General features: G+C 43.7%; 5 protein-coding genes and 1 long non-coding RNA gene across 10 annotated transcripts in view; 3 read left to right on the top strand and 3 right to left on the bottom strand.

Moving 5' to 3' along the window:
• Sec11c (SEC11 homolog C, signal peptidase complex subunit) overlaps positions 1-4,167 on the top strand; it is a 16,907-nt gene extending 12,740 nt beyond the window's left edge. Inside the window, exons 4-6 of one of the 2 annotated variants that reach the window (XM_070029024.1) lie at positions 551-670; positions 3,295-3,352; positions 3,943-4,167. In XM_070029024.1, coding sequence (XP_069885125.1) covers positions 551-670; positions 3,295-3,352; positions 3,943-3,996 — 232 coding nt within the window. In that variant the 3' untranslated portion in view covers positions 3,997-4,167. The remainder of the gene's footprint in view (positions 1-550; positions 671-3,294; positions 3,353-3,942) is intronic. The other variant, XM_070029025.1, reaches the window with a different exon arrangement.
• Positions 4,168-32,890: 28,723 nt separating this feature from the next.
• On the top strand, positions 32,891-46,666 carry Grp (gastrin releasing peptide). The gene is made up of 3 exons (XM_070028629.1): positions 32,891-33,094; positions 39,162-39,385; positions 46,325-46,666. Exons 1-3 carry the CDS (start codon positions 32,956-32,958, stop codon positions 46,376-46,378), a joined length of 417 nt encoding a protein of 138 aa, XP_069884730.1. The 5' UTR covers positions 32,891-32,955; the 3' UTR covers positions 46,379-46,666.
• Positions 46,667-63,028: 16,362 nt separating this feature from the next.
• Rax (retina and anterior neural fold homeobox) lies at positions 63,029-67,195 on the bottom strand. Its single transcript, XM_070028628.1, has 3 exons — positions 66,907-67,195; positions 66,411-66,664; positions 63,029-63,532 (listed from the first exon to the last, which is right to left on the bottom strand). Exons 1-3 carry the CDS (start codon positions 67,193-67,195, stop codon positions 63,029-63,031), a joined length of 1,047 nt encoding a protein of 348 aa, XP_069884729.1.
• Positions 67,196-77,257: 10,062 nt separating this feature from the next.
• On the bottom strand, positions 77,258-91,005 carry Cplx4 (complexin 4). Its single transcript, XM_070028627.1, has 3 exons — positions 90,839-91,005; positions 89,029-89,116; positions 77,258-77,489 (listed from the first exon to the last, which is right to left on the bottom strand). The coding sequence occupies exons 1-3, from the start codon at positions 91,003-91,005 to the stop codon at positions 77,262-77,264; spliced, it is 483 nt and encodes a 160-aa protein (XP_069884728.1). The 3' UTR covers positions 77,258-77,261.
• A 6,234-nt stretch (positions 91,006-97,239) lies between these two features.
• Positions 97,240-119,040, bottom strand: Lman1 (lectin, mannose binding 1). 4 transcript variants are annotated; one of them, XM_070029020.1, is made up of 14 exons: positions 118,776-119,039; positions 114,944-115,098; positions 114,717-114,824; positions 113,697-113,758; positions 112,623-112,722; positions 111,376-111,499; positions 109,592-109,650; positions 108,798-108,930; positions 107,127-107,320; positions 106,926-106,996; positions 103,181-103,331; positions 101,235-101,356; positions 100,879-100,942; positions 97,240-99,355 (listed from the first exon to the last, which is right to left on the bottom strand). In XM_070029020.1, the coding sequence occupies exons 1-13, from the start codon at positions 119,011-119,013 to the stop codon at positions 100,906-100,908; spliced, it is 1,554 nt and encodes a 517-aa protein (XP_069885121.1). In that variant the 5' UTR covers positions 119,014-119,039; the 3' UTR covers positions 97,240-99,355; positions 100,879-100,905. The 4 variants fall into 4 exon arrangements, with proteins under 4 accessions (XP_069885121.1, XP_069885122.1, XP_069885124.1 ...); XM_070029021.1 differs by having other exon boundaries at positions 97,240-99,128; XM_070029023.1 differs by lacking the exon at positions 97,240-99,355 and having other exon boundaries at positions 100,734-100,942; positions 107,127-107,317; positions 118,776-119,040.
• LOC138831954 (uncharacterized) lies at positions 119,040-125,327 on the top strand. Its single transcript, XR_011373466.1, has 4 exons — positions 119,040-119,126; positions 119,439-119,537; positions 121,088-121,183; positions 125,175-125,327. It is a non-coding gene; the product is annotated as an uncharacterized lncRNA (long non-coding RNA).
• The last annotated feature ends 17,833 nt before the right edge of the window (positions 125,328-143,160 follow it).

Genomic DNA, 143,160 nt, shown 5'->3' with positions numbered 1-143,160 from the left:
CATAAAAAGAATGATCGTTAATCAACCTCATGTCCTGACTGACCTATTGTGATCTGAAGGGAATGGCAGAAGTAAGTGTGGAAACACTCATTGTCAGCACACGGTGGTGTGTTATGATCTGGACTTGAGAGAATTGCCATTCATGTGATTGTGCCTACTGGCACTACCACCCCTGATTCCTGATTAAAAACAAGTTAGGTGCCAGTTTTTTTTTTTTTAAGCAGACATGAATGAGAAGTGATTTTTCACCGTGTGTGCTGGAAGAAGATCATTGCCTTCCTGGTGTCCTTGTGCTTTGCCATGCTTTATGCTTTTAGCTTGTTAGGGTTACTTAAGTGCTTTTGCATTTTGAATCTTCAGAATTGTCATTAGATTTGTACTTCAGCTGAACAGTTATCTCTAAGCAATCCTCTTAGACCAAAGAAAGGTCAAGTATTCTTTGGTTGCTTTCTTAATACTCATGTCTTGACTGTAACATCTTGGATAAACTAATGTTTTTCTAATGATGATGTGCTGAAAAAATATTTTTTACCATTGTTTTTCTTTCCAGAGATAATGGAGACATCAAATTCCTGACTAAAGGAGATAATAATGAAGTTGATGATAGAGGCTTGTACAAAGAAGGCCAGAACTGGCTGGAAAAGAAAGATGTTGTGGGAAGAGCGAGAGGGTGAGAATGAACTTTTTCATAAAAGGTTCTGAAACCAGGAATCTACTTAGAAACAAAGATACTAGGCTTATAGGATAACGGAACTTATGTTATTTCAATTATGAATCCTCAGAAGTAGTCTTAAGTCATTCTAGTTTGTACTGTGAATACTAGTAAAGAAAATTCCAAACTTTCTAAGGATCTAAAATCTAGAACAGAACCTGAGTACATTATCCACTAATCTCTGTTTAAAAATAGAGATTAGTCATTTGTGGATTTTATTTTATTTTTATTTTTAAAAAAAAATTTTTATTGTGAAAATACCATACAGAAAGGTTACAATTACATGGGCAAGATAATGAATACATTTCTTATCAAGCATTGTTGTCTCCTCCTTTGTTTCCCCTTCCCTTCCCTTCCCATCTCCCCCCTCCCTCTGCCCTAAAAGTTGTAAAGTTTGTTTTTGACATAACGTCTTGTACATCTCATTGTTGCAATGAGTCCACCTGTATCCCTATCTAAACGATTTGTTTTTCCCCTTCCCCTCCACAAATTATACCAACATCAAATACAGTGAAAACAGGGGTTATACTGTGGGGGAGGGACATACAAAGCAACAAAGAAATCATCTTATAAATATGTTAGAAACAATCGAATGAAAGAAAACACATTTGAATACTTATCTTGGGGTCATTTCACCTATCAATTTATCTGACCTTTTCTGCTTGTCTCAGACATATACTAGTTATTGCAAATAAGGGAAACCATGGGACCTATGTTTCTTTGGGCCTGGCTTACTTCACTTAATATAATTTTTTCCAAGTCTTTCCATTTCCTAACAAATGGGGCAGTGTCATTCTTTCTGATGGAAGCATAGAATAAGAAATCTTCTGAGATGACTGTCACTTTAATGTTTTAGTGAATGTTCTAGATACTCAGTACCTAACAGTTGTGTGTGTGTGTTTATGTGTGTGTATGTAGTACATAGAAGAATTTGATCTTTTTAATCCAACAGGAAGTGAGAAATAGCTTTTTAGGTCAAATCTACACATTTACCTCTTTTTTTTTTTGGTCGGTTGTGGGGCTTGAACTCTGGGCCTGGGTGCTGTCCCTCAGCCCTTCAGCTCAAGGCGAGTGCTCTACTGCTTGAGCCACAGTGCCACTTCCAGTTTTCTAGTGGTTTTATTGGAGATAAGAGTCTCACGGACTTTCCTGCCTGGGCTGGCTTTGAACCGTGATCCTCTCAGATCTCAGCCTCCTGAGTAGCTAAGATTACAGGCGTGAGCCACCAGCGCCCGGCACATTGATCTTTCTAAAAGATTAAATTTGTTCTAGTAATTATTCTGTCTTTCGTAACCAAACATCTTTTGGATTTTTGTGGTAGACATTTAGTTTACTTCTTACAAACTTTTTTTTTTTTTTTTTTTTTTGGCTACTCCTGGGGCTTGAACTCAGGGCCTGGGCATTGTTCCTGAGCTCAAGGCTAGCACTCTACTACTTGAGCCACAGTGCCACTTCCAGCTTTTTCTGTGTATGGTACTGAGGAATTGAACCCAGGGCTTCATGCATGCTAGGCAAGCACTCTGCCACTAAGCCACATTTCCAGCCCTCTTATCAACTTTTCAAACTAAAAAGTGTTGTGCTAAGTCTTTAATTAGTTGTTTCACCGGTGAGTTCTGTTTCTGATTGGCACAGCACAGAGATTATATCCTCTTATTATAAAAAAAAAAAAAGGCAATTTTTCTTTCTTGGTGATCCTCCTTAGAAATGTCTTCTTGGTATCTGGGCTGTGGAAAACTGGAGAGACTTACCAATATCTAAGTTGACTCAGTAATCAGATTGTGGCTTAAGGCCTCTTGCCACAGTTTTAACTATTTTTCTCTCTTGCACTTCCACTGGGATATCTGCAGGGCATAAGGAGAGTTTCCTGCTAGTATTTCTAACACTATGGTGAAAGGCTGTGGAAAGGAGAGGTTGTACTACTGATTGCCGGCCGGCTGGCGGGTACTGTGGGTGCGTTGCCTTGTTTCCTGGTAGCAGAGATGATGAGATTTGGGTCAAACTGATTACATACTGATATTCATTTTGTCAGCATAATTACTGGCTCTGAATCTCCTCTCTCTGGGATCATAATCATATTAGCATACAAGTTAAAAATGGGATTCACATTTATATTCATTGCCTAATAAACTTACTTGTTGCATCTGAAAAATGCTGTGAAAGGAAAATGATAAAGATTCCTTAAATGACTAATCATGTGTGTGCTTTAAAAGCTTTATCTAACAACAGTTCTTAATATACACCACCTGATACTTAACTTTTCTCCTAAGAAAATAAGAATTAGAACTGTGAAAGTTGTCTATTCTGTTTGTATAAATAGCCCAACTCTTACTTTAATTGTAGCAAATGAAGACAAGTGGTATTGCTACCGCAAATCATAAGCCTGCTTGAAAAATAGCTCTGTCTGTTAGCTCTGCTGCATTTCACTAATCAAGCCATTTGAGGCAGGGATGAATATTGGCTGTACAGCTGTGTTTCTGTGGAGGATTGACATGCTAAGGCTGATTTATAGAGTAGTCATATGTTGCTCTTTAGTCTATTATAAACTATTTTTATATTTCTTGCTTTTTATTCCCACGATTTAGGTTTTTGCCATATGTTGGTATGGTTACAATTATAATGAATGACTATCCAAAATTCAAGGTAGGCATTGATGCATGTGTCTTATTCATTTAAAGAATATTGGAGCATTGGTGGGGCAGCTGTAAGGAAACAGCCATCTGCAAACATTTGCTATTAATTTTTCTGCAGTTTTTGTAATTAACTACAAATTAACATAGTCACTGAAATTATTGACATTTAAGATAACTATTTAAAGTACTTGCTGTGCCTTTCATAAGTGCAGTGTGTTCTGAAAAGGTGCTTATGTGGTTATTGCTTATTATTATTGGAATCTTCAAACATACAAAGAAGTATACACAATAAAAACCCAGTGATGTTTATCTACTAACCTCAGTGGAAATGCATCTCTATTTGTTTTTAGAAAATCACTTGAAAAACAGTAAGAATGCTACACAGGAATGAGCACTTCATTAGTTGTGTTGCTGAGTGTTTGATCGTTAGTCCATCAATAGACTTTGGGGTCTTTAACCATAGCTAATTTGGAGCACAGGCGTAGGGGAGGCAGGCCATCTTATGATTCTATCCTCTGCCACTGTTGACTTAAGATTTCATCTTAATGCCACATTTCCTTCTAAACCTCACAGTAATTTTCCATTGTGTTTCCTTTACAGTATGCTCTTTTGGCTGTCATGGGTGCATATGTGTTACTAAAACGTGAATCCTAATACGAGAGGCCGTTCTGGGACCAGATTGAAATGAATTCTGTTGAAAAAGAGAAAACTAATATATTTGAAATGTTCCACTTTCTGTATAAAAGGAAACCATGTGGAGACATTTTTGTCTTGTCCAAATAAATGATTCATCAGTAAAGATGGGTTTTCTTTTGTGGACTCTGATTGTAATCCACAAGTCCCTGCACTGTGGGTGTCACTGTACACTGAGGAGGAAGGTCTGCAGCTTCTTAAGGTCCAAGTGGGCCTGCAAGAGTAATACACCGCAGTCCACATGGTATAGCTTTCAAAAATATAATTCCTAGTGTAATTTTGTGATGGCATAAAATTAAAGGAAACAGGTTCTTCAAAGGAGTTGGTTCTTATCTATTACTGTGTTATCTGATAAGTTAATAAAGCCTAAAATCTCCCAGAAGGAAGGGATGTAATGTACTTTGCTTTTGTGGTGTGATTGATCTTGCAGTGGTTTCTACAACTATCATAAAAGACACAGTGCACGCCTTTGAAAAATTGCCAAAGCTATTGAAAGGTGGAAGAGGTGTTGTTTCTTTCTCCAGTCTCCCTTCTCCATTACCCACGAATCTGCCCTTCACAGTTAGGTATAGATGCAGTCCACTCTGCATAGATCTGCACGTAGTCCCTCATTCAAATATCCATCACCCTTGTGTTCTGGCTGCTGTCGAAGGTGCTGGAGAGATGGAGGCCCTGCTCTGATGATGGAGGTCACAGTGGAGTGAAGAGAAGAGAAATGGTTCTGTGTTGACTGCAGGGTAAGCAGTTGAAGGTGACAGTAGATACCACTTTCATGCTCTTTTGCATGCAGAGGTAAGATAGGCCGGTCTGAGGCGAGGCCAGGATTGCACATCTTTAACGTGCTCCTGGGAGCGTCTCTAACATGCCCTGACTGCAGTGCGCAGACCATACACTACGTAGCAGAGGTGAGAGGAGGAAGAAGGATGGATGTTTGAATAAGCCTTTCTGGTTTATGGAAGTGTTTTCATTAAACACAACGACATCCAGTCCATCAGGTTTCACAAATCTGCTTTACTCCTTTGAGGTTTGTCCCAACTCTGACCTAAGAACTTAGGGTATCTAAAAGTCTCTTGCTAAACAGACTCAGACAAGTTTCTTAAGGACCCCAGCCATAAATAGAGGATAGAACTGCACTGACCAAACTGGGCCATCATGAATAAGTAGATTATATACCAAATGCTCTTAGCATGCTGCTTGACATACACAGTGCGCCTTCTATAAGTGTTGCCCGCGGGTACTTTTGTCCTTTTCAGTGTGAGCCTGAACCCACCGCACACCTGTGAAGTTCATTTCCTCAAGTGAGTCCTAAAGACCAGCGGGAGTGCTCCATGGGGGGCTCCTGCTCTCTCCTCCTTTCTCTCCACTAAATAGGTTGTGGCAACAATAATGGGATGAAATCAGCAAAGCAGGGGGAAAATATTTACAGAATACTTCCTAAAAACATTATTCTCTTGTGCCCGTCAATAAATGATTGAAGAAAATCTGATTTTTCTTCCCTTTACTAAAAATAGAAGTTTAAAATGTTGGGTCAAAATGTTATTAATTTATCCTTCTCTTGGGGTTCTGTCATTGGCTAATATAACTTTTAACAAATACCCCCAATGTGGCTCAGCTTTTGTGTGATTCTTTGAACATTCCTGTTTGCAAGGACACTTAAGTGTCCTAGTGCGGTTCAGCCAATCACATTTATTGTTGTAAGGCAAGGTCTCAGTATGGCTGCTTTTGAATTTTCTTTTTTTCTTTTTTTTTTTTAATAGTGAAAATACTGTACAGAGGGGTTACAATTACATGGGCAAGATAATGAGTACATTTCTTATCAAGCATTGCAGCCTCCTGCTTTGTTTCCCTTCCCATCCCTTCCCATCCTCCCCCCGTCCCCCCATGCTTTTGAATTTTCAATCTGTGTCTACCTCCTGAGCACTGGGATTACAGGTATCCACCTCCACACCCAGCTACCCAGTGCCTTTTAGTTGTGTGGGTTAAAAAGATCTTTTTGATCTCTGAGCTGAGAGGGTCTTATAAGGTGGAAATGATGGTCATTTAGTGCTGACTGAATTTTTTTTTTTAATCTATGGGTCTCAACAATAGCTTCAGTGTGTGGAATAACGAGGTTCACAGCTCTCTGAGCTGCAGTTCATCCATTAGTAGAACCTCCTCTTGGCAGCTTTGTGACACAACCTGGCTAGGCCGCCTCTTTTCTTCACAACAGCTTGGAAGCATCAAAGTGGATGGTGTCTGCCAAATAAGTAAGTCCCACAGGGGAGAAGATGAGGTGTGCAAAAACAGATGCAGGGGTTTGGGGATGCATCCTGGTGTAGGAGTGTAGGCTCAGGCAGAGGCCTTACTGTAATACCAGCATGCAAATGAAGTTAAATGGAGTTTGTCACTGGGTTTAAGGACAGTTTAATGAAGTTTCTAGTGTGGTAGGAACTGAGTTTCTTTCTTTCTTTTTTCTTTTTGGGTCCGGTCATGGGACCTGAATTCTGGGCCTGGGCGCTGTCCCTCAGCTCTTCAGCTCAAGGCTAGCGCTCTACCACTTGAGCCACAGTGCCTCTTCCGGCTTTTTTCTTTTTGCTTATGTGGTGCTGAGGAATTGAACTCAGGGCCTCAGGCATGCAAGGCAAGCGCTCTACCACTGAGCCACCTTCCCAGCCCCTAGGAACTGAGTTTCTATGAACCCTTTCTCTCCCCTTCCACAATCAATGTGTTAATCCTGCACAGATGTTAACATGAACTCAGCTTCAGCTATGCCTGCACAGCCATACGCTCCCACAACCAGATTGCATGATTGCAGACACCAAACTCCTCTATTAGAATTTCAGACCTGTGGAAAGGAGGGAGCCTGACCTTTCCAGACAAGTGGAGTGTGAGAAGCTCTAAATGAGAGGAAGCCTGGGTTTCTGGGCTCTTCAAAAATCCCTAGGTGACTGATATCTGGACAGAATTGAGAACCACAGATAGACCTGGGCACAAACTAGTTGGGAGTAAATGCAATTAGAAATCTTGGTGGCTCACATGTTCCTTCTCATCTTCAGCGGTAGGAAAAAACAACAGAAGCACTCTGTATATCCATGCCACCCTCTTGCCATCATTTCACTCCCAAAACTGATGCTAACCATGCTATTAGTAGTCATCTGGTTTCTATTTGAGTGCCACATATTACAAAGCAAGTAGCTTCTGGCCCAGAGCCTTGGATGGATGATCAGTTTAGTCTCATCTTGAAATTCTGGGCAGATAGCCATCCGTTGCTACTCACTCTATGGGTTCAGTAAGCTTTTTCCATGTCAAGAGCCACGGGGAAGAGTGGTACCAGTGGGGTGGAAAGAGATTTGGACATACTGTGGGTAAGGCTCTGCCTTCACCACCATTAGGTAGTCTATAACTTGGACTTCATTTATTGCACACTGAGTTGCTTCTGAGTTCTGGCTTTTTTTTTTTAATAAAGCTACTGTAGACATCCATAAGGGAACACATTTTCAGCTCATTTGGATAAAAAAGAGACAGGATTGCTGGATCCTGTGATAAGACTATGTTTGGGCTTGTGAGAAATGACAGATGATCTTCCAAAGAATGAATTCCCACAGCTCACATCCTCACTAGCTCCTTAGTAGCCAGGGTCACAGGTGTGAGCCACCAGTGCCCGGCTTACTATTCAGTTTAGAGAGCTCTTTCTATATTTTGAATAGAGTCACTTTTTTCAGATTTACCTTTAGCAAATATTTTTCCCCATCTGTGGTGAGTCTCCTCATTCTCTTGACATTGTCTTCTGTGGAGCAGAAGTTACTGACTGTAATGAAGTCTACTTCTTCAAGGATCCTAAGTCCTCCAACTTTCTCCTTCCTCATTATGTTGGATATTTGTGTTCCTTTGTCTCTTCATATGATTTTATTTGTATTCACACCATAAAAATTTAAGTATGTTTGGGAAAAAAAGATACAACTTTTCATTTGCCATATTTCTTTGCAAGATTTAGCTTTTAAGTCTATGAGGGAGAATTCTGCCCTTTATTAACATTCAAGTTGAATTTTGCCTTCCTGATTTTTGTATTGATGTAGAAGCATCTGAGTCTCTTCCTCCCTTGATATTACTTGTTATTTTTCTGATTCACTCGGATATGTCTGATATTCTTCGAGCATCATCCGGTGTATCAGGCTGTGGCTGAGTAGACGCTCTACCCCCCTCCTTTATCAGTTTCAAGCCTGCCTGATTAGATCAGTGGATTTAAAGGCAGATAAATTGACTTCTCCCTAAGAGAGGAAATAGGTCTTAACGAATCAGCTGGCCATTCATAACTCACCTGATAGCCCTGGGAAGCATCACTCAGAGCTGGAGTAGATTAAAAACCCAAGGGGAGTGTGGTGATTCACTCTCAAGCCTAACAAGTCATCCTTACTGTGGGACTTTACAGTCCCTGCTCGATACAGAGCTCTGCTTTGAGGTCCCACATCATTCACTGTACTTGGGCTAGATGTCTTTTCAATCAACATGGGAAGCAGAAACGGAAACAACATTAAGAGATCACGTCATATCTCTACAGTTAAAATGTTATATTTCTGATATTTAATGGCTAAGAAGATAAGCTGTTTTTAAACCATTAAAAAAAAATGAGCAAAATTCCTACTTGGTTGATATGTAGAACAATATAGTTTACTAAGCATTTGCTTGCTATTGGTCTCCGGCCATCGAGAGGGAGGCTGGCTACTGCCAAATTAATCTTCTCATTAAAAGGCTTAAGGGCAATAGCCTGGTTTGTGCGGAAAGTGGTTTTAAATTTTATTTTTAATGAATTTTGAATCTACTGAGTCACAAATGTTTGTTTATAGATATTTCTAGACTTTTTTCCAGGCTAGATCCTAGAGGTGGGAAATTTTATGAGTTGCATATAAGTAAGTGATGAGTATTCTAAAGAGTTGCGGATGCTGGTGGTGAACATATCATTCATTCTAACTTTCCAAATATGTTCCAATGTGGGGGGCTCAGTCAGCAGAGCACCCTTCAAAGCATTGGACTAGAGAGTGAGTTGGGATGATTCTTCACAAAATGACACAGGCCTGTGGGTAGTACCAACATTGAAGAAGTGAGTGGAGGCACTCACAAAGGAACGTGTGGGAAGTGGCTAGTGTTTACCACACTAGTCCAGGGGAGACAGGGCCTCAGAGTCATTTGCAGCCATGTATATCATAGGAAAAGCCCTGTAGGTCAAGTGAGAAGGACTCACTAGAATCTTCCAGGGTGAAAGTTGGTTTCAATGGTGGAGAAAGAAAAAAGATTTCAGTGAGGTAGAGAGTGAAGGGTCAATGTTAACACTGTATTGGGTGTTACATGCAAAACATCAAAGGTGTATGGCTTTTTATATCTCTATCTCTATCTCTATCTATCTATCTATCTATCTATCTATCTATCTATCTATCTATCTATCTATCTATCTATCTATCTATCCAATCTAAGTTGAAAATAACAGAAACGAATTCTCATTTAAAAGTAATTTCTGGGGCTGGGAATGTGGCTTAGTGGTACTGTGTTTGCCTAGCGTGTATGTAGCTCTGGGTTCAATTCCTCAGTACCACGTAAACAGAAAAAGCCGGAAGTGGCTCAAGTGGTAGAGCATGAGCCTTGAGCAAAAAAAGTTCAAGGACTGTCCAGGCCCTAAGTTCAAGCCCCAGAACTGACCAAAAAAAAAAAAAAAAAAGGAATTTTCTAAACTGATTTTTGGTATTCTATCAAAAAATTGTAAAGCTTCCAGATGGGTTACATGGAATCCACTGAGCCGAGGCTGCAGGCTTGCGTCTTGACTTAGGGAAGACAGTCACAATTTTTCACAGTGGTAGAAGCCTCCACCTCCCACAAAGACTACTGTGGTGGAGTCCTGTGCAACTTGGGGTCCAGTGCTCCTGCCAGCTGGTCTTTTTTCCACACAATAAGGGTGATACAGGTATTCTATGAGGTGAGATTTGTGAACGCATTTTATAGAGAGTCAGGGATATGTGTGCGCGCGCGCATCAAACCCCACTTGCATGTGTTAAAGTTCTTTATGATACACATGTTAGTTTACATTTTTGGACCAAATTTGTCATATAAAAAATCAAAATAACACATTTTCATCATTTAGGCAACTAATGTGAATGTACAAAATGAGAAATCATATCAGAGCTGTGTCAGGTAAAGATGTAAAATGGAGATTAAGGGGGTTTAAGAGGAAATTTGAAAACCAAATAGCCGAAGATAAAGAGACAAGTAACAAATTGTCTGGTAGTGGAGTCCAGACAATCTGTAATTTTTCCTGGCTCTAAGTGAGCGAGCCAGGCCAGTACTGTCAGGAACAAATCTCACCAGACCTAACCTAGAGCTTCTGTTTTGCTGGGAGTCGCTGTACCCCTTCCTTATCTCATGCTGGGTCCAGATTTTGCCAGGTGGAGAGTAACAGAGAGAGAGGGGAAAGGCTAGAAATGGATAGAACAGCTAGAGGAGGCTGAGGATTTTCCTACATACTTGATTTTTTTTCCACCACATGTTTTTTGCTCATGGAATCAATTGGCACTGGAATTTGAACTCAGAGCCTTCTGCTCTTGCTTTGGTTTTTCTGCTCAAGGCTGGTACTCCGTCACTTGAGCTACATATAGCTCAATCAGGCTATCAAGATGCTGGAAGATTTGATAGGGACTATGTTTCTACTCTGTAAACAATCATCCTTTCACTGTGTTCTCACCTGGTGGCAGGGGCTAGGGAGTCTCTTTTATAAGGGCAGTAGTTCATTTCTGAGGGCTCTACTCCAAAGATTCCACCCATTGACAGCATCCATTTGGGGATTTGGTTTCAAAATAGGAATTTGGAGGAACAGAGACATTTAGTCTAGCAGATAGGGAGATTAGTACTTTGCTTCCAAAACCTTTAAATGCTCCTAAATCAATACTTCTCAGAACATCAGTGTGTGCAGGCATACACTAGCAACGTTACGGGCAGAGTATGATTCACAAGTCTAGGATGTCGTCTTATGTTTCCTGCTTTCTAGAAAGCTCTCGGATGGTTTGCTGATGGTCAGAATAGCAAGGCACTAGGTTGCTCTTCTCTTTTGTCCTGTCCTCTGACCTCCGAACTCAATTTGAACCTATGGGTGAGATGGCTTCACAGGGGAGGGTACCACAGGTGGGAGGAAGCTGGGATCCTTGCCTGGATTAGGATGTAGTTTAGTGACAGAAACAGATAAGGCTAGAGCCAGATGAGAAAGTGTCTCCTCCTCTGGCCAGGTCATGGGGACATGAAGCTTCTTCACAGATAGACAACCTCAACTTCAAGGCATTATGGAAGATAGTCTGTCTCTGGCACATGTCCTGCCACTGTGATTTGCCCGCTCAGGGCCATTCTCTGTCCTCAGGCTGACCTGCTTCTACCAGTATCACAGGCAATAGCCTGACCCTCACCTGCTGGTCCTAGCCTGCCTGCTTCCTGCTCTGGGCTAGCAGTCTGTGTATTTACAGCTGAGGGTAGGTATTCCATGAAGGTATTCGTTGAGTGAGTGTGAATAAAAATTCACTCAAATCTTGCACTCAATATTTGTACAACATCAAAATTAGGATGCAGTAGTTCACTTAATAAAATCTATGAAGTGAACTACTGTGTCCATTTTCTTCTGGTCCAGGAACTTCACTTGTCAGTTCTGCTTTCTTAGGAACTGTCAGTAGTAATTTCCTTGTGGTTAGTAGTACAAATAGCTTCAGCCTTCCACAGACAGTCACCAAGGGCCTTTCCTGGGGGAGAGACTTCCACGGGTAAGCTGGGAAGATGGGAGAAGACTGAACAGTTGGCTGCTAAGGAAAGTACAGCTATAATGAAGCAGCAGTATCAGGAGAGCCTCAGTGGAGGTTTTCTCAAGGTGCATTTGCTGGGGGTTGTGACACATACCTATAATTCCAGCACCAGGGTGTTTGAGGCAGAAAGACTGAGATTCAAGTTTGTCCTAGGGTGCATAATTAGGTTCTGTCTCAAACAAAACAAAACGAAATGAAACAAAACTAATGTAAAGTCATCCTTGTGGCTACCACTTCCTTTAAATGCAATTCTTCGCAAGTGTGGCCCGGGTGGGGGTGGTGTTTGGGGGGAGGGGTTAGGTTCTCTTGATACACAGAAGATTAAGGGCTCAAGGCTATGTAGGAAGGGTACGTTATTATTAAGGTGTTGTACAGAGAAGTTACCATTTCATAAGTCAGGTAATGAGTAGTTAATTCTGAGGGATATGTTTTGATGCAGGAATGAGACGCGTGGTCTTTTGTGAGCTGATGCTATATCAACTTGAGGGTCTGCCCAAACAGAGAGAGGTGGCACTGGGGGGGGGTGCTAAGATGGCATTGCCCCTCATCATGAGAACTTCTGTAGCAAATACTCACAGATGCTGGCCTGTGAGACTCCCCGCCAGAGGAGGCAGGTTTCTCTGGGGTATGGCTTTTGGGGAGCCACAGAGATTAAGAAGTTAGACAAGGGCAGGGAATGTGGCTTTGTGGGAGAGTGCTTGCCTAGAATGCATGAAGCCCTGGGTTCAATTCCTCAGTACCACATAAACAGAAAAGGCCAGGAGGGGTGCTGTGACTCAAGTGGTAGAGTGCTAGCCTTGAGCAAAAAGAAGCTCTGGGACAGTGCCCAGACCCTGAGTTGAAAGTCCCAGGACTAGTGAAAAAAAAAAAGTTAGACAAAGGGAAATAGGACCAGAGTCTCTGCGAAAGAGCAGAGCTGGGTGTTCACATGGATGTTTCCACATGGAAACAAAAAAGGGAGCTGGAAAAGTCTGCAGGAAGGAAGGCAGGAGGTGTGGAATGTGAGGGAAGGTGGGAGGGAAGGGACAAATGACTTCAGGCAGAACCTGGACAGAGTCTCTACCTCGTTTTGTGACTGGCTCTGAAGTAGCTCTGAATTTGTATGTATGTATGTATGTATGGTTATATGTATGTACATGTATTTATATTAGCACTGACTCTGCCTTGTGTGCTAGGGGAATGTGAAGGGTCAGAACAGAAAATAACATAGAAGAAAGAGAATGTGAGCGAGAGAGCTCAAAAACTAATATTTGGAATGACTTCTAGAAAGGAAAATCAATATCAGGACAATCAACTTAATTACGTAGTTTCTTTTGAAGTTAAAAGAATATAATATGCTGATTAAGGCATTGGGGAAAAAAACAAAAAATAAAGTGAAGTGCTTTTTAGGTAACGATGTTTATAGTCATTGAAGGCAAATCAAGAAATATCATCTATAAAAATTAACGAAATATGATGAGACAGTAACCAGGCATACATAAATGTGGAGTGGGAGTATATAACAAAACCACACAATTAGAAACCTTAGAAATAAAAAAATAGAATCATAGTAATGCAAACCTCAATTGGATAGGATAAATTGTAGATTGGAAAGAGGTGAAGAGGTAACGAGCAAGCTGAGGGCCTACCATGTAATGCTCCTGAGTGATGCAGAGAAACCAACATGCTTAGAAAGAGAAGGAGACAGACCGCCATGAAAGAGAAGTTGAGAAACTACTACATGTACCAATAAAGGATCAAGGAATTACAGAAGGGAAACCTCCAGAGAATTATTGAGAACTTTAGAAGTGAATGAAGCCATACAGTCTTATAATATAGACATTGGTTTAGTACCTGGTTGTCCCTGTGAAACTCAAGAACACTGATGATTTACACAATACGGTAGAGCTATGCGAGTTGTACCTACAAAGGAACAAGTTGAGTGAAAGGCAACTTTTATCAGCAACTGTCTATAAGTTAATGGAGCAGAATTTTCAACATGCTGGAAAAATTACCTGTTAATCTGGAAATCTATCTGCTTTATTATCATATAGGAGCCTGGGCACATGGATGACCTTTGTAGACAAAGAGGCCAAGAGCATTAGCTCATACGGAGAAATTTGGAGAAGAGTGCTCAAGTAAGCAGAGTAACACAGCCAAACAGAAAAGCAGATAGAATCCCAAACCGGCAGACATTGACATGAAAATGGAATTGACATGAAAATGGAATTGGCAAGTTTAATGAATCATTGACTGCTAGAAGAAAAGTCAATGAACATATTCTTGTATTTTATTTTTTAAACAATAACAAAAGGTGAGTTGAGAATAGGGATGAGTGAAGGGAGAATGGAGGAGAATGGTAGCAAAAGTGACATTGATCAAGATGCTTTGTACTCATAACCTGACATGGAATTGAGGCCTGTTTGTACTACTACTACTACTACTAATAATAATAATAATAGACACGGCGTGAGGTTGTCAGTTCCTGTGGAATAGAGGTCCCCAGGAATCAAGCTGTTCTGTTCTCTCTGTAGAATACCCAGCCTTTAGCTCAGTGCCTGTCATAGGATATGTTTAAAAAGCACTTATCAAATGAGAAATGATTGATGAGGAATAGTGGTGGACACCTCCTGGGTAAGTATATTGAAGCCTTATTCTAAAGAAAAGTAGAGATATTGCTTAGCTTGATGTACTTTTAGGAAAAAAAATAGAAGATTTCATTTGGCACTTCCTTAGCAAACTTCACTAGTCCAACAGAAAGCAATGAAGAAAGAAAAAAAAGTAAAAAGTCAGTAAAGAGAAACCAGACAACAGAAATACATTCAAATATATCAGTAACCACAATAGATGGAAATTGAATTAACCCACCAATTAAAGAACAGAGATCATTGAATTGGATGAAAACAAATCAACAACCACCACAAAACCAAATCCAGATTTTTCTAAAATGAAGTTACCAGTGAAAGATTAAAAAGCAAGTTTGGGAAATGATATTCAAGGGATATGTAAATCAAAGGAAGCCATTACAATATGAATAACAAATATTTAGAATTTAATCAAGAAAGGACTTACTAAAGACACAAAGATACTTCATTGGGCTGAAAGTCAATTATTACCAGGTGGCTGTAGCAAGCATAATCTTTTTTACATCTAACACAAAATTCTGAAATACACAGAATAAAAGCAAAAAGAATTAAAGAATTAGAAATAAACCCACAATGTAGAAGTTTGAAAATGGGCACATTTAAGTAATATTTATTAGTATGATTAAAATATTGACACACAGTATATTGATTCAGAGGCCTTTGTATAATAAAAATATGAGTTTGGTGTGGTGATTCGTGGCTTTAATCCTAGTACTTGGGAGACTGAGGCAAGCAGATATTGAGTTTGAGACCAGCTACAAAGCAAGACTCTGTCTCAAAACAAAATAAAAATAACAAATAAATAAAGTTAGATAAAAGTATATATATTCCTTTGAAGAGCACATGGAATATCAAAAGAAAGACCACATATAAGGACAAATTTTCAAACAAATTTCTGCCATTAAAACAATTAGGTGAAAATTAAGTTAAAATTTCAATATATATGAGCATGAGCATGAACATGACCAAATATGAACAAACATGATCTCCTAAAGAACTCAGGTTAAATATGACTTCATGATGTAAACAACAAGATAATTACTACTGACTGTCCATAACAGAACCACATAATGTGAATTTATAGCCAATGATTACATTAAAAAATTAAAGATAAAATATAAACTGTTAACTTCAAGAACCTAAAGAAAAAAAAGCTTGGTGTTGGTGGCTTAACTTCTGAGGCTGATATCTGAGGATTGTGGTTTTAAGCCAGCCTTGGGCAGGAAAGTTCATGAGACTCTAATTAATTGTCAAAAAAAATCCAGAAGTAGAGCTGTGGCTCAAGTGGTAGAGTGCAAAAAAAATTTTTTTAAGAATCTAGAATAAGATTATCAGAGGAAACGCGAAGAATAAAGAAAATAGTAGAATCAAGAGAAAAAAAATGAAGTAGAAAACAAACAGTAGAGAAAGAAAACAAAAAGCTGAGTTGATTAGAGGAAAAGACTTCATCTAGGTTAATAAGCTATACATCATGTGTGGGCATTTTTTCAAGTAAAGGCACTCCATCTGAGATAGCAGTTACATTTAGAGATACATTTAGAACAGTTCACTGTTTATAAGATCCATTTCAAACAGGTGAATTAAATGGAGAATACCACTTTTATACTTTTCAAGTCTTCGGTGGAATAATTTTGCAATTTCCCCAGTGATGTTTATGGTTTAGCACCTCTGCCAGGAAGAGAAGTCCTAAGGGCTGCTGCCATCTGTCTCCTTAACCTTCATTTCCTCCTGGGCTCTCCGGAAACAGAGAACGCAGCCACTCCAGATTTCCACTGTCCTCATCACCTCACTGCTGTCATCACGACTGCACTTGGGTTCAGGTTCTTCCTTAGGTACTATTCACTGAGGAAGCGTCTCCTGGGCCTTGTTGTGGGAGGCAGCTGGGAGTGGGCAGAGTACAAATCTCACATGATAAATACAACTCACGCATTCTTTTTTGTGTGTGGGAAAATACCGTACAGAGGAGTTACAATTACATGGGCAAGATAATGAGTACATTTCTTATCAAGCATTGTTGCCTCCTCTTTGTTTCCCCTTCCCATCCCTTCCCATACTCCCCCTACCACTCCCCATCCGATCCTCCCCCCACCACCAAAGTTGTAAAGTTCGTTTTTCGACATAACGACTTGTACATCTCATTGTTGCACTGGGTCCACCTGTACCCCTAGTTAAACAATTTGTTTTTGCCCTACTGCAATGTGACAGATATCCATCCCACTAACAGCTGGGCATCCGTACGTCCTTCCTTAAGTCTAAGTGGAGAGCTAGAGCTGTCTTGTCCAGTGGGGTTTCAGTGGACATTTAACTTGATATGCTATGAAGAGAAACAAAAGCCTGTGGAGAGGTCTGGAATAAAGAAAAATAGAAGCTTTCTGCCAATAGCCAATACCAACTCCCCAGCCTGTGGGTGAGCCCCCTTGGAAGGTAGATCCTCCATTCCAGTCAGCCTTCACGTGGCTAGAGGCCCCGACAGCCTTTGTTTACAAACTTAGGGCCATTCCAGACTCAATCAGGTGACTCTCAAATTCCCAGCCCACAGACTTCATGAAAGAAAAACTCTTAAAAATATGGGGGGGAGAAAATCAATGAATGTTGTTCTAATTCATCATGGTTACAAATGCTAAAGATAACCGAGAAGGATGGGATTGAAGAGGAGTTCAAAGTAAGCTTCAGAAGTATCAAGGGTATTTTATTACTTTTTTTTTAAAGATTGAAAGTAAACATGACACAAATTGAATTTGGTCTCTATATAAAGTATATGTAGTATTATCATGGACTTTCTAAGATAAAACTAATTTGAGATATTGAGGGCAAAAGAACTAAAAATGGTTTTACCTAGATTTCAATTTACCCTGAGGTCAATTTTACTCCATGTTCTTAGTGACCATATCTGATTTTGATCATTGACACTTTACATAACCTAATCTGGGTTTTAATTTTTCAGCTGAGACCTTAATGTTTCTATTCTTTTGTGTGTGTGTGTGTGTGTGTGTGTGTGTGTGTGTGTGTGTGTGTGTGTGTGTGTGTGTGTGTGTGTGTGTGTGTGTGTGTGTGTGTGTGTGTGTGTGTGTGCCAGTCCTGGACCTTGAACTCAGGGTCTGGACACTGTCTCTGAGCTTTTTGCTCAAGGCTAGCTCTCTACCACTTGAGCCACAGCTCCATTTCCAGCTTTTTTAGTAGTTTATTGGAGATAAGGGCCTTATGGCCTTTCATGCCCGGGCTGGCTTCGAATCTCAAACCTCAGTTCTCAGCCTCCTGAATAGCTAGGGTTACAAGATGAGCCACCGGCGCCCAGCTGAAATTTCTGTTCTTACTATAGAAAATGTAGCAGAAAAATGTCCTCCCAAAGAAGAACGGTGGGAGCTTGTTTTCTAACGTGAAATGCACACCAAAAGTATTATTCATGTTCCTCTTCAGGACTGCATTTATACTGCTCATCTTTGTGAGTGAAAATATATGTGAGCGACTTAAAGGAATATCATATTGTAGATCAAAGAAGACTGAAATGGAAAGGGAACTCCTGGGTGCTCTACCTCTCTCCCTCCCCCCCTCCCTCCACAGCACTGATGTCTTTCACAGTGGCCCTGACAGGAGGTGACAGATGCCTTTGGTCTTTCACGGAACAGCAACAGCGTGTCCTGTAGAACAAACGGAGAGTGCTTGATGCTATTGACTCCCACCCACTGCTTTTAGCTTCTGAAGCAACACATAAAAAAGTTTACTCACTTGTGCATGACAGCCTTTTAAGTGTTTGAAAACAACAATCTGCTCCCTCTTCAGACTCCCCTCCTCCTGGGAACTCAGCCTCAGCTCCCCCGAGCAAGGGTGGAATCAGGCAGTTCCTGAGTCAACGATGGATGTTAGGTGCCAGGCACACAAGATTTCACATAATCTTCAAACCTCCCCCAATCATCCACATTGCAGAGAGGGAAACTGAGGTTCAGGAAATGTAGGGAGCATATCGTAAGCTCACAGGGCTAGGAAGAAGCAAATGAACTGTTTAATGTGAGTAAGTCATGTGGCTAGTGAGACTCAGCCTCTCAGGACATCAATGACCTCCCTGCTTTCTCTGACATGTTCCACTCCATACGTGTTCTACCATGATCCTTTGCATGTGATGGAATGGTTTGTAATCACTTTTTGTAGTCATTTAGTTTCTTTGATTCTTCGGTCTTTTGAGATACACAAGCAATGCAGCAGACTCAGTCAGATGGATTGCCAACAACAAGCAATTAAGATGCAAACCTGAATCTTCCCATCAGCATCAGCATGAAGACAGACTCAGCAACTCAGCCGCATGAAGAACTGGTACCACCCCAGTTCCCCTGAACTTGACTAGCAGCTAACATAGCCTGAAACAGTCTCAGCTTCTTTAGCAGCCATATAAAACTATCTCCTTGTATAGTCCCTATTTCCAGTCTTTGTTCCATTGTAAAACCACTGTAACCTCATAAGCTCTCTTCGGGTGACTGAGTTGGCATTGATCCTTATAAAATGTGTGTCATCTCTCCCATGCGCTCCATTCCACGGCTCCAGCCCAGGAAAGGCATTGGAACCCTTGCTGTGTTGCACCTTTGCTAAGCACATGCTAGTGACTGATCCCATGGCCAGAATGCACATGCTGGGTACTGAGCCTTAGCATAAGAGTTCCAAGTGGAGTTTTCTGAGCAGGGAAAACAGTGAATGTCCAGCTGTGGGGATGGCACTGCGGCTAGGTGCCTAGAGCAAGGCAGCCTGGGTGCCAGCCCCCTGGAGTTAAAGTCCTTCCAGGCAGCAGGGAATGTTGAGGATTGGTAAGGAAGGAACTGCACTTGGAGTCATCGCTCACATGCTCCTGACATACAATCATTTTTGATTCATTATAGATCATGCTCAAGGTCACAGAGAATATTATTCAATGCTTTTCCCCACCTATACCTTATTGGTGGAATCCAGTTGCAAGGAAAAAAATCCCATTCCAACTTCCTTACTTTGGGAGCTTACTCTACACTGAAGTAGATCCTTCCCCCCCTCCCTCTCTCTCTCTCACACACACACAGCTTGCCACTCATTGCTTAGCAGTCTCTCCTTTTCCTGTTACCATTTTCTCTCAAACAGATGGTGTTTATAGACAGGAAAGAAATGGAAGATGTTCAGCTGCCAAGCTGGTCATCAATACTCAGAAACCTACTCTCTGAAGATGCCAGACAGAGTGGGGCTCTTTGGGATGCACTACCTAGAACAGCTCCCAGCAGAGCCCAACACACTTGGCTGGGCCTGTGTCCTAGGGAGAAGATGACAACTTAGTGCACTTGTAACTGGCTTCATATGCACTCCTGGCTGGCCTTTTCTTGCTTTCCTGTGGACTTCTGGGACAGTTACTGTGAGATCTCGGTTCCTGCTTTTCCCCCTGAATGCTGGTAAATCTCATGGCCAGATGTATTATTGAGCTTCTGCTTGAATTTTGTGTACTTCTCTCTATTTGTTCCTATAGGAGACCCAGGAGAAATGCTAAGATTCTTAAGAATAGTGGATGAGCAGCCTGCTCTGTGAGGGCTTTCTACCCTTCTAGAAATCTCCAAAGCAAAGATTGGTGTCACAGAGGAATCAGAAAGACATCTGGGGGAGGAAGACTGGGTTTATGTTGGTATACTGGAAATCATAATCAGATGTGTATATACACACACACACACACACACACACACACATGCACACACACACACACATACACATGCACGCACACAGCCCACAACAGCATCGGCATATGTAGACAGCTTCATCCTTTACCTGTGTGAGTCTAGTTCATTTAGGCCGTGTCCTTTGGAAGTCACAGTAGCTACCATGGTGTAAGCTAAATGATGACAAATATATGGTAGTTTAAGTGTCTTGTTTTGTCATTTCCATACATACTACTTTAATGGCAAAACAATGAGATTACTGGCATTAATGGTTTCCTGTTCCCAGGCTCATTCCTAGATCATTTTGCCTGAGGTTGAAAAACAAATGAAGCAAATCAATGAAGCATTTTCCTTCAAACTAGGGAGGAGTAAGGAGGTTGTTTCCATGGTCTGCATAATTTTAAGTATCAATTAAAACTGGCTTATTAGTTTCTTAGAACATACAAAAATCATACAAAGATGATTTTTTTAAATGAGGGTTGAAATTTTAGCATTTCCTCCTGAGCAACTCTACTGTGAATTCAACCTGCTAGGAATATGTAAGGCCTCAGCCAAAGAAAACCTCGGGCCAAGGGAATAGTAGAGGCTCAACTGTGATTAAATCCATGGCTGTGTTCATAAATTATAGATGGTGATTAGGATTCCCTGTCACCACATCGATGCCTGCTTTATCATCCCCACTCCGCCCGCCCGTAAGGGTTAACGGTTAATTTACTTCAAAAATTCCAAAACAAGCATGCCCTCCAGCGAGACACCTGGGAACGCTGGACACTGCCTACCATTACTAACAACCATTAACCAGGTTCGCATGAAAACTCAGGGGGTGCTGAAAGACAAATAGTTTTGGCAAAAGCAAAGACCTCACAAAACACACAGCTGCATTTTTTTTCTTTTTCTTTTTTTGGTGTTGGTACTGGCACTTGAACTCAGGGAACTGTCCCTGAACTTTTACCTTGCCCTACCTTGAGCCACAGCTCCATTTCCAGCTTTTTTGGTGAGTAATTGAAGGTAAAAGTCTCACAGACTTTTCCACCTGGGCTGGCTTTGAACTGCAATCCTCAGATCTAGAATTATAGGCATAAGCCATAGGTGCCCCAATATATAGCAGTATCTTAAAGATACCCTCTCGGCCAGTTAAAAATGACTAGGAAGGTTCTAAATGCACATGTATTTTGATACAGTTATTCCATGTTTAAGACTATACCATCTAAACCTGCTCACAAACATGTGCAAAAAATAATCTGAGATGTACAAGTCGTTACGTCCAAAACGAACTTTACAACTTTGGTTGGGGGGGAGAAGGGTTGGGTGGGGGGGCTGGGGGAGGTTGGGAAGGGGAAACAAAGGAGGAGGCTACAATGCTTGGTAAGAAATGAACTCATTATCTTGCCCATGTAATTGTAACCCCTCTGTACAGTATTTTCACAATTAAAAAAAAGAGAAAAAATCTGAAATAAAGCATGTTTACCATGACAATGTTTACAATCACAAGAAGTGTGCAGTAAATAATTATCAAAGCATGTTTACCATGACAGTGTTTACAATCACAAGAAGTGTGCAGTAAATAATTATCAATTAAGGAAGAAGTTAAATAAATGATAGAGTTCTTCACATGAAGGGTTAGTTAAGTTCCTTCAAAAGAATAAGTTAAGATTTATGTGTGGTCAGGAACGCATCTTAGCCTATTGCTTGGAGAAAGCAAGGTTTAAAATAGAATATGATGCTGGCCAAAAAAAGTAAAAAGTAGGGCTGGGAAGGTGGCTCAGTAGTAGAGCGCTTGCCTTGCATGCATGAGGCCCTGGGTTCTATTCCTCAGCACCACATAAGCAAAAAGAAAAAAGTCGGAAGTGGCGCTGTGGCTCAAGTGGTAGAGCGCTAGCCTTGAGCTGAAGAGCTAAGGGACAGTGTCCAGGCCCAGAGTTCAGGCCCCACAACCGGACCAAAAAAAAAAAAAGTATTTCCCAGGCTGATCATCATTTTCTTGTTGCTGTGACAGGATATTTGGTAGAAAAGATTTCAAAGTGGAAAGCTCCATGTTCGGTGTCTATGTGAACCAGTACATGATGGGGAAAGGGTATGGTAGATCAGAGCTGTTCAACTCATGACTTCCAGGAGGCAGAGAGAACAAAGCCTACACTGTTTCCCCTTCCCCCTCACTGCTGGTTTTCTTTACTTTTTTGTTTTCTTTTCTTTCTTTCTCTTTCTTCCTTCCTTCCTTCCTTCCTTCCTTTCTTTCTTTTTCTTTCTTTCTTTCTTTCTTTCTTTCTTTCTTTCTTTCTTTCTCTTTCTTTCTTTCTTTCTTTCTTTCTTTCTTTCTTTCTTTCTTTCTTTCTTTCTTTCTTTTTGCTTTCTTTCTTTCTTTCTCCCTTCCTTTCTTTTTTTTTTGAAAGGATACAGTTACCTAAGTCAGGTAATAAGTACATACCTTTTTGGACACTGTTACCCCTTCCCTCACTCTCTCCCATGCCCACCCACAAGTAGTACAGTTCATTTTCAGCATAGTATCTAGTGAGAACCATTACTACATTTGTCCACCCTTGGTCCCTCCATTTCTGTGACCCCCTTACTCTCCCAAAGACAGATAAATAAGACAAAAAGAAAAAAAAAAAACAATAATCAAGGGAGGAAAACTCTTATTTCCATTTCCTGACATTCATTTTGATCAATAGTGTTTCATATGATCAGAGGCACACAGAGACATGGCGCCTTTGTGCTGTTTCCCCTTTATATCATTTATGGAACGTACCACCCACATTTAGGGCAGGGCTTCCCTACTTAATTTATCCTCTCGAAAACTCCCTCACAGACACACTCACAATGGTGTGTTCCTCATCTCCTAGGTGCTTCTCAATCCAATCAAGATTAGCTATAGGCTTTAAAAATGCCTTCCTGAGGAAATTCAAACATTGCCAAAAGAACTTACCATTGGTCCAGCTAAAACCTGACTGTGGGTCCCTTTGCCTTCCTTTTCTTAAAGCAGCTACTTGAGAAAACTTAAATTATAAATACTTTCTCTTCCTCCTTTTGAGATGTAAATCTTCGTCTACCAACAAATGTTTTAAGAACCTGGGGGCCATCTCTCAATAGCAAACATAGGGATGCTGGCTTCTTGACCTCCTAGTCTGCAGGCCATCAGAGTCTGAATGGGATGCATACCGGGCTTCACTTGCAAAAACGACTTCTTGTTGAAAAGATGGGAGAGCTAGTGGCTCACACCTACAATCCTAGCTATTCCGGAGGCTGAGATCTCGAGATCATGGTTTGAAGCCAGTCAGGGCGGAAAAGTCTGCCATTACTCTTATCTCCAATTAGCCACCAAAAACCTAGAAGTGGAGGTATAGCTCAAGTGGTAGGGCATCCGTGGAAAAGCCTAGCAAGAATAAAAGGCCCTAAGAGTTTAAACCCCAATTCTGGTACCAAAAAAACAGAACCAGAAAACAAAACAAAACAAAAACGGGGGGGGGGAAGGAATGTACTGTGTCTAATACAATCCTCACCCCCTTCCAAATTTAATGATGAAGGAGTTGTAGCCACAAAGGTCGAGTGATCAATCATAGGCAACAGATCTGTTTCTTGATCATTTTTTTAAAATTCCTTCTCCCTAGGTGGTAGAGACTGGGGAGGGAACCCAAGGTTGGTTGGTTGGTTTGTTTTTCAAGGTTTCTCAGTCTCTTCACTATTGACCTCTTAGGACAGAAAGCCCCTTGCTGTGGCGTGCTAGGCCACGCATTGTTAGGTAATCAGCAACCTCCTTGACCCTTGCCCACTGCACACTGCACTAATGATGATAACCTAAGTTGTCTCCAGGCACTGTCAAATATCCTGGGGTTGGAGAAGTTCCTGAGTGGACAAATTTGGCCAAGATAAGGATTAGAAGATGATATGATGGCTGGTTACTAGCTAGTTAAAGAGAATCTAAAATTCAGTGCTCAAACAGAAGTTGGGGATACTTCAGGCTCTTAGTACCCCAAGCCAGAGCAGAAACTGAGACAGTAAGAACCTAGGGCCTGGCACATTTCAGAGGTGGAAGAGTATTTATCACCCTGATAACTCAGGAAATGAATGTTCTCATGGTCTGCCTGTTATTCCAGGTAAGAAGTTAAGAAATTTAATAAGAAAATTGATCTCTACGCATATGGTGAAAGAGAATCTAATGAGCCACAAGCCAGGCTGATTCAAAAGCCTCCAATTATTCTCCCTAATATAGGCACAACCATTTCTGAACACAATTATGGACTTGAAGCCTCACAGGGGGAATTCAGTGGAAATCATTTAAACATTTATTTGATGTGAAATCTCTGACCCAGGCAATTCATAGAGCCATTAGAGAAATAAGGATCTGAAAGATTTGATGGTACGTCACTTTGTGTTTTGTTGACCAATGATCTGTCCAAATAATACTTGTTGGCATCTTAAATTAAATCCAAATGTGAGTAAGAATCAAGAGAGATCCCATAGGGCCCCCAACGGGAAACTGTATTATCCAATATGCAGTGCTCACTAAGGACCTGGAAGAGAAGGTAAATACGACTTAGATTAAATTTGTAGATAAGGCAATGCATGAAAAATGGCAAATATAGAAGATAAATTAAGGTTTAAATTATCCCACACGTAGATATTGGAGAACTTCTATCAGAACTCAATAAGTTAAAATTTAATATACAAAAGGAAGTTATTACAGAGTTAGGTTTGGTTACATGTGAAGGTCTGAGTAACAAGCCAGCTCGCAGAGAGAGGAGCTGGAGTGGCAGTGGACAAACTGGGGGGAAGTTCGGTATTCTGTTAACATACCTTGGAAGGTGGTGTCATAACTCAGAGTGTGTGTTGAAGGAGATTGGGTAGCATGAGAAGCAGCAAGTGGGAGTACAGATCTGCTGCTCCTGAAAGCCTAGGGAAATGGAAATGTTGTTCAAGTCTGTGTCCTTGGCTGGCTACAAGGTCATTCAATGCTTTGCCTTCCATCCTTCAGCCATCTTCTTCCTCCTTTTCATCACCTACAGGACATCTAGAGATAGCCTAGATTGCTTTTCTATTTCCTTTAGCTTCTTAGAGTAACAAGGTATTAGTATCTATATTTTGTACAGGAAGACACTGAGATATAGAGAGACTAAGTGTCCTATCCATAGCTATACAGAAGATGTCGGAGAAGGGATTATCAGCCAGTATTTTAGGGGAAACAACCCCTAACAGAAGGAACCTGAGAGAAAAGCTAGGCGACACCTAGCAGATTTGAGAAGTGGTGAATACTATTTGTAGGCAAGATCGGTCTTACCTAAGAAGCAGGGCATTTTCCTTCCATCTGCTCCAACCTCCCTTCCCCAAACCTGCCTATATAGTTTAGGAATTTATTTGGCTATCACAAAATCCTTGTTAATAGTGACTTACATGTCCCAGGTTTATCTGTCACATGTAACAAGAGGGCAGATGCCGTGGTGATTTCCCACTTCAACAATGTCAGGGCTAGCTAAAGCCTATATTTCTTCTCATAGCACAAGATGGCTTCTAGAGCACAAGGAAGGGTGGGGGGGTGAGGGGAGCATGGTCTTCTATGTGCTCTCCTTCTTAGAAGGACAAAAGCTTTCCCAGGAGCCATAGGAAGCTGATTTCTACAGAAGTCTTTTCTTCCCAGGTTGAGTCCATGGTCATTCCTGCTCAGAGGAGACTGAAAAATAAACAAAAAACAAAAACAAAAAAAAGCACGGAGGGGTTTGAGTATTAAGTAGAGTGAGAGTCCACCAGGATGTCTGGGAAGCAAATAAAGTCAGAATTAGAGGCACCTTCAAACATGGAGGAATAACTGGACGCATGCTCCAGGAAGGGAAGATTGTGTGTATATCAAGAACAGAATCTAGCCAACAGATTTTTAAAAAGATCACTTCATATCTCTGACTATAGCTCCTTCATCATTACAAAACACAACAGATTTTAAAAAAAAGAAACAAAACCAACCACACACATACCCTACCCACACTTGGAAACAACCCAAATATCCCACTGGTAAATGAGTGGAGAAACTGAGGGACAGCTACACAAGGGAATACTACTTACCAGTGGAAAGGCACAAACATCTGACACAGCAGTGTGTAGAGTCTCAGAAGCATATGGCAAATGAAAGGTGGCTGATGGGGAAGACGACAGACTGTATGATCCTTGATACAAAATTCTAGAAATGATAAAACTTATCTGTCATAACAGAAGCTCATCAGTGGTTTCCTAAGCTTGGGGAACTCTTAGAGATCACAGGGATCTCCAGTACTTTTGGTTGTTGTGGTGATAAACACACTGCCAAAAGTTGGTATTCATTTAAAACAGACATATTTTAGTATGCAAATAGATGCTGATGGAGTTGATTGGGGGGGAAAAACCATGTATATCTCTATTTTCATGTTTTTTTTTCCTGCTTTTTCACTTCCCCTGTGTCTAAGCTAGTTCTTTCTGGAAAATTGCAATTTTGTCTTAGCAGACCCACATCAATGGCAGCAGTGTAGACAGCCATGGCCCCCACTCAACAATAGAGAGAGACAATGTGACAGTTACTTTTATCTGACCATGTGGCTAGGCTACAGAAACCAAATCCTTGGTCACCCGTTATTCTAGATGTTTCTGCTGAGGCATTTGAGAAAGAATCATTTACACTTCGAGTGATACTTATCATCCTCTACAATGTACGCTCAGCCAGTTAGTCAAAGGCCTATTAGGCAAAGACTAACCTCAGCAAGTGGGAAGACATTTTGCCAGCAGTTGCCTTGGAACTTGAACATAAAATCAACTCTTCCTGAGTCTTCATTGCCTGCCTACTCTGTACATTTTGGAGGACTTGTCAAACTTCCACAATTACTTGAGTCAATTCCTTAAAGTACGTAAAAGATAAACACGTGATAGATAGGTAAATAGATAGATAGACAGACAGACAGATAGAAACAAAGACAGTCTTGTTTCTGTTTCTCTGTTTGAATCTGAACAGAGCAGTGGTGCTCTAGGGCCCTCTGTATAAGAGCTGTCATGTCAAGGCTGGGCCCCCTGCTCCCAGGTTCTAACGGTAGCTACTCAGCTGTTAGCACATGCTTATAGTTTCTAAGACTCCCCCCCCCACAAATAGGGCCTGCAAAATCACCCTCTTATTAATGAACATTACATGAGATAGGAATTCTCACCTAACCACAAATAATATTACCACCAGAGGGTTGCTTACTCCAAGTCGCAGCGGTCTGGATTCCTGTGGAGTGCTCCTGCGTTGTCTTTGATGGTAACTGGAGTGGGCTCAGGGCCCACATGGATTTAAACTGGAATTCACATTCCAATTTTGGTTGGGAGGAGTGTCACTCGATTATCACATTAAGTGCCACTTTCTCTCTTGGATTACTATCTAATGGGTTTGCATGGGCCTCCTTCTTTATCACCAGGGTCAGCAGGCAGTGAGAAGCCCCTCTTGCTTTGTAGTATGGCACTGTGGGAGCTGCCAGAGCCATCTCCTTCGTGACCTTTCTCAGAGGCCCTGCAGGAAGTTCACTTGTTCTAGACCTTCCCAGACACCCTGGTTTCTGTTATAATATAATACACTGGTCTGAATACCTATGCGCCACATTGTTAGGCGCCATCAAGAGAGAATGAGAGAGATGGATAGATGTCTCTTGACTTAATAAGTCAAATCAGATTAAACTAATGGCATTTCAGAGATTTTTCTGAATAATTTTTCCCCTTGGGTATTCACTATGAAACTTAGTTTGCAACCTTGCCTGGACCAGCGTTGGGGGCTATGGCCAGGACAGGCTCAGCACCAGAACAGTGCCATCCCCCCCTTGGCACCGTCACCTCCTTCATTCATGTGCAATGCCACTTGAGTGAGGACAGCCTTAGTCCTCACCTCTCTATTACCTGAAAAGTGGGCCTTACATCGCGGGTCTCCCTGCTTTATAGAGGCTTTGGCCAGGGAGAATGAGCAGCCTTTATTTCCCTCAGCACTGAGTGAAAATTCGGGAAAATCATTGCTTGCCCAGATCCCTAGGCCACTGCTCAGTTCCCTTGGTAGATGATCTGGGTGATCGTGAGAGTACAGCCATGCTTACCATCTCTGTTCCTCCCGTTCTCAGCATGAAAGGGGAAAAGGCCACACTGGAGGAAGTTCAGAGCAGGTGGGGCAGGGTGGGGAGGGAGGAGCAATCTCTACAGGGGCGGAGTCACTGAGGGCACAGGGCCTGTCTCCTACAGAGAAGAATCAGAAGTGCATGTGGGACCTGTGAGCACTGGAAAGACTAGGACTAGGACCAGGACCAGAGGGCAGGACAGAATCACGGTGATGGGGGAAGGTGATGAGAAACACAAAGGTCTCCATAAAGCATTGCCATAAGGTCCAGTATTAACAGTGGCTTCATGGTTCAGTGTTTTCCAAAAGTATGAGTTCTGTAGCCCTGGAGATGCTCAAGTGCAGATGTCAGGAGCATCTGGTGAAGATGCAGTTACGGCGGATGGGTATTTAAGATGAGATTGCTGAGTCTCAACCAGAAACATTGGCCAAGCTTTGAAGATACTTTGGCTGTCACAACTTAAAGGAGCTGTTGGCATCTGGTGGGTAGAAGCCAGAGCTGTTGAGCCACATCCTCCAAAACACAGGACAGTCCCCACAACCAAGTCATCCAACCCAACACACACACACACACACACACACACACACACACACACACACACACACACACACACACACACGACAACAAGGCTGGGAAAGAAACCCTGGCTCAGATTAACCATAAGGTTGAATCCAGGTAATCGCCCCCTCCGATCTGCCTGGTAACTCAGAAGATGGAGGAAGACGATCAGTGACATGCTAGGCATATGCAGAACCCAAGGGAGGAGAAGCACTGAGTACTAAAATGCTCAAGGAGATGAGTCTCAGAAGCGTAGTTTCATTTTCAGACATTGTGGGCTATATTTTGGGACTCTGGCCATCCTAGCTGTAGCCAAAACTACAAGCCTGTTATTCTACAAAAAAGCTAAGTTTCTGTTCCCACCACTTCCGCCTACTATTGCGAATAAATTGGAAGGAGATGTGTGCAAATCTAGTCAGGGTGGGCGGGGTGGAGGGGGGTGGACTTCAGTGCAAAACAAGCAAACAGAAGGGCCAGTAGGGAGGTAGATATTCTTTAAAGGCCTCTAACATTATCCCATATCACTTCTAAAGTTATCTTTAAAATTTCCTTTTTATGCCATCTGGGTGGCCAAATTTGTCAAACTCCAGAAAAATCTCAACTGCAAAAAAAAAAAAAAATCCAGATTTTACCACACAGCGAGTTTGGAAATCAGATGGATTGGAGGAAGAATGTTAGCTAGCTAAGGTGCCTCAGTTTCCTTCTGTATAATTGGGTGACTGAGCTTGACCTTGTAGGACAGCCATGAAGATGTCATGAACTCATGTGTAGAACAACCACACACACAGTTCCCAATGTGCATCTGACATGAACGAAGTGGCAGTGGTTATTGGTGATCATCTCTCCAGGAGACATAGAAGCACAAGACATCAAGTTAGGCCCTAAGCAAAGAAATACCACCATCTTGAAAGTCATAGTCTTACACAGAAGTGACCTTGTGCCAATGACAGTTCTCTATGATGATTAATTACAAAAGCTAAGTGTCAGCAAATGGATAAACATGATCTCATTTAACCCTTTGGATGCTCCAAGAAAGGAAGTAGAACCAGTCCAATACACAGACAAAGACACTGAGATAAAACAGCTGAGGGATTGGCCTAAGATCATACCTTAACTTCCACCTGGCTAAGAAGGATTGGACTCCAGGTAAATCTGAGACCTGAGCATCTAACCATGCCTCTCTGTCCCAACCAGTTCTCTTCCTAGCTGCTTCCTCTGCTTTGGTCTGATCCTGAGATTCCTGGCCATCTACTGTAGCAAGAAAGGCCCATGAAGTCTTCACTGGTACCAGCACCCCTGTGACCCTGTGACCAGTGTCAGCTTACAGTAGTTCCCTGCGCTCCTGAAATGCAAGCAGAGATGTTCAACCTGTATCTCCTCAGGGCTACCTTTCCATATTTCAAGAATTCCCTCTTGGAATGTAAGTTATCACTGATGCAACTTTGGGCTCAGATGACATCCACTCTCTGTTGGGGACACTGGTTGTTTCAACCCGATGGACCATGCCTTAGGTTGGGTGAATTCAAATGGAAAATTAAAATAAACAAGACAGGTTTCACAGTAAAAAGTTCACTAGCTCTTGAACTTCACAGGAAAAAAAATCATTTTTACAATGCCTTTGGAGATGAAATGTCTGGGCATCATTGAGCTAAAAAGATACTGCACAAATCAGATGACACCTCCACCTATGCCCAACAACACGGTCCTATCTGGAGCCCTGTGTAGTGGTCATGGTTATGTCCATTACTATGTGTTCCAACATCCTGTCCAGAGCTGACCAATCGGAGTGAATGCATCTATCCATCAGATTGGGTAGGAAGTGTGCTGGCCCCAGAAGATCTTGGGAAGCCCGTAACCTGGCAGCTGAGCCAACATAAATGTATGTTTCTCTTGGGAATCTGGAGTTAGGAAACTAAGAGACAGAGAAAGTGTCTTACAGAGAGAGAAGCGAGGAGGCTATAGGAAAGGCTGCCCCTTGAGGAAAGGTGCTGGGGGAGGGGTACAGTGGGCTGCAGAGAAGGTTGTCTCTTGTGATGGGAATGCACGGTACACACAGATGTCAGGCCTCAGAGAGGAGGACAGAGAGACAGACGCACAGTGGAGGAAACACTTCACAGCGCAGGGCCATGGGAGAAGTGGGAGACAATCCTAGCTCCCCGGAGGCGCCGCAGTACCACTCAGTTTGGGGCTTTGAGCTTCCGCATGTTCCTTTTGTGGCCTTGCAACGAATCCCACGAGCTTGAGCTAGCTTACTTGGGTTTCTCTCCCAACTTACAAACAGGTCCTATTGACAAAACATCCAAGTGTTTGGGGGAGAAACTCCCTTTAAATCACACCACAGAGCCTTGTTTTCTACAAGACAAAAAAAATCATAAAGTGAACACGGATCTGAAATCTTCATCAAGCTAAAAAGATATCCTTCTTGCACTGAAGAGGGGAGATTCCCGTGGGAGGAGAAACAACTAGTGATTCCTAGAAATGCAAGACATTTACAACAATAAGGCAAGGCAGCATCCATTTTTTTCTTTTTAAAATTAATTTAACTAATTTATTTATTTTTGCCAGTCTTGGGGCTTGAACTCAAGGCCTGGCCACTGTCCCTGAGCTTCACTAGTGTGTTATCCTCATTGGCAAGGACGTTGTACTTTCTATGCAATGGTTCCTACACTCGGTTGTCCTTACTGTGGCTTTCACTCATGTCAGTGAAATAGCTTTTCGGACTCTAAACTCATCTTGATGATGCTAAAGGGAAGGGTTGTTTGCTACAAATTAATCTGGAAAGAAATTTGTGTAATGGTCCTCCGATGATTCAGGGTCATAAAAGGCATTCGACCTCAGCATCTGTGAGTTGGGTTGCTCATTTGTCAAATGTCTGCTGGGCATCACTGTGCTCCATGGGCATGCAGGGAGTCCCTGGTGTTTGGGCAGTTCCCCTTGTGAGAGGCCTTGGAGCCCATGGGCTGCCTGTCCCTGCCACACCTGCCCACAGAGAGAGCCCCGGCAAGCTAGGCAGAGGTGGGGAACCCATGGAAGAGGAAATCCTGCCCGACTGCAGGAGCTTCCCTTTTGATTTGCACTTGGCTTACTCCTCCAAGACAGTATTATGGTATTTCTTTGGCTACTAGAAGTGATCTTAAAATCAGAGCCAAGCGTGTGTACAAAAAAATACCGTTCAAGCCAATGCTGTGTATGGTGTGTGATCACCTAGGGAAACCACACATGTACCGAGTCAGCAGACACTCAGGCAATGCTCAACTTGGCCTTTGGACAAGGAGGACCCTCTCCAGCCCTCTCAAGCACACCCACCAGACCAGCTCTGGCAGCCAGCACGCAGGCAATAGCATCCTACCAGCTTCTATTTATTGTTGCATCGCTATGGTCACATCCTTTTAGCATCCATGACATTTAGAAGGGGTGTGTGGGGTGTGTGTGTGTGTGTGTGTGTGTGTGTGTGTGTGTGTGTGTGTGTGTGATGGGGACGGGTTAGTGACTGGGTCTTTAGATCTGGCAATAGAAAGAGCACAGAGAAGTTGAGCAACTTCAGAGACATGCACGCGCCAGTCCGGGGGCCCTGTGAACTCCACAGCAGCAGCAGGACACATCTTCCTCTCGGATGTGGCGAGCTTGTGAAATGGGGTGGCGGGTGGGGGGGGGGGAGAGGGCGGGCGTGGGTTTCATCCAGCTGGCATTAGCTCTGTCCACAAAGCGTGTCTTCCGCGCCATCCTCCATCGCGCGTGGTCCAAGTGGGGAGGGGCTTCTTGGAACCCCAGGATGGGCTGAGGATGGCGATGATGGCGCAGCGCTGGAGGGCAGGGAACGGAGGAGTTCCCTAAAGAGTGTTGGGGCCATGGCGTCGTCGAGGATGGAGGGGACAAGAGGAGAAAGTAGGGGGAGGGCGGGCGGGGAGGGAGGAGGGGGGGCATAGACACTCAGCCTTTCATCCCTTGCAGGGGGATGGATGATTTCCAGGCGCCCGTCGGGAGCCCCGGCTCGCTATAGGGAGACGTCAGAGCGCTCGGGTCTGCCGTTCCAGACGCCCCCCTACCCCGCCCCCCCGACACCCCGCCTGGGCTCCCCTATAAAGTCAGGGCCCGGGGGGAGGGAAGGCTGCAGCAGTGCGCGGGCGGCGGTGGCGGCGGCGGAGCTGCTCCGAGGTCCGCGGTTCCGTCCTCCGCCAGCCCCGCCGAGATCATGCGCCGCCCCGAGCTCGCGCTGGTCCTGCTGGCGCTGGTCCTGTGCCAGGCGCCCCGGGGGCCGGGCGCCCCGGTGCCGGGGGGCGGAGGGACGGTGCTGGCCAAGATGTATCCGCGCGGCAACCACTGGGCCGTGGGTGAGTGTCCGGAGTGGGGTGCGCGCGGGCGCGCGCCCTGGGCGGGATGGGCCAGCCGCGGGGGGCCGCGCTCCCCAGCTCTCGGCGCTTCCATCGCCCCGTTTATATTTTGAGGAGTGGGTGGGTGGGGGCTTCTACAGAAACACTTCTCAGAACTCCCCAAACTCCACTCCACCCTTCCCCACCCTCAGCAGCCCTGGACTGGACCTCGATCGCCCCCAGGGCACCCGAGTCTGTGCCCAGCGCTCCGAGAGACCCGACCTGGGCGCAGCCCACCTGTTACCCTCCAAATACCTTCACCTCCCCCCCCCCCCCCGTTTTGTCCTCCGACGCTCCGTCTAGACGTGGGGAGGAGTCACGGGTCTCCCCTGGAAGAACTTTAGGGAGCCAAGCGGCCCGGTGCGTCTGGGATCTGGGAGCCGTGCCACAGGTGCGGACACGGGGCGCAGCCTTGCACCCCGCGATTCCAGCCCCGGCCCGACGCCCGCCCGGTCCCCAGCTCCCCCCCCCCCCCCCGTCCCCAGCTCCCCGAGCGTTCGCAGTTCCGCAGTTGCCTTTGCAGCGCTGTTCCTCCTCCTCTTATGCCCACTCCTCCCTCCGGGTGCGTGAGCTTCAGGCCAGCTTCTGTTCCCCATCTTTCTCTGTCTCTTCCGATCCAGCCACCGTCTCCCTCCCCTCGCCGATCCTGTGCCATTGCCTTAACCAACAAATCCTGCTTTTCAGGAGTGCGCTTGGAAGCTCTCTGGGACCCCCTCCTCCAACCCCCAAGACTGACTGGCTGGAAGGATGTCAGGACACGTGGGTAGATCAGAGATCTGCCAGAGCTCCCCCACGACTAGGCGCCCGTGGCCTCCGGGCCTCCCCAGCACGGTCTCCAGCAATCAGACTCCAATATCCCCAGATCTTTCCGGGGCGGGGGTGGGGGGGGTGGGCAAACTCCAAGTAACTGTAAACGCCCTAGCATTTCCCGGGAAGCTAGTCCATTCTTAAAGAGATTTTAAAGGTAGGTGTTTGTGTGTGTGTGTGTGTGTGTGTGTGTGTGTGTGTGTGTGTGTGTGTGTGTGTGTGTGTGTGTGCCTGCCTACTTGGTTGAGGGGGCCGTGTGTTGGAAAAGTAATTCAAATATCGGCCCCATCCCCTTCTTAGCCACGATGATGGGAGTATGGGATGGGGGGGGGGCGTTGTGAGGCTGGAACTGTTTTCAAGGCTGTGTGTGCTTTGTCCGTGGGGCAGTCCTGGGGGATTTGTGATCTCAGGGCCCCTAGGACCCGCATCTTCCAGTGTGGAGAGGAGAGCAGCCAGAGGTAGGCATACACACAGCTGGGAGATCCTGTGGTACCAGCATGAAGAATACCTGAGGTGTTAAAGGAGGCAAACTTAAGACGGATGATTCTTCAAAGGGCTCCTGAGAGCCTATATCAATGGCTATTGTCTCATCCAAAGCACCAGCTGGTGGGCAGGAAAGGAGGAATAAGACTCTGGGATTTTTCTTGTGTCTATTTTGCTGCTGGGAGGTAATCCCTGGGAGAAAGAGAGGTCAATGGACTTGGCTGAGAACACTGGCATCCTATTACATTTAGTGGAAGCCAGGCTGGTTCCGAATAGAGGATGGGACGCATATCTCCCCACAGGTAATTTGAGTGTCTTTGTCTTTGTCAGTAGTAAGTGGCTGTTCCTAACACAAAAGTACACTGAGCCATGGCAACTCCACACGGCAATTGATGGTTTTGTGTTGAGACAGGGGCCTTAGCTTTATTTGCTCAAGGCTTGCATTCTGTGGCCTGAACCACACCTCTACTTCTGGCTTTTTTTTTGAGGGGGTGACTAATTGGACTTGAATTGGAGTCTCTCTGGTTTGTTTACTCAAGCTGGCTTCAAATCAGGTTCTTCACATCTCAGGCTCCTCAGTAGCTAAGATTACAGATGTGAGCCTTTGGAACCCAACTTCCCACGTGCCCTTTTACAAACGAATCTCAAAAGCACTCCTTTACCTTTTCCCTCTGCTAATAGAACAGAGTTGGAGAAGAGCAAGAGAAAGAGGGAGGTGAGGCAGACAACCACATTTTAGCCTAAAAGTGCATTGTGCTGGAGGGGAAAAAAATAGTTTGCTTTGGTAGCATACTCGATCAGCATACACACATTAATAAAAAGGAATGATACTAGATTTTAAATTTTGCTTTCAACGACCTCAAAAAAAATATGTAGTTTGTTCAGTCACCAAAGAAGTGCATTTTTGTTGCTGCTGCTGTTAGTGTGGTGGTGGTGATGCTAGTCAGGATTGTATGCAGGGTCGTGTGTGCTAGGCAAGCACTCCACCAATTGACCTACAGCCCTGGCTCTTAACATTTTCAGATAGATTCTCACTACACAGCCCACATTGACCTCCAACTTGAGACCTTCCTACCTCAGCCTCCTGAATGCCGGGACTACAGTAATGCACCACCCCATGTGGCGTCATTATAATTAATATAAAATGGAAGCTGCACATTTCAATCCACAGAGAAGTTGTTCGCATGCTCACTAAGGGTGTTGCCTCTTCCAGCTCAGAGAAGCCCAGTGCTGTCATGGAAAAGGAGTTAACAGCTTGAAAACATGCTAAATTTTCTAGGTGGCTTGATGTTCCTGGAGATGTGTTGTTTGTGCAATGAAAATACATGTCAGTGCCAAGATGGGTGACTGTTGGCTGTGCTTTCAGGAAATGCTGGTGGGTGTGGCTCTAGCCATGGTAGGAAGCAGATCCCAGTAGGTTGAGCTGGGAATCACAGAATGGCTTCACTCTGTAGGGCCACCTCTGGAAATGTGAAATTTAAAGTACAGCTCCAGCAAAACTGGCTGTCAGAAGCGCCCAACACTTTAGTTTGGGTTTGTTTTCAATCTTTGACTTCAAAGAAAATTCATAGGTGATTCAAAGCTGTCCTTCCTGATCTCTTTAAAATGACTCACCAGGACTGATGTTTTCCAACTTTGAGCCAGGGTTGTTTTTTTTTTTTTTTTTAAGTGCCAGTCTTTGGTCTTTTCTGAGATCTCCATTCTTGGGGTATGGACATGTGACAGATGATGGGGAAAGAGTAGAAGTGGGCAAGTTCTCATGTTGCCATGGAGACAATGCTTTGGTTGATAGTTGATAGTGAAATAGGACGCGGGGAATGTGTGCCTCTTTGGGGGTACTGCAGATGTTATGCTTTCCTTAGTAATCAGCTTATGGATTTGGAGTAGGGAGCTGAATATTATGTACCCCACAAACAAGCATTGAAACAAGTCTAATGTTACCAGGACTCTACATGAAGTCCATTCTATGTTGGAGCATATCCGTATTCTCCCATTATAGGAAAATCCACAGATTTCTCTGGGCAAGACAAAATGAAGTTGTTGTCTGTAAAAAAAAAAAAAAAAAAAAGAAAGAAAGAAAGAAAGAAAAGAACCCAACCTCCCAAACAAAAAGTAAAAAGTTCATTTGCCCCTCTGCTTCATTGGCCTTAAATCCACTCTCATTTCTCGCATCCTAACTAGATGACAGGCCATTAGGGAGGCAGAAGTGACTGCAGTCATTACTTGGGAGCATCAGAGTTCCAGTACTGCCTTTCAATCAGCATGATTTAATTTCCTCCGTGTAACTAAAGCCAGCACATCAGGGCTTCCTGGGGATTTGTGCAGCATCGTCACTGTTTGAGCTGCTGCGAGGGTCATAGAAGGCTAGATACTAGGTTAACTCAACAGGTAAGTGATGATCCAAGCATTCTAGCTTTCAGACCTGGATCCTGGGACAGCTTCCTTGATAGGATTTTAGAAGACCTATCATAAATGACTTGGCAAATGCTCACACTTGAAACCTTTCTAATGGTCACAGAACTCATCTCTCTGAGTCACGTATTGAGTCATGATTAATGTAGGGTCCCTATTGCTTTTGATCACATTAGGAAGTCTTTTTGTGCAGACCTTATCCTATTTGCGGCCCCCAGAATGATGCTCAGTGCCTTATATTTTTAGGGAGCTAAAAGACACTTCAAAGTAATTTAATATAATAAGTCTCTGGACTCTGAGCTGATTTAAATCCTAGAACTTGAATTTTATGCCTGTGTGACGGCTGGCAAATTTCATTTGCACAAACTTATTATGGGGTGGATCAAATGAAATCATGCATATTTAAACTGTCTATCACAGAGACCATGACAGCAGTAAGTTGCCAAGGTGGGCACCTCTGCTGGAGGGCAGAGCTCCTGGGAAGAGGGTCTCTCAACATTAAGTGACAGGAGCTCTTTCTCATCTTGTTTGCCTTCGATCTATCTAATGCTAAGCCACATAGATATCATTGCGAAGACCTTCTATACCTGTATGCTTTAAATAAAAAGCATCAAAGTTTTATCAATATTAGAAATCCCAGAGAGCTTATATAAGGCCCAGTTTTAGAGAGATGGGAAAGACAAACTTTAAAAAGTGAGGAAACCTAAGTCTATGCAATAGACCAGGGTGTTAAGAGTGTAGACTTCAGGGCCAGGAATGATGGGTCACAGTCTGCAATCCCAGCTATTTCGGAAGCACAGACAGGAAGATCTTTGAGGATTTGAGAATTTGAGGATTTCCCTGCAAACGAGTAGGCATGTTGATGCATGTCTATGATCCCAGACACTCTAGATGCACAAGTAGGAGTATCTTGGTCCTAAGATTCGATATGAAAAATAAACTAGATGCAAAAAAGCCTAGTGGGTGGGGTACATGGATCAAGTGGTAGAGTGCTTGCCAAGGAAGCAATAGGCCCTGAGTTCAGTATTGGAAACAAACAAAAACAAAACAAACAAGTTAAAAGACCAAAGATCTGGTTGTATAGCATTTCTAACCCTATTATTCTCACTTGCATACATATATCCTTTGGCCTCATGAATTGCAGGTTTTATTTATTTATGCAGCAGATTCTCAGAGAGACTTTCTCTGACCATTTCAGACATCCAAGAGAGAAAGTCTACATTTATCTGGCTGACAAGTTTTCAACATTTTTTTTCATTCCTCTCTTAATAAACCATAACTTGTAGGTATAGTTTCCTAGATTTGATCTCAGCTAAGATTCTGAAAGAGTTTAAATGAAAAATTCCTTGGGTACAATTGTATGACAAATAAGACAGATTGACTTTTTTTTTACTTTCACAAAGAAATAACTCGATTTTTATTTTCAGTGGCAATTCAAAATTGGCTGAGAAAGAAGCTTGAATTCCACCTTCCAGTGGGAAATAGAGTTTGGTACCTGCACAATTGAGGATAGAATTTTAGATTTGGAAGGTTTCTTTAGGGGTCATTTGGTCTACCATCTTCATTTATAATTGGGAGAATCAAAATCTGAAGATGCTATATAAATTGGCGGAGGTCACTTGGCTAGTTAGTAAAGCTCGGAAGTCAAACCCAGGGATCCAGGGTCACAGTTCTGAATTCTTTCCAGCTCATTGCACAAAAAGCAAAATCCATGTGGCATGTATAAATCACTCTTAACGACTGCTATTTTTTTTGTCAGTCGTGGGCTTGAACTCAAGCCTGGCACTACCCTTGAGCTATTCTGCTGAAAAGTGGCATTTACCACTTTGAGCCATAGTTCCACTTCCAGTTTTCTGGTGCTTAGTTGGAGATAAGAGTCTCGTGAGCTGCCTGGGCTGACTTCAAACTGCAGCTCTCAGCTCTCAGCCTCCTGAGTAGCTAGGATTACAGGTTTGAGTCGCCGGCACCTGGTGAAACTGCTATTTTATTTATTTATTTATTTTGCAACAGTACTGAACCCAGGTCTGAGCACTGCCTCTTAGCTTTTTGGCTCAAGGATGGCACTCTAGCCCTTGAGATATAGCTCCAGTTCCAGCTGATTGATGGTTAATTGGTATAAGAATCTCACAGACTTTTCTGCTATGGCTGACTTTGAACCTCAAATCCTCAAATCTCAGCCTCCTGAGTAGCTAGGATTACAGGCGTGAGACACCAGCACATGGCTAAAAAGCTCTTTATTCTGCATAGAGGAAGAAGCCACACGTGTCTCATTTATTCAGCCTCCTGCATTAAATGTGTGCATTCGGGTTTGCTCTTGTTTTTATAGGGCACTTGATGGGGAAAAAGAGCACAGGGGAGTCCCCAGATGCTTTGGAGGGAGATGGCCTGAAGCAGCAACTGCAGGAATATATTCAATGGAAAGAAGCCACGAGGAATTTGCTGGGCCTTCTGGAAGCAAAGAGGAACAGAAGCCATCAGCCACCTCGGCTCCAGGCTCTGGGCAATCATCAGCCTACATGGGATACAGATGACGGCAGCCATTTTAAAGATGTAGGTTCGAGGCAAAGCTAAAACAAGCACAGTTCCCAAATGGGGAAGTGGAAGGAGGGGAAATTGATCAGGGAGCCTAAACTTGCCTATGATGTGACTATAGCCACTCTGTTAGGCCAACACCAATATATGGTTGGCTAACTTGTAGACAATTGCCATGCTGTCTTTTTTTTTTTTTTTTTTTTAATAACATACTAGATTACACTTAGTATACCAAAAGTGTGCTGGTGACAAATTCTGATTTAGCAATGATCAGTAGTTGTATTTGTTTAAAGCATCTATGATCCTGCCAGGCAGGGTGGTATTGCTTGGTTTGAGACAGGGTCTCCCCATATAGCCCAGGGTAGCCTTGAACTCCATGTCCTCTAGTCTCCGCCTCCTAAGGGTTCAGATTACTAATGTATATCACCACACACCTCTTTCCACCAGAGTATGTAGATAATGATGATATGGACTCTATTTACATAAACCTCTCTGGGTCTACAGATAATGTTTATCTTAGATAAGCCTGGGTAGAAGGAAGAGCCCCTCCTCTTTTTACCAAGAGAGCCTTTGTTTATTTATTTGTTTGTTTAGATACAAAGTAGTATTTCTTTCAGTTTGTTCTAAGATCACCTAGTTCAGGTTTCATTGTAGTGTTTCAAAACGTGGGGAGCATATCTGAACTCATCTTATTTGTCCTGAATGTGATTTATTGATGGCAGGGAAAGAATAGTCCCAAACTGGCCATGTGTAAGTATAAACACTGAATAAAAGAAGGACAGAATAAATTTTATAAGAAGGAAATAAGGCAAATGAAAAAAATGAGGTGTTTTCCACTTTTAAGAAGTTTTGAAGAGCCTAGGTTTGGATCATGCCTATATTCTCAGTTACTTGAGAGGTGGAGATCAGGAAACTTGAGGTTCAAGGTCAGCCATGGCAAAAAGTTACTGAGCTCCCCATCTCAATGAACAATCTCGCACAGTGGTTCATGCCTGTAATCCTAGCTATGTTGGAGGCATAAACAGAATCTCCATCTAAGAGGGGCAAGAATATGAGACTCCATTGGAAAAATAAGGCAAGAAGGGCTAAGTGGTGTGGCTCAAGGGGTAGAGTAAGCACAGGGCCCTAAGTTCAAACCCCACTAACAACAAAAAGGAAACAAAAAAGAAAAAAGAACTTTCTGCAAAGTGGACAATATGAATTAATAATTGCAGATCCAAGGCATTCTCTGTCTCTGCTTCCTGGCCACCATGAGATGAGCAGATCTTCTCTGCCACCCACCACAAGGCACTAAAATCTCTGAAACTGTGATCTAAAATACATCTTTCCTTCCTTAAAACATAGTAACTTCAATAGTAATCATGGCTAGTTTTACTGAGTGTTTACTAGAATCCAAGTGCTGGGCTAAGCAATTTATGTACCTTTTTTTTTTTGGAGGGAAGAGACCCTTATGCTCAAAACAGTGTTAGGAGAAGGAGTCTGTTATTCTTTCCTTTTTTTTTTTTTAAACTTTTTCTTTCCTTTTGAGGACTGGGGATGGAATCCAGGGGCTCACCCACGCTCCGTGCGTGTTATGACACTGAGCTACAGCCCCAGCCCCTCCGTGTCAGGGGTGAGAAAATGAAGGCGAGGCCATGTGGCTTTCACTGGTGGCCCTCGAGTGGCCTCTGATACAACATGCCTTGCAGCACCTCCCCCAGGGAATGGCCCTTCTGGGTCTCAGACACACAGGATGCAGTGGCAGCCTCTCTTTCTGAGGATACATAACGTTGCTGTGTGCTCGCGTTGCTTGGAGAGCACACTGCTGCTCCCCTCACTCACGGTGCTTAGCTCTGTGATGGATGGCCCCCAGGCAGAGGCTTTGCCCCAAGCCTCAGTCAGCTTCTCTGGGGTGAGACTTCACCCTTCGCTATTCTCCATCCAGTGGAGATTTTTCAGCTGCTCAGTGCAAACTCAAACCTCATTTGTTGCGCTGAGCACCTGTAAGCTAAGTCTTTAGTGGCTCTGATTCAGGAAGAAAAACCTAAATGAAGCCAATTGATAGAGAAATGAGAATCAACTTCATCCACAGCCCTGAGGAAGTCTCTGGTCACATCCACGTCACAAGCTTTAAGCGATACACCACCTTCTTCATGGCCATGTGTGATCGCTCATGCTCACTCTGACAGCTCTGTAAATTTGGGTTGACCTCTCAGCCCCTACCTGGCTGGACTTTTTGTTGGTCAAGTAATTCTCTGGAAGCCCTATGACAATGTCCTGCTCATTCATTTGAAGGATTTTTAAAAATGTCCCAGATACATTGAAAATGGATTTGTCCACAAAGCTCAATAAAACCTCACCATCCAATGCATGCACAATGAATGTTATTAATCTTTTGTGACTTTTTTAAGTACTGGGGTTTGAGTTAAGGATCTGACACTTGCTACTCTACTACTTGAGCCACACTCCAAGTTTTTTGCTCTCATTATTTCTTGAATAATTATTATTTTTTTTGTCTGGATCATGTCTGAACCACGATCCTCCTACTTATACTTCTCTCATAGCTCGGTTGGCAGGTGTTCACCACAGTGCCCAGATTTTTATTGGTTGAGATGAAGTTCTGTGAACTTTCACTCAGGCTAGCTTGAAACAGAAATCCTCCTAATCTTTGCCTCCTGAGGTAAAGATTATAGGCACGAGCCACCCCACTCAGCTAATCCCTCATTTTAAAAACCAAGCAGCTGGAGTTTTGAGTTGCTCTCCTGCCATTCTGCATTTATTTGGAAACTTTTGGAATATTGAAGTCCTTTCTCAAAGATCAAAATTTTTTCATGTACAGGAGAATATTCTAAATTTCACGGATAATTATTAGCAAACAGTTTCAGAAAAGTCTCTCAGTGACAATGCTATAGGATAGACTGAGTGGGCAGACACTGAGAGGAACAGCTTAAAAAGAGACAATATTTCTCCTTTTATCAGGCCTGGCTTTCTGCTCTTTATATGCAATTTTTTCCTCTTTCTTTCTTTCTTTTCTTTCTTCCTTTCTTTCTTTCTTTCTTCCTTCCTTCCTTTCTTTCCTTCCTTCCTTCCTTCCTTCCTTCCTTCCTTCCTTCCTTCCTTCCTTCCTTCCTTCCTTCCTTTCTTTCTTTCTTTCTTTCTTTCTTTCTTTCTTTCTTTCTTTCTTTCCTTCCTTCTTTCCTTCCTTCCTTCCTTCCTCCCTCCCTCCCTTCCTTCTTAGCAATACTGGGGATTGAATTCAGGAACTCACATTTGCAAGCCAGGCACTCTGCCATTTGAGCCATGCCTCTAGCCCCTTTTTGCCTTGGTTATTTTCAAATAAGGTCTCCATTTATGTTCAGGTCACTTTGGTAGCTACTTAGAGATGACAGGTGAGCATCACTGTGCCCAGCCATTGTGCTTCTCCTGTAGCTAGGTTAACAGGCACCAACCACTATGCCTAGCCATTGGTTAAGATAGAGTCTTATGAGCTTTGCCTGGGCTGGCCTCAAACCACAATCCCTGATCTCTGCCTCCCAAGTAGCTGGGATTACAGGCTTGAGCCACCATGCCTGGCTTGTGCTCTTTTTCTTTTTACAAGCTGAAAAAGTTGTTGTTGTTGTTTTTTTTTTTGTCGGTCTTGGGACTTGAACTCTGGGCCTGGACGCTGTCCCTCAGCTCTTCAGCTCAAGGCGAGCGCTCTACTACTTGAGCTACAGCGCCACTTCCGGTTTTCTGGTGGTTTATTGGAGATAGGAGTCTCAAGGTCTCTCCTGCCCGGGCTGGCTTTGAACCGCGATCCTCAGATCTCAGCCTCCTGAGTAGCTAGGATTACAGGCGTGAGCCACCAGCGCCCAGCTAAGCTGAGAAAGTTTATCCCATTTCATTCCCCCTCAAGTTGAATAATTAGCTGTTGTACACACTGGTACTATTTATTCTCTTGGATGTATTTCCCAATAACGTGGAAGACAAATTCTGGTCTTTACAGAGACCAGAACAGTGTATTACTCCTATGGCTTCAGAGATTCCTCCTCAATGAAAGTATGCCATTATGAACATTAGGAAACATCTTATAATTACCTTATTCAAAAAGAAGGAGTGTCATGAGAATAGGTCTATTAGAAATCCATATATCTCCCAGTGTTGGAGAGAAGTATAACCACTTAGCTAAGCATTGCCAGAATTAGCTGCTGCAGAAGCTCTCAGAGACTGAAGGACTTTGCTTAAAATTAAAAACTATCCACACATGTCCTCCCCTCCCATTGAAGTACTAACACATCATGTCTCCTTGCCAACTCTCCCGGAGCTGTAGTTAGAAACTCTGAGAATTTCTTATGTTTTGATGGCAGTGATATTTACTTAATTCACAAAGACATGTGGCAAAATACCCTGACTCTAGACTCCTTGATCATAGCAACCAAGCTCTGGAACTAGGCCTAGTACAGAAAAATGGTTAATCATGTTTAACCTTAACCTTAATATTTCCTTTACCTATGTCCTTTACAGAACTCTATTCATTCTATCCTGGAATGGATTTTCCCTATTACACAAGACAGCATTGAGGCTGGCTGTAGGGTTTAATCCCCAATCCGATGGGCCATCTTCTGTCATTTGAGGAAGATTTCAGTTGACCTCTGGTGTCTCTTTGTAATTTGGGCCCAGTCTGTTCCTTACAGCCTTAGATTGTTTTCCTTTTATTTTAGAGACAGAAAGAAATGGCGGGGGGGGGGGGAGCGGGGGGATGAACTCCAGAGGCTTATGGAAGGGCAGTGCGTGTGTTTCTCTTTTATTACTATTACTATTACTATTGCTATTATTATTATTATTATCTTTAAGTAGTTATGTGAGAGAGTTTCAATTGCTTAGTGTCCATCTTAGACCGTTTTTTCTTCAGCTCCGGGTGAGCGCTCTACTGCTTGAGCCACAGTGCCACTTCTGGTTTTCTAGTGGTTTATTGGAGATAAGAGTCTCATGGATTTTCCTGCCTGGGCTGGCTTTGAACTGAGATCCTCAGATCTCAGCATCCTGAGTAGCTAGAATTACTTTTCTATGCCATGAGTAGCTGGGATTATAGATTTGTACCACTGTGCCTGGCTCTTGTTCTCACTATTAATGACTTCTTCTTCTTCTTCTTCTTCTTCTTCTTCTTCTTCTTCTTCTTCTTCTTCTTCTTCTTCTTCTTCTTCTCCTTCTCCTCCTTCTCCTTCTCCTTCTCCTTCTCCTTCTCCTTCTCCTTCTCCTTCTCCTTCTTCTTCTTCTTCTTCTTTTCTTCTTCTTCCTCTCCTCCTCCTCCTCCTCCTCCTCCTCCTCCTCCTCCTCCTCCTCCTCCTCCTCCTCCTCCTCTTCCTCCTCCTCCTCCTCTTCTTTTTCCTCCTTCTTCTCCTCCTCATTATCTTCCTTCCCTCTCTCTTCCTCCTCCTCTCCTTCTTGCTCCTCCTGATCCTCTTTCTTCTTCTGGTAATACTGAGGTTTTGAACTCAGAGCCTCAGGCTTTCCAGGGAAGTGCTCAAACCCTTGAGCCGCACCCTCTTCCCCTATCCTTACTTCAGGGCCCCCTCTCATTGCCACATCAAGTCAGTCGGGGGCATGGGAAGGTTTTGTTTTTCAGTACTTTATGAAACACTCTCACATAACTTCCATAAACAGAGAAGCAAAGCAGAGTCATGAGTAACGATTACCCGGCTTGCCCTTCCTGGGTCCCTGTGGAGGAAGATGAGCTCATCCCATCTTAAATGTGGCTTCCCCCACCCTCCAGTCGCTTCTGTCTCTAGGATCTTTGCCTTCTCACATTTACACAGCTCTCTCATTTTCCTTTTGAGTAGCTTTCTGCCCCTTGAGCCAAACCCCTCCATATTTTGAGTCAGTGGACGATTTCTTTCTTTTTGTCTCATGGTTTCTTTGGTAGAGCCAGAGGAGAGCAAAGCTAATGGGCAAGGGTGGAAATAAACCCAGGCCTTGGGCTCATTAGCACCTGCTCACAAGAGTTCAGCAGCAGCACAGGTAACCACATGCCCGGAATAGAAGCGGCTCCCTTATTAGAACCAAAATGGCCAGTCTGGAAGTTAGGGAATTTAAATTGCCAGAGAATCTTGGGAAGAGTAATAAACTCTGGGCTAGGGGAAGAATAATAAAGTCTCCTTTCTCATCTGGCTATAGAAAGACGGGTATATGGGAACAAAGAAGTACTTTTTAAAATTTTAGTTTAATTTTATTGTAAAGGTGATGTTCAGAGGGGTTACAGTTATATACATAAAGTAATGAGTACATTTCTGTTGAACATTGTTACCCTCTCCCTCATTTTTCTCCCACTTTCCCTCCCTACTCTTCTTTCAGTCTTAGTAAAACCCAGAGAAGTCACAACAAGCAAATCACAAACCATCTTTGAATTTTGGCAGAGACTTAACTCTTCTTCCTGAGTTGCCCACACTACTGCCATTTCTAAGCTAGGTTTGTAATGGGTAATTCAGGAACCAGCTTTAACTGGTAAATGAGAGATCACCTAAATAATCCCAGAAAGAATTAAATTCTACATTCCCCTTGTATACCCAGCACGTCCACTGCAGTGCTAATGATAAATTCTGGGGATAATAGTTTGGTTCACATATACTCAGATCATCAGACAAGTTTAACAGATACAACAGAAAGATCCAAAAACTGCAGTATCTCAAATGAGGGGTGTGTGTGTGTGTGTGTGTGTGTGTGTGTGTGTGTGTGTGTGTGTGTGTGTGTGTGTGTGTGTGTGTGTGTGTGTGTGTGTGTGTGTGTGTGTGTATTTCTCCTTTGGGTATTGTGGTTATCACACACACATACTAAGAATTACCTGGAAGAATTACCTTGCTCTCCAGAGGAGACCTGGGTGAATACAAACATTTGTCTTTCTAATAAGCTCCCCAATGAGGCTGATTGTTTGTTGATAGTAGATTGATGCTTCAGCATTGCTCATATGTTTGCTTAACTCTTTCTAATATACATATTTTTAAGTTGGCAGACACTCTGCTCCAGGTTCTTAAGGAGAAGGAAAGACCCTCCAGCTGAGTGAACAATGAAAGGGACAGCAAATGGTTAAGAAACTGCATTCTGCGAGCACCAGTTCTACCGGGTCATCCACACAATGTCCTTTGTGCGAAACACTTAACTGTTCTTGTATACTTTGCCCTTGACTAAACTCATCATTTCCAAGTGGCAGTTTCTGGTTTGAACTTCGTTTGCAGTGAACCACCATCCCAAAGAGTCTTCTAAGGAATGCTTTTGACATCTTAGGCTATTTGTTGGTTAGATTCAAGCCTTTGATGTGTTATCATTCACAATAAAAGCTTAATCACATTGTCCAAAAGACAGATTGTTGTCTTAATTTAAGTCTACCTGGATGAACAAAGAGCTTGAAAATGTAGGTGTGCGCTCATTCATTAAGTCACCCCGATTTGGCAGAGCTCCTCTCTGGCGGCCACTTGCTGAGGCCTTCTAGTGACTAATGGCCTTTCCTGGACCTCAAGCTCTCCTTTTAATGCCCTTTGATGGGCTATGGCGGAGGTAGATGGAAGCTGTCGTGGTCACTTAGTCATGTGCTTATATTCAACCCTTACAATGATCAGGTACACTGCTAATGCTGTGATGAGCTAACACTGACCTGAAAATGAGAATTTCCTGCTCATTGACTAGATGGAAGAGGCCAGTGTGTACCCAAGGTAACACAGGAGATGAGGATTGGCATCAGATTTCCAGTATCACCTCTCCCATTCAGCTGATAGAACCCTTAGAGGTTTCTGGGGGTTTTGTTGTTTATTCCTTTCAAAATGTCTTTGCCAGTCTTGAAGGGAAAGTTGCCTCTCATGCCAGATATAGCCAGCTCCAGCACTAACAAAACAAGATGAATTCAAGAAATTTCCTTCCATTTTTAAAAGAATGTGGCCTGGCAGTTTGCTAACACATACCAGCTCCATTTTTATCATGACATTTGTACATGAACAGATTCTGAAGCTATCTCACCATATGGTTAGACTGTCTCCATTTAGGAAAGTCACATACACAACCTTACAGAGATTTATCTCGCCCTTGTTTTGGTTGTCAAGGTACCACGCAAGAGGTGATGTGTTCTTTCTTTTTCTTTTTCTTTTTTTTTTTGTCAGTCATGGGTCTTGAACTCTGGGCCTGGACTCTGTCCCTGAGCTCTTCAGCTCAAGGCGAATGCTCTACCACTTGAGCCACAGTGCCACTTCTGGCTTTCTGATGGTTTATTGGAGATAAGAATCTCATGGACTTTCAAGCCTGGGCTGGCTTTGAACTACGATCCTGAGATCTCAGCCTTCTGAGTAGGTAGGATTACAGACGTGATGTGTTCTTTCTAAGTTCTTTGTAAGCCATGTCGGTTTATGACTTACATCAAGTGAGAGCAGAGGAATATGCAAACAATGTTTTCAGTGTCCTTCAAGATCCCTGCCTTCTATCTTGGGGCCATTCTCTCAAAAACCCCAGCCTGAGCTCCACAGCAAAAGCTGATGAGGGAAGGTAAACTTCCTGTGAAGGATCTGCCCTCCAATAGGAGGATAAAAATAACCTTCCAGTCCCATGCAAGTGTTCTCTAATGGTGACACACAGCAAGACGTTCCTAGACATGAGACACAGCAGCTAGGATAATGTACATGATATGTGTGTTGGTGAAAATCACATCTCCATGTGTCCTGGCTGGAAGAGATCAGAGAGAGTCTTCCTTATCAGGAATGCATCCCTGAACTTGTTTGCAAGTGGCATGACATCACACACCTGTGTATATCCATTGGCTCTGGTGATATTTAGCTGCACGTAAAACATGCACCTTGGAGAGCTGAAATAGAAAGGGAGGGATTTATGACTGGATATTAGGCAGGAAATACCAGAGAAACAGGCCCATGTCGAATACCGTAGCATACTTCCTCCCTCCTTCCTTCCTTTCTTTTCAGACAGTTTTGTGGTACCAAGGATTGAATCCAAGGCCTACTGCTTATTAGGCAAATGCTGTACCACTTGAGGCGGGCCCCTCCCACACACATGCTTTTGATTGGGCTGATGGGAAGAACATGCTAGAAGAGTCCTGCTAGCAAGCCCTATGCTTGCTCCTACTGTCTTCCCCTCCCAACTCCACAACCCCCTCCCTGCCCCTTTCCTGGGGCAAGGTGTTTTCAAAGCCTTTTCAACTGGGAGCTCACTTCCAAATGAGTCTCTTGAGTCTGTTTGATTGGTGAGACCTAGATCATGTGACCGTGTTTAGCTGCAAGGGCAGCTAGGAAATGCAGTTTTAGGATTCTACTTTGGGACTGTGGAACTAAAGTTATAGGAACCTATGGAAAACAAAAAAGGGATGCAATAGTTACTGTCAACCACAAATCACTGGTGTTCCCCACCTCGCCCACTTTAGAAGTTTTCAGTTGATTTCTGCCCTCTTTCACTGGAGTCCAGTTTGAACCCAGCCTGGGGGGCTGAGGGTAGATGCTGGAGGGGCTGCTTTCTGTAGCACACAGGCCAGCTTTGTGCCCAGCAAGAACAGAAGATGGCTTCTAAGTTGTGACTGTTTAATCGTCTTTGTGGCAAAGCAGGACAGTCAAGAGGAGGATCTGAAAGGGAAAAAAAAACAATAATAGCCTTTAAATTTAGTCTTTATAAACAGCATTCTTCCTTAAGTGCTGCCGAGTGCATTGGTCTGGGTAATTTAGCAATCTTTGCTTACGATCAGTGGCTCATAGCACACTCAACACATATTTCAAGCTGTGCGGCACCATTTCTAGCCTCAAAAAGCCCACCTTTCGGTTCCCATTGTGGGTGTTTGATCAACCCAGCTTGGATACATGGGTCGTAATCTAAGTGGAATGTGAGGATTGTGGTATTCACTTCCTCACCCTGGCTGCTTCACTCAGACAACATGAAGTGAGTCGTGCGGGGAGACCCACAGCAGCAGACTTCTCATCATTCGGTCTTTGTATCTACAATTCATCCACTTAAATGAGACCCAGATAAAGCATGGAAGCTTCTCCTTGTTCCCTGCCTTTCCTCCCATTCTGTGCGGCCCATGCAGTTACAGGACATTTGGCCTGGCTGCTAGAATAGGCAGGATGCTACCATGGGTGCTCCAGAGACTACCAAGCAATGCGAAGATGTGTCACAGTCCTAAGGAAACTGCCCCAGACTCAAAGAACATGCGAGAGCATGCACAGCCTTCCATTCTCCACGCCATAGCCACACGCTGCCCGATCCACATGTTCTGATTCATTCATCTGGCAAGAGATATTCAGGTATTGAAAGCATACTTAGTTATATGATTGCTTATGTTTTTTAAAGGCCTCTTTGACTCCTGACATTTTTAATGATAAGAAGTTTTATATCCATTTTACAATATACTATAGAAGGGGCTGGGAAGGGGGATCAATGGTAGAGTGCTTGCCTTGCATGCATGAGGCCCTGGGTTCGATTCCTCAGCACCACATAAGCAGAAAAAAGCCAGAAGTGGCACTATGGCTCAAGTGGTAGAGCACTTGCCTTGAGCTGAAGGGCTGAGGGACAGCGCCCAGGCCCAGAGTTCAGGCCTGTGACCGACAATAAATAAATAAATAAATAAATATTTGTTTTAAAATACAAAAAAAATCTCTGATATTAATTACTTTTACCTATTATTTCCAAATAAGGGACTCTCTCTCCCCTGCCCAGTTTTCTATTCATAATTAGCAGCCCAAAGGCCATTTCTTTCTCAACAGGTGGCAATTTGTCTATTAGTTGTATCTATAGTGATTAGAGATTATATTTAAATGCAAGGGAGCAAGGCAAACAAACAAAATATCTACAGCTTAAAGATGATCGAGGCTTACTTTTCTCTCACATGATAAGATGTCTCAAGGTTAACAATACAAGCCAGTGCAATGCTTCAAAGATTCAACTCTAGAGCTTAGTGAGTTTCTTAGATTTTTCTTTTATGCTCAGTCACATCGTGGCTACTGCCGGCCCAGCCATCATACCAAAGGTACATTCAGGAAAGGGAAAGGAACATAGAAGAGGGTGGGGTTTATGTTATCAAAGCCAAGCTTTCTCAGAAATCCTTTGCCTTGGTCAAAGCTATGTCACATGACTACTTCTAGCTGTAAAAGCAACTGAGAAATGTTCATTTTTAGGTGGGAACATTCCTACATTCCCCACAAAAAGCCCTCGAACGATCAAACATGTTTCTCTTAACATGAAAAAGAAGAGGAGCCAAGTGCGGGGTGTATACCTGTAATTTCAGCCTCGCAGGAGGTACAGATAAGGAGGTCCCAGTCCAAGGCTAGCATGGGCAGAAGTATGAGAACTAACTAATAACTAAAGCAAAGCGAACTGGAGGTGTGGCTCCACAATACCAACAGAAAAAGGAAAAGGAAAAGAGAGAAAGAGAAAAGGATGTGAGGTAGGCAATTACCAATATTTGGCCATGATGGATGATTGACTCCTGGGAGAGAACCAGGCTCCAGGATTCTTGGCCTTCTGAGCATCCGGGGCCCACACCTGTCCCACAGTGGCCCCGCCTCCTGACTCTGGTACTATCAGTGTCGGAGGCTGATGGCTTCACGTGCGCTTTCTTCCCAGCCTTGCAAGCCATCTCTGAAAACTCTTGTGTTGCAGTTTAGATGTCACTTTAAATTTCTACCACGAAAGCCTCTGTGTGATCTTCCCAGTATCTGTTTAAATGAAGGACCCTAATAGGTGCTCTACCACACCCAATCTGTTTATGAATTCACACAAGGGAGGTTCATCTTTGGCCTCCTCTACATCCCAAGGGAACAGCAGATGTAGCCAATAAGCCACAGCCAGCTAAGCGGTCAGGCCCGTGGCAGAAGGAATCCATAGTCCGCTTTTATGTTTCTTTTGGCCAGACCTTTTAATTAATTGACGATCAATGGATGATCCCAGGAACTCTAGATGGAAGGACTTTGGTGGACCTGCAGGAAGGGACACTATACCACTGTTCCCATGCCTGTTGAGAAAAGAAAACCCTCCATTCAAATTGGCATCAGAGAGGAGAATCCTATAAAAGAACTCCAGAGGAGTTCTGCGATGTTTAGTTCGGTTTAAATCAGTGTCTTGGCTATACCTTCAGAATGAATATCTTTCTGACTTCCCACTCTGCCAGCAGCCTTTCGGGACTTGTCTTTAAGTGGACTGCTCTCATAGTCACAAGATAGCTGCTGGAGTTCCCAGCATCACAGCAAACGCAGCATTCAAAGGAAGAAAGGGAATGGTCTCTTTTAGGCTTCACTTCCTTACTCATGAAAAATTGTTGCCCAGAGGTCTCTAAATCCCTCACACCCAGTGACCAACTTAGTTACACATGTTCCTGAATCCATCCCTAATGAAAGGAGATCAGATCACTGAGATCAGCCCCTTCCAATATACATTTATCAATGAGTTATGTGAGAGAAAAGACAAGGGCACCTGAAGCTAATTATGACTCCCATCAAAGAAGAGAACACATTAATCCAGGAAAAGACATTCAACAGCATCTGCTTTTACCATGACAACAACAACTTCTCTCCTCCACATCCTCCTCCTCCCCCTCCTCACTCTTCTTGTGACTTCACACAGCCCAGATCCGATCAATACAGCAACCATCAGAACTTAATGACTACTATTCAGTGCAAATATTCTAAGTCCCCATTTGGATAGTTTTAAGACCCAGAGAATTTCAGAGCAAGAGGCGGCTTGTCCCCCTTGCCCTGCGCCTTCCTGGCTCCTCACTCCTTCCTTCTCTTTGTGAGACAAATGGCGATGGTTAACTATAAGAACAAAATTGCTGCTCTGGCTCTGTGGTGGAGATGAACAGAAATGAAAGGGAACAGGGAGTTTCAACTGTTCAGCTCCTTGCGGCAGGCCTCCGCAATGCCTCCGTTGCACACAGAGTAAACGGACAAACTGGGAGTTGAGTGTGAATTTAAAAAAAAACAAAAATCCCAAAACAAAACAGCACAAACAAAGAACAAAGCAAGAAAGCAGAGAGGGGGAAAATTCCAGATTGCCTCTGTCTCCACCGACTACCTGCAGGCACACAGCTGAAGGGAAAGGCCAGCTTAGGTGAGGACATCAGGAAAAGTGTAGGCAGAAAATGAGGACTAGAAATCAGAATGACTGAATCTCAAGCCTCTCAAAAGAAAGAAGGAAAGAAAGGCCTTGAGTGGGCAGACAGACTCTAAAAGCATGGCCCCATGCTAACAGCACAACCTGCTTCGGCTGAATAGAGCAACAGCATGGAGATCAGGCATGCTGGAGAAGCAGCAGACTCAAGAACAGATCAAGCCAGGCGCCGGTGGCTCACGCCTGTCATCCTAGCTACTCAGGAGGCTGAGATCTGAGGATCGTGGTTTGAAGCCAGCCCAGGCAGAAGAAAAGTCCCTGTAAGACTCTTCTCTCCAATTAACCACTCAAAAACTGGAAGTGGAGCTGTGGCTCAAAGAGAGTGCTAGTCTTGAGCAAAAGAGCTCAGGAACAGAGCCCAGGCCCTGAGTTCAAACCCCATGACCACCACCAACGCCAACAAGAGAACGGATCAGCACCTGTATCCCTCTGCCCAGGGCAAGACCGGCACATCAGGAAACATCCGTGGGTGCGCTCAAACAAAATACCCGGATGTACTGCCCCCTGACAAGAAGCCGGATGAGCTGATGAGAAAGAGAAGATCCACGGGCCTGTCTCTGAGGGTGAGACTGCAAGCGGCAGCAGGTGACTTCCCCTGTCACAAAGACCACAGAGCAGCGGCCACGGCCATGCTCATCTCTAATCCATTTCATTCCCAGGAGTCCAGCTCCCCAGTGCCAGCCAAGTGTGTGCGTGTGAGGCCCTAGGTAGGAAATGAACAAGCAGAGTCAAGTGCCACACGTCTGGTTCTGAATGTCCACAGCCACTTACCAGAGTCTCCTGTCCCCAACACAAAAGACAAGGACTGGAGAAAGCTGTGCGTGGCTGGAACCTCTTTATAATTTAATTTACTGAAATCCGGAAGATCATAAAGGACTACTATGAAAACCTTGTGCAGATAAACCAAAGACTGTAGATGAAAAGAATGCCTTCCTAGATAAACTTCTCCTGTCAAACTTAAACCCAGATAATATAAACCACTGAATGAGATCTACACCTAGAAAGTCCAAAGCCTGATAGATTCTCAACTGAATTCTATAAGACCTTTAAAGAACGAACACCGAGGGACTGGGAAGGTAGCTCAGTGGTAGAGTGCCTGTCTTGCATGCATGATGCTCTGGGTTCGATTCCTCAGCACCACATATGCAGAAAAAGCTAGAAATGGCGCTGTGGCTCAAGTGGTAGAGCGCTAGCCTGAGCTGAAGAGCTGGGGGACAGCGCCCAGGCCCAGAGTTCAGGCTCCACAAAAGACAAAAAAAAAGAAAAGAAAAGAAAATTATAGATCAATCTCTCTGATGAATACAGGTGCAAAATCCTTGATAAAGGTGAGGTATGTTCTCCTGGGGTACAGATGCTCATAGGAGGGGTGCAGAGGATTGAAGAGAGGGGAATCAAGGCAAATATGATCAAAATACTTCATGTACTTTTGTGAAAATGGAACAACAAAGCTTGCTGTGACTGGTTTGGGAAGGGGGAGGAAGGAGGCAGAATGATGGAGGAGGTAAGGCTGATCTAGATGCATCGTCTACATCCATGAGTCCCAGTCACACGAAATCCTCCCTGTACAATTAAGTGATCTTTAAAAACAGCACAAAAAGCAAGGCCCAGGCTGGGTGGCGAGGAGAGTCCGTTCTTCTCACTTAACTCCCAGGGAAGCGGGAAGATACACACGGTAATAATGTGAGCAACAATTTGTTCCATGGTCAGACTCGCTTGTGGGTAAAGCTGGCATTCTGGGCAGAGTCATAAAGATCAGCATCAGCCAGATGTTTTACAAATCCAGTTTTTGCAAAACTAAAAGACAGGTTTCCCCCCCCCCCCCGCCCCTGCTCCCCAGAAAAGAATCGAGCTGCTGCCGTCCCAGGTCCCAGCCGCCTTCCCCACTCAGTCGCATTGTCTGCCCACAACACGCGCTTGAATCCCTGGTGGTGGTTGATGTAGGCCCCAGTTATGCAGCGTACATGCTGGGATCAGGGAAATTCCCACGGGTGCTGACACTCTCTGCCTGGATGTCGGGAGGGGCCTGTGATGAGCTGAAGATTCACTCCTCCCAGGCGGGCACTGGGAAGCGGGCAGCCTGCTGGAGAAGAGGCGAAGAAGGTGGCCAGCCACGCAGGCCACGTAAATGTGGCCAATGAGGAGCCGCCCGCGGAGAGGCGGAGCCGGGGAGGCCCGGGCGAGGGGCGGGGCGAGGGGCGGGGCGAGGGGCGGGGCTTAATCCGTCTCTTCTGCAGAGTCTTTGCTTCAAACAAACGTTCACTGGATCTCAAATCAAATCAAGAGCAGGCCTTGTGGAGGCCGACTGAGCAATCCAGGCCTGGGCCAGCCTCTATTCTGGGTTGTCTCCTTTAATGTTATTTTATGGGTTGGTGACATGCCTCAAGATATCTTTCTCACAGAGTAAACAACCTTATTTATGGATTTTAACTTCTCATGGAGATTAAATTTGCATGAAGATTTCAAGAGATCTGATGGATGAAATGCTTTTAAAAAAGCAAAAAGGAGGGCTGGGAAGGTGGCTCAGTGGTAGAGCGCTTGCCTTGCATGCATGAGGCCCTGGGTTCCATTTCTCAGCACCACATAAGCAAAAAGCAAAAAGCCAGAAGTGGTGCTGTGGCTCAAGTGGTAGAGCACTAGCCTTGAGCTGAATTACTGAGGGACAGCACCCAGGCCCAGAGTTCAGGTCCCATGACCGGACTCCCCCCCAAAAAAAAAGCAAGAAGGAGAAGGAGGAGGAAGAGGAGGAGGGGAGGAGGAGTGTGTGAAATGAGAACCATGTTTTCAACTTTTAAAGCCATGAGCAAATGTGAGGACCAGTCCTGGTTCTTTCTCATGTGGTGTGGGGCCAGAGTTTCTCCTGTTCTCTGTCCCCTTGCTGGGAAGATGGGTGACTTTCTGCCTCTAGCCAAAAGTGAAAGCCTAATCATCCCAAGGATTGTGGTTCAAAACCAGTCTGGGAAGAAAAGCATCTGAGACTTGATCTCCAAAATAACCAGCTAAATCTCAAGTGGTAGAGATCCAGTTGAATGAGCAAGCTGAGCAAGCAAGAGGCCCTGAGTTCAAACCCCAGTACCATCCACAAAATTAGCAATTTGAGGTCTAATAATTTAAGAAATAGAGGGTGCCTTTATTTATAAATTGGAAGGCATGACTGACACCACTAAATTTAATTTCAAGGCAAGTCCCAATTTACTGTGCTACAGCTGTCACGGAGTGATATCTCAGGTCAAAAAGATCATTCCTTTTCTGACCCAATCACTGTCTATTCTAGGAAGCAAGTGAATGAATAAAGCAAATCTTAACAGGTGATATCTTAGAATACTTATGCCAGTAATACTTAGGTATTAAATACCAAGTATTTGAGAGTAACCTGGGAGTCAATCCTACAGTCAATAGAACTAAACTTTTACCTCTTTGCTGTGATTTCATGGTACTAGGCAAGGCAATCATGTATCAGAAATGTGTCTGTTTTTTTTTTTTTTTACTGTCGTGACATCTAAAATTCTGCCTTTAGACTTGAACCAAGAATTGCCCTACTTGGAGGTTCATCTTATTTACAGCATGCATGTTTCCTCCTGCATGTTTCCCATCCCTGGAAAGAAATGAGCATTGAAGCGGGCCTGCAAGCGCACTTGGCTCTCTGGTTTCTCTGGGGTTCTCTGAGTGGTAGGAGCCCGAGTGGTGGTATTGACATGGCCTAGGTGAGAAGCCGATAGAAAAACGATGGATTTCCCTCGGAAGGGACGAGTTTGGGGACAGGACAGTTATTTGGCTGCTGGTGATCTTGGAAACAACACCTCAAGCATAAACAGAAGGTGAAGTTCTCGACATGACCACGAGGGGGCTCCCGCTGCCAAGTTACTGACGGAAGTGTGTTTTGGATCAGAGTTTGCCCGGGGGGGGGGGGGATGGACTTGGAGGTTTTTGAGCCTGAGCAAGGAACTTCCAGCTTCAGGGTACCACCTGGCCCGAAGATCCCCTGCAGGGTCAGAAGCAGACTGGGGTTCCAACCAGGAAGCCAGTCGGCCCTGGGCTAGGAATCTGAAAGGCAGAAGCCCCGAGGGCTCAAGCTTGAGCTTTCAATATGAGAGTGAAGCTTGGGGCACCTCTCAGGTCACATTTGCTGCGTGGGGGGCGGGAAGGGGGAGAGGAGGGGATCGGGCAGGAGCGGGGGCACCTCCTCCAGGAGGTGGGCTTTGAATTAGGAACTGAAACGTGCAAGGCTAGAAGAGGCATCAAAGACAGAGGAAGCCTCCTCATACCCTGTGAAGAATCAATAGGAGGGCTATTGCTGCAGCCTGGCTCTGCGCATGCGGACAGCAAGAAGCGCCCGCACCCCGTCCCGGGGGTGGGGGCGGGGGGGGACAAGAAGTGGGTGTCCTTTGCCGCTGGCCCTCTGAAGTTGGATGAAACCACTGTCCACAGCCAGCGATTTCCGTAGATAGAACTGCAGGAAATCAGGAAGCTGGAAAGGGGGGGCTGTGTGTGGTTGGTACAGCTTGTAACCCCAGCTAGGCGGGAGGCGGAGGAAGAAAGATCAAAGTCCCATGCCAGACTGAGCAAAATACGTGACCCTAATCTGAAAATGGAAATAAAAAGGACTGGCGCAGGACTCAAGTGGTACTCAAAAGCTGCAAGGTCCTAAATTCAAACTCCAGCAAAGGCAGTGAGGTGTGAAAAGGCCTTTCCCCCCCTTTTCTTTCTTTCCTTTTCTCTTACCTTTTCTCTTTTATTTTGTCTTGTCTTTTTTTTTTTCTTGACCAGAGAACTCTGCTAAGAAGATAACAGGGGAAGGTGCTTTAGTGGTAGAATGCTTGCCTAGCATGCATGAAGCCCTGGGTTCGATTCCTTAGTACCACAAAAACAGAAAAGGCCGGAAGTGGCGCTGTGGCTCAAGTGGCAGAGTGCTAGCCTTGAGCAAAAGAAGCTCAGGGACAGTGCCCAGGCCCTGAGTTCAAGCCCCAGGACTGGCAAGAAGAAGGAGAAGAAAAGAAGAGGAGGAGAGGGGGGGGGAGGGGGAGAAAAAAAGGAGGAGAAAGAGGAGAGGAAGAAGAAAAGGAGGAGGAGGAAGAGGAGGAGGAGAAGAGGAAGAAGGGGAAGAAGGAAGAAGAAGGGGAAGAAGGAGAAAAAGGAGGAGGAGGAGAAGAAGAAGAAGAAGAAGAAGAAGAAGAAGAAGAAGAAGAAGAAGAAGAAGAAGAAGAAGAAGAAGAAGAAGAGGAGGAGGAGGAGGAGGAGGAGGAGGAGGAGGAGGAGGAGGAGGAGGAAGAGGAGGAGGAGGAGGAGGAGGAGGAGGAGGAGTGGGGAGGAGGAGGAAGAGGAGGAGGAGAAGAAGAAGAACGTGGTAATGGGCCATGGGTTGGGGAGTGAGTTGTACTGATGAGACTTGGAAGAAGAAATGATGTTGACATTTGAAAGTGCAGAAGTGCTCACATCTAGGGTTGGAATGGCGGCCTTCCATCTGCTGAATGTGTGGCTTCAGGGCATGGGCAAGGCGTTGCCAGCACCCATCACACCTCATCGCGGCCAGGTGTGGAAGAGGGCCGGGAGAAGGAAGGCACACCCTCAGCACCTCAGCACCACCTCCTCCCGCGCTCTCTGACAAAACACCAGTGGTGATTTGCTCTGGCTGATGGAGGAGGGAGGCGGGGAGATGTGCTGTGCATCCTGAGCAGCCACGTGCAGAAGGTGAGAGACACAGGAAACAAGTAGAGAGGAAAATGGGATGTAACACCACTCAAAGGGTCAAGAATGATAGCCATCAATTTGATACAGATGCAGAAGGAAGCACAATTTTGGGACGCTCTGGGAGGAGGCCATAAGGAATAGTTTTGTTCTGAACCCACTTAATTCGGCAGCCTACCATGTGCTCAGGTGGAGAATGTCAGCAGGCTTCTGGAGATGTCCACAGTATGGTTCTAATCTCACCTCTTCAAGCCATGTCCGCCAATCCTGAGACTTATCATTACATGCCTACCATTCCTTGTAAAGGTTGGGTAAAACAAACAAATAAAACAACCAAGGATTCTGGAACCCATTCACTATTAACCTTGGAAAACAGTCTTTCTCCAGCAGCTTTGAAAGGCATTTTTGTACATAATTCATGTAGAATCCATAACACCAACATATATATTCCATAACAAATATAAGGCATAGGAAAGCAACTTCTAGAATGAGCCCTTATATTTTAGGCAGCCATGGAGAGGTGATGAGGTGTGAAGTGAAGTCTTTGCCCTGCAGTGAGACTCAGCACTATGTTAAGTTACTCCACCCGGCCATGTCATAGCCATGACTGAATCACAGATATACCAACTCCTAGGCACTCCCCTGCAATCACTAAAAAGCAATCTGAGCTAGGCATGGTGGCTTACACCTGTAATCCTAGCTACTCAGGAGGCTGAGATCTGAGGGTCGGGATGCAAAGTCAGTCTGGGCAGAAATATCTGCCTGAGACTCTTATCTCTAGTTAACCACTCAAAAGCTGGAAATGGTGCTGTAGCTCTAAGTGGTAGAGTGCTAGCTGAGCAAAAGGGCTCAGGGACAGCCTAGGCCCTGAGTTCAAGCCTTATGACGGGGGTGGGAAGCAACCTGCTCAAATTAGTGGGGAATCAGGAGTCTCAGCTTCCCGGACCTAGAAGATTTCATCTAGTGTTTCAAAAGGGGTTTTCCACTGAGCAAGTAAGGTAAGTTAATGACACAACTCTGCACACTGCTGGATAGTGAACAATAGGCTGATCCCAAATGACAACCCCCGACCCCAGCTAAAGGGGCTATATTGGCTTCAGAGCACATGGCGCACGTCTAGAAGGATCGGGTGTGCTCTCCTGGCACCGTGCTACCTCAGAACATTATACATTACTGGAATCATCCAGACCCCGGTGGCTCACACCTGTAATCCTAGCTACTTGGGAGGCTGAGATTTGAGGACGGTGGTTCGAAGCCAGCCCCATCAGGAAAAGCCCAAGAGACCCTATCTCCCATTAACCACCAAAACACGGAAGTGGAGCCGAGGTTCAAGTGACCAAACGCTAGCCGGGAGCAGAAAAGCTCAGGGACAGCGCCCGGGCCCTGAGTTCAAGCCCCAGGACCCGCACAAAAAAACACGTACACAACCAAACAATAAACGCCGGGGGTGTCTGAGGTCGGGCCCGACCCTCCCCTACCCGGCTCCTCCCTCCTCCCTCAGCCCCGCTTTTGGGAACTCGGTTCCCAAAGCCGAAAGCGACCAGGGACCAACAGCAGCCCGTGTCGGCCCGGGGTCCGGTGACGCCGAGCTGGGGGCCTGCGCCGCCATCAGGACCCGCACCCGGGAGGTGCCGGCGGGCGGCGCGCCGTGTGCGCAGGAGGACTCCAGAAAGACAAAGGAGAGGCCGGCTGCACAGGCCTCGCCGCCGCGGGGCTGACGGATGGCGCGGGCCGGCAGGTGGCGGCTCCACGCGGGACCCGGACCCGCGGGACCTGATCCGAAGGCACAGAGCGTCGCGAGTTTCTGGGAACGCCGCGCATCTGACTCCGCCCTCCCCTCGGCACCGCCCAATCAGACGTGTTCTTTAGACCAGGATCCGCCTCACGGAGCTTCGGGGGACTGTGGATGGCGTCAGTGCGGCACCTCCCCTCGGCGCTGTCCAATCAGACGCGTCCTCCTCCCTCTCAGAGGCCAACGCCCCGCCCAACCCGGTTCCCGGGTGCGGAAAAGCCAGGGTTCTGACGGCTGCTTCGCTGGGACTCGGGACCCGGCCGACGCGGTCTTCCGCAGGGGAAGTTGGAGGATAGTGGGAGGATTTCCCAAACCTCCCTTTTCGAGCCAGCTCGAATCAAGGCCTGCCTCGGTCTAGGTCCGGGAACAGCAACGCCAAGAGGATTCCCGACTGCTCTCCGCTTGCCTCTGATGGCAGGAATGAACCAAACCTGCAGCCTGGCTTTGGGAGATTCAGTATGCTTGCGATTCTCCGGAAGATGATGTAGGCGTACCCGGAGAGGCCTTTCCCTCGGGGTCACCGAGAGGCAATCGTCAGCCGCAAACCAGAGCTGGCAGCTAGTTTTTGGAAGCCTGAACCCCAACTTGGCCACAGCCTCCGCCATCGAAGGAGGGCGTTCGGTACCTATGCTACACCATGGTGTTTGAGGTCTTCGGGGGCTTTCATGCCCTTTATCCCAAGCGTCCAGTCTCGGTTCTGTGCCGGATTCCGAGCTCCTTCTGACAAAGGGGCAGGGGGACCCCTGCAGGGAAGGCTAGCACCCACTCTCAGGATCCCACCCCAGGACAACCCAGGGCTTCAAGATGGTCTATACATATCCCCGTTGGCAGTTTGTCTACACTTCCCCTTCCTTGTCTGTTTAGTTCCATCTGAGAATGGATGCTTTTCCAAGCCAACTCTCTAGGACTGGCAGAGTCATGCCTCAGAGACCAGCCTGGGATCTGAGAGACAAGTCCTTGGGAAAATACCAGAAAAATACTAGTAACAGGGTTTAGAATATGACTCAGTGGTAGAAAGGTTGTGTAGCGGGTTAGATCGTCAGCACTACACACACACACACACACACACACACACAGGAGAGCTATTGACCATCAAAACTTCACTATGTGAAATCCCTCTTCAGAGAAGTTTACACCCATTCAGTTGCACCTCCCAATAACTTTATCAGAAAAATGCCATTGGCCTCACTTTACAAATGAGGAAACTGAGGCACAGAGCAGTTGACTCAGCTTACACTGCTTGTAAGTGTTGGAGCTGAAATAATCAGAAGGTCAGTTCCGGATGGCAGTGCACATTCAAGAAACATTGCTGAGTAAGCTATCTTTAGTTTTGTTACCATTGTTTTTAAAGGGAAAATGGAAAAAGGGAGAGATGGGGAGGAGAAAGAGACAAAATGGATATTACAGTAATGATAAGGGAAGGGAAGAGGCATGCTGGTGGGTGGAAAAGGCCACAGGTGTCCCGTGGAAGGCAGAAGGAAGGTGGGACAGGTGTGCTCAGGCGTGACCACGGAAGCTGGGCATCCTCAGGATACATCATCTGTATTAAAACCAGGGCATTAGGGTGAAATAGAAGGTAGGACAAATGGAAAGAGATTTACACACACTCATCATCATTTTTTTGTTTTCTAGGAGTTACTTTCATTCCATTTTCCCACAGACACATCCTCTTGGGGCTACTGCCCAGTAGCTCTATGGAAAAAGAAAGCACTCAATACATGCTTGATGACCAGGTGATGGAGGCCAAGGGGTAGCCACCCTTGGGCTGGGTAGGTCATTAGCAGGGCAGTGTGGTTATGTCCAAGAACAGCCAGGTGTGTGTGTGTGTGTGTGTGTGTGTGTGTGTGTGTGTGTGTGTGTGTGTGTGTGTGTGTGTGTGTGTGTGTGTGTGTGTGTGTGTGTGTGTGTGTGTGTGACGGAAGAGGGAGGAAAGGAGAGAGATTACCAAGTGTATCACCTAGACCTTGGGCCTGCACAGGCCACCAGAACTCCCCAATCTCACTCTCCAGCAAGGGTTGATTTAGACCAGGAAAAAGGGGGCAGTAGAGTCCCGCTGTGGTGTCCAGTTTTCAGGATCAGCTGCAAATATGGTGGGGGCTCAGGGCTCAGGCTGGAGACCGGATCGGATCGCTCTCCCAACACCAGAACGGGCACCAAAGAACCACTAACCCTGAGCTCTGGGTGCAGGGCGTCCCAAGACTTCTCCCTAGTGGGGGCAGCACGGGGAAAGGTTCTGCTTCAGTCCTTGAAGAACTAAGATCATCAGGCCGGTGACTGGCTTTGTGATCTTTGTGGAACCCTTTGGGCCGAGCTGGTGCAGGGGTACCCAGACACCCACCCCCTCGCCAAGCTCAGCTCGCACCCTGGGAAAGTGAGTCGTAGCTCCCTATGAGCCACTGCCGCCTGCTGTATTGTGAGAAAACAGAACGCTCGGACAGCAGAACCTGGAGCCCCCATGCACCCCCAAATTCCAAACCGCGAGCACAGTACAAGCCACAGAAGACAGCCACGGCCTCACGAACGGGGACGACCTGTGGCAGCATCCCCGAATTGGCAACGGGAACCCGGAATTCTCCGGTGCGAGCTTCTGCACCGCCCAGTCGGCTGTCACCCCCCCCCCCAATATTCACTCCTCGCCCCGCAGCTCAGAGCGCACATAACCAGATCCGCCGAATCCAAACAAGCAACATCTTTTAATTCTCCCTCCACATACTTGGAAACTACGTTTACAGTTTCTCAAACTATTGTGTTTTTCCTTCCTGATCCTCGCTCCCCTTCCTCGGTTTCCTCCGAGGAGCAGCGGGGATCAGGGGCCGTGGCCTCTGGGGCCTGGCGGGCTGGGGGCTCCGGTTGCCCGCAGGGATGGGAGCAGCGCGGCCGGCGCGGCCCAGCGGCCCCTTCCGTCTGGCGGCAAGGCTGGGGGCGGTGGGCGCGGGCGGGGGCTCCGCGGGCTCGCTCAAGGCTCGCTCAAGGCTTGCTCTTCCCGGGTGCAGGAGTGTCGGCCCGGCCCGCGGACTGGGCAAGAGTGGCCGAGTGAGGGCTTCCGGGAAGAGGAGGTGCTGGCGCGCAGCGCGGGGGGCCAAGCTCCCCTAGAGGGCCTGCCAGGGCTTCCCGATGGCCTGGATGTGCTCCTTGGCTTTGAGGCGCAGCGCCGCGATGCTGCTGTTCCGTGGATCCGCCTCCTCGAGCGGGAACTTGTCCCCGAAGCCCGGAGCGCACGGGTAGGCGGGTGGCGGCGGTCCCAGGGGCTGCAGACCCGGGCCCAGCGGCGGGGAATTGAGGAAGGGTGGCGGGGGTGGCGGGGTGTAGCTGGCCGGCAGGCCCTGCGTCGGCGGCCCGAAGCCAGGCAGGCTCTGCAGGGCCGTGGCGCCCCCGCCGGGCAGCGGAGGACCGAGCCAGGACTCCAGCGGCAAGGCGCCCCCGGGTGGCCCGCCGCCGCCGCCGCCGCCCCCCGGGCCGGCCCCGAGGGGCGCCAGAGCCGCCGAGGGCGGGGAGCGGTTGAAGGACAGGAGGGGCGAGTCCTGCAGCTTCATGGACGACACCTCCAGCTTCTCCTGCCTCCGCCACTTGGCCCGTCGGTTCTGGAACCACACCTGCCAGGAGAAGGAAGCACGCGGCCGTCGGGCTGCGGAGGGGGCTGGGGTCGCGCAGCCCGGCCAGCTCAGACCCCCCCAACTGCACATCAAACGGGGGCTCGGACTCCCTCGGACTGTCCTTCCGTCCTCACCCACCCCGTGTTCCTTTCGGGCTTCTCCCTCTTTCTGGTCTCCCGGCGCCCCTTTGTCCCAGCCTAGTCCCATCCTTACCTTGTTTCTCTCACCCAGAGCAGTGGGTTTGCCCCTGATAGGAGCAAGTGTGCCAAAGGAAATGAATTTTAATTCTGCACCTGGACCACTGGACCTGGAAACCAGTCTCACCAAATCGCGGCCTCCCTGTCTGCGGTCCCACCTTAGACCCCGCTTCCGCCCCGTGTGCACAGCCCTCCCTGACTTCGCGTTTGTCTCCAGCCTTCTCTGGGCCTTACCTCGCCTTGCCCTGTGTAAATTCTTGGCAACGTCTGAGGTTAAAATGTGGCTAATTTTCCAGCTCCCTAGTTCTGCGAACTACATCGAAGCACGAGGGTTTTTCTTAAAACCACAAGAATATTTCAATCGCTCCTTTAATATAACTTTTACTTTTATTTAGTTGATTTCTGCTTCCTAGTTCGGATGTTTCTCTACTTTGGGGGAGGGAGAGGTGCACAGACTAGGACTCCGAACCTGGTGCCTGATGTCTTTGCGTCTTGGCTAGCGCTCTACTACCTGAGCCATGCCCCCAAAGGGTTGGTGGTGGTGTTTTTTTTATTTTTATTTTTTACTTTTTTTGGGGGACATTTCCTCTACATGACATTCATTACACTTAAGTTTACTGTGTCTGCTTTCATTTTGTGGAGTTAGTTTTGACACTCTCCTCAGCTCTGAGTACACAAAGGATCTCTCCTGGTTTTCTTCAAATAGAACAAGTCTATTTGAGCCCATGATGTAACAATTTCTTCCCCTGGATTCTTCACTACAGATTTGATTTAAAGACTACAGAAAATGGCAAACAACCTTTCCTCCACCAAGTTCCCTTTGTAAATTGAACAGAGAAAACTTGAAAGCACTTTGGCCAAACTGAAGCACTGTGCACTTTGGCTTCAGTGTTACATTGATGAAGGGAGGTAGAGGGAGGCTTGCAAGCTCCTAATGGAGCAGTGAGTGTGGTATCCAAAAGGGGTGGGTGCTCCCTTCTCTGAGAGCTGAGAAAACAGCAATTTAGCCCCTGAGCAGAGAAGCACAAATATGTATGAAGCTTAAGTGAGAGAGAGAGAGAGAAAGAGAGAGAGGGGGGAGAGGGGGAGGGAGGGAGGGAGGGAGGGAGGGAGACAGAGAGAGAGAGAGGGAGGGAGAGAGGGAGGGAGGGAGGGAGAGAAAGAGAGAGAGAGAGAGAGAGAACAAAAGTGTAAGTAGCCTTGATTCTTTGCTATAGAAGTTTATACTATCACAGTTATGGGGCCCCGTGGCCTGGAGAGATGCGATGCTCCTTGCATCTCTGGCACAGAGAGGGTTCTGGTCTCACTGCCTCCCTGGCTCCCCGGACCCCCATTTTCAGCCAAATCAAGTAGCCTGGCTGGAGACTGGGATAGCTCCCACCCAGTGCGCTCCCTCCTGTTGCCCCAAACACTGTTAAGGGACTTCCTCTGGTCTCCCGACCCCATACCATCTGGCCACATCACACTCCTTTCTAAACTGGCATGCACTGGGCACTGTGCTGGCCGAGTGATCACAGAAAAGTAATTGACAACACTGTTTTCACATGTCTACGAATTTAGAGAAGCCAAAAACCACAAACAAGTAAAGGGCAGGGACCTGCTGGGAGGTGGGCTTCACGGGGCCAGGGTGCCTGAGGCTGCTGAACCCACACTCTGCAGGGCACTGGAAGGCTTTGCCTTTCCTCGGCTTGTCCCTCAAATTGCCACCATTCAGCGAAATCTTCGTGGTTTTACTGCCCCAAATTAGGGGAACTCAAACTCTTCTTATTAGCTAATCGAATAATTTAGGGAACATTTTACAAGTGACTTGGACTCATTATTTTCAAGACACAGCTTAAAACACCCAGACACCTGTGTGGCCCAATAATAATAATAATAACTACTTTTCTAGAAAAGTAATTTTTTAGACACACACTTTTTAAAAATCCCATCTTATATTCTATTGCCTCTCCGATGTTCTGCGATTTGTCCCCAGTGTCTCCCTTTCGGGCCTCTGTTAAACTCTTCCAATTTGGAAATCCTCCCAGATTCTTCACAGATGACTAGCAAATATTTAAGGCTTTCAAATATTTTAACGATCGAGGATTAAAGATAATTCAGCTATAATTAAGGGCGAAAATCTCTTTATGGAAAAAAAAAAAGATCTTTGCGGCGGGAAGTTTGGTTGGAGGTACACCGGAGGAAGGAAAAGTCAGTTTCCTAAAACCAATCCACCAGAGTTTCAGCTGGGATGGAGCCGGGTGTTCGCCCACCACGCGGCGGGGCGCGCAGCTAGTGCCAGGGGGTGGCAAGGGTTGAACCCTCTGGTGCCTACATTCTTTCTGCTCACTGCGCCCCCAATTGCATCCGGGCGCATCTAATGAGCTGTCAGCCAGGACCAATTTCTCCTTTAACTAGACCAGAATGTCCGAAAGGGGGAGAAAGATCGGTAATCTCGGTGTGTGTGTGTGTGTGTGTGTGTGTGTGTGTGTGTGTGTGTGTGTGTGTGTGTGTGTGTGTGTGTGTGTGTGTGTGTGTGTGTGTGTGTGTGTGTGTGTGTGTGTGTGTGTCTTGAGAGTGCTAAGCAGGGGGGAAAGTCCTCTACTAAATGCGTGAGCTCAGGAGGACTGGTTCAGAAGTGGCCATCCCCATTTGGCTCCAAGCCCTCCCGGGTCTCCATCTCTTAATCCCGGGCGCCTTACCTGGACCCGGACTTCGGGTAGGTTGACCTTGCCCGCCAGCTCCTCGCGGCTGTACACGTCCGGGTAGTGCGACTTCTCGAAGGCGCGCTCCAGCTCGTGCAGCTGGTACGTGGTGAACGTCGTGCGGTTCCGGCGGTGCTTCTTCTTGGGCTGCTCGTCCTCCGACGGCTTCGCTTCGCCAGCCGCCGGCCCGACCTGCAGCCCTGGGCTCGGCCGGGCCTCCCCGGGCTCCTTGGGGCAGCAGGGGTGAGGGGCTGGTGGGGGGGGGGAGATGAGGCCCGGAGTGTCAAGAACACACCCCGAAGTAACCCCCCCCCGCCCACCCCATCTCCCTGCGCTCCCAGCGGAGACTAAAAGCTGGCCCGCGAGGTCGGGGTGGTCCCTACGCTTTCTCTGCCCCCCAGTTGGATGCTCTCCAAGGGACCCCGACCCGGGTGCGGTCTGTACCGCAGATGCTTGAGGCAAAGTGGAGGAAAGGGGAAAGGGGCGCACTCACCTTCGTAGTCGGAGCCGGGCGCCGGGGCGGGCGGTGGGGACAGCCCCGCGCCTCCCCCGGGCGCCTTGGGACAGGCAGGCCGCACCCCCAGCCTCCTCTCCCGATCCTTGGCGCCCCGAGCGCCCCGCTCTGCGGGGAAGGCGCCCAGGAGCCCGTCGTCCTTGGTGAACCCCAGGATGGCCTCGATGCTGTGCAGCCGCGAGGTGCTTCCGCCCGGGCTGCGGAGCAGGTGGCCGGCGAGCGAGAAGCTGCCGTCGGCCATGGCTGGCGCGCAGCCCGGCAGGTGCATGGGGCGGGGGGGAGAGCGCGGGGCGCTTCGGAGATGGGAAGAAGAAACGCGGAGCCAAGCGTTGCACGTCGGGGCGGAGAAACTTCTTCGAAGTGCACAAGCGCACAACCCGCACGGATGGAGCTCACGCAAGGTCAGACTCTGCAGACAACCCCGCCGCGGGGTGAGCGATCGCTCGGCCCGGCGCCAGGTCGGGTCCCCGCACCAAGCTTGCTAGTTCGGCTTGGGCGTAAACCAACTGGGACTCGAGCTCTCCAGGCACAGCCCGCTGGCCCTGACCCCTCCTCTCTCCTCGGGGAAGGAGGGGGGGATCCAGTCCCTTCTTTCGGCCCCTCCTCCTGCCGAGGGCGGGTTCGTGCCCCGCCCAGCCTCGGCGCCCAGTCCTGCCACCCCGAAGCCAATACTGGAACAACCCCAACCTTTGGATCTGCTTCCCCTCCTCCTCCCCGCCGTCCCTCTCCCCAGTGAACGCACCGGGGGCTGACAGCGGGGTGCGCCCCAGGCCTGGTGCTCGATCCCCGCAGCCCAGTCCCGCCTCGCCGGTTTCCACCCTGGGACTCGCCTCCCTACCCCGCTCCCCTGCTCCCACCGAGGGCTTTCCGGTGTCAGCGAGTGGGAAGCCAGCCCACGCTCCAAGCAGCCCGAATCTCACCCCCCCCCACACACACTCCTCCCCGGCGTTCCTGGCTGTTCTACCCCACGGGCGGCCTTCTGTGCAGACGGTCGACTTCGTGGTCCCAAGTCCCTGACCTCTGATTTCTTTTGTCTCTGTTCTTTTGTCACTACGCCTTGTCCCCTCGGAATGGTGCACCTGATTCCAGCCTGACCCCCCACCCCCTCAGTCCCAGGTTGTGGGGTCATCTGTGCGCCCCGCCCATGACCTTCAGGACTGGAGGCCCCAAGTCTGACCCGGGTGTTTCGTTGATTTGCGGTGTTGTGCCACCCCTCCTCCCCCAAACTCATCTCCCATAGCTGACCGGAAAGGCCCTTCCTTCTGGGGGGGGAAAAGGTCCACGGCTGCCCAAGGGTTACTGCGCTAATCCGCTTGTGTCTCTTCCCCCTTTGGGGCCCCTAGAGGCTTCCCTGACCCAGAGCGACTCAAAGGCTGAGTGGAAAGATGATTTGCCAGAGCGAGTCTGTTTTCTCAAATATGGGGCCAAGACCCCAAGCAGGCACCTGGCCTCCCCTGGAAGGTTGGCTGGAAGCGCAATTAAAATGCTTTCCTGGATGTCTCAGGATCTAGACAGGTCTCTAAAGTTTTCTTTCCCTTGGCACCTTGATCCCCGTCGCAGCGGCCCCTTCTTCATTCTGATCTTTATTTGCTTCCAGCCCAGAAGACAGCTGCTGGTCCAGCTCTGTGGTGGAAATCACACACTAAAGGCCAGGCCAGTGCCCGGCCCTTGAGAACTGTATGGAGCAGTATGTGAGACAAGACAAAGACAGAAACTGGCATGTAAGGGCTGGTCACACTAATAATTCACTTAAAATAAAACTCAGGAAGAAGACAAACGAAGAGAGCAGGTGTGCGAGTATTTATTCATGGACCAATCAAACTATTGATTCAGAAAGTTTTCAGGAAAAGCCAAATGGATGGAAATGTTACCATTTTCCTATTTCGTTATACTCTTCATATTACCTGATCCTCATACCTCTGGGAGGTGAGCAGGACAATCTGTCAGTTTGAGTTTCAGGGAAGAGGAAATCAGGCCCTGCTGGAGACAGCTATGGCAGGACTGGAACCCAGGCCAGCTGCTTCCTTGTTCCATGTTCTCTGATGGCAGGGCATTGGTAATACTTGTTATCACAGTGTGAAGGTTCCTCTCCTCCTCCTCCTCCTCCTCCTCCTCCTCCTCCTCCTCCTCCTCCTCCTCCTCCTCCTCCTCCTCCTCCTCTCTCTCTCTCTCTCTCTCTCTCTCTCTCTCTCTCTCTCTCTCTCTCTCTCTCTCTCTCTCTCTCTGTCAGTCGTGGGGCTTGAACTCTGGGTCTGGGCACTGTCCCTGAGCTCTTCAGCTTAAGGCCAGTGCTCTACCACTTGAGCCACAGTTCCACTTCCGGTTTTCTGGTGATTTATTGAAGAATCTCACAGACTTTTCTGCCCAGGCTGGCTTTGAACCATGATCCTCAGATCTCAGCCTCCTAAGTAGCTAGGATTTCAGGTGTGAGCCACTGGCGCCCAGCCTCTTTTCTCTTTTCTCCTCCTCCTTTTCTCTTTCCTCCTCCTCCCCCTCCTCCTGCTCCTCCTCCTCCTCCTCCTCCTCTTCCTCCTCCTCTTCTTATCAAAGCACACTTAGCCTGCAGCCTGTCTTTCATCCTTCCCTGAGTTATCCCTGAACTCTGTATCTCCAAGGCTGAAGTGTAGAGACTAGCCTTAGGCTCTAATGCAACTCTTGGGAGGTAGATGCTGATCAAATGCCTTACAGATGGTCCAAAGCACTGGCTACAGAATAAACTACCTGGTGGCACCTCAGAAAGTCTGTGCTTGTCAACTAGACCAAGTATCTGCCCTGCTGAGGTGACCAGAAGGCAGTTATAGGGTAATTAATTGGTATTTGTTGTTTCCTCTCAGATGGAGAATGCTTTCTATGTAAACTTCCCCAACACTAAATGGATCTCTATAATCACCGATAAACAAAAGTTGGCAGGGTTATCTTAAGCTCCTGCCTGCACAAGGCAAAAGGGTTTATGGCCTTATTTTCTAAAGTTAATTCCCTCTGGACTGCCCAGTTCTCCCTAATAGCCCAGGTGAGGTGAGCTTTTATTTAGTGTTTAGTAGAGAAAGGCAGAAAGACTTCCAGAGCCACTGAGGAGGGCCTGCCCGGCCGAGCTCCACAGGGCGAGCTGAGGCTGCCTTTGTGCAGGACACAAAGAGCCAGTCAGTACCATTGTGGGCACGGTGGAGGGTACTCCAAGCAATCAGTCGGGGGTCATTGTTAGGGGCTAATCTACATGTGTATTTCCCAAGAACTCAATTAGGAAAGATGAATGGAGCCGGCCATGTTCCTAATTCTTCTAGTAGGGAGCTACATTTTTTCCATCAACCCTTGCTTCAGAGCCTGGCTTCTGAACTCCACCTCTGTTTTAATTCATTAATTCATTAGATGGATCAAAGACAACTCCCTCCTCCAAGACCCCCACCTGGGGTTGACCTTAGTCACAGATTGAGTTCCATTCAAGTTGGCATGATTCAGAGACATGAAATTTCCAGATGTGCGAAAATCTTAGTCTGAAGTAGCTCTGTTACCTCGAACGCATATACAGGAGGTTGAATGTCTGGAAGTCTGCTCAAAGGATGGGCTTCTCATTCTGTAGATGAGAGAGGACATGGATGCCAGCAGTCAGGCCATTTGGTCACAGTCTCTAGTATGTAACTTCACTCAGCAGTGTCTAATGTTTGGATGAATGATGTCTGTTTAGTGATCTGTAGGAGGTCACTTCATAGCGTGTGTAGAGTAAATCCAGTCGTCTGCATGTAGATTGTCACCTTAACAGATGTGTTTTAATCCCTGTGTCATACCACATCTGAGGACCATCTTCTCCCTTGACCTGATACATGTTCAAAAAAGACAACATTATTTACCAACCCAATTCTTTTGTTCCTGAGTTTGCTTTGGCAATAGATCCAAGTCCAAATAGCCTTTATGGATTTTTTTTTAAAGTAGGTTGGCAGATATTTCAGGGCATTTTGGTAAGTGATGGATATTCCTTCCTTTCTATTCATGAGTGTGTTGGGCCCAGCTCTTGCCGGCTTGTGAGAGCTGAAAGCTGACATCTTGTCCCAGCTCAGCATTCTGTCATTCACACTGTCATTCACATTCACTGAAATGAGCCATAGTACACATATTTTTATCATAGACATCCACAAACACTAAAAAACTCGGGGCACGCCCCCAGTCATGTTTTTTTTTAAACAGCTACTAGCATATCTCAGCTCTTTTCTCATCAAAGAATGCAAGAAATGGAGTGACATAATTATCTCAGAATATGTCAGTTAAAGGGGAAATTTGGATTTCTGCCAAAGAAATTGACTCTTTTTTTTTAGTTGTTAGGAGCAAAGCTATATTAAGATAATGCCTCTTTACTTGTTTTCTAATTAAACTAATTGAATTCAGAGTGTCCAGGAGAAGTACTAGAGACATTTATCTTGAGGGGATGATGGTCTTGAAGCTCCACGAATCCTCTTAGGGAGCTAAGAAGGCAAATCCGAGGACACCCATTTGCAGCAGCCGTGGCCCAACCCCCAGCGGGGCTGTCTCTGCTCAGCTGCTCTCTCTTCTTTCTTCCTCCTGGGGGCTCATCCCATTCAGTTCCCAGTGACCACCAGCACTCTAACTTAACACAGCCCATTCCTCCCAGTGATGGTGAGCGTCTTCTTAAAATAAGAATTTAATACACTCGATTTTATGACTTTTAATTTGAAGAGTGAAAAGAGTCCCCTGACAAATTTGGTGTGAGCAAATCAGAAATACAAACAGCTCCAAGTGGAATCCTGTAGCTAACGTTGTACCATTTTACCAAAGTGTGCACTCCTGTGACACCAAGGATGCACCTGGTTCTACATCTGCCAGTGCCAGCCTTCTCCAGAACATTGTCAATTGCCCAAACACTGGCCCATTAAACAATGACCATCCTCTCACCCCAGTCAGGGCCTGGCAATGACTGGTCTACTTTCTGCCTCTATGAGTTTGACTACTATTAGGTATCTTGTATGGAGGAAATGAAATACTACTTGTCCTTTGTAGTCTTTAAAGTGTATCTATGTTTTAGCATGAATCAGAACTTTCTTCCTTTTAAAGGCCAAATAATATTCTGCCATTCATACATACCACATTCTGCTTTCGTGTTTTCATCCTTGATGGATACTTGGATTGTTTGTACCTTTTGACTATTGCAAATAATGTGGTTATGCCCATTGATATATAATATGTACTATATATTACATATGAATGAGCACAGAATAGTACATATAATGTATACTTTATATATAATAATGTATAAGTTATAATCAATTATATGCAATTATAGTATAGTATAATTACTATAATATGAAGTTATCATAATTACAATATAATTCATAAAATATTATATATATTTAAGTCCTGCATCCAATTATTTTAAATATATATGATGAAGCAGTTGTTAAAACTGTTGTTATGGTAACTGTTATTTCAAGTTTTTGAGGAAGCATACTGTTTTTCTCAGTAGCTCTGCCATTTTCAATAAAGCGCATAGTTCTAGTTTCTCCAGGCCTTTGACAATGTTTTATCTTTTCTTTCTTTAAAAAAAAATCACACCCATCACAATAGGTATGGAATGATATCCACTGATTTCCTGCACCCAGGATTTCCTGTTGCAAAGAATGATGGGTGATACACTACCAGGAACTCTACTTTGCATGTAGACTGTTAAATAACTCATCTATTTTACACAGCTAGTCATTGGCACAAATACTCTTTTTTCCCCCACAATCTTATACTCAGTCATCTGGAGTTTTCTAAACTATTAGTTACTTCCCATGTGTTTGACAAATGTCAAACTGCTTTGCTTTCCTCCTCCAGTAGCCCACGGAAATCATTTGATCACTTTCAGAAGGCATTTTGGTCCACTCTGGTCTTGTTAGCATCAGCCTGGGCTGGGCTTCCCTCCTCCGCCTTTGATGTGGGCCTTCATTAAGTGAAGGGAGGAGTTCCCACACAGGGACGGGGCCATCTTGCTCAGAGCCAGCTTGTCTCAGGGGTGCCATTCTTTATCCCACGGGCTCCTCTCACTCGATCACAGACACTGCTCTTCAGTGTACTTCTGCAGTTTACTGTGATTTTGTGAACGATTTTTTTGGTTGTGGTTCATTTTTTTATTGTGCTTCCTCCTTTGACCCCTTAATCCCTAAAATTGCTGATCTTATATGTCCTAGTGAATCTAATTAGACCCAGATGCTTTCCCAAAGGTGACTTGACTCAAGTGTTAGGGACTTGAGTGCATACAGCAGGGCACACACATTGTAAGTGAAGTGAATGACCTTCAACACCATGAAACTGGGAAATCTTAAACATTTCTGAAATGACTTCAGAAGACCAGAAAACATTGTTTGGTACCTGCTGGCTTAGAAGGTAGCCAGCCATGTAAGAATGAAGTCTTTATAGTTGTGGCCATGAAAAGTTTTTTCAAGGATAATACCACTTCACAGTTAAGTAAATACACCACATTTTGGTATCTGTGGATTTGCTCTATGTGTCTTCTTACTTTCGGTTAAGCTTGAAATTATTCCATAAAAAAGGTTTTCAAAAGGCACAGGATTTGTTTTATGGGAGTTCTGTGTCTAAATTTAATTTGGGTGGATTCCAAATTTTATAATATTTCTCAAGAATAATATTTGTAGTTCTCCAAACTACTATTACACAGATATAGAAAATGTCTGTGTGTCATCCAGCAACTTAATTTCTGAGTATAAACTCAAAAGAAAATAGAGACTCAATTAGGTAATTGTATAACTATGTTCTTAATATCATTTTTCTCAATAGCCAAAAAGTAGATGAGCCTAAGTATTTACCAAAGCACAATACAATATCTCCATGCCATGAAAATATTATACAGCTTACAAAAGATAAGAAATTATAGCACATTTTACATGAATAAAGCTTGAAGACTTTCCTAAGTGAGATAAACTAATTATAGAAAGACAGGAGTGTGCTGCTTCCTGTCTGTAATCCAAGCTACTTGGAGGACAAGATCCAGAGGACTGAAGTCTGAGGCCAGCCTGGGAAAAAAGTTAGTGAAACCCCATCTCAATCTATAAGCCAGGCAGTGATGGTCCATGCCTGTGATCCAGCTATATGGCAAGTGGGATCAGGTGGATTGAGGCTCCAAGCCAGCTTAGGTAATAAAGTTCATGAGACCCCTATCTCAACAGAAAAAGCTGGGCATGGTGGTATGTGCACATCACCGTAACTATGGCATGAAATACAATAGGAGGATGGATGTCTAGGACAACCTGGGGGTAAATCAATACCCAATCTCAAACATATAGTCAAAAGGACTTGAAGAGTGACTCAAATGGTAGAGCATCTGCTTTGCAAGTGTGAACCCCTGAATTCAGACCCCAGAACTGCCAAAAACATGAAAAGGGTATAAATGATAAGTTTTGTATTGTATATATTTGCCTACCCTTAAAAAGAAGAGAATTAGATTTTTTTAAAAAAGAACAAAAATAAGAAAGTAACCTCAAACCTGTCAAAAGTCTGAGGTTCACTGAAGCAAACTCTCGAGGTCTATTTATATTCTATAGAAATTTGTGTTATTGCTTGCAAATGTTCTTTTTTTGGGGGGGGTCTGGTCGTGGGGCCTGAACTCTGGGCCTGGGCGCTGTCCCTCAGATCTTAAGCTCAAGGCTAGCGCTCTACCACTTGAGCCACAGCATCACTTCCGGCTTTTTTCTTTTTTGCTTATGTGGTGCTGAGGAATTGAACCCAGGGCCTCATGCATGCAAGGCAAGCGCTCTACCACTTAGCCACCTTCCCAGCCCCATTGCTTGCAAATGCTCTATTGTCATCTTAGGGAAGGAATTCCTTGTGAGGATTTAAGGGATGTGTGCTGGGGTTGCATGGGGACACACTTGAGGGAGATATTTGGCTGTAACAACTGGTGCTGGGGATCCTCCTTCGAGGGTGGGCTGGGTCTGAACAGGAGGCCAGAGAGGAGGCCCAAAGCCCCAGGTACCTCTCATGGGTGACAGAGAGCATTCTGTGTTCAGCATTGCATAGAATCTGAACGCCCACATCAGCTCCACTCATGGCTCAGATGCTGGTGGGAGTTTGTCTTTCAAATGCCTGAAGACAAAAGACATCGTTTCCCTCTGCAGGAAGATTCATCCAGTCGAAGCTAAGCCTCAGTTCTTAGAAGCTGGAAGCCCATTTTGCCCCTTTTTTATCTCACTCTTCCCCTTGTCTTGGCCAGTTCTGTTTGTAGGTAGTGATTAGGCAGGGGAGGTCATAAATGCTTAGGGAACTTACAGACAGGCTAGCTGGACAGTGGATAACTGAGCTTGCAAAGTCAGCCTTATTTCAAAAAGTAGAACTCCTGCTTCATGGTACTGCAGGAGTTCATCTCTGATCCAGATGAGGTGAGGTCTACTTAATTTGTCTTCTTGGATTTATTCATCAACATCACTCCCTGGTGTCACTGTGGCTCTTTGTGCATGTGTGGAGATGCTCTCTGATCACACGTTTTTCATTCCCAGCCCTCTGTCTCTGTGAGCCCTCTCCTAGTAACTTATCAAAAGCTCCCTCTGACTCTCCCAACCTCTCCCTGCTCCCAGAGCCCTGTTGTCACTTTGCTCACCTGAAGTCAGCAAAGAGACTGAAGCAGAGCTCAGTTCTCTCATATAAGCTACCTCTCCATCTGACGTTCGCCACACCGTCAAGTATTACAGCTCCAGCTGCAAATTTCCAAAGAGCATAGACATCTGATCTGGCCAGGTGGAGGGCCAGTCAGAATGGACAAGGACAGTCGGTATGGCTACCTAATCGATGGCCCATGTGAGGACAGGAAGACAGAACTGATCCAAAGAAATAAGGATGCCTTTGGCATAGGAGGCAAGGTGACTGGAGATATCACTAAAGTCCTGAGTGAGAATTTGTCTAGTCTATGTTGTCTCCTCGAATAGACTAGTGGGTCAAAGATACATGTTCATCTTAGGTCAGTTTTAAGAACTGTGAGCATTATAAAATTTCTCCTACAAAACAAATCACAACTCACATGCCAGTTCTAAGCGGAGACAAGTCTTTTAAAGTGTGTCCACAGTATCTGGAGGGTTATGGACTATAAAGCTAATTATCCTTAAACACTATAAAAATATTTTTCAGCAAGTTCCAAGGACTATAGATTCTGGATCTCCGATAATAATTTTTATTTGCATTTTTAAAAAATAACATGAAGCTGCTTCTTCGACACATTCAGGAACTCAGGATGGAACAGATTAATGCATGAATTTTGAGTCTTAGTTCCTTTGGTTCTCTAACAGAACAGTTCTTGGTAAAATGATCCTTGAGTATTATTAATTCTATAAACGTATTTGCTGAAAAGCTGCCATTTTGGTTGGGCTTGGTTAAACAGCTCTAAGTGTTGCAGAGATAAATCTGTAAATAAGTCCTTTTGCGCGTGTGCGCGAGAGGATGTCAGGAAAAGATAGCGTTTCTACCCTGTGGTTTAATTTGTTGGAGGATGGTCTGAAGGGTGTGCGATGGGGAGGGATAGAAGTAGAAGAAGATAGGGAAAGGGGGCGAAGTAGGGGGGAAAATGAGAGACAACTGGAGAGGAGACAGAGGTTGACTCAGCTTCTTAATACTATTTTTCTATGCCTTTGTGCCCAAATGCCATCACTAAGTTCAGACAAGAGACTTAGTATTATAGTAACATTCTCTCTGGTGGATCCTCTGCCTCTAATCTTGACTCCCTTAAGATCCTTGTACAGCCCCTGGGAAGAGCTCTGCAGTGCAAAGGAATGATGAAGTGGAGCCTCTGCCTTCAGTTCTTGTCTTTGGCTACGGCCCTGCTGCCAGCATGTACAGCTGCTGACCTTGCTGAGGAACATGGCAGATATCACGGAGTGGCGAGTCAGATGTGGGGTGACTTTTGATTGCCTTGTCACCTTGACTTCCATGGGTTCCCTCTCTTTCTGACATTGTGTTCATGGTAGACAGGGTGAGGTTCTACCCTCTAGGGAAGAAAGTTGAGGGAATATCATTGGCCATCGCACCTATTTTTGCTTCTTCCTGGCTGGCCTAAAGATCTTTAAGATACGTGTTCTGCATCATCATTGACAGCTGAAATTGCCTAGTTACTCATAGTTATAACTAAAAGGAAAGCATGTTTCTTGCTGCAAGGGTAGTTAGGTGCTCTGATCGGAACATAGTGAATGGTCAAATTATTGTCCATGGGTTTGTAGACAACTTTCTCATCATGGTTTCCTTAACTGTGTTTGCTCTGTGGAAATGCATGCTGCTACATGCACACAGGCCAGAAGAGCAGCCTTCCTGCAGGTGAAGGGGCCCCTCCCTCGCCACGCCCCCTCCTTTCACATCACAGAGCACTTCTGCTCTGCAGACTGCTTAATTTCAGTGAAGGTGGCCTGGGCCTTTTCTTTGATGGTATCCAAGTCCATGTTCTGGAGATTCTGTAGCTGCCCAAGAATAGAATCCTTATCTTCTTCCTCTTCTTGATCTTCGTCTACCATTTTCCGGAGATCTTCTGGCAAATCTACATCATCTCCAGCCAACTGGATTTGAGTCTCATCCATTTCACTCTAAGTCAAAATTAAACAGAGAGAGAGAGAGAAAGAAAGAAAGAAAAAGAAAATACTAGAACCGTGACCAACTTATGTAAAATAGAAAAGCAGCAGGAAAACCCACAGTCTACCAAAGTGAAAGCAGTGAAAGTCAGGTTAGGCTGCTTAAAGCAGAGTCTGGTCTTGGTGGGAAAGACCAGAGCTCTGGGTTGAGCTACACGTAGGGCTGACAAGAACCTTCTAGCCTGGAGAGCTATCTAGCTGTGTTTCCTGGTCAAGCATCATTAACACTGGGTAGGAGCCTGCTAGAAATTGGAATTTTCTGGCTATACTCTGGATATACTGGAGGAGAAACTCCAGCGATGGGTCCCAGCGATCTGGATATTAAGAAATGCTCTCTGTTATGTACATGCACATGGAAGCTGGAAAATTCACTCCCATTCCAACTTCCAACAGGAAAGTACTGGAAAGTACTAGAAGTTTTGCTGAGCCTGGGAGGGGGGGTGGTGGTAGTGGTGTCCCATGTCTTGATCCATGAATTGGCAGTGACAGAGTTGGTCATTCACTCATCAGATATTAGCAGCAACTTCTGCCAAAAAAACCCATTGCTTTTTCTCTCCCTTATGCTGGTCAAGGGCCCCTGGGGACACAGAATCATGTCAATCATGCCAACTTCACCCTCTTTATGCCTGCAAGCATGTGGCGCTCAATGAACACATCTACATTATAGGCAGCTTCGGTGGCATGGCTCCTAGTGGATAGCGCTGTTGCCAGATCACCTGGTAGCTTTGTTCTGTGATTCTAGGCCTGGTCAAGAGTCCTGGCCAGCCCAGGGGCTCCAGTGCATGCTTCCTGACCGTTGGGACCTCCTTGCATGAACTGAGAGCTCTTTGTAATGGAAATCCAAAGAAAGGTTTATGGTTACTCCCATTCCTGGATGCTAGTTCTCAGATGGTTTTCAGAGATCTGATTATAATGGGGTAAACTGAGCTTTAGTAAGGGTTTGGAAGATTAAAGAGTACTGATAGGAAAGGCCAGTGACCAGTCTTGTTATTTGTAACCAATGCTTATGAAATCACCTAAAGATAACACGCGCCATCTTCATTTTAAATCCCACGACACTGCTCTGATAGAGAGATTTCAGCACCTGCTGGGGTCCTGCACGGAGCTAAAGCTAACTCCTAAGGGAGATATGGGATTTCCCTGGCCTAGATATGGGGAAGAAACAACTAGAAACACTCATCATCTCTTGGTGGCATCTCTGGGTAATGCATACACTATTCTTGGCCCACAGGAATCCAGGTTCCCTTCAGGTCTTTTCCAGTTCTGACATGTAGTGGCTTAGTACTTCTCTTGCTGATATTTGTATATGAGCCTGAATCCTTCCCTGACATTATCTTTATTGTGGCTCCCAATCTGCTTCCAGAACTGGGGAGGCCTGGGGAGGTGGGGGGCTTTGAGGGGGGAGCTGTGCTCCAAAGATGAATGTGGCCTCGTCTAGACCTGGGTCTAGCCCCTCTGAGTGCTTAATGGATTAATTAGTTCCTCATCAAACCGAGTGGGGATTAATTAGCTAGTTAATCTGCAGGGGTTCTCCGCCAATCCTTTATTTCAATTTATTTGTTATTTCCTTACCCTAATGGCCGCTTTGCTCACTGATCATCCTCTGGGCATTTCTATGGGACAAGTGGAAACAGCAGACTTCATGGGTTCTCGCTCGGTTTGTGCAAACACAGGCCATCTGCTCTGTCTGATGTACCCCCAGATTCAAGATAAAATAATGTGGAAAGACATTATTCCTGGGGACCATGGCACCTTCCCTCTGACATGCACATCTCAGTGCATGTCACTCAAGTTTGAGGTTCAGGCAGCCAGAGGTCAGAGCACCCGCCAGCCAGTGCCACCGAGGACCCGGCCTTCTCTGCTCCGGCGTGTCCTGATCACAGGCCGACCTCAGAGGAGCCCACACTTCTGCCTACTGCACAGGGGTCGCTTCCTTCCTTCCCTGGCCCAGGGGAGGTTGGACATTGGGATCCACTTTGCTTCACACTCAAAGAAAAAATTTGGATCCCCACAAGTTCCACTCAAAAGAAGATCACAACGTGGGGTCCCTTGGCCAGCAGCATCGGCATTGCCTGAGGCATTGCTAGAAAAATGCACCATCTCTGGCCCAACCTAGACCTGCTCATTCAGAAACTGGTGGCCTGAGCTTGATCTGGTCCTCCTGTTGGTGCTGGTGTTGCTCACGTCTGACTTAAATATTGCTACTCAATATTTATTGATTAATTGATTGATTGATTGATTGACTGTCTTCCTTCAGGTGCATGGACCTGTTCAGAAGGCCTGGGAAAGAGCCCTGGGAAACACAGGTGGGACACTGGAACTCCGAGTAGCTAGGGGAACAAGGGAATCGACTGCAGGTAGACATGTCTTGTGGCTCTGCAGATGCCTCACCTTACATGAAGGGATATGACCAAGGAAAGGCAGAGAGACTTTGCAATGTGTGGAGAAGATGGCCTCAGCTGTGCAGATCTCAAGGCAGCATTGGATGTGGTCAAAGACTGTGTTCACAGTCCCACACTGACCATCACACTAGAAGGCAATGGTACTAGCCCTCCCTGCTTACTCCAGCTGTGGAAGGGTTTTCTCTAAGCTGTTGTTGTGCCTTGCAGAGCTTTGACTAAGCATGGGACGAGTAGACCAGGCCAGTGGGTGGCTAGAGGAAAGCAACAAAGTTATAGCATAGAACTTGGGCCTCTGGCTTCCTTAGATCTGGGGTTGAATCAATTGAACTGGCCCTAGAACCAGGTCTGGCCACTCTCCCTAGACTATGATCCTACAAGGTGGCCTACAACAAGAGAAAAAGTTGGGACTTGGAAGTCAGAAGACCTAAGTTCAAATCCCAGATCTATCATTCATGATCTGGGTGACCTTGGGAAAGTCACCTTCTGAGTTTGGTGTCCAGTGGCAAAGCCACCTAGAGGATTGTTCAGCTGGCTGGAGAAGGTATGGTGTGAATGGCCTCACGAGCTTCCCACCCTGGGCAAAGGGTAACTGTGGTTATTAGTGTTTCAGAGGAAAGAGGGCAGCTCTGGACCTGGATCCCTGCTGAAAGAAGGCCTGGACGGTGACTCACAGACTGGGAGCCCACGGGCCTTAAGAGTGTGCGTCAGGACAGACAGAGCAAGCATGATGGGATGGATGGAGTGGTCTCTGGGTATTCTCATTTCTGCCTTTCCTAGCAAACCACCTGCTGACAAGCCCTTGTCTATGACTTGCCCAATGAATGTCTTGTCCAGATTTCTGCTGACCAGTTGCAAATCTGAAGTGGAGAGAACAGGGATCGCTGGACACAGTTCATCATTTGAGGAAAAGCAATGTCCAGTAGAGCCCCCAGTACAAGAGCAGTTAGAGCCAATAGAAACCAGCGTCACGGTGGGGCCGGAAGCAGCTCAGGGCGAGGGCTGAGGGCTGAGCTAGGTTAGCGAGTGAGTGAATGAGCAAGTATGTCATGGGGGGACTGACAGGCAACACTTTGTGCTTATGAATCTCCTCTAGATGTCATTGCATTTCTATAACTCTTACCAACTTAGAACAGTGTTTGATGCATTTAACAGCGAAGTATTTTATGCCAACTGAAAGAATCCATCTTAAACTCTTCTTTCTTCACCAGGCTCATTATTATAGTTATTGCCTGAGTTGACTACTTCATTCTTTTTTTTAATGTGTAGGTACCAATACTGGGGCTTGAACTCAGGACATGGGCACTGTCTTATAGCTTTTGTACTCAAGATTGGTACTCTACCACTTGAGCCACAGCTCCACTTCTGACTTTTTCCTGGTTAATTGGAGGCAAGAGTCTCATGAACTTTCCCTCCTGGGCTGACTTGGAACTGTGAATCTCAAGTCCCAGCTTCCTGAATAGCTAAGATTACAGGTGTGAGCCACTGATGAGTGGCTATCCGCTATTCAAATAGCATCCTATCTTGCTGGTGTCCTTCCCTCTCACTGACCTCTGACTTCCTACCTAAGAGTGAGGAACCACTCTAGATTTCAGACCTGCCATGTCCTGGGTCTTGATGGCTAACCTTCTCTGATCAAGCAAGATGAGGTGATATTATCTTGGGTGATTCTACCTTCAAAAGTGTGCACTACTTGTGCAGGCCGGTCAACAGACCTTTGAGTAAGTACCAGTTCCAACAGTGAGGTTGTATTTGATGCTATGTTGGGTTGTTCACTCCCTTCGGGAGTGTAGTTTCTCCAGGCAGCTCTTTGGAGGTTTCTAGCTTTGTGAGCCTTGCTTCCAGCGGCCCCTTGTCTTCTAAAGCCATTTCTCTCTGTGCTAATTCTGAGCCAGGTGCTTTCCAGGATGCTGGGCGCTGGTGCTCATGCCTGTACTCGGAAGGCTGAGAGCTGAGGATAACGGTTCAGTCTGTGAGACTATTACCAATTAACCATCAGAAAGCCAGACGTGGAGCTGTGGCTCCAGTAGTAGAGTGCTAGGCTTGAGTGAGCAAGCTCGGGGACACTGTTCCAACCCCACTACCAGCCCAATAGAAATTCCCTAGTGATCCCAGCATGTAGTGTGGCCCTGTCTAGGGCTTTCTAGGACTTTCTGGCTGCTTCTTCTGCTTATTACACTGTGGTTCCTACTCTGAGCTACTTAAAGAGCCATAGCAGCACCAACTAGCACAGATGGTGTGGATTTGTCTTTTGGATCTCTCTGTCTCTGTCTCTCTGTCTGTCTCTCTCTCTGTCTCTCTGTCCGTCTGTGTCTCTCTCTCTCTGGTCCTGAGGCTTGAACTCGAGGCCTGTGCACTGTCCCTCAGTTTTACTTAATTCAAGGCTGGCATTCTGCTACCTGAGCCACACTTCCACTTCCAGCCTTTTGCTGATTAGTTGGAGATAAGAGTCTCACAGCCTTTCCTGCCTGGGCTGGCTCTGAACTAGGATCTTCAGATCTTCATCTTCTGGGTAGCTAGGATTACAGGCATAACCCCCAGAGCCTGGCTGGAGCTGTTTTTAACGTTGATTGAACGCCTGCACCTCTTGGGCTCTACACGAGTCAAGAATTTCTAGATATGAGCACAGACCACCTTATAGTTCTTTTCTTCTAGGGGCTCAAGAAGCATCTAAAGGCCATGATCCAAAGTTCTCTCATGACAGATGAGGAAATCAAGATCTCAAGAGAAGAAGATACTCACATTCACACACACACACACACACACACACACACACACACACACACACACACACACACACAAATTGTCACTCCTCTTGTTAAAAATGTCATTTTCACAAACCTGGTCTGTGGGGCCAGGCTGGCTTGGGGTGGGACCTGGCTGTCCATGTGCAGGCTATGTGATGTTGACAAGCTACGATCGCTCTCTGAGCCAGTGTTCTTACTCACAAAGCTGTACCCCCCTTAGAGCGGGTATGTGAGAAGGCTGTGTGGCTGAGGGAAGTCACTGAAACCTGCCTCCCTATGAGTTCACCTCCCTTTCTTCCCACCCATCCCTGGGTTCTTCTAGACACTGAATTCAGTGCTGGGTCAGGGGCTGGGTGGGAGAAGCAAAAGGAGCAGGAACTGGGGCAGGCTGCGGGGGGGTGGGGGTGGGGGGTGCAGGGAATCCCGCTGCTCTGTCACCAGAGCAGCTGTTGGCCACAGGAAGACTTGGTGTCTCAGATCTGGCCAGGACGCCTGAAGGAAGCTGGCTAAGAAGATTCAAGAATCGTCCATTTATGCTTCCAGAGGTAAAGTCTAAACTCAATGCAAATGGAGCCTTGAGTAGAACACATTGAAAGAGAGCTTTGTGGGACATTTCTTCTATGTTTCAACTTGATGGTAATGAACTGGGCCCTTCCTGTAGCAGACAAACACCAGGTGTAACTAAATCGTCCGTCCCGGCGGGGGGCATGACGGTGATTCTCCAGTGACTAACCCAGACTGACAATTCTGTTAATAGGATTAGAATTCATTGTGGAACTCTTTTCTCTTTATTAATTTGGCTTGACTCACATATACATTTTGAATTGGCTGGGGACAGGGTTCCTTTTGCTTTTAGAAAGAATCTTACAGCCTTAAGACACATGATTTCCTATATTTGAGGAACTAGGGCATTTTAATGAGAATAACATAAAACATTTTTTTTGTGTTATGCAAAAATGTAATGTCCTCTTTGGCCTTGTTCTTTGTGAGAAAATCTACTTGAAGTCCCTTCACTGTTCTTGTTATATTGCTCTTTGAGTGTGTTACCTTTCTCAACTATTTTCCCTAACAATATCTATTTATTCAGCAATCAGTGTGTGTGTGTGTGTGTGTGTGTGTGTGTGTGTGTGTGTGTGTGTGTCCAAGATGTTTACCAGAAGGGTAAGTTTTCCACCTTTCTGCCCAGAATCATATAGTGTGTATCAATAGTCAGGGTATTGCTATAAGGGACATGTACTAAGTACTAAGAAGACATGAAGGAGAGTGGCCCTGTCTAGGCTTAGGTGGGAAAATTCTGGAAGAAGCAAGCACTAAAACAAAATCTTATAGAAAGGAAAGGAATCATCAGGAGCAGGGTGCAGGACAGCGCAGAGGAAGGTCCTGTGTAGGCAGGCAGCAGCAGGAGGCCAGGCTGGAAGAACAGAAGCCATACCCAGGCCAGTTTGGCCTTTATCCTACAAAGTCACGGTCAGCCTTTTAGAAACAAAGCAGGGGGGTTGGGATGGCTCACGTCTGTAATCCCAGCTACACAGAAGACTGAGATCTAAGGATTGTGGTTAGGAACCAGCCTGGGCAGCAAAGTCCATGAGACTCATCACCAGTTCACCACCAAAAACCAGAGAGCTGTGGTTCAAGTGGTAGAAAGCCAGCCTTGAGAGAGAAAAAAAATAAAGCTAAGGGACAGAGCCTAGGCCCCAGTACTGGTGTTAAAAAATACACAGACAGACAGACAGACAGAAAATGGGGGGAAAAAAAGTCTCAGATCCGCATTTGAAGGCCTTCTTTTGCACACTGTAAGTGGAAATGCTATGTAACTGTGGCCGTGCTAATAGAGATGGACAATAGCATAGATGTACTGGTCATGGGAGGAGCCATTGCCCCAGGACCATTTGGAGAGACTTGCTTTTCACCAGAAGCTGCGGTGTGTGTGTGGGGGGGGGGGGGGGAGCGCACGGGGGAATGGGACTTCCCGATGCCAGCTGGAGTGGCTGGCCAGGAGAGCCATCCGTGCAGACAGAGCCCATAGGAAGACAACAAGCAGGCATGTTTTGTACACAGCTTGCTCTGCCTGTGAGATGTCCAGCTGAGGGGAAGATGGGGTCCTCGAAGGAGAAGGAGATCCAGATGTGAGTGGGCATGGATTTGTACGGAGAAGCTAAAAGCAACAGCCAGATACAGCTACCCAGCAAGAACATGAAGACCTGAGTGAGAAAAAGAGCTGACGGAGGCATGCTGGGACATTCTAAAAATTCAGTGGCAGACTGGAGAAGGGTAACCCATCAGGAAGACAAAGAAAAAAGACTCGGAGGGATGTGAAGAAACAGAAGTGTAGCTGGGCACTGGTGGCTCACGCCTGTAATCCTAGCTACTCAGGAGGCTGAGATCTGAGGATCCTAGGGCAAAGCCACCTGAGCTGGAAAGTCCATGAGACCCTTATCTCCAAGAAACCATCAGAAAACCAGAAATGGCACTGTGGCTCAAGTGGTAGAGTGCTCGCCGTGAGCTGAAGAATTGAGGGACAGCGCCCAGGCCCAGAGTTCAAGCCCATGACTGACCAAAAAAAAAAAAAAAAGAACAGAAACATAATTGGGCGGGGGGGGGTGAGGTGGGGGGAGAAGAGGGTAAAGAAGCCTTCTGCAGAGTGGGAACAGGGCATTTAAAGGAAGGTGGCTAGCAAGGATCACTCAGAAAGCACCACCGGAAGAGACATGATCTTTAGAAGGAGGAGACCAGCGGAAAAGAAGAAACTGAAGATGTAGGCTAGGGAATAACTGATAGGCAAGATCCAGTGTAATATGAGCATGGTGGATTATTTTAGGCATGGTCCTAAAATATGGTTCTATAAATAAAACTGGGTCCTAAATAGGATCCTATAGATTATGAGTCCTATAATGACTCATAACTAAAAACTAGAGGTTGGGTGTGTGATGAACAGGGTAACAACTGATACAGATGTGGACATATAGACATATAACTTAGATCCCTGCAATGGGATTGCTGAACTTTGTTGGTTACTCATCTGATTACTGCAATGAGCAATAGTCATTAAAAGACATAGATACAAATGTTAGTACAGCCATTAGCAATTAGCCGTTACCTTGGAACTGCGGACATTTAACTGTTCGTCTAGAGGGCCAGGACCCATATTGTTCCTTATGAAAGAGCTCCAATTTGTTTGCACCAGCCAGTCATAGAGTGAAACTTTCTTTCCTAGCAAACACCAGCCAGCCAATGTCTTCAGAAAACACAGTTCTAATTCCAAAATGTGACATAGTTATCCTTATTAGACCTGACAGCTCCTGGGAGGATATTTTCTCAAATCTGCTCCCTGTTGGGACTTGTGGAGGGGAAGGGTAGGAACTGACCCTCATAGTTATGTAACTGCTGTGGTGGGACCCTGGGGAATTGTGGATGAGGTACCAGGGTCATCCTTTGTTCACAGGGGGATGTGATGGGTTCGTCCCGTTCCTATAGACGTTAACACTACTGCTAGGACTACTTAGCCAACGTGGATTTTATACGCTGACACAGGCCAACACATCCTGCAAACCTTGAGAACTTATCTGGCACCCACTGAAGTTTGGTGACCTTTGCCTTTGGCCCAGTGCCATTTGTTTCGTGAGACTGTCCAGTTCTACGTCACGTCCATCGAGGACAGAGTTCAGGAGTTTGAGGAGAAAGTGCATGGCAGGAAAAAGTAGTAGATTCATCAAGAAGAAGGAGGCTCAAGTTCCTTCTGTCACTATAAGCTTACACTATGGCTTTGAGTTTGCACTTAGGGCCTGTAATTTGGGGAAAGTTCTAGAAAAGAAAACTGCCACTCAGACTCCAGCACCAGAGCCTTCTTGACTTGCAAAGTAGTTGTAGGAAGAGAATTGAAGGGTTGAGGAGGGAAGCTGTGGGTGTCATGTTCCAGAGGTGACCATAGATGGGATTCATGTAACGATTCAAGGCTCATTCATTCTTTAATTCATTAATGAAGGAGTTTCCAACCTGATGGCTGCTTTTGTTCTAGATTTCAGCCAGTCCTACCTGGGCAGCTAGACCTGCCTCTCATCTTTTTTCTCTCTCCTGGGAACCTGGAGATTTTGCCATGTAAGTCTCAGCCATGTGGATGGGAGATTTTTGGCCATCCAGCATCTCTAGCTCCTTCTTGGGACATCTATAAACACTAACCCAAATTCTCACTGTGCTTTGCTTTTGTTTTTAGGGCATCCTGAAAGTTCTCCTGGGAAGGGCTTTAGAGCACGATCCAAGGGAGAGGAGAGATTCAGCTCCAGTACAGCCACTGGAGGGCTGGCTAGAGACAGAGTTAGAATGAAAGTCCAGCCTTTGGGGCCTGGGATACGGCTGCGTCCACATTCTTACATTGCCCTAGTCAAGGCTGGAGATTCCATATCTATCAATTTGCGTGTCCTTTCAGAATTGTACATCATCCTGGGGAGACAGTAGCATCCTGCTGTTTCTAGAACTTTCTCCCAGTATATCATTGGAAGATCTAAAATGCCTAGCCTCCTCCGGAAGAACAAAGAATAGATACTAAAAAGTAAAAGAAAAAAGCCTGCAGGTTCTGCACTAACCCTACGGGCATGTCTTCCTAGTGCTGGCCACAAGGGGGCGCTGGGCCATGTGTTCCCCTTGCAGGTGGCTGCTAATGAGGGCTGGAATCACTCAACTGTCCTGGTGTTTATCCTGATGTGTCCCCCAGAGCATCTTTTAACCTTCTTGGCCTCATCAGTGGATGGGAATGTGGGAAGTTATCGGGAGAACATGTGTCAAGTGACACCATGGGAGACAGAGGGGGCAGCTAAGGGTGGGGCTGGCCTGCCAGTGCATGGTACTGCATGCAGGTTGGAGACAGCCACATCTGGTGATAACTGGGCTTCGTGACATGTGATCTACTTGATTGTTTTTTATTCTGTAGTTTCTATTAAGCACTATTTTTACAGATAGCTATGGTGGATTTAAATTGCCATGTGCTTTACAAAAACTACACAACTGTATAACTGATTTCAGGGTCTTTTTTAAAACATTTTTTTTTTTTGTCTTGAAAGATGGTGTATAGAATCAAGTTTTTGCAAAATGCCCCACATATGGAAATTTACCAGGGCAGCCTTGTGGAAATAAGGTTGGCAACAAACTAGGACGTTAGTGAGAATGTGGAGACTACTTTCAAGGAAATTCTCATGTGGGACTGTATGGATTTGGAATGCAGGCAGCCACTCACAAACCACTAGACAGCACAAGGCCGAAGAGGCCTTCCCTGGCCACGGGGGAGGGGGCATCTCCCTGAAATACGGAGGCAGTACAGGTTGCCCCCAAAATCATAGCACTGTTTTAAGTAGAGTTCAAAACTGCCCTAAAGCAGAACAACTTGAATAAGATTTAAGGGATCTGTATTCAAATCCTTTTGTGCATTGCTCTTCTTCATGGTCAGGGGCCTGACTTCCATTCCTCCGTAGCCTGCTCGTGGAGAAATACAGTTGCGTCTGTTCTCCAGGACCAATCTCACCATGATAACTCATTCCTCCTCTTTCCATAGTTGGAATGGCTCTTGTCCCACAGGCTAGCTTGGCACAGAGAACTGAGATGATTTCTTCTCTGAAGAGCATTGAAACTTGGCACCTAAGTCCAATGTGTTCGCCCCTAAGAGTCTAGAAATGAGCAAGACTATTGACTTACCACTAGTGAAAGAAAGGGTCGAAGGCTCAGGTTGCTTTAGTTGGGAGTCTGGAATTGATGAATCAATAACACTACAGGAATGTGTCAAGCCTAGGCCTTTCTGAACCCCTGCATGTTTCTATCAAGAAATGAGAACTCTGTGTACACACAGCACATTGCCGGAGTAATCACAGCTATCATCTGTTGAGATCCTGCCAGTTGCCAGGCAATGCTCGTGGTCCTTCATATTTCCTTGGATGAAACTATACTGGATGAAGTATTATCATTGTCATTTTACAAAGGAAGAAACTGAGGCCATCTGATGGCCTCCCCAAAACTATCTGAAGACCTAAGAGAATGTGAAGCACTGGGCCTGGTGTCTAGAATCCACTCAACCCAAGTCAATTGAGACCATTTCCCCTTGTGTCTTGAAAATGCGTTTTCTCTATTTATTTACATAATCATATCAGCTGTTGTTAATGACTTCATCTTTTGCATGGAAATGGAATTTGATAGAGTTAAGTAACTGGAATGAGGTTTATGAACTCTTAATTCAATGCTCTTTTCATGATAGCAAAGCAAGCTATATAGATCTCTCTATATATTCATGAACATGGCCTTCGGATAATCCGACACTATTATTGCCAGTGAGGGGGTGATGAGGTGCTTCTGTGTTCAGGGTCTTACCTTGGGGAGCCTGTACTTTTCCCTGAGGTGGACTCTGAGACACGCCCTCTCTGCTTTCTTTTGTGTAAATGCAGCATCCCTTTCCATCCTACAAGGTTAAAAAAAAAAAGAAAAAGAATAAAAGATCTTCAAGACACAGATAGTCCAGGACAATCTAGCTGCTGCTCAGAGAATCTGGAACCTGGGATAGTCCCTAGTTTCCCCCTGTCAACAGACACTTGGGAATTCCCCAAATGTCTGCCTCTCTTTTACTCTACCTTCATCACTGGGACAGATCCAAGAATCCCAAACACACCTTGGGACTGGGGAAGTCTTTGAGATGTAAATCAGGAGAGGGATGGAGTTTTCATTCCTGGTAACTGCCCACTTGGTCCAGGACCTTAAATCACCTATGAGGGAACTCCAAGGTCTGACTCCAGCCATGCTGTGTCAGAACCCCTAGGGAGGGGGAAAGGGAGGGGGAGAGGGAGGACGGAAGGAGAAGGGGAGGAGGAGAGCTACATTTTCCCCAAATAATATAGTCATTTATATTCAAATATAATCATGCATATTACAGTAATATAAGTAATACATTAAATATAATAATAACACATTATATATCCTGTAATAGCATATATAATGAGGTACTGTACTAAAGTGATATTACATATATTATAGTAAAATAATGTAAAGCTATTTCCCTTCATTGTCATCCTCTCCAGGTTCCAATTTAGGCAGAGTGGTCCTTCTGGTTGGGAGGAGGTAGAGCCAAACAAAGTAGGTTAGATTTCCATCTTGGCGGAGCAGAGTCCTGTGCTGTGGGTAACCTAGCTGGACCTAATGATTATGCTGACTTGGAACGGACATCCTTGCTGATAATAATCCAGACTGAAGCAGACGCTTGTGGGCTATCAACATTTTATTATTAGAAAACTCTTAACATGAATTCCACTGTAACTTTTTAAAAATTAAGTGTAGATTATACTTATATAATGATTCATCTCGGAGTAATGGCAAATTAATGATGTTTACATTTCATAATACCCAAAGAAAATGCTATGATTATTTTAATGTTTACCTTTACTGTATTTTATATTGCCAGGAGAATGCCTTCATTTTTTAGAAGTGTAGGGCTAAAACAGTTAAGGTTTAAACTATCATATCTGTAGTGTACTTTTAAGAAAGATCATTTTATTTAATCTACAAGCCAAAATGGAAAACTATTAACTGTTGATTCTCCATGATTGGTATATGAGTATTCATCATACCATTCTTCTTTTCTGTATGGTTAGCATTTCCATAATAACTAGTTCACAATGTTTTCATAGTTTTGACAAAGCTACCTCTTATGACACAATTGTCACGTTGCACAGTCTACATATTTTCATAAGAGACTGAGGAGGTTGCATTGTATGTTATTAATACCTCTGTATCCCACCTTTCCCCCTCCACCCCTGGTCTGCTAGGAATAAAGTCTGAATCTTGTGTCAGGAGGATACATTTCAGAAAGTTTGTAAGGCAGTTAGCCTCCTCCTTTTGGATTTGAACACTTAAAGTGAGGCCAGTTACAATGTGTAGACCAGGAAGCATGAAACTGCATTAAGAATGGCAGATAGATTCCTGGTGCATTGCTCACAACCACTTGGGTAGGGGGAGGCAAGGTGACGGGTTCATTTTAGCAGAACAAACCTGCCTGGGATTCAGGGAAAACTGTCCAAGGAAAAGCATTCTGAAAGGTACAAAACAAAAAGCAACCAGCTGGGGGGCTGAGGGTCGTGTGGCTAGAATTCAAGTCCTTGGCCTGCAGGGCGCAGAGGCTGAGCGTACTCACTTCTCCTCAATCATCTGCTTCTGGTACTCCTCATACTCCTCCCTGGTCATCCCCTGCGCGGCCGCGGGGTCCGAAGGGCTTCCCTCTTCTTTTTTTTCTTCAGTCCCACCTCCAAATCCGAGATTCTTTACCTGGTTACTTATCATATTTTTCACAAAGAAAGCCATGGCTGCTGCCCTGGAAAATGAAACCTGGAGCACAGACGAAACCTGAAAGAAAAAGAAGAAAAACAGAAACGAAAACCAACCAACCGGACCAAGATAAAACTCCAGACAGCCTCCAGGACAGCTACACATTTAGGAGCAAAGGCTTTGCTGGGCTGCCTCTCTTCAAGGGCATGGTGCGAGGCCAGAGTGGTTTGTGTGCTGTAAGCTGGATTAAAGGGTGAACTCTTAGTATAGAGGCAGATGTTCCGATTACCAAAGCCCTCGATCAGATGCCACTGAAGACCTTCTGATTAATGCACTCAGCTAATTTCCCAGGGAAGATACCCCTCATCGTCTCAGGGCCCCACCTCCCCCCATTCCCCACACATTTTTCAATTTTATTGTCTTTGCATGCTGGGGTGAGTTGCTCCACTGCTAAGCTGTGCTCCTAAACCCTAATTTTTAAATGATCAACCCAGGAGGGTCTCATCAGTACAATTAATTAATCAGAGCCTACGGAGTGGAATTCCCAAATTCCAGTCTTTGGGTTCAACATCCTGTTGAAAACCGGAGTTCAATGAGACTCAAACCCAGAATGCTTCATTAAGCAAAAATAATCCTTTTGATCCATATTTTATCTCATTGGACTGTAAGTCCTAGGCAAAGATTAATTTTTTCCCTGGTTGCTTGGATTTTGTCCTGCTTTGATGGGATATGCACAAGTCAGGCAATTGTGTTTAAAGGGTGAGCCTGCTCCTTGGGTCCCTCTGGAAGATGAGGTTAGCGGCTCTGGCTCCTCATGTACAGTACGTGGGAAGGATATGCTTGGTATTTTCAAGACAAGTTCTCCCTGTGCGCTGGGGTAGCTTTATCCCCTTACACACAGGTCACTTCCTGGGTCCTCTGAATTAGTCTGGATACAACTGTGACAGTTTTCTAAAGTAGCAGATTCACAGCTAGCTGTGGTTTTCTTCAGGTCAAGGTAAGAACTGGGGGTGGCTAAGACTTTAATCTACGCTCGCATGTTTCTAATTAAGGCAGCGGGGGAGGGAGGCAGGGAGGAACAGCTGCGGGCTATTTGGAACCTTTGCTCCCTGTTTTCTTAGAAGGCACAGAAGCTATCTCAAAAAAAAAATGACCATCCCTTAGCATAATTACATAATCTGGATTTTAAAAAAAATAAAAAATGTTTGTTTTATATATTTGAAAGGTCTGCTTTCTGTTTTATATACTGCTCCAATGGCCTCCAGAGGAAAGACAAATGAAGATAATTTGGGGTGAAATATAAACTTTACTCAGTGAACTCTGATTCAGAGCATACATTGATGTCCGCTTTCACTTCTCAACACATTATGTCTAATATCATGAATGATATTTCATCTCCATCTGGTGCTGCTACCGCTGGCCTCACCCACCTTTACAGACTAAACTGACTCTTAGTACTTACTGTTTCTTAAACGATGAAACAACAGCCGGGCGCCGGTGGCTCACACCTGTCATCCTAGCCACTCAGGAGGCTGAGATCAGAGGATCCAGCCCAGGCAGGAAAGTCCCTGAGACTGTATCTCCAATGAACCACCAGAAAACCGGAAGTGGCGCTGTGGCTCAAGTGGTAGAGCACTTGCCTTGAGTTGAAGAGCTGAGGGACAGCGCCAGGCCCAGAGCTCAAGCCCCATGACCGACAACAAAAAAAAAAAGATGAAACAATAAATAAAAATTTATTTGATTTTAATGACCTCAATCATTATTATTTCATCATAGTATCTATTCTCTGAAAACAGTTTCTAAGGCAGTTTCTCCCCCTCTGGTTGTTTCCTGTGCCAGGTGTGAGGAGTATAGGGCATCAGTGTGCGAGCTGACCATCCCTGGCTATTGCTGTGCTGTATAAAATCAAATGTTACTGGCTTCCACAACAGGTCGGTTTATGGAGAGCAGAATCCTTTCTTAAAACCTGTTTAACTCCTATTTATTACAACGGCCCCTTTATGAGATGTCCTGACTGTCCCTTGAGGGGCCCTCTGGCCTGGATGCTCTTCTCGCACCTCTCCATTTGACGCATCCTAACTTCACTCAGTACTCTGTTCAAATATACTTCCTTAGAGGGAATTTCCTGACCACACTTAGACGAATGGACAGAGACTCTCCTGATCTGCTGTGAGCACTCTACTGGATATTGTTTCCATGAATTCAGTTGTTCACTTTTCTATGACAGTGTCAGCTCTGAGAGAGGCTAGTCCAGTTTGGTCCACTTTTGTGCAGCTTCATCACTTACAATCATACTCAGACCATAGTAAGTGGCTGATAAAAATCTGGAGGGAAAAAATGAGTGAATAATTGCCACTAGGTATAATGGCTTATTTTAAACCAATCATTAGTAGAGGTTAATGAAGTTACTGCTTTAGGCAGGGACATCATCTTAGCCCTCGGTGAATCAAAGCCACAATGGGCGCTGTCTTCTTTGCTGTCTCCCAGGAGTAAGACTACCAGCTATAGCTTTAAAAAGTGACATCTCACCCTGCGTTAGTGGATCACCATTATAAATACTGATTGGTTGTGACCTACTCAGCTTGAAAACTTTTGATGGCATCTGACCCAAAGAATTTGCTAGAGAAATAATAATCTCATTAGTGGGTTTTAGAAAGCTATCACATTCAAACAGCATAAATCAATTTAGGTCCTTCACTTGGGGTTTTCTTTTTATATTAAAGCTTAATTGTTTTGGCCTGTATTTAAGGCTTGTTTGTGGTGTCATTGTATTTTTGAAATCTATCTCAAGAAACTGGCTTTCAGGTTGTCCTGGTTTAGTAATTCCATCCTCAGTCTGTCTATCTATCTATCTATCTATATGGAAAGTGAGAGAGAGAGAGAGAAAGAGAGAGAGAGAGAGAGAGAGAGAGAGAGAGAGAGAGAGAGAGAGAGAGAGAGAGAGAGAGAGAGAGAGAGAGAGAGAGAGAGAGAGAGAGAGAGAGAGAGAGAGAGAAAGGTAAACCTGAAGGTCACAGAACTAGAAGAAAAAAATAAAACGAGGGAAAAGTCCTGGGAACTAGAAGGATCATTATAGAAACAACAAACAAATCAAATATATACTCTTAATTAGACTAAGTACCAACACAAGAAATATGGTTCTTGTTTTAGACACAGACACTTCATACATAGCTAATGATCTGTCTCAAAACATGCCAAATAACATGTTTTCTTTCCCCTCTTTTTCCCTCCCTTCCTTTCTCTCCTTCCTTCCCTCCCTCCCTCCATCCCTCTCCTGCTCTCTTTCCCTTCCTTCTTCCCTCTTTTAGCTCTAGAGTTAGAAATCAGAGCCTGGTCCAGGCTGGATAGATGCTGTATCAGGGGAGCTACATCCTCAGCCCACGTTCTTTTTGTTTCTTTAGGGCTATTATTTATGTAGACACAAGGTTATCCAACTGCTTATGCAAACAGATTTCTCAATCACAATAGTAACATTTTCACTGAATTATAGTACTACATTTTCATTCAGTTATAGGACTTTAGAGCTCCTTACTCATCAGTTATCGGATCGATTCTAAACCATTTGGGACACTGGGTGCCCAGTACATCTTAACCCGTTCTCTCCTAAAATAACACATTTTTTAGGAAATGTACCTTAGGTTGGCCCTCCCAATCTTCTAGTACTATTCAGCAATGTTATACTTGGTCTATATAAATCCCTGCAGTATTTCTCTGGCCAGGACTTTCATCTTTTTGATCATAGCTGTCACATGTTGGTAAGGTGATAACTATATTCTTTCTTCTATCTCAGTCACACAAGTTCCATGCTAGGAGAAAAGTGGTGATTGGGGGTGAAATTGTGTTTGTTCTCAGCAGGATATGCTGGGCTCCATGATCTGGTTGTCATTGCCATCATTTCTGTGTAGAAGGGGACAATGGGAACTAAGACCAATCCCTGAATTTATTGCTTGCGGCTGGCCAGTTTCATCTGAACTAGGTACAAACTTGGAGTTCAGGTACATTTGGTGCTATTGTTGAGTGGTGATTCATCTATTTGCATGAAATTTGAGGCAGTGCTTAGGAGGACTCATCCAAAGCAGACAATAAGCTTGCCTCAGTTGCAAAGCCTTAGTTCTTAGAGGTATGGGGTATGAACTTTTTATTAAGTGTTGTACAGAGGGGTTACAGTTACATGAGTAAGGCAATGCATACGTTTTATCTGTCGATCATTGTTACCCCTTCCCTTCCTTGTTATTGTTCCACTATCCCTTCCCTCCCCCACCTCTCCCCTCGCTGCCAGAAGTTGTAAAGTTTGTTTCCAATATACTGTCCTGTGGGTATGGGGCATTTTGAATGTTGTGCTTTTCACTCAGGCTCACCCTGGTCAAGACCAATGAACTCATTAGCAACAGACCTGTAATTGAAGGTGAACAGCTAGCTGTTCTGAGAACTCTGGCGCACTTTAGGACTTCCCTAACAATAGGAAGTAACATGCTAATGGATGAAAAGTCATCCTTCATTTCACTGGACATGGGATGCCCAGATACCCACTGACCAGCTATTTTGGATGTCTGTGGGCATTTACAAAACAAACTAACTACTGGATTGGTGGACTGAGTAAAGCAGATGACCCTTCTCATGGGGGTGGAGGGCAGGGGGCAACATCTAATCTAAGGGTTTCATTTGCATAAAGAAGTCAGAAGGAAATTGAATTTTCTCTGCCTGATCTGATCTGGGATGCTGGTATTCTTCACCACCCCCTCTCCCTGCCCCATAGGGCCTGGGTGCTGTCCCTCAGCTCTTCAGCTCAAGGCTAGCACTCTACCACTTAAGCCACAGCACCACTTCTGGTTTTCTGGTGGTTTATTGGAGATTAGAGTCTCATGGACTTTCCTGCCCAGGCTGGCTTTGAACCATCATCCTCAGATCTCAGCCTCCTGGGTAGCTAGGATTACAGATGTGAGCCACCGGTGCCCAGTGATGCTGATAATTCTTTAGCCCACAGAACTCCGATTCTCAAGCCTTCAGATGTGAAATATGTACCATCTGTGCTCTGGATCTCAGGCTTTGAACTAGACCAGTGCCTCTCAAGGGTGACCAGGACCCAGACAGATGTGGGACTTCTCAGCTCCCATAGTTGAGACAGTACCTTATATGTCTTAGCCTTTTCTTAAGGCCATCTTTTCCCACCATAAGCATGGCAAGTGGTTTCTGTCCCGGATCTCTTCCCTCCAACCCATTTTCTATGAAGACTAGAAAGGCGAATGTTCTGTCTGCTTAAAACTCTCCTGCTCCACCTCTGCTCTCTGGGAAGTCCAAGTGTGAGATCCCTAGTCCCTTCCAGTACAATTGCTTACCACTTCTCATACAAAATACCATTCCTCTCTGGGAGTAGGTTCTCTTGCAGGGACCCAATTGGGGGGTTGGGTGGGTAAATTTATGCTATTCACATTAGGAGTTGATTCAGATAAAAATTAAAAAAAAATTTTTGGGGTCCGGTCATGGGGCCTGAACTCTGGGCCTGGGTGCTGTCCCTCAGCTCTTCAGCTCAAGGCTAGCACTCTACCACTTGAGCCACAGCGCCACTTCCGGCTTTTTTCTTTTTGCTTATGTGGTGCTGAGGAATCGAACCCAGGGCCTCACACATGCAAGGCAAGCGCTCTACCACTGAGCCACCTTCCCAGCCCCTCGGATAAAAATTTCTATGGTGATCCTCCATCCCCTCACTCATCCAAATATGCCTATTTCTGCCCTGACTTTTAGAAGTCTTAGTGATGACACCACAATTCTGAACAGTCCTTCCACTGTTCTTGTTGCTCCCTCCCTGCCAGGTGTATGGCAGTCACTTTATCATGTCCCAGCACATGAATCTCCATGCGAATCACTTTCCAACTATTCAGCTACATCCAATTTGGCATCCAAATCAAATTCATCCTCCTGTATTTGTTTGGGTGGTTCTTTGGAGCCTGCAAGTGGCTTAAATGGTACTTGCTAAGAAAGTTTAAAGACTTTCTAAAATTGCCTCTGTCAACACAGGATTTCATTATTCAAAGTGAAAACATCAAAGGCACGGTTGTAACTAGTGTCCACCCGGGGCCCTGTCTGCTTTCTCTGCTGCGTCCACAGCTCACCCCACAGGAGGCAGGCAGGCAGGCCACCCGGGCCCCAGGGCAGGCCGTGGAGCATGGACAAAGGAAACACTGCAAATCAGGACCTATTTGGAAAACAAAGAGCTACTTACTACCCAATATTAAGGAGAAAAAAAGCAAACTTACTAAAATATTTCTTTATTTGAACAAGGTCAATGTCATTTCTTAAATTCCAGCTAGCATCAAATAACAATCAGGAAAAAAAAAGTAGACAAAATGTTATCCAATTGAAACTTGACAGTGGATAGAAAACTTTTTTAAAATTTTAATATCTTAGAGAAATATATTAAACAGGCAACATACAGATCTAAAAAGTTGCAAGTGCTGATTTTACACTAGATCTTATAAATAAAAAATCCTCAATAGAATTATTTGTTCACTATCTCCCTTCAATAAGCACATGGACAGGGAAAGATAATCACATCTTAGTATCACAACTGCTATTTGTGTTCTTTACAAAGATTGTATCTCTGCAGAGCAGCAGGGCAGACAATCCCTTATTCAAGTAATTTCTATTTTCCCCATGTTATAAGAAAGCACAGTTGTCTGAGTTGTCTGAGACAGAATATCACCACAATCACATCAGGAAAGCAAGAAGTGTTAGCAGGTGGGCTTCACAATGGATTTCTTATAAGATCAGTATGATTTGAAGATGACTTTTTAAGTTTCAAAGTCATCACCAAAGTACCAATGGGTACAGGGAACAACCTGGATTTAGTTTGTACCTGCTAACCAAGAGTTTTAGTAAAATTGCAAGTATAAAAAAAATAGTGCATCACTGCTACTTTCATAGATAATGAAAATATCTACTATGATCTCAACCAGCTTGCTTTCTTTTCTGTCCCTTCCTTCCTTTCCTCCATTCTCCTTTCTTACTCTTTCGTGCTAGTATTAGGGTGTGAACTCAGGGTCTGGTTGCTGGTCCCCTAGCTTTTTTGCTCAAGGTTGGTGCTCTGCTACATGAGCCATATAGCCAGCTTTTTTGGTGGTTAACTGGAGATTAGAAAAGTCTTCTGGACTTTTCTACTTGAGCTGGCTTTGAACTATGATTCTCAGATCTCAGCTATCTAAGAAGCTAAAATCATAGGTGTGAGCAATCAGTGCCTGGCTCTCGGTTCAGCACTGGACAAAATAACTATTTTCTTCACTCCCACGTTAGTGGTTCCTAACCATTACTGGGCTCAGAACCATCCACTATGCTCACTCAAGACTAAGCTTTGAAGCCCCACTTCTGAGGCTGAAGCAGTGGCTTGGGACTGAACCCTGGAGTCTGTATTATTAACAAACACTCCATGATCCAAATGGCCTAGGGACCGTATTTTGAGAAACACCAACCCACCTTTAAAATTAACAAAACACTGGTTATTATTTGTGACTTCATGGTAAAGTTTCAAGCTGAATAAAACATTCCAACAGTTAGAACACTAACAGGTATATTAAACAAATGTATTAGCCATAATTACAGTAATTGCATTTTCTTTTCAAAAGTGGCATCATAAACATAATGACCTATATTTAAAATTGAAAAACAAAATTTGTTTTAATTCAAGGCACCTGTAAAATACTTGCTGGTGTGAGAGAGAAGTGAATTAATTCAATTACATGTAAGAATAAAGAAAATGAAATTCTGGCAGTGATATAATTTTTCCACAGAGCAAACACTTTTGTTCAGAAATGAGCAACTTAAAAGAGTCAATGATTTTGAGGAAGACAAACCAAGCTTCCAACAGTACGAGAAGCCTCCTGTGTGAACTACATGACTGAGCTCATGTCCCATATCACTGCCTGCATGTGTTTCAGGAATCAGCAGGATGATTCCCCTTGAATTCTAGCCTGAAATATGGATTCTGCATAAATCTGGAATTCCTTTTCTTGTTCAGGCACATGTGACCAGGGACTTTAAAGTAATACTGGATTTGGCAGGTTTTGATCTCAAGAGGATTTCCCAAGCTTCGTAGGTCTACAATTCAAATTCTTCTAAAGGTATTTTATTTCATGACATAAATGGTCAATTCTGTGATGCTGATGTCTCTGAAACATGAATTTCAAAATATTAACACAACAACAAAAATAACTGAGAGCAGCATTCTGAATGCTGAAGTGGCTGAAGTAGAGTGACCACTAGGATATTCTTTTAGTGTTTGAGAGTCAATGCCCACATAGACAGCGGTGCGGCAGTTTGCACACACAGGACGGGTGTGCCACAGTGCGGAGCTCTTCACCAAGTCTTTACATAGATTTTAGGTCATCAGCCCAATCTGTAAATGACATTTAAGAGAAAACTCAGCCTTGGAAGAGCTCAAAAATACTATTTCATAAACAGAGGGTGCTCTGATACTATGGCAAATCAAAGATAATCAGTTGACATATGAGGTAAAAGGATTTTGAAGACAGCAAAATCTTTATCGGTTATGAAAATAAAAAGTAAACTTGCACTTTAAAAAATGTCACTTACAGCCAGGCACCGGTGGCTCATGCCTGTAATCCTAGCTACTCAGGAGGCTGAGATCTGAGGATCACAGTTCAAAGCCAGCCTGGGCAGAAAAGTCTGTGAGACTCTTATCTCCAAAAAAAACCACTAGAAAACTGGAAGTGGCACTGTAGCTCAAGCAGGAGAGCGCTTGCCTTGAGCTGAAGAGCTGAGGGATAGTGTCCAAGCCCAGAGTTCAAGCCCCAGGACTGACCAAAAAATAAAAAGTCACTTACAGATGGTTTCTCTAATTCTGAGAATTATGTACAAAGACTATAAAATCTTCCAGTCTCACATTTCATGGCTTAATTTGCCAACAAAAGGAAGAAATCCCAAGAATTGCCTTGATTTTTCCAATATTGCCTTCAAAAATCTTAATATTGATCCTACAACAGCCTCCTTGATTCAAGAGTCTCCAAGAAGTCACAAATTCTGGTTATGTGGTTGTAACCAGAATATAGTGGTAGGTTTGTGAATTTAAATATCCTCAGAATATGCAATGAGAGGCAAATTATATGCCAGATAAAATGGATGAAAAAAATTCCTTGAAAAATATAAAAATGATTCTTATAATAGTGAACTGACCCCACTGGAATGAAAATATTCAAGAACATGGATATTCAAGAACATGGGCCACCACGAAATAAATGTATTTCCAGGTAAAATATCCATGAAAAATCATTATCACAGGAATGTTTCCACCTAAATGACATTTTTAGGAAAAAGTAGCTCTTAACTTTCCCTCCCACTTTAAAAGTGAAACACAGCAGAGGAAGAAGGCATTTCATTGAATAGGTTCTGAGCTTACTGTCAACATTCTAAAGCTCTCAGATAAAACAGTTTTCGATTCCGGAGTGAATGGTGTTAAGGACTGAGGATGGGAAGTTAGATGAGGAAACTCTGACCTTTAAAAAGGACTTTGGTTACAAAATACATGATGAGGGCCATTTTAATTACACCTTTTATTTTGGGGCATAGGAGGCAAGTGCATTTGTGTGAAATAAGGAAATTCACTACTGGAAACTTAGACTGGAACACTCTTAATAAAGAGACCGCCTCCATTTTCTATTATTGACCCTTTTACTTTCTAGTATTCTGATCAGTGATAGCATTCTACTGATCAGAAATTCACTGAAATTTAAACAGATTTAGGAACTATGAACACATTTATATGTGGTTGTCTTTAAGGTTTATTCTCACTGAAAACCAATGTTTAAACACTTCTTTCATACAAAATTTAATAATTTAGCCTATGAAGTAATTTAAATACTTATGTTCCCTCAAAAAGACAACACTTTTGCGCATACATACAGGATGTACACATACAAAAAGGATGGTTCAAAAGAATTTTTTGGCAGCTGCTTCTTGCTGAGTCCTATAAACAAAGGAAAGGAAAATTAGAAGAAGTTTCACATACGTGACTTCAAAAAGAAACAACTGACTTCATATTAAAATACGAATGCTTCTGAAAGCATAAAATACATTAAGAAAAGCATATATTCTATACATGGACTTCTAGTGTGAACTGAAATAAACTAGAAAAAATATATACTTGTCTACAATTATTTACACATTTGCTGAAAGTTGTTTTTATGGGCATATTTAATTCCACCAAATATTTCAACTGAAAGAGAGAAAAGACAAGGTTGCATTTTATTAAGACTTACCTGTACATGATATAACCAATGAACAACACCGTTTGTACCACTACAAATATGACAAAGTGGACAGTAGATAAGCATGACGGGAACGGCGGGAGTTCTGGGCATTTCGGTTTTTCATTGGATGGCTATAAGACAAAGAACTTGGATTATAACTAAACTAATAGTTTTTAAAGACATAAATGCAACTGTTACAAAACTCATCCTTTACTATATAAACAACTATCTTCATTTATTTACTTTCCAACTGTCTTTCTATCCCTTTAAATTTTATTTATGTCTTCTAGTCTGGACAATAAACTGCAAGGCTACCCCACTAAGGAACTACTTGACAATACGATGGCTCTTCCTCAGACCCACAGCATTCACCCCGCCTCTCCCCCCCCCCCCGACTGTAACTCTAAAATAGGTGTTTTATTCCCTATTTCCCTATCTATGTAGATATTTCTTTCATTTTAAGGAGAAAATTAAATATCAGGGACAAAGATTTCACCTAGGTCTATCCACACACAATGGCTTCTAAGACGAGTTGTTTTCCATATGATTACCTCATATCAGGCAGTTTTTTAGGACACATGTGCTATCTGTGGCATCAACTATCGCATCAAAGGGGAAGAGGAAGAGGAGGAAGAAATAATCTCAAATAGGACTAGGACACAAATGCTTTGGATGAGAAGTCATGCTCGGTAACAAACTTATGAAGCCAAATTTACCAACATAATTTATGTATTTGTGGTCTATACATAAAAAGGCCATGTCATAAGTCCTTGAGTTCAAAACCCACTACTGAAAAAAATTTAAAAAGTCAGCTTTCATAGGCAGGTGCTGGTGGCTCACGCCTGTAATCCTAGCTACTCAGGAGGCTGAGATCTGAGGATCAAGGTTTGAAGCTAGCCTAGGCAGAAAAGTCCCTGTGAAACTCTTAGCTCCAATTAACCACTCAAAAACTAGAAGTGGTGCTGTGGCTCTCAAGTGGTAGAGACCTAGTCTTGGGCACAAAGAGGCTCAGCGAGCACTAAGGGCCTGAATTCAAGCCCCACAATCAACAGAAGTCAGCATCTAAAAATATAAAGGCAACAAGATTAGAAGCTGAACTGAGGACTTACGTTTCCTCTCTTTACCATTTACTAGCTAGTGAACTTGAGAAAACTCACTTTAATATTAATAACATATTAATCTAACATTTCTAAAAGTACCTCAAATTAAAGAAAAGGTTTTTACAAAGATACAACTAGCCAGGCATGGTGGTACATGTCTGTAATCCCAGTTACTTGGGAGGTAGGAGGATTGAGAGTTCAAAAAAAGTAGTAAGACTTTGCCATAAAAACAAAATAAGAACAAAAAAGTTTAGGAGCACAGCTCAAGTACTAAGGAGGCCCAATAAATAGGTAAATAAGTCAATAAATAAGGAAACTAATTAAAAAGTAAAAAAGATAAAGCCTCATATAAAATGTAAGTAGCCAGGTCTGCTTCTAATAAGTTTGACTAGGAATTATGGACCAGTCGTATTGTCACCTAAGTTTTATACAAGGCAACTGCAGAGGTAGGAAAGAATCCAGTCCAATCCCACAAATAACCTGTGTTTGGTTGATGGCAAACCCAGGTTAACAAGATAGCTAGAAAGATCAGATCAGAATCTTCGGGGAAAGACACATCAAAGACATAATAAAAAACCCACGGATCAGAGACAACACTAAAATGGGAATCAGAAAATATTTTCATTGGATGGTACTGTAAATCCCACACAACAACTCCCATGCTATCATTCTGACCCGCAGGGGTTAATGGCTAGAGGAACTAAAGCTCCACCTTAAGCAACTAGGAAACCAAAATAAAGGGAATTTGGGAAGTAGAGAGCAGTTCTAACTTAAACCATCATCAGCATCCTCAAGCAATAAGTATTTCAGTCAAGTAAGGCAATGGTAACTACAGAAGGAGAGGGAGCAGGTTACCAGACTCCGCTGTGCCAAGCTGTCTATGTCTCTCTTCACCACGTGCAGGTGCTCCTTGATGTCCATGAAGTGCTGCGTCGACTCATAGACGCCGGCAGCACCTGGGTGCTGTATGCCACTCACCAGCCTCAACGTTTCACTCATGGAGTTCCTGAGACAGAAAACCCCTTTACCCAGTGAAGTCACTAGAAGGACATTTTTTTTCAGTCATAGGTTAAACAGTTCTATACTTTTTAAAGTTGAACATAGTAGGTATTAAAAACAACAAAAGAACCCAAACCAACCAACCAACTAATGAAAACAGAAGCCAGGCATGGTGACACATGCCTATAATCTCTGCACTGAGTAGGCAAAGGTCAGGTGATGGAGAGTTTGAGGCCAGTCTGGGCTAACAGCCCAGTTTTTGTTAAAAAAAAAAAAAAAAAAAAAAAAGCAAAAAATAAGCCAAGCCATGATTGAGTGGTTGCCTATGGTTTTTGGTAGGTGCCACTGCCCACCATTGTAAGAGAACAGCACAGCACATACAGTAGCCTAGGAAAAGAGCAAAATTCAGAACTAGAAGGAATGCTTCTAATGAATGCCTATTGCTTTCAAATCATGGTAAAAAAATTGTACGCTGAACTCCCTTGGGGACCCTGTGTCTGCGAGGTGACTGGAGAAGACAGCGACCAGTGGGCTCCTGCTCTTCCCTGGACTCTACCTTGTATCCATCCCAGTTTTCTTTGTTGACTTGACTTTGTGTGACTTTGTTGCAACGAGTAAAGCAGCTTTTCTGAGTTCTGTGAATACTTTCTGTGAATCTCCAAACACAAAAGTTCATTGCGCCTATTTCACTCTGCAGTTCTATCAAATGACACCAGTGTATAAACCTAGTGCTTTGCTGGGCGCCGGTGGCTCATACCTGAAATCCTAGCTACTCAGAAGGCTGAGATCTGAGGATCACAGTTCAAAGCCAGCCCGGACAGATAAATCCATGAGACTCATCTCCAATAAACCACCAGAAAACTGGAAGTGGTATTGTGGCTCAAGAGGCAGAGAGCTAGCCTTAAGCTGAAGAGCTGAGAGACAGCACCCAGGCCCAAAGTTCAAGCTCCACGACTGCCAAAAAAACCCCCAAAACCTAGTGCTTCAACCAGAAGCCGATCAAAGAAGCATCTGTCTGGCCCAAATATGAAGTAAACACAGTTTGTTAAGTTGAAGGATCGTATGGCAGTCTCTAGTGTAATGGGCTTATTAAAAGATAACAATACACAACATTTTGCCTTACATCCTTGCAAGCTATGATTCCACAGTTAGATCATACTGAATGTTAAGTATAAATTTTTAAAAATTATATAGGATGTTAGAAGCAACAGACACTTGAAAAGTAGGTATGAAATATCACAAGTGCTTTCTGAATCAATGTTATACAAAATTAACTTTTAATATCATGTGTGCTCAAGAAAATCTGCATGACTTGAATTAAAGCATCAGTTAAGAATTATATTTCCCCATGACTAAAATGCTCCCCTCCAAATATAACTTTCTAACATGAATGCATGTAAAAAATGCAGTCATATTTAATATTCTGAGAATACTGCTTTTCAGAAGAGAATACTGCTTAAGTAAAAATGTCCTTTAAATGTACACAGATTCAAAGTTCTCTTACTCGATCATTCATTTACCTGTGATGGGCATGTTGTAAGTTGGACAGCAATCTTTAGGGAAATAATATGTGTGAGAAAAATATAATTCCTGCCTTGTTGAGACTAACAGTCTACAAGCACTGTCTTAGAATAACTAGAGCCCTACAAAGAAAAATGTATTTAACTGATCTGGTGCCTAGGGCTGAGTATTATGAGATGGGGAAAGGTCTAGTGGGAAGAACTGTGGGAGAAGGTAGAAGGGAATAGGCCAAATGAAAGAAGTCTAGATAGAATCTAGGGAAAAGCACTGTCTAAGGGATGATGGAAGGTAGAACAAAAGTGAAGAAAACTAATGGAAGCAGAGAAGTCAGAGAACACCAGAAAAAGTATGTTAGAAGTCTTAGAAAGTTTCAAGATGGAGAATTGGGTCCAAGCATCAAATACTTCAGTGAGAAGGTCGAACTACATTTAAAGATTCTGTTTTCAACCCCCCCCCAAAAAAAACAACAACTAAGATTTCCTAATATAAAAATCCATAAAAAACACAAGCCACCCTGGTAAGTTGTAAAGGCAACTGTTTCCTGTCCCTTTAGGTTTCTTTCTGAAGCTAAAATCTGAAGAAAAAGTTCTAGAGCACTAGCCCAGAAATTTGAGTGTAGTTGCATTAACTTACATGGATGACATTTGTTCTTACTGGTTAAGTGGGAGTTTGAAAGGCAGGTCTGTACCAAATGCTTCCATGGGCAGTAGAGTTGGGGGACTGGGAATTCCTAAGCACAGCTTGGACTCTAAGAGCATCTGGAACACAGCACCCTTTACAGAAGAAAGAAGACCGAAAATAGGTGGGAAAGGGTAAGAACCAAGGGGAGGTGGGAACAGGTGGCAAAGATGGGTGTAGATGCGTGCATGCACACACGCGCCTGTCTTGTCTGTCTCTACACTGGTGGGGGATGGAGGAAGAAGCGCCAGTATCAGCACTTTCATCTACTGCATTGTATCAATGTTAATTTCCTGGTTCAGACAACTATATTGTGGTTAGGTGAGACTCAACACGATGGTAAGCAGGTCAAAGACATTTGAAATCTTTCTTTTTCATTTTCTAAAGTCAAAAATTAGATCACAATTAAAAAGTTCTGAAAAATGGCATGTTACAAGATTCAGTCTATATTCATAAAAGAATACTATTCATTTAGCTTTAACTACTTGAATAGTTCAACTATTCATTTGTTCACATTTTAAGAGGTGTTTTTTTATGATAAAGCTGTCAGTGCTCTAAAAACTTAGCTTATGGAAATGTGACATTTTGACCTGTTTTCTCTGCTCTAGGCATAAGCAAACCATTCTTACTACAAGTTTATCATCTAACATCCAAAGACACCTGTCTTCTCTGTTTCAACTTTTGTCCAGTTTCTCTTTGGGTACGAAATGGGAATGAAAGAGGTTGTCACATAGCTTCTAAGTAGCTTCATGGCATCAAAAAGAAAAATAAGTTCCTTTAGGTGGGCACAGTAGGTCACACCTGTAATCCCAGTTACCTGGGCAGAGACAGGAGCATCATAGGTCTGAGGTTAGCCCAAACAAAAAGTAATTAAAACAAAAAGGGCTGGGGATGGAGTGGTAGAGTGATTGCCTAGCAACTACAATGCCCTAAGTTCAAGTCCTGAATTCAGTTCCTAGTATAAAACACACACACACACACACACACACACACACACACACACACACACACACACACACACACACACGAGTTCCTGCACTGTCTGCTTATATTGGAGCTCTACAATGCTGAATATACTTATTTTCCTAGTATTTCTCAGACATTTGTTACATAGAAATCCATATTCTCTAAATATAAGCACACGCCAGCCTCTATCAAGTACCTATGTCAAACTTTTTTGTTTTTAAAGATGCTCAATTTTTGCTTTTTCAGCCTAAAAGTAAATATTAAAATATAGATGCTTACATGGAGTTTTTAAATATTAAAATGTGTTAGTACCTCTGTTTTTACAAAATGAACTCAGAATGTGATTCTTACCTTCACGGAGGAAGATTATAACACATACACCTTTCTTTAGATAAGGGTATCACGTAACACTGAGATGCTACGTTTATATACTTACTTTATTTCATTTACTTGTCTCATAATCTCCTGCTGAGTTTTCACAACAGTATCCAGTTCTTGCTGACTAATCTGGAGGAAAAAAGACAACAGCTCAACACTCCAACACTCCACGACCTACCAGAGCACTGCACACAGTAGCCTTTTTTTCTCCTTCCCTTCAGACAAAGGGGAAGGCCTATCTGTGGATTTGAATGCGTACCTGCCCATGCTGCCCTGGGACCCCTGCTCCTCTTTTAGAAATCTCCTCTGTCAGCGACGAGACATATCTTCTCTGCTCATCTAGAATCATATCCAACTGCCGATTCAGCTGCTTGATTTCAAGATGAATACGGTTCTGGCCTTCAAAGATTTGTCTTAGCTCACGATCTCCTACACTCTCAAATACGTCATCTGCTGAAAAGTGATTACAAATTAAAATTAATAGACCATATAGATGGTTTTGAAGTACTGCAATTGGCACAGTGCCAACAAATGCCAAAACTAGAATATCACCAACTTTGTGGTATGATATCCCAAATGTGGTATGATAACCCAAATACTAAATGTACATCACAGTAAATTTAACTAGGTTACTATTTGTTTTTTAGTATCCAATGACTTAACATATAAATTAGGCCTGAACTTTTCTATTTAAGTAATTTTCTCTTTCATTTACATAGTATGATTTTATTAGGGAGAACCAGTGTATTGTATTAGAAATAAAACAGTGATGGGTCTGGGGGGAGGGTGTTTATATCTGAAGATGGATGGGGACTTTCTAGGGTGACAAAAACATTCTGTACTCTAATCTGGGTGATGGTTATGTTTGGTACATACATTTGCCAAAACACACCAAACTGAGTGTGTAGATTACATGCTTTATATATGTATAGAAGGCACATGAACATATACATATATATAAATATGTATCTTCACATACTACAATCAGCTTCAGGATATAATCATAAGTGATTATGCTATAATGTTTAAAGCAAATTAAAGAAATTCACATTTCATTTTTACTTCCATTAGGCCTAACTCTTTATTATTGCAAATTTAAACACTCCAAAGGCCTTATTAAATAAATAGTCCTGATAATTTATACTGATAGGGAGTAATAAACCCAGCAGATAATGTAAAGTCACACTATTTTCCTTAACATGCAGCTTTGACGTAACTTATAAAGCTTAATTTCACTGGATTAGACTAGCATTCTAAATTATACTCATTAAAGGATTCTTAGTAGTAAGAAAAGTATATATCACCTACTCTTGCAACAGTTTTGATAGATTTCAAGTATTATCACTATGGTAATGATTAAAAGGAGACATAATCCTTAGTAATTTCACTCAGCAATTACTGAGCCTCAGCTACGAATACTGCACTGCTATGGTTTTTGTTTGAGGTTCTGAAAGCACAATACTGAACACAGAAACAAAACACCTATCCTCACAAAATTCTCATTCTTTTTTATTTTATTGTAAAGATGGTGTACAGAGGTCACAGGTAAGGCAATGAGTGTATTTCCTGTCAAGCATTGCTACCCCTTCCCTGTGTTCTCCCACAATTCCCACCCTTGTCTTCTGGCAGTAGTAGGACCTGAACTCAGGGCCTTGAGCTTGTTAGGCAGGCATCTGAACCACACCCAGGACTCTTAAGAGCTTCCACTCCAGCTCACTGTTCATCTCTATACACAGTACTTTTAACTCACATGTCATTAAAGCCACACTCGCTTTTACCAATAGACTCAAGATTCGCTCACCACCTTTTCAGAAATTTCATGGAATGTGTAAGTGCAGAGAGCAGGGCGAATCAGGCAATACAGACACAAACATGCAATATGCAGCGAGGGCTACAGCTATGCGCCAACAAGAGCTTTGCCATGACTCACCCGGCTGCCCCTGCAGGTCAGGGTGGCCCTTCTGGAACTCCTCTTTTTTTTTGTCCAATTCTTGTTGAAAGTGTTCAAACTCCTCCTGATACTTTTCCTTTTCTTTTTCCGAAATCTCTTTATCTGGCGTAGGCTGTTTTTGAAGTTTAAGAAAAATATAAACAAAACAAAAAACAAACAGAAAAGGGAATCTGTGAGACATCTTAATACCTTTTCTCATGCTAACTACTCCACTACTGGTTGGAAACTCCTTATTGATATCAGAGACAATTTTACTTTTTTTTTCCTTCACATTAGTACTAAGACTTGAACTCAGGGCCTGGGTGCTGCCCTTTAGTTTTTTCAATCAAGGCTGGCATCTTACCACTTGAGCAACAGCTCCACTTACAGCTTTTTGCTGGTTAATTGGAGATAAGAGTCTTATGGACTTTTGGCTTTAAACCTTGATCATCGAATCTCAGCCTCTTGAGTAGTTAAGATTGAGGGTGTGATCACTGGCACCTGGCCCAATTTACTTTTGCTACCAAGAATAGTACTAAAAATATCAATATTTACTGATGGAAAAAGCACTTGCACTTTCTGTAAGTTCACTAACTTCCTACACCATCACAAAGCGGTCAGGACAAATATCTTAACCAATGAAGCAATAGTGCACCACAGAGCTTTGTAGGAGATCATGGGCAATGAAGAGTAGAAACAAGACACAAATCCAGGACAGTCTTCCCAGTCAGACATGAGGCAACACTGTTGGAAAACTGAAAATAAACTGTTGGAAAAACATTGTCTTTACTTACCGGCTCTTTTCCGGGCTCAGTTAGTTGGAAAGTCAGAAAAGAGAGAACATCATGGTCATCTATGAATTAAAAAAGAAGTCTCAAAAAATTCTATTATGGATGTTTACAGTTGTCAATTTACCGTATAGTATTTGTAGCTTCAAAAAACTATCAGCTCTACTTTGGCAAAAGTAATAGTGCTCTGTGAGCTTAAGAGACAAAAATTCATTACATTAGAAACCAAAAAGTCTTCACATTAGAAACAATGTACATTGTCACAGAAGCATTGTATTATCAATCTGACTTATAGAATTGTAAACTAACCCCTTTGTACAACTATTTAATAATTCTAAAATTATGGTAAAATGGCACAGAAAAGAACAAGAAATGATGTACATTCACTTTCTCTGTATCTTATTAAACATCTGTTATAAGTGTTTAACATATAACATGTTCAATAATGTCAGATAAGGAATGGTAAGGGATGAACAAACAGAGTCAAAACAAGCATAAACTACTAATTCTGGAACCACAACCCTCCCATATTTCCCCCCAAATCTTCTTGGCTGATAATACCCAATCAAATAAGATGAAATCTTGGTCACATATTTTTGGTACTATCTGACTCAAAGGACATACAATTTTTTGCCTTTCATATTTGCAGATTTGGATTTTATCTAAAAATCATAGAAAGCCAAGTTTATTTTAAGCTGTTTCCGCAGCCTGAACCTCACAACACTAAATACCAGTTCTGGCTAGTCATATGCACAACGCAATTTATTTCAAGTGTGCAGTAATCTTTTTTTCTGCCACTCCTATGGAGCTCTAGAGATGTAGGCAGATTATACGAAAACATACACTACCGTTACAGACTGAGTAACTTGAACCAGACCACAACTTCCTGAGAATAACCATTACTGTGAACTTGAGAAAGTCCTATCTATGATGTGGCAAGCTCATTTAAAAATTGAAATGATATGGAAGTGGTGTTGTGGCTCAAGTGGTAGAGCACTAGCCTTGAGCTAAAGAGCTGAGGGACAGTGCTCAGGCCCAGAGTTTTCAAGCCCCATGACAGACAGGAAAAAAAAAAAAGCAGAACAAAGGGTGGAGGGTAGGGGGGAAAAGAAAAATCAAAACCATATGATTTTTCACTGGGCACTGGTGGCTCATGCCTGTAATCGTAGCTACTCAGGAGGCTGAGATCTTAGGATCACAGTTTAAAACCAGCCCAGGCAGGAAAGTCCGTGAGACTCTTATCTCCAATTAGACAGTAGAAGACTAGAAGTGGAACTGTGGCTCAAAGTACACTCCCCCACCCCCACCATGATTTCTCTTCCTTCTCTTCCCGGATTATATAATTTGTACTTCTGAATATTATTTAAAACGGCATTGCACCATATAAACACAAAATTGTATTATTATGGAATAACTTCAATTATCACATATCTTTGTTTAAAGTCTGGCCCCCAAAAAACCATCTCCTAAGGTTGTCAAATTCATTTATATGTGCTGTGTCAACCCACAGTCCTCAATTGACAATTAATCTCTTAAAGCTTCTATATTAAACATGGTTCCTTTACTGATTCTGTAATCTGTGTATTTGTATGTGCTTGAGGCAATTGTATACCTATAGAACAACATAGGTTAAAAAAAACCAAAAAAACAACAGTCCCAATAGAGTAAAAGAATGGCATAACACACTAAGGGGCCAAATAATCTACACAGTTCTTAAACAAGTATGTATGTCCTTAAACTGTACAACAAGAAGCAATCTATACATTTTCAATATAAGACAGTAAACTTACCTGCAAGACCTCCTGTGGCAGCAGATATTCCAAAATGTCCTTGTGGAGGGATAACCATATTTTCCACTTTGGCGCAAAATTCATAATCATTTTTGTCTGGTGTGAAGCCATTATTAATCATTACCTAAAAAGAAAAATTATAGCCACAGCTGTGTGACATTATGGAGTGAATTGATCAATTTTATTAATAATAATATTCAATCTTCCCTTTATTATTATAAAGGGTAATTTAATATTTCTCATGTGGCATCATTGTATAAGATAATGGAGCTGGGTTCAACTCACAATTATTTGGTTAGTTACTTGGTTTGGCACTGTTCAAGTACTTAAACTCTCCCACATTCAATTTCCAGTGTTCTAGTTACTGGGAGTTAACTGTGCATAGAGTACAGAGCACAAGTGTGATACTTTAAGGGTCAGGAGTCTAAATCATCTTTCACACATACCATTTTAACAATGTTGGGCCCTATGTTATTTTTCAAAACTGCTAAATGGATCATTTCACTTCTTGCTTAAAACTCTGAACTGTCTTAAAAGTTCCTCTTAGGATAAACTGTAGTACACTCCACTCAAGGTCTGTTACTCTCAACCTTTCAGTGTCATTGCCTCTAGATCTCTTGTCTTGAAGCCATATTTTCTTCCCTCAAATATTTCAACCCCTCTCAAGGCCCTGTGACTGCTTTCTGTGGCTAGAAAACACACACACACACACACACACACACACACACACACACGCTCTTGCTTTCAGTCATCACACACACACACACATACACACACACGCTCTTGCTTTCAGTCATCACACACACACACACACACACACACACACACACACACTCACACTCACTTACTCTTCCTTTCAGTCATAGCTTCACCCTGAGAAACTGTTTCTGACCTTCCTTGTAATCCCACAGAATTACAAGATTCTAACCACAGGATTCCTGGATAGTACCTGTGTCTTTGTCACACAGAATAGAAATGGTATGTGTGTTTTGTCATTACTCTGTGTGTTCTTTGAAGGCAATGACCTTTGTCTGACTCATCTGCACATCCTGAAGTCTTGGATATGTATGTCACATATGCCAAACAGCAGGATGGTTAAATACCTAAGGAAATGAACAAAGGAAACCTGCTGGCAAAGTATTATGAGATGCTCAGGTTTGCCAGTTCTGAAGCCATGTGCTTTTAACTTCAAGAACTCAAAAAGAAAAGTCCTACCAGAAAGCTGTGATTTGTTTATTATCACTTACTGTCAATGCTTTCTGGTAATAGATAATCTTGGCCCGGACAGGATAGGGTTTGTTACGGAAGTCCCTCTGGCAACTTGCTAAAGCTTGACTGGCGCCATCACTACAGCACAGAAGAAAGGAAAACAAACAAGAAACAGACTTAGGAAGTGTTTCAACATCTAAAATTCTAAAAGATTAAATAATAGCAAGGTATGACCAAGTCTTAGGATACTTCAAGCTGTTTATTCTTAAGACACAAAGATGGCAGGCAAGTGTTTCCTGTGAGAACACTGGGTACACAAGATGCTAATGTCACCATGGCTTGATAAGAAGGGGAATGAATTCCTGTGCTAAGGGAGACAAGCACAGAGGTCCTCTTATCCTGTGGCAGAAGCAAATCTCTCATGAGGCTTAGCTACAGATCTATAGGCTTCCTTCTAAATCCACTGAACAGAGTGAGGACAGAAGGCCCAGGCACTTCTAACAGCTGCACAGGGATGGGTGATGAACTACCTGAACTGGCTGAAAACCACCAAGATGGGAAACAGTAAACTGGAGCAGACAAGTTAGTTTCCTTACAGCTTACTGATTGGCTAAAAAGTAATTATTCCATAACTATACGAAAATTTTAAAAGATATACATACCTAATTTATATACATTATAAATACACTAAATACTCAGCTTTGCCATCCATTTATAGTTTTTACATAAAGCAGTATTCAGATTGCATAAGTGACATACATTGTGTACTCATTAGTTTGGTCAAGGCTAAATAAACTTCATTTTTAAAGATCTCTTTAAATAACGATTAAAAGTGGCTAGTAGCATCACTAAGAGCCAGCAACATCTGATAAGCTTTAAAATTAAATGAAAACATACATGGTTTGAAATCTGAGATTTTTTTTTCCATAGAAAGAACTTTAAGATAGAAACAAACTGTGACCTTCTCACTGAATTACAAAATGATAACTAACAAAAACTAAATCTCAGTTCATATGGTTCAGATTTAGTTTGGTGTTTAAATCTGAATATATTTCATGAGGTTTCCAATGAGAAGCAGAAATGGAAATGACGTAAAAAAATCACACACTTACTTTTGATGGTCATAATGGATCTGTCCATTATTGCCCACGATTACTATAGCAGGATTATTTTTCTAAAAAAACAAAACAAAACAAAAAAAGAAAACATTTAAAGTCCTGAACTTAAAAAAAATTTCCAGATCCTTCTTGATATGTCTCTTACATACATGAGACTGTAGGATTCAATATTTAAAAATATGATGGTCTTGGCATTTATGGAGTTGCAAAAGATCTTTAACTTGCTAATAGTGATGTTTAAAAACACCAGTGGAGAACAAGCAGCTGCTAAACCACCAGTTAATGCTTCCAATATATAAGCTCATTTGTTCTTAAATATTTTAGGAGAAATCATAAAAACTGACCTAAGCTGGGTGCTGCTGATGGCTCATATCTGTAATCCTAACTACTGAGGTGGCTGAGTTTTGAGATTCAAAGCCAGCCAGTGCAGGACATTAAGACACTTATCTCCAACTGACCAGCAAAAATCTAAGAGTGTGCTGTGGCTTCAGTGGTAGAATATCAGCCTTGTGTGAAAAAGCTAAGGGACAGAATCCAGGCCCTGAGTTCAAGTCCCCAGTACTGGCACAAAAAAGAAAAAACAAAAAACAAAAAATTGACCTGATCAAATAAATGGTTAACATAAACATAGCAAATATATGAATACGTGAGTCAGCCAGAGATAGTAATACATAGGAATACTGTTATGAAAGCAAACTATTATGGTCTCTACACACTGCTGCTTTTGCTGCGCACATCTAAAGACTGACTCATGTTTACTTATCATAATTACTAAGTACAAGCTGGATGGGGAGAGTCATTGCAAAGTTCTGACTTAGGTCTCCATTATAACTTTAAGTTGGTATGTGAAAAATTTGTCTCCATAGTTCTTAGTTGCTGAATTCTCTGCTACATGGAGATTATCACCTGAGGAGTTCTCTACTGCCAAACATATCAGTGACAGATAAGATATGCTTCTCACAGCCTAGCCTGGCTAGGAGAAAAAGTGGGTAGCAATTCTGACAACAAATATACCTTTCCATCATTGTCAAAAGAATCAAAAAATATTCCAACACCATTCCACATATCAGCTGATCCAAAGACGGGGCCCTCCAAACCTTGATTTTCTGTATACCAAATTGCCTGAAAGTACAAACAAGGGAAGTTAGAAGCTAGTGGTATGTACTATAATCATACTGCTGTACATTATGCTAGGGCAAATGCATGTATCTGTATCTTCTCAAAAACAGAAATGTACATACCAGGCCATCAGCTCCAATCCGACCTCTTCCAGTTACTCGAAATGTCACCTCGACTTCCCAGTTCTCGAAGGCTGCTTTTGTCTTTGTCCACACTGATCCTCTTTGGCTTTTTAATGATGGTGCTATTCGAATTTGATCTGAACTTGGAATAGCATCTACAGCAGAAAGCAGAGAAGAAAAACTTTATGTTATAATTAGGTAAAATTCAAACATCAGTAGTGAACCACTATATATAACCATAAAGATCAAATTGTAATCTATAGAACAATTTTGTTATGAAATAATTTCAGGTTGAAAGTTACAACTTTGAAATTTGAGAGCTAACATCTCTTATTTATCTTTTTCTTTCTTGTAAGTGCTGGAGATTGAACCCAGGGCCTTGCAAGTGCATAAAGTAGGCGAGCACTATACACCACTTGAACAATGTCCTCAGCCTCCTTATTTTTATACAAAAAGTATCTCCACAAAAATAAAAAATATAAAGACCACACCAGTAAAAATTATAGGGGCAGGATGGAGGAAATGACTTACAAGGTAAATTTGTCTATTTAATCTTCAGACTTTTTATAAATATCTAAAAAACTTATGAATCGTATAAAAAGCCTGCAATGTATTGTGTCAATTTAGAAACCTTAAAAAACTCAAACACTGTGAACACTTACCACTGGGAAAAAAGACACTTGTTCCTAGTCTGAGTTCAACTGTGATTTTGAACAATAATCTTTCTACTCTCCCAGATCGATCCTATGTTCATGTGTAAAATGAAGGGCTAGGATTGATTAGCCCCATAAATACCCCAAAGTTACATGCAAAATATTCAGCATATATACAGAATATTTTTTTTCTAGGGAGAGGCAAATGAATTTTTTTGAGGTACTGGGGTTTATACTCAGGGCCTCCAAGCACTCTATCACTTGGGCTATGCTCCCAGTCCTTCCATTTCAATTCAAGGTAAACTGTCTAAAAGAATTCTCAGAGAACATTGTGGTTCCCACCGGTGATTTGTACTTCCAGCTAGGTTCAAGTCCTAATTCTATCAGTTACCAATTGTTAGTTTTAGTCAAGTTATTCCACCTCTCTTAACAACTTCATGGATATGTAAGTGCTTATGCAAATATGTATACAGACAGGCCTTGGGAATATCAGTTCAGCTTGAAAACACCAGAATAAAGCAAGTCACAGATTTTTGTGGCTTTTCGGCATTTATTAAAGTTATATAGTATGCCTGAGTCTATTAAATGTACAAGATCATTATGTCTAAACTCTACATGTGCTTTAAGTAATTTACTTCTGAAAAGATTAGATCATCAGCTGTTGGAAAACATCAACAAACTTCAACTTGTGAATAAAAAACTCATAACGTGAAGTATGAGAAACTGATGTATGACAAAACTAGGTATGCTTATAAAAATGTTTCAATCCTCTTATTATTGGGCTTGAGCCTAAAGTTTTTGAACAATGCTAACATTTCCTCCCAAATAGTAACCATTCTGACATTTATGCTGGGAAATAAAACAACTACAAATCACTTTACAGGTAGGAAACATTCATAAGAAGAAAAGCTGAGACATTTCTAGTGACATCTGCTGCTAACACTTCCAAGCACTTAAAAGCCTGAGAAAGGACAACATGGAAAAAATACTGACAATCAGAAGACCTAGGTTTGAGTTCAGCTGTCCTGACACTTGTCAGTTACATAACCTTTTCTAAGAACATTTCCAAACAGCAACTGTTCTGTATAAATAACAGACAATACCTGCTCTGTCTGCTAAGGATCAACTTAGAGTATGAAGGTGAAAGAGCTTTCAGAGCTATAGTTAGAAAATGTTATCTTTTCTTTTTAATGCCCTTTTGGACCTAAGGATGCAGAATGACAGTGCAAAAGGACAAAGCTAAGAAAGAAACAACACCAGTTTATCTTGAACTTGAAGTCATAAAAGGCTGTGATTAAACCAGATTTAATTTCTCTATTTTTTTGTTTTGAACGGATCAGAGAGTAAATGAAGAGTGGATATGAACAATGGCATTAAGAGAACAGAGACTAAAAATTACAGTAACAAGAAAGCAAGATATATATTTGTATCTATTTCTAACATAGATTTCTAAAGATATAAATAGATAGGTATCAGTAATTACCAGAGTCTACAGTACATACATAAGGAATGGCTAAAAATACTTCTATTTCAAATGTAGTCTACGCATACAACTTAAATCCCACAGGTTAATTATACTGGCATTTTTGCAACACACTAATTGGTTATGGGTCTGTAAAATAAAGTTAAGGTAGTAAATTTGAGATTGCTGTCTTTAATTTCCTGATGTGTACATGTGAGAAAGAGATAGAAGCAAGTAGGCAATGGAGTGGTACAAAACAAAAAGTGTGAATAAATCTACCACTAATACAAGTCAGCATCCTTCCAAAAAGCAAAACAAAAACCACAAAAAATTCAAGCACTTGTGTTTGGTATCATGTGTATCATCTCTATGTACATTAAGAACAATGTTATCTTGATTGAAAAATACACCCAGCAGGCTTATAGTGACTGCCAAATAACAACATAATTACACTGTGCTTCAACAACTTAATAACTTGGTCATTAAATAAAATTGAAATTTAACCTTATAATTACGTATTAATTCGAGGGAAATGGCCTTTTTCTTAAAAGTATGCTTCCTATTTAGTAATTGCTTGTCCATAAACAAAACATTTTGTTCCAAGCTTTTGGTAATCTAAAATAATGTATACAAGGCTTCATATACATGGCTGCTTAATCACACAGAAAAGCATTTGCTACTTGTTGCACAGGTTGCATCGGATGGTCCCTGAACAGAGATTATTACACGCCAAGCACTAAGGCAGATGGCTTAGTCAGCAGTTGGCACATCAGCACGTAAAACTGCAGGTATGTTTGTTTCTTTTCCAAACATGAATGCTCTAGCGGGACTTTGATTTATGACTACCAAATACAGAGAAAATAAAACTTGAGGCAGTAATTATTTCCATTTCTCCTGTTCGTTTTATTTCCCCCTTGAAATGAGAAGCTATGCCACTGTCTCAAGTTCAGAAACCATGCCAAAGAGGGTATCCTGCTACCAAACAAAAGCGAGACTGTGCCTGCAGAGTGGCCTGGCGTGGAGACCCGAGATTATTCCCAGTCTCCCAGAAGCAGCTTTAAGGTGAAGGACGACGACGAGTCCGAGACGAAGGCATACACAGCCTCTCTAGAGCTGTCTAGGAGGGTCGGACACAGTCCACACACCAGGGAAAAGACGGGCAGGGGAGAGGGGGCTGCCAGGGCGGCTTCAGGTGAGGAAGGCGGCTGAGTGTGTGTGTGTGGGGGGGAGCACGTGTCCCTCGGAGACGTGGCGTCCGGGTGAAACGCGACACCTGGGAGCCGGCTGGGGGCGGGGGGGGGGGGGGGAGTGGACCGACGGAACACTACACCGCCAGAACCAAGAGACCCAGGAAGGCCGGCGGGAGTGGACGGAGCACGGGGAAAACTCTCTGGACAACTGGCGGGCCGGAGAGGGACCCGTGTCCCGAGGGTGCCCACCGCGGCTCAGGGGAACCCCCGGCCCCTCCGGAGCCCCCCCCCCGTCCCCGGAACGCGCACTCCGAGGCCCCCGATCCCCCCGGAACCCTCGCCCGGGCCCCCCGGGCCCCAGCCCCGGAATCCCCGCCCGGCCCCCCCCCCCGGCCCCCAGCCCCGGAATCCCCGCCCGGGCCCCCCCCCGGCCCCCAGCCCCGGCACTCCCGCCCGGGCCCCCCGGCCCCCAGCCCCGGCACTCCCGCCCGGGTCCCCCGGAACCCCGGCCCCCAGCCCCGGCTTACTCCCCGCGTGGGCCCAGAAGGGGACGGTCCCGTCACTCTGCACCAGGTGCGGCCCCTTGAAGCTGTATTTGTACTCGAAACGACGGTGTGGCAGCTCGGCCGGCGTGCCCGCGGCGCCGGCGGCCATGGCGTCGCCTCCCAGGCCATCGCCCCCGACGAGACGACTGAGAGACAGCAGCAGGGCATAGAAAAACGGTCGCGATCTGGCCTGGGGACGCTTTCGCCTGGATCCCGCCATCTTGGATTCTAGGACGCAGAGGCCGGCGGGAGAGGGAGGGGCGCGCGAGGCTGCGGATGGCCAACAGGGCGCTCGTTGATTGGTGGAGCCCGAGGGACCCCTGAGGGCAAGGGGTGAGCCCCGCCCCCGGGTCCTGGATCCCGTCAGCCCTCTGGCTCCCAGCATGATGGGCGTGGTCCGTATGGGGCGTGGTCATGGGGCGGGGCGTGGTTGTGGGCGGGGCGATTTGTCTCGAGCCTGGGCCCAGTGGGAAGTGTTGGAACCTTTGTACATTCTTGGGAATGCAGGAGAGGCCACCCTTGGCCTACCTGCAGTAGGCTTCCTCCCGCCACCTAAGAAACCTGAGAATCTGACAAGGTAAAATAAGTTCAGGTCGAGTCATCTTTTCACATTTTTTCTCCACCTCATTCCATTCTTCTCCTTAGGCTTGCAGTTCTACACAATACTCGTATAAACTCCATTCCTCCTCCTTTCCTGATTAAAAGAAGCTCAATTTGTTCAGGATGCTTTGCATTTCATGAGAGGTAGGTTGAAATGCCACCCACCAAATAGGCAAAACTTCACTTTGCTGATTTGTTTCTCTTCCTGCATGAAATGTGTATGCAATGTCTGACAGTGAAGCAGCCATGGTGCTACCACTAAAAACAATGGTGCAAGAAGTCACAGGTCTTAGATGATTTCCTTTAGCTCCTCTAATACCCAGGGCTGCCACTTTCATTTTCTGATAAGACTCACTCTTGTAAGCTTGTTTCCAAGTTCTGTTACCTTCAGTTTGGTTGCCATAGCCCCTGACATGTATGGAGAGCTGATCTGCATCAGGCAGTCGTAAACATGAGTGTTTGGAGTGGTAAACATGCATGGCCTCATTTACAATGAAATGGACCTAATGTTTGAATCTAACATCCACCCTTTTGCTCTTTGCTTCTTTTACAAGAAAACTGCTTTCTCAAACCACATGTCTACTTTCCCTAAAACAACATCCTGAACACTTTGAAAGCTTTTCTGTAAGTTGTCACCAGTGATAAATCAGCAATTAAGCACCAAAGCTTTGAAGTTAGCTGGCTGGAGGTGAATCCCAGCTTTCTGAACATGTGTCTTGACATTTAGCCACTCAAAAACTCCATTTTCTCATGTGTAGGATGGAAATTAGTTTAAAAAAATCTGTCATCCATTTAAGAGAGAATTTAATGCCTGTGCCTAGTGAGCTCCCACAAAGTATTAGCCACTTTGTGACATTTGCTCACCTTCCCAACAATAATGATGAAAAAGCCATCTCAGCCCCAGAAACTCAACCAGTTCATTGTGGGTGCATTCACCTAACACCCAGTCCCCTTCCCCGTATCCATCTCTTCAACTTCCGATAGGAATTCATGCTGAGTGGGGTGAGATTTAGACTGACAGACTTTAGATTAGGATTAACTGCCTAACTCCTCTTAGGTAAGCAGCAGACATTTTGTGAGTAGTCAAAGAGCCATCTCAAAGGTTTGAGAAGATCAGAAATAATAGAATTTATTGATACATTTTCTACTTGTATTATGGTAGTTAGTACTAAGGAATTTGCCACTTACAATAAATTGGAAGATTAATTTCTTCCTATTTACCCCTAAATCAATGAATATTATGAAGGTAAGAATTGCTTGGAATGCAGTTTAGGTTAGAGAGTGAAGGGAGAATGATGCTATATTTGTCTTGTATTGGTCTTGGTTATCTGTTGATGTGGAATATGTCACATGGGAGGTGAAAGGTCCATACACTCTCAAATATTTGTCTTATGAAGCCAGAATATGCAAACATAATTTCCCCATTCATATGTCTAGAAAAACTGATTTTTTTTCCTTTTGGTCATGGGACCTGAACTCTGGGCCTGGGTGCCGTCCCTCAGCTCTTCAGCTCAAGGCAAATACTCTATCACTTGAGCCACAGTGCCACTTCCAGCTTTTTCTGCTTATGTGGTGCTGAGGAATCGAATCCAGGGTCTCATGCATGTAAGGCAAGCACTCTACCACTGAGCCTCATTTCTAGCCTGAAAGACTGATTCTTTAATCTTGATTTTATTTGTTGTTTTTTATTTCAGTTCTTTTGCAGTATTGGAGATGAAATTCAGAGCCTTCCACATGTTAGGCTAGCATCAAACCACTGAACTATAACTCTAGACCATTTTTTCTTACAGGTAAGAATTTTGTCAAAACATACATTAGGTCTGATATTGTTCCCTATAAAACAGAACTATTAGGTAGGCTCAGGGGTTTATGTCTGTAATCCTGACATATAGCAAGCTGAGGCAGGAGAATTGGAGGCTAGACTTCATCATGAAACCATTTTTCAAAAAACCAAAACCAATCAACCAAGAAACAAACAAAAATTCCACAGAACCAATACATTTTTTTGTATATTAGAAAAGACCAGTCATAATTAATCTTTTGTATCTCTTTTGGAGTTAAACATTTTTGTCTCTTTAATAAATCCAAAACATTGAGAAGAAAAAAAGAAAAAAAGGAGACAAGAGAAGAGAAAATACAACAAGAAATAAAGAAATGTTTGGAGAGGAAATAAATTATTTTGTACTTGGACTATGGTATTCTGTAGCATTTTGCCCACAGAATAAATATTTACAGATACCGATTTCTCAACACAAAATGACAAGGGACAGTAAAAATAAAATTAAGCAAAACCTTTAAACTGTGGACCAACCTAAATGTAGAGAATCAAACCACAGGCTCTAGGAGCTTTTAATCCATTCCTTAGAAACAAATTCTGCAAATAAGGGAAACCATGGAGGCATAGAATTCCATTGTGTATATATACCACATTTTCTTGATCCATTCATCTACTGAGGGACAACTGGGTTGGTTCCATATAGCTATGGTAAATAATGCTGCAATAAACATAGTTGTGCTGGTAGCTTTAGTGTGGTCTTGTTTGTGAACATTTGGGCAAATGCCCAAAAGTGGGATTGCTGGGTCATAGGGGAGCTCTATGTGGAGTCTTTTGAGGAACCTCCATACTACTTTCCAAAGTGGTTGAACAAGTTTACACTCACACCAACAATGCAATAAGGTTCCCTTCTGTCCACATCCCCTCCAGCATCTGTTGTTATTAGAGTTCTTGATTTTAGCCATTCTAACTGGAGTGAGGTGGTATCTCAATGTTGTTTTGATTTGCATTTCTTTTATGGTTAGGGAGGTTGAACATTTCTTCATGTGTCTATTGGCCATCCTTCTTTCCTCTTCAGAGAAGTTTCTCTTTGTTTCTCTTTAAGTCTTTAGCCCACTTATTTATTGGGCAGTTATTTCTTTTTAAATTTTATTTTATTTTATTTGTGAACATACTGTACAGAGGAGTTACAATTACATGGGCAGGATAATGCGTACATTTCTTACCAAGCATTGCAACCTCTTCCTTTGTTTACCCTTCACATCCCTTCCCAGCCTCCCCCCTCCCCCCCCAATCCCAATCCTTCTCCTTCCCCCCTTCCCCCCCCCCCCGCCCCCCGCACCGACGTTGTAAAGCTCGTTTTGGACATGACAACTTGTACTTCTCATTGTTGCAACAGGTCCACCTGTATCCTTAAACAACTGGTTTTTCCCCATCTCCTCCACAAGTTATACTGACATCAAATATAGTGAAAGCAGGGGTTATACTGTGGGGGAGGGACATACAAAGCAACAAAAAGATAATCTTATAAATGCGTTAGAAACACATGCATGAAAGAAAAAAACATTAAAATACACATCTAAGGGTTCATTTTCCTGACATCACATTATCTGACCTTTTCCGCTTGACTCATACATATACTAGCTATTACAAATAAGGGAAACCATGGGACCGATGTTTCTTTGGGCCTGGCTTACTTCACTTAATATAATTTTTTCCAAGTTTTTCCATTTCCTAACAAATGGGGCAATGTCATTCTTTCTGATGGAGGCATAGAATTCCATTGTGTATATATACCACATTTTCTTGATCCATTCATCTACTGAGGGGCATCTGGGTTGGTTCCATATCTTAGCTATGGTAAATAATGCTGCAATAAACATAGTTGTGCTGGTAGCTTTAGTGTGGTCTTGTTTGTAAACATTTGGGTAAATGCCCAAAAGTGGGATTGCTGGGTCATAGGGGAGATCTATGTGAAGTCTTTTGAGGAACCTCCATACTGCTTTCCAAAGTGGTTGAACAAGTTTACATTCCCACCAACAATGAAGTAAGGTTCCTTTCTGTCCACATTCCCTCCAGCATCTGTTGTTAGAGTTTTTGATTTTTGCCGTTCTAACTGGAGTGAGTTGATATCTCAATGTTGTTTTGATTTGCATTTCTTTTATGGCTAGGGATGTTGAACATTTCTTCATGTGTCTATTGGCCATCCTTCTTTCTTCTTCAGAGAAGTTTCTCTTTAAGTCTTTCGCCCACTTATTTATTGGGCAGTTGTTTCTTTGAGGATTTGTTGTTGGGGGGTTTAATTTTTTGAGTTCCAAGTATATTTAAGATATGAGACCCTTGTCCGTTGTATGGCTAGTAAAGATCTTCTCCCAATCCGGGGGGTTTCTATTGATCTTGCTAGCTATGTCATTTGCCCTGCAGAAGCTCTGCAACTTTATGCAATCCCATTTGTCCAACCTTTCTTTGATTTGTTGTGTTTCCGGGTCTCTATTCAGAAATTTTCGGCCTGAGCCAAGGAGACCTAGGGTTTCTCCTATTCCATCCTGTAATGTTTTCAGAGTGTCTGCTTTGAGTTCAAGGTCTTTGATCCATTTGGAGTTGATTCTGGTGCAGGGTGATATATAAGGATCTAGCTTAAGTTTTCTACATGTAGTTAACCAATTTTTGGGCAGTTGTTTTTTGAGGATTTGTTGTTGGGGGATTTAATTTTTTGAGTTCCAGGTATATTTTAGATATGAGACCCTTGTCCATTGTATGGCTAGTAAAGATCTTCTCCCAATCCGTGGGCTTTCTATTGATCTTGCTAGCTATGTCCTTTGCCATGCAGAAGCTCTGCAATTTCCTGCAATCCCATTTGTCCAACCTTTCTTTGATTTGTTGTATTTATGGGTCTGTATTAAGAAAAATTCGGCCTGAGCCAAGGAGACCTAGGGTTTCTCCTATTCCATCCTGCAATGTTTTCAGAGTGTCCACTTTGACTCCAAGGTCTTTGATCCATTTGGAGTTGATTCTGGTGCAGGGTGATATATATGGATCTAGCTTTAGTTTTCTACAAGTGATTTACCAATTTTGCCAGCACCATTTACTAAAGAGGCTGTTTTTTTTCCATTTTATTTTTGCTCCCTTATCGAAGAATAGATGGCTATAGGTCTGTAGGTTCATTTCTGGGTTTTCAATACTATTCCATTGGTCCTGAGGTCTGTTCTTGTGCTAGTACCAAGCTGTTTTGATTACTATGGCTTTATAGTAGAGTTTGAAATTTGGTATTGATATTCCTCCAGCAGTGTTCTTTCTGTTGAGGATCGTTTTTGCTATTCGGGGTCTTTTATTGTTCCGTATGAATTTTTGGATTGCCTCTTCTATTTCCTTGAAGAATGAGGTTGGAATTTTGATAGGTATTGCATTGAATCCCTTATTTGCAATATCTAGTATATGTCTGAGTCAAGCAGAAAAGGTCAGATAAGTTGATGTTAGGGAAATGAACCCTAAGATATGTATTCAATTTTTTTTTCTTTCATGCGATTGTTTCTAACACATTTATAAGATTATTTCTTTGTTGCTTCGTATGTCGCTCCCCCACAGTATAACCCCTGCTTTTACTGTATTTGATGTTGGCATAATTTGTGGAGGGGAAGGGGAAAAACAAATTGTTTAAATAGGGATACAGTGTACAAGTTGTTATGTCGAAAACGAACTTTACAACTTTGGTACGAGGGGGGGAGAGTTGGTTGGGGGGGTGGGGGGATGATGGTATAGGAAGGGGAAACAAAGGAGGAGGCTACAATGCTTGATAAGAAATGTACTCATTATCTTGCCCATGCAATTGTAATCCCTCTGTACATATTTTCACAATAAAAAAAAAGAAAGTCTGCACACTTTTGGAATGCTGGATCATACTCATTCTGGAAACACAACAAAATCCCAGTAGGGCATGGGGCAATAGTAAAACCTTGAAGTATTGGTCAGTTCACTGGGTAAAGTATTTTTCTACCTAATTCTTTCAGACCATCTGGTGGTGTAAAGTTTGTGGAAGAGGACACTGGAAAGACTATGATTTATCAATAATAAACCTCAGCAATGCAAATCTCCCACCAGATAAATAAACGTGTCACCAATTCGGAGAAGATTTCAGGAGTGCTCGCTATCTGATGGAGAAAATAGGAAATATTCAATAAATCCATACTATTTCAAAGTCCAACATGTTGGAACATTTTCTCTTTTATCTACATTTCGTTTGGGCTGATATTTATTATTATATTGCTTAGTAGTGAATATTTGCATCTAGTAGTAGAACATTAAATATTTCAAACTAGTAGTAGAACATTACATATTTCAAAAGGTAAAAAAAAATTAAAAAGATTTTAGGTTAGTAATTATTCAGGAGAAATGTATGGTGATAATTACAGACTCATTGCTTTGATTGTTAAAACATTACCATATTTCTACATCTGTAATTAAAATGCATAAAGATATTATAACAATGATGACTAATATCCATGTTAATAACCATGATAAACAGTGCTGTTTTAACAATTTGTTTACAGAGTGAAGGTTTACTATGTAAACTTCAAAGCATGATTATAAATAATTTATTAAGTCAACATTATCATCCCGTAATTCAAGGATAGTTCTAGGAAATTTTATGTAACATACTACATTATGATACAGGAAAGAATTACATAAAAATTCTCATATGATATCTGTTTTAGCAATCAATCTAGGGATCAAAGTTTTCTATCAAAAATCTGCAATGAATAATATTCTTGATAGCCAAATTTTAGAACAATATTTATGAATGTTGAGAGTATGATAAAATGCAACTTATGTCCCTTAATGTTTAATAATTTTAGATTATTAAATTATCTAGGAATAATGGAAAATTTTAATAGAACTTTTGTTCTATTTTATGCATTTTAATATTATATTGCTGATATTAGCTTGTGCCAAAGCCCAAGAAAATGAAGAGTGCTGGTGTTGTTCAAGTTATTAAGGACATAACTACATGAAAGAGCAAAGAGTTTTCAATTCAAGACTATGTTCTGGTTCAAATAGCCAGGTTTTAATCAACAGAGATATAAATTGTAAGTCTTCTAAGTAAGTTGAACATAGAAATGAATGGAATCTTCCTGGTTTATGACATCATTATTTTCTTGGCAAATCTAGAGCATAATACAAGGCAGGTTATAAAGTAGGGTATTTTTAGAGTAGTCCCTTTAATAATTTTAATGTATGTAAATGTCATTGATTAAAAATTGTAAATACAAAATATGCTATTATAAAAATTAAGATAAGGGAGAACTGTACTCAACCCATTCCACAGAGGTAGCCAATAGTTCAGTGAAGTGTGCATTTTTCCAGAACACCCCTATTTGTAAATATATCCTCTTGGATTTAAAAAATGAAATTTTATGATAAAACCTTATTATTCTACATGCTTTTTTCATGTAACAGTATAGTTGGCACATGTGCATAATTCCAGAACTCACAAGGTTGAGCTGAGGCAAGAGGATCAACAGTTCAAGGCCAGCCTTGGCTTTGATTATAAAAAGACCCTGCCTCAAAATTCAAACTCAACCCCAAACATAAAAGGACACAAGAATCATAACTGGACAGTTTTCTATGTTTATAAGCATGGATCTATCTGGTAGCACCTTTACCACTGTGTCCTTAGCTAGCTGTTTGTCTAAGTGGTAGAAGACATGAACTCTCAGGCTGGAGACTGAATCTACCCCTTTTTCCTAATTCCTACAGAGGGGACACATTGCTGTCCAGGAAGTGCTTAGTTACTTGTTACTATTTTACTGTATATACTTATTATAATTTATTAAACTGCTCTCATATACGGGGCTGTGGGGAAAAAGGAACCCTACTGCACTGCTGGTGGGAATGTAAACTAATACAGTCACTCTGGAAAGCAGTCTGAGGTTCCTCAGAAAACTAAACATAGACTTTCCCTACCACCCAGCCATACAACTCCTAGGCATCTACCCTGAGCAACAGGAACCAGGATACAAGGACACATGCATCTCCATGTTCATTGCTGCACTGTTCACAATAGCCAAAATATAGAAAGAACCTAGATGCCCCGCCACAGATGAATGGATCAAAAAATCGTGGTACCTATATACAATGGAATATTATACAGCCATTAGAAAAGACAAAATAATGGCATTGGCAGGAAAATGGATGGAACTAGAACAAATCATGTTGAGCAAGATAAGCCAAGATCAGAAAGACTAATGGTGCATGTTCTCCCTGGTATGCAGATGTTAGATTCAAAATACAATGAGATATGACAAAAGTAAACAGGACTCAAAAAATAAAGGGCCTCTTAATTTGTCATATAGATTCTACATGACTCTATGTTCTTGACCCCATATATGGTGTATAACATGTGCACATCTGAGGGAAGCTAGGAGGAGGGCACAGAATTAGAGGAAAATGGGTGAAAAAATACAGCAGAGAGGCCCATCAGCTGCACTGGGCATTGATGAAAGTGAACCAAGCAACTCAAGGGCAGCCATGGAAGAGAGGGAGAGAAAGAGGGGGCAGCTGACACTCAGCAAAAGGAAAGAAATGTACAAATCACCCCATTTGAAAGAAATAGTTTTATTGTTAAAGTCTGTAGAGTTCATAAGCTTCGTAACTCAAGATAATGCCAATTTGCATTATGAGGGTTAAAATGTGTGACTTTAGGTAAGTATCACTATGCCACAATTCTGTGAAATTTATGTAATTACTTAATGTCAATAAAGAAAAAACTGCTGTCATATAGACACACAGATTGCTCCCATTTTTTCACTACTATAAATAACATTTTTACAAATACCTTTAATTACTCAGAAAAAGAAACTGAAATGGCTCACCAATTATTAAAAAGTGACTCACTGATCCTGAGGGTTCCCTCAGCCAGTAGGGGTCATCTAAAAGGAGTGTTTCCAGTGTGGAACATATTCTTTGGCTCAACCAAAGAAATAGCCTCATCTTGTGCTCTGAGTAGTCCTTTTGTTGCATAAATGGAGAGTACTACTAATCTTCCAGAATTCCAGTCACCTTCTACTAGTACAGAAAAGGTGGCCAAGAATTGATCCTATATTGTAATGTTTTTAAACATGTGATCCCAGCCCATACTTGTATGATTGTATTGACGTTTGAATTCAGAGTCTTGTGCTGGCTAGGCAGGTACTCTGCCTTTTGGACCACAATTCCAGTCCTCAATCCATTCTTTTTTCCCTAAATTCTTCCTCCTCCTTCATAAGATTCTCACATCTCAAAAGTAGACTTTTCAGAGGGTCAATACCTCAATACTTCAGGTATTACATTTTTTTCAGTATCTCAAGTTTAAAGGAAAGTACAGGAAGAAGCAGAACACAACCTGTCTGATTTCCAAACCTTAGCTTCTGGCCAGGCGCAGCTGGGTGGAGACTTAAGGGCTTCTACTTCTGGCTTTTTCCATGTCAGTTTGCTCTTCAAGTTCACTCTCTGAGGATAGCATGTGCTTTTCTCTGAAATAATAAGGGAGCAGAAGAACAGAGTATGGGGCTGGGAAGGTGGCTCAGTGGTAGAGTGCTTGCCTTGCATGCATGAGGCCCTGGGTTCTATCCCTCTGCACCACAGAAGCAGAAAAAGCCGCAAGTGATGCTGTGGCTTGAGTGGTAGAGTACTAGCCTTGAACTGAAGAGCTGAGGGACAGCACCCAGGCCCAGAGTTCAGAACAAAAAAAAAAAAAAAGAAGAACAAAAAGAACAGCATGATGATTGACAAGCCCATTTGGCCATTTTGTTCAAGGTTAGTTTTGTGCATATTACTTGTACAATGTGTGTGTTTTATTGTGATATTTCTATACATGCACTGAATATCCTTGATCATATTCACCCCTCTACTACTTCTGTTATCTCCATAACCCCCCTTTTATCTTCATTGCAAGTTTAAAAGATGAGTTTCAGTTTGACCTTTTAACCACATTTCCCAAGGTTGTATATCACAAAATCCTTTTTGCATAATTCTAATTTGCTGTAAGACTTTCGTGTTATGGACCATACTGTAGGAAATGCTGCATGCTATTCACTTAGAACTTTGACAAAGACAATTTCACAATTTCTTGCTAACTACTCTGAGCGTTACCAAGCTGCCTTCGACATTCAATCTGATGGCTAATGTCAGTGTACCATAGTCAGCCAATTTCCTGATGTGAGCAGTGTAACCAAATGTTTTCATAGGACTTTTCTGTTCATTTGTATTTAGATGACTATAGTTCAATGCAATAAATATACTTTGCTGGATACTTTAGACACAGTAGGTGCTTACCATTTTTTAAAGCTACTGTATAGGTGAGGAATATAATTATGACTACACAACACTTGATATGGAATTCATCAAGCATTCTGATTGGGCAAGATTGTAGCAATCTACCAATGACTCCTTTAGAAATCTGAATGAAGGACTGAAAGTATCAAATTACCCAGGATGTTTATATTTGTTTATTTATTTATTTAGCTCTAGTCCTGGGGCTTGAACTTAGGGCTTGGGTGCTTTCCCTAAGTTGTTGTTGTTTTTCCCTGATAGATACATACTTATGAGAAACTACAGGCTCTGTACCATTCCTAATTTGAGACTTTAATGTTAAGTGCTGTTCATAATACTTAAACTTTTAAGACAATAGTTTATTGTTTTACCTCTGTGAACTCTACTCAATAGCTTTCTGTATAAACATCTAATCATGCTAAATGCAGAATCTCTCGTGACAGTTCTCATTCTGTACCTCATTTATTTATGTGTTACTTACTTCCAAAGAAGTGTTTGAAGAAGCATCTCATTAGGTGCTTTCCACAAATCCTCCCTTTCCCCTCTAATCTTCCTCTGAGACCTGTAACTTGTCAGGGGGAACTCTGGAGTGCTTAACCATTTTTTATCTAGTGATTACTTTCTGATTTTAACGTATTTTCTTTTGTTCCCCTGATTACAATTGTGTCAATGAAGAGTAAAAACCAGCAATTAGGCTATAAATATGTACTTATATTTAAATCAGTCAGTTATCAAAGGTAGATGGATGCAGAATCTTGCATCAGAATGAGTCTGCTCAATGTTGACATAATGAATTGTCTTGAGATTAAACCACAACCAGAAAAGCAGGCAGAGATTCTGTGAGTGACAGGAGCTTTGGGCGGGGGAGTGGGGGGATGCAGTGCCTCCCAGGGGGAGAGTTCATCTTCTTACTCAAAGAGACGCCTTCAGGGATCACCTAACTTGAATTCCCTGTGAATTCAGTGTCATCTTGGCTTGACCAGTTCTGGAAGAACATATTAACCTCCGCTTGTGATTTTTCAGAAAACCATTCTAACTTAGCAAGTAATTATGGGTCACATGTAGGACAAAGAGCTAGATAATCTTGGATTACCCACAGGAAGCTTTGTCTCCAAGGCAACCCCCAATGGAGGCGCTGTTAATTCGAAGGCCAGTCGGTTAATGAACTGGGAAAGGTAACTGGCCCTCAAACCCTTTCATGCCAGGGAAATGGACACAACAATTATATTGCTATTGAATGATTTGGGGATAGAAAATCACTGCTTTAAAAAAGCCAGTGGAGGAAAAACCCTCAGAGGATGGATATAATGACCACTGTCGCGCTGATCAAGCTTACCCATCCGAGCTCAGGCTACACGTTCATGCCAAGCCAATCTTATTTCTAAATTTTGCTTAGGTTCAAGCTGAATCTGTTGGTTTCAATGCTTTCTATGACCTAATTACCCCACAACCTGGTTTTCCCCAAGGGGCACCACCGTGACCACACTGGGCGGGCAGAGCAGCTCAAGGGACCATGAAAGAGACAAAAGTGGCATTGTCTTCCAGAGTCTGTGTTACCTCAAACTAACTAAAAACCAGGATAAGGTGATAGCATAAGAAGATTTTAGGCCAGATTGGTAAAGGTGGAAGAAGAGAGAAGAGTACAGGACCTCACCAGAGAGATACTGTGATCAAGTGAAAAGAAATATTAACGCATGCACACAGGGAACCTCAGAGAGTCAGACCGGAAAATCCAAGTGCGCTCCGCTTCCGTAAATGTGCTCTCTTGTCTCCATCTCTCTGTTTCTGTGTGTCTCTCTGTCTCTGTCTCTCCTGTCTTTTGTTTTGTTTTTAAATCTCTTTTTGTAATGGGCAAATTTAGAGCCTTCTGTGAGTCTTGTAGTCCCTTTGGGCTCCTCTTCTCTTCATATTCTTCTCTATTGCTCTAAGTCCTTATCCTTTGCCCTTCTTAGAGCATTTACTGAACCACGTCATGTACTCAACTATATGTTCTCGTTCTGTGTTCATTAGTAGTATGATGTGCCTAGGATTATGGTTTATATGGTTGGATGTTTACTTAGGGAATTATGGTTATGATCAAAGAATTGTTTCTGTTTGGATCTGCTCCAATTCAGGCCTCCAGAGGCCTAGGTGTTAAAGGCTTAGTCCCTGACTTGATGGTTTGGGAAGAAGCTTTGACAAGGCCTAGTGGGAAGTATCTCAATCACTAGGGTCCTTCATCTAGGTAATGGGACTATTGTCCCCTTCTCTTCCTCTTTTTGTATCCCGCCCATGAGGTGAATGGCTTTTTGCTTCATTACCACAAACTCCCACTATGCTATGCCATGGTGGTAGGTCCAAAGTAACAGGGCCAACCGATCATAGACCAAAACCCCTAGACACATTAGCCAAAATAAACCTCTCTTGATACAAGTTGATTATCTTCCACATTTGTTATAGTGGCAGAACACGGACTGACACAAGAATGAACACTACTGTGTGGATAAAAAGTGGAAAAGGATGAAAGGAAACCTACTGGACACTATACACTTCAAACCTAAGTAGGATCCCCGAATGAAAAGCAGGATAGAGAACCAAAGAAAATCCAGAGAAATTTGGAGTGATAAGAGAAAGTGAATGCTGTGCCTGAGGGGAAATGGAACATATTTTGCTGACCCCTCATTGGATGGGGCAAGGCAAAGCTTGCAGCCCCCTCATCTGAGATGTGTAGAGCTCTGTGTGTGTGTGTGTGTGTGTGTGTGTGTGTGTGTGTGTTTCCAAAGGGACATGGAACTGGCAGAAAGGATGGCAGTATCCAATTTTCCTTTTAAAATGTCATGGAGAAAGTGAGCTTGGGTACACAGACAACAGTCCGTCTGTGATGAACTGCTGTTGATAGTCTTCAGGGAAGTGTCGCGTGTTCCCTACATGGAGTTCTGAGAAGACATGACAGATTCTCTAGCTTACATTTCAGACATGTATGGCCATAGCTGAAAACTTTGGAGATGTGTCAGAAGGTGACATGTTAACTGCAAACAACTCAGTAAGCATCTCTCAGGTACCTTTTGGCTAACTGTGAGTACTCTCCTAGGCACCAAGGAGAGAGCAATGAACAAGATAGAAGTCTTGGGATCCAGTATTTTAAATGGCAGTGAGGAGAGATAGACCATTGGGGAAGAGGAAAATGGAGTGATCCTTTTCCCATCCTATCATCAAGTCACAGCTAACACTCTCCTCTAACAAAAGACAGGTCAGAAGAGGGAAGCGTGACACATGTTCTTGATGGGACTCCAGAACGAAGACCTAAAGGCCCAGGGTCCAGTGAAGCTGGAATGGTACGTAGAATGTGACTGGACCAAAGGGGTCTGAACTAATGGAAACAGACTCAGGGGGAAGTTCTTAAGAACGTTTCCTTCCAATCATGGAAGGAGTTTCCACAAGTGGACCACTCAGGATCTACTATCAGACAAGGCAAGCCAGAAGATGATTTATTTTTATGGTCAGCTTTAATACAAAAAGGTGGATGTCTTCTCTAAGACAGAAAGGTGATTACAGTAGTAATTTTAGACTTTATGGGGGAAAAGTTTCCATTACTTACTTTGGGGAAGAGGAATTCTACTGGCTATGGCTTGCCTTAGGTAGAAGGGAGGGAGGATGGAGACAGGGGAAAGGCAGAGAAAACTTCATTATTGTAGCTTTTATGGGAATTGCTTTCATAGCTCTCTCTCTCTCTCTCTCTCTCTCTCTCTCTCTCTCTCTCTCTCTCTCTCTCTCTCTCTCTCTCTCATACACACACACACACACACACACGTGTCATCAGGGTGAAGGAATTTTCAAATTGTGAAACTGATTAAGGGCTGTAAAAACAAACAGAACTCGAGAGATGGCAGGAAGTGGATGGTACAAGTCGGTGGGCAAGTGAGCTGGTAGTTTGGTAGATGGCTCCCAGATGGTGTCTCTGTAGGGGAGACATTTGATCTGAGGACTGAGGATGAGAGGTTAGTCAGGTGAGGACAAAGAGCAGAATGTTCCAGACAGAGAGGCAGCAAGTGTAGTAGCCCTGAGGTAGGAAAGTTCTGACATGCTTACAGAGCAGAGCAGCCCAGTGTGTCTGCAGCATGGCCAGAAGGGAAGAAAAATGCCTAGAGAACAGGACAGAGATTTGGCAGCTGCCTTCTAAACATGCTGAGGGATTTGAAGCAAGGGGAAAATGACTGGAGGATTTCAACCAAGTGCCCAGTACAATCTTTCTATCTTACCTCGGCAGACAGATCAATTTTAAGGAGGCCAGTGACACCAGTACCTAGAAGCTTGAGAGAAACTCACCATTGCCTATACTCCACACTGACCATATCAGGGTGCATGTATACACATATACACACGTATGTACTTAGATACATATGTCATCTTTACATGCCTAGTATGTGTACACATGTGTATTGGTGGTACTGAGGTGTGGACTCAGGATATTGTGTTTATTAAACAGATACTCTACCTCTTGAGCCATGCCCCCAGTCCTTTATTTTTTAGTCAAGCAGTTTAATATTTTTTGGATAAGGTCTTGTGTTTTTGCCTGGGCTGGCCTTAGAGCTCAGTCCTCCTACTTGTGCCTTCCACGTAGTTGGGATTGTAGACGTGAATCACACCTGACATTCGATCTTTCCACTCCCCCTATCCCACCCTTGGGCTGGCCTTGAACTTTAATCCTTCCGATTTCCGTCTCCTAAGTAGCTGGGATTCTGATTTCATATTTTTCCAAGATCTCCAAAGGATACGTATATATATGAAACTTGGAAAAGCACCAAAGCACTACTATAATCTTATTGGTGCTTTAAAAAGACTCTAAGGAACCCAATAGCATGGTTATAATTTTAAGAAAAGGGAAAATTACAGGGTTGGGATGTGGTATAGGCAGAAGAGCATGAGCTACGGGTCTAACATGTCTTGAACCATGCCTCCCCCATTATGGTATGTGACTCTTAGCAAGTCATTTAGCCTTTTGTGCTTCTGTTTTATCATCTATAAACTGGAGCTAATGACTCATGGCAACACAAGGAAATGTGCTTGGAATTGAGGAATCCATGCCATTATGGTCAGAGGATTGTTATTCATATGAACTGATATTGATATTGTTATTCTGCTGGGCACTGGGATTGTGGGAAGAGTAAGATGGTCTCATTCTCATGGCAGAGCTCATGCCTGACGGGGCATTAGCTGCAACGATGCTTGGCAAACACAGAGGAAGGAATTGTCACTATGTACTTTGAGCTCCCCAAAGACCTTAAGGTTGTCCATGAGGAAAGCTAAGATTCCAGAGACCAGGAAGGATCTTAGTGGAGTAGAGAGGCACCAGCAGCAAAGGGAACAATAGTGCAAGGTGGGAAAATGCAAGAGCCTGACTCCCTGAAGGAAATGTGACGAGTCTAATGCTGTTGGCATAGGGTGTGAGGACGGGATCACACAGGTGAGCTGGGAAAGCAGCTCTCTGAGCTTTGGTGCTTGCTAGCCATCTGGTATTTCTTGGCATGCTTCAATTTCCATCTCCACACAGACATGTGCCTCTGTTTCTGAATTTCCTAAGGGACTAGTAGGACTTCATCTTAACATGATTATAGCTGGAAAGACTGCCACATGAAATCACATTCATAGACACACATGGTTAGAATTTAGATTTATCTTTTGGGAGTGGACATAAGTGAACCCATCACAAGGGCCTGACCAGTGAGTGCAGTGCAGGTAGACAGACAGGTCTCCATTTCCCAGGAATCATTATGTTGGTTTGAGGAGCAGCAAGATGCTGCGGATTATTGTGAAACAGCAAGCAAGGCCCACAAAGCCCAGACAAGGCTGTGTCTGTGAGAATGGAAGCTGAACCATCAGAAGCACTGGGCATGGTAGATGGCATTTTTGGCTAGAAGAGATCATAGGAGTGGAGATATGCCTCTATCTGGAGGCACATCAAGTCTGGTTGTGAGAACCTCCAACCCTAGCCAGATTTCATTAGATGGGATAAAAGGGTAACATTTAACTTGACATTTCCTCCTTATATGTTGTGTGATATGGCTTTATAAAGAAAATGGACATCTTATCAGCTGTTTACTTTGATCTACAGATTACAGGGCTTCCCTCTCTCCAACTTCCTTCCTTTCCTCCCTCCTTTTCTCCCCTTCATTTCTTCTTCCTTTCCTCCTTCCTTTTACTCCTCCTTCCTTTTACTCATTTCCTCCCTCCCCTTTCTTCCCTCCCTCCTTTCCTCCCTCCCTCCCTTCCTTCCTTCCTTCCTTCTCTTCATCTCTTCCTCCCTCCCTCCCTCCTTCTCTCCCTCCCTTCCTTCAACAAAGTTGATTGTAAGGCATCCTTAGAAATAACCTTCATGTTGCTGTTGTTGTCATTTGCCTTGTTTCTTGAGTGCTTCATGTCATTTTGAACTTGTAGATTTGTATGGATTTGATGAATTTTGGACCATATAAATTATTAGCCTTAATAATGCTCCAATCATCTCAGGGGGAGTCTTTTCTTATGGTTGGAACCTCTTCTTATTGGCTTCTGAGTTCTGGAAATACAGTCCCAGAATCTACATAGTTTTGTTTGCACTCTTGAACTCTCCAATCTGCTAGGTAGGGGCTAGTCTGTAGGTTAGTGTATTCACTTGCATTTCTTTGCTTAGCAGTGATATGAAGGAACTTTCTCTGTCTTTCATTGAGTGCATCAAGTTTACAACGGACCATTCCATGCTATGGGCCAAAGACAGGCAGTGAACTATATGCAAGAGTGCACTGAATTATAGACCAGGAGCTCTATGCTCTAATCTTGCCATTGTCATGACCTAGAAAACAGCCACTTATCTTTTTGGATCTTTCTTTTCCCCTTATTAAATTAGGAAATGTGCCTCAATAATCTTCAAATCCTCCTCTCCAGCTAAAATGCTGAGATCTTAATGTCTGGCTCTCACATCCCTCCCATAAAGATGATTTTTTCTTTTTTTAAATAAAACAGATTGAATTCTTGAACAACTAAGTTCAATTTAATTTTTGTGTCAGTGCAGGTTACTTTTTTATAGAATTAATTTGTAAAGTGAAAACATGGTTAATTACATGTTCCGGGGTTTGTTATTATTATTTAAAATATGGTCACTGAACTGATGAAGGCCACATGCACTGACCCTTCTGCTTGCTCTTTCAGAAGCTGCAGTCAACTGGCAAATAGCTTCCCCAGCCTCCTGCTGGAGCATCTGCTAAAGCTCTGCACATTACCCAGGCCCCTCTGCCCCCTCCAACCCCATCACCCTCCATCCTCAGGCTGCTCATTAACTCATTAGAAGCTGCTTCAGCCACAACTGGGGGCTATGGGGAGGGTGGAGGTGCTGCTGTCCGCGACTGCAGCTCAGGCTGTTCCAGCATCTGCCTGAGTGTCACCTGGAGACTTGGGTCAGTAGGCCCATCTATTCTGTGCAGTGTCCCTATTACACCCTGACGCACCGTGCTTTCCCTCTGTAGCACTGGTGCATTGGTCTTTACGTATGATGTTTGCATGTAGAATATTATGTTCCACAAGGGTAGGCTGTGTTCACTCACCCCTGTGTCCCAGGTGTCCCATTTTTTTTTTTTTGCAGGATTGGCAAATGATGGGTGGAGGAGTAGCCAAGTAAGGCAGGTTAATGGACACACTGATGTACAAACTGTCCATGTCAGTGAAAAGAAGTTTCTCTTCCTCCTCTGATGTGGGACTGTCTGGGTGTCAGGATATGTGCATAAATTTATGTTCTCGCATGCATACATGCATGCAAAGTTCTTCTATTCTAATATAAATACATACAAAGTTCTTCTATTCTAATCTAATATACTCAGAAAATCAAAGAACTGTCCAGTTCTTCATCCTGACAATCTGTTTGGCATTAGGTAAAAAGAGCACCAATCTGATTAGAAAGATCGAGAATCAGGTACACACTTGGCCACCCGGTTGACCTCCATGATTTCAAGTCCCTCATTTCATCTTCAGTACAGCAGTCTGGAGCTGGAGCAGGTTAGGACAGTTTTCTCTGAGATCCCAAGATCTCTCTGTGGTAAATGTTGTCTCCTCAACCTAGACAGAACTCAGACACTGGCAGGCTGCCTTCCTAGCCCATGGAGGTTACCAATGATGTTATTTTTAAATCCTCCTCTCAACACAATTCTTTCTTATACTTACTGTTTTCCAACCTAGCACTGCATCTCTTGCTGCACATAAGCATTCTGTGCCTCTTCTGACTTCCTCTCTCTTCCCTCTAGTCATTCGGGTTCAACTAGAAATCATCAACCCCTAGCTGTGTGCCAGGCACTCTTCCAAGCACTTGACAGGTATCAACTTGTTTCCCAAGGATAAAACTCAGTTCCTACCAGCTTTTGCATGCATCACATGTTCCTATTTACAGGCTGACCCATGTCATGTCTGCTTCATATTTCTTTGAGTGATGAGCTACCTGATGGCAGGATTTGATGATGGCAGTCTGCAGGAGGTGACTTAAGCATGGGTGTGAATGGAAGACAAACTGCAGGGTCATGTAAGCTACAGTGTGTTGGGAGATTAACCTTCAAGAAGTGTTTGATCACAATATAACAGAATGTTTGGCACAGTTCATAAATCCTCCAAGGTAATACTCTGTCAATCCTCCCAGATTTCAGGGAACAGATGGTTTTACAGACACCTGTGTCACCCATGTGTTTATGCTTATCTCTAATTTTCCATACTGTCTTGACTTCTCAGCATCTTGTTTTATAGCAGAAAGCAGCAAGTCAGGTTCAGAACCCTCAAGATGTTTCTGGAAACCCATGTGCCACAGCTCTTCCCAGTCTAGATTTTATTCTCGTTTCTGTCTTACTTCTTCTTCTTCTTCTTTTAATCAAGTTACCATGAGTGAAGATATTAAAATTTTACTTTTCTGATGATGAAAGTTACAGGTTTTTTCTTCTAGAGATATGGAAAGCATGTAAACGTATAAAGTTGTTGGGTGTAGGTGGTTCACGCCTGTACTCCTAGCTACTCAGGAGGCTGAGATCTGGAGGATCACAATTTGTAGCCAGCCAGAAAAGTTTTTGAGACTTCATCTTGAAAATAACCAGCAAAAAGCAGAGCTGGAGAAGTAGGAGTGTGCCAACAAAGCAAGTAAGCAGAGTGAGCACGAGGCCTTGAGTTCAAACCTTGGCACCAACCAAAAAATGAAAGTATAAAGAAGAAACAAAGACTAATTCCACCCCCCCCAATACCCCAAATCATAACATACTCAACCCTTAGAGTGAATTATGGGTAAGTCAAATGGTCTAGATTTCTCTGCTTCATACTCCTTAAGGAGATTGTCACCCTGTTTCACCCCATGAATATGGAAGAAAATGGATTGAGAAGCTTTATCCACAACAAGAAGGAACATTGAATTATATCCAGAGGGCTCATGACTTAAGAAAGACAAGATTCCGCCAGAGACTTGCCTATGTTCAGAGGATTTCTTCAAATGATTTCTACAAGCAAACCACAGGGCTGGGACATAAAGGTTCAGTCCAACTATTGAATTAAGGAGCGAAAAGCTTTTGACTAACCAGATACAACCTCTCCCTGCTGACCTGTAAAAGATGCTGTGGGAAGATTTTAAAATATGTCCCCTCCCGTCTAACTTCTCTCCCCCCCCCCCAACACACACACAAACCACAGCTTTATTTTTGTCAAGCTACCCTATATTCATTTTCTCTGTCTCTCTGTCTCTCTCTTTTTCCATCTCATTAACTCCACTCCCTCAGCCTTGCTTGCTTTCCCAATGATTAAAGTAGTGGGCTTTTTAAAAAAGCCTCCAGTTAGCACCTCATCAGCTCCAATTAGAGGAGACAAAGGCGGTATAAAGATAACTCAGTGAGAACCCCCTACCCACACGGAGTAATCACTTAAGACAAGCATTGAGCATTCTCTTTGCGACCCATACAGGCCCTATTCACCTTTCTTTCTTCCTTTTGGATGCATTTACGACTGTTTTGCTGGGAAGACAAGGCCCCCTGACAGGAGTCTCATAATTCCTCATTCAGAGGCTACCTGTTTACAGCTCAGAAAATCCAAGGACCTAAACAATCCTATATTGTATGCCCAAGCTTCCTTAAAACTCCAGCTCCCTAATGGTGTGTTTTCTGTAGCCGGCCAAATAAGTTAAAGGCTGGCTTTATACTCTCCAAGCCTTCTTCTTGTACTGTCTTCTAATTACAAGGGAGAGCAACAATGTATTTTTTTTTTCAATAAGAGTTCTTTGGAGCAGTTAATTTGGTGCCTGTATTAAATGCCCGCCGACATTAATTAGGGTGGAAGGAACCCTAATTTCCTCAGCGGCTTTCTCCTCCACTTACTTCCCTGGGTTTTCACATAGTCCTGGACTAGTCTCTATAATGAAATTACCTCATTAATGCCTTTATTCTCCACAGTAACTCATTCAAAACCGACCATTTAGCTTTAATTGAATGCTGTCAAAAAGAAAAAGGTGCATTCATGGCTTTGATTAGCAAAAAATTTCTTCCCCTGAGGGGTGGACAGATTTAAATTATGAAGATGGTAGGTAGTGAGTTATAATTGCACATAAGCAGCACTTCAGAAAAGCTTAAATGCTTTCAAAGCCCGGGTTGGCCAGTCAGCCGACTATTAAGTATGTCCAATGCCTTGTTCTCTCTGTTTCAATTGATGGCAACTTAACGATGAAAAAAGAAAATAGGGTTTAATTTTTGTTTAATACACAGTGGGGTTCTATTTACCCACAGAGCAATAGCTTCTCCATGAGCTCCGTCTTTGTTTCCTTAATAATGTATTATTTATGTTTTCGAACATAAGTTCTGAAGGATGTCCAGTAGGAAAACCTGGAGTGCCTCTCTCCAGCTGCTGGGTGGAGCTCTGAGTCATGAGCACATGTGAATTATAGTACGTTTGAACTTCCAGAAAATTCATTCCTTAGAAGTGGCGCTGTGGCTCAAGTGGTAGAGCGCTTGCCTTGAGCTGAAGAGCTGAGGGACAGCGCCCAGGCCCAGAGTTCAAGCCCCACGACCAACAACAACAACAAGAAAAATCATTCCTTGGCATTTCTTTATTGGGTGAAACAATTTCGTGCAGTAAGATGTAGATGCCAAGTGCCTGGTTAAAAAAGAAAAACGCAGAGGCTCAGGGATCTAGGGAAAGTGGCTCAAGATTGCAGTGAGAGAGGGCCTGCCCTGTTCAGGACCGGGCCCTGCTATCAGTGAAAGTGGGGAAAACACCATACTTTCAATTTTGAAGGCAGAGAAAGCTGCTTCCTGGTAACACTCAGTGAGTGGATCGAGTGGGTTTATCTTGGCTCTGTCTCAATTTGTAGATAAAGCAGCCAGTCAGCATTTAGAACAGTGATGCTATTCTAGGGGCAGTATTTCTATTACAAATAAAATGCTCTAGCATGTGAGTCATGGCGTGTCCTGAATCATGAATAGATGGGCATAGGTTTTCTTGGAAATCAAGTAAAGTTCAATCATTTTAGCAGGAGGGAGAAAGGTGACACACACACTGACAGACATGATGGAGAAGCAGAGAAGCAGCTGAGTGAGCGTCTGATGTAAAAGAGCAACAGGTGAGGTGCTGGTGGCTCACACCTGTAACCCTAGCTACTCAGGAGGCTGAGATCTGAGGAACAAGATTCAAAGCCAGCCTGGGCAGGAAAGTCAGTGAGACTCTTATCTGGAGATAAACTACTCAGAGAAAGCCCGAAGTGGCTCTGTGGCTCAAGTGGTAGAGTGCTAGCTTTGGGCACAGAGAGGCTCAAGCCCCGAGTTCAAGACCCAAAACTGGGGGAGGAGGGAGGAAGAGCAACAGGTTGGTGTAGGCAAGATGCAGATTCTAATAATAGGGGAAAGAAAGAAAAACATGTATACATATACAAGGCCATATGCATATGTTCACAAACGTAACGTATTAATCGAAGTATGGTACCATGCAAAGGAGAATTCAAATGCTATAACGCCTTTGAATAACTAATTTGCACTCTAACAAAATGAATATGAGGAAGTTGGCACTGACAGTGTATGTGTGTGAAGTGGGAAGGGTTGAGGAGAAGATGAATGTAGTCATGATATTCAAGGTATATCCTATGAAGCTCGAAAATTGAGGGGATGGTGGGGTTGGGAGAATGATGATGGGGTGATACTGATCAAGATTCTTTGTACTCACAAACCAACATGTTGAAATGTAATCCCTTTGTATAACCACTTAAATATAATACAGATATAAATAATATATAAATAAAACTCTTCCCTAACATTCCACCTGTGAAGATAAAATAATACATGTGAAGAGTAAACACAATTACTGCTTTGCAAGTTTCAGAGAGTAAGGAAGTGATAATCTATTGAACCAATCCAACTGTTTACCCACACTGGCAAAGCCCAAAGTTGTATTGATTTCTAAATTTTAGTTAATTTGTATATATTTCATACCTGTGGCTTATCAGATAATGTGTTCAGTGCCAATGGTTTCAATGTACTAAGGATGTCATGAAAATATAAATAGCTGAGAAATAAATATAACAAGTGAGAAACAAATATTATAAGTGAATGCAAGTAGCCCTAACCTTGCAGCAATAGGGGGAAAATGTTTGGTTTTTTTCCTACACAAAATCACTTCCATTTCATCAAGTAATTTTTTTTCTTGGGGCAGGGGTCAGTCATGAGGCCTGAACTCTGGGCCTGGGCACTATCCCTCAGTTCTTCAGCTCAAGTCTAGCACTCTAATACTTGAGCCACAGCATCACTTCTGGCTTTTTCTGCTTATGTGGTGCTGAGGAATTGAACCCAGGGCCTCATGCATGCAAGGCAAGCGCTCTACCACTGAGCCACCTCCCCAGCTCATCATCAAGTAATTTTTAGTAGAGTTTTACATCCACAGACCTTCAACTTGATGTCTGCTGAACTTGTACCTCACTCTAACAGAATACTCTGTTAACTCCCTAGGATATAAATACTATGCACAAAATTGTTTATTTCAAGCCCGGCTCCAGTGGCTCACACAGGAGGCTGAGATCTGAGGATTGTGGTTCAAAGCCAGCTGGGAGCAGGAAACTCTGTGAGACTCTTATCTCCAATAAACCACCAGAAAACCAGATGTGGTGCTGTGGCTTAAGTGGTAGAGTGCTCACCTTGATCTGAAGAGCTGAGGGACAGCACCCAGGCTCAGAGTTCAAGCCCCATGACCGACAAAAAAAAAATGTTTATTTTACCAGCAAGGCAGCACATATTTCTTAATATTCGTTGTGTTGAGCTGGTGTGATGTGCACCTGTAGTCACAGGTAAGAGGATCTTGAGTTCTTCCTGTGATACTCAATTCAATACATTTCCTAACCTTTAGTCATAAGTCATTGTGCTTGATCATTGTTAACATGCTCACTGCATGTTCTTGATCAAAATCTGTATTTGTTTGTCCTGAAAATAGGAAAATACTTTCAGAAAAGCTGAGAAACACAGACCTTCAACTTGATGGCTGCTGAAATTCTACCTCAGTCTAACAGAATAATCTGTTCATTCCCTAGGGTATGTATACTCTGTGGTGTGTGTGTGTGTGTACACAACATACCTTCTTCAATACAATGTTCTACAGAACAGATAGATTGCTTCTAAAATCATTTCTAAGTTGAGTGTGAGCTCATTTGTATGACATAACTTCCTTCCTAGGTTATCTAAGCTGAATTCC

Source organism: Dipodomys merriami, unplaced genomic scaffold, assembly GCF_024711535.1.
Source record: "Dipodomys merriami isolate MVZ:Mamm:240054 unplaced genomic scaffold, mDipMer1.0.p SCAF_2, whole genome shotgun sequence".
NCBI classification, from domain to species: domain Eukaryota; kingdom Metazoa; phylum Chordata; class Mammalia; order Rodentia; family Heteromyidae; genus Dipodomys; species Dipodomys merriami.
Note: the sequence above shows the minus strand (reverse complement) of the source record. Positions and strands in the feature narration are given on the sequence as shown.

Bases quoted from the DNA above. Each gene is read 5' to 3' on its own strand.
- Grp (XM_070028629.1), top strand. From the start codon at position 32,956: ATGCGCCGCCCCGAGCTCGCGCTGGTCCTGCTGGCGCTGGTCCTGTGC. The intron at 33,095-39,161 runs GTGAGTGTCCGG...TTGTTTTTATAG, and splicing joins CGGCAACCACTGGGCCGTGG to GGCACTTGATGGGGAAAAAG. The intron at 39,386-46,324 runs GTAGGTTCGAGG...CATATTTTTAAG, and splicing joins ACGGCAGCCATTTTAAAGAT to TTGGCAGACACTCTGCTCCA.
- Rax (XM_070028628.1), bottom strand. From the start codon at position 67,195: ATGCACCTGCCGGGCTGCGCGCCAGCCATGGCCGACGGCAGCTTCTCG. The intron at 66,665-66,906 runs GTGAGTGCGCCC...CCCCCCCACCAG, and splicing joins GCCCGGCTCCGACTACGAAG to CCCCTCACCCCTGCTGCCCC. The intron at 63,533-66,410 runs GTAAGGCGCCCG...TTCTCCTGGCAG, and splicing joins TACCCGAAGTCCGGGTCCAG to GTGTGGTTCCAGAACCGACG.
- Cplx4 (XM_070028627.1), bottom strand. From the start codon at position 91,005: ATGGCTTTCTTTGTGAAAAATATGATAAGTAACCAGGTAAAGAATCTC. The intron at 89,117-90,838 runs GTGAGTACGCTC...TTAACCTTGTAG, and splicing joins AAGCAGATGATTGAGGAGAA to GATGGAAAGGGATGCTGCAT. The intron at 77,490-89,028 runs GTAAGACCCTGA...ATTTTGACTTAG, and splicing joins AAAAGTACAGGCTCCCCAAG to AGTGAAATGGATGAGACTCA.
- Lman1 (XM_070029020.1), bottom strand. From the start codon at position 119,013: ATGGCGGGATCCAGGCGAAAGCGTCCCCAGGCCAGATCGCGACCGTTT. The intron at 107,321-108,797 runs GTGAGTCATGGC...ATCACTTTTCAG, and splicing joins TGACCTGCAGGGGCAGCCGG to CAGATGACGTATTTGAGAGT. The intron at 101,357-103,180 runs GTAACCTGCTCC...TTTGTCTTATAG, and splicing joins GCTTGGCACAGCGGAGTCTG to CCATCCAATGAAAAACCGAA.